At 38.3% G+C, this 107,635-nt stretch overlaps 2 protein-coding genes across 2 annotated transcripts in view; both read left to right on the top strand.

Moving 5' to 3' along the window:
• Positions 1-1,942, top strand: part of LOC145987111 (uncharacterized) — a 16,947-nt gene extending 15,005 nt beyond the window's left edge. The window contains exon 8 of the mRNA XM_083121586.1: positions 1,811-1,942. Within this exon, the coding sequence (XP_082977712.1) occupies positions 1,811-1,820 (10 nt within the window). The 3' untranslated portion in view covers positions 1,821-1,942. The remainder of the gene's footprint in view (positions 1-1,810) is intronic.
• A 41,074-nt stretch (positions 1,943-43,016) lies between these two features.
• On the top strand, positions 43,017-93,866 carry LOC145987109 (corepressor of RBPJ and splicing regulator). Its single transcript, XM_083121585.1, has 7 exons — positions 43,017-43,202; positions 69,842-69,936; positions 72,140-72,289; positions 79,601-79,701; positions 81,157-81,311; positions 82,894-82,997; positions 92,806-93,866. Exons 1-7 carry the CDS (start codon positions 43,131-43,133, stop codon positions 93,326-93,328), a joined length of 1,200 nt encoding a protein of 399 aa, XP_082977711.1. The 5' UTR covers positions 43,017-43,130; the 3' UTR covers positions 93,329-93,866.
• Positions 93,867-107,635: the final 13,769 nt, after the last annotated feature.

Genomic DNA, 107,635 nt, shown 5'->3' with positions numbered 1-107,635 from the left:
AGTTCTTTGTTTTGCCACGATTACACACCAGTGTTGCCACAAGCAGAGGGCACAAGTCCCCTTTGGAAGCGATAAAATTCCCTATTAACATTAGTAGTAGTAGTAGTAGTAGTAGTACAAATAATAATAATAATTGTTATTATTATTATTATTACGAGTCCGTCCACATAATATAATTTACACATTTCACCAATAAAAGTTACTATCATTTGCAGCCCATATGCTTCAACAGACAAAATTTGCTACATCCTTAAAGCGTCACACACGTAACACACATTTGTTAATGCTTTTGACGCATTCAATTCAGCTTATGCTCTCATACTCTAATTCTTTTAATTTGCTAGCAGACAGCACTAAGAGTATTTCATAATCATATATATATATATATTTGTGTGTGTGTGTGTGTGTGTGTGTGTGTGTGTGTGTGTGTGTGTGTGTGTGCAGGGTAATTCAAAAGTCCCAGGACACCCTTTCTTCCCTGCACCGTAAGGTAAATTAACCCCTAGCAATTTGGAAGATTTTACCTCGATCCAATATGGCAGACTTCAATATGCCGGCCAAGTCCCGGAAGCACCCTCACACATGGGCCCCTTGCCCCGATGTACCCAGGTGAAGTTGAATCTGCCATTACCGCTTCCGTTCCAGAGAAAAAAATGGTGTCATTGGACTTTTGAATCACCCTGTATAATGAAACGAATTCGCTATCAGTCATGCCATTGCCAGTACTCGAACGAGGAAAGGTTCTTTAGACGTTGAACGTCCTCCTACTTATAAAAATTCATTTTTCACACCTGTAAGACCTATTTCTAAAAATAGTGATTCGATTTGTAGGAGCTAATAATTATATATAGGCTACATTTAGCTGTCCATTCTTCGTTACCGTTTGTACCTCCAGCAACCAATGGACAATCTCACACGCACTGAATACATCCACTTTCCAGGCAGGCAACAGAGTGTTATGTCAAGCAGCAAGTTTGGCGACGCATGCTTGGCCAATTACTTAATATAAAATGGTTACCGGTCGTTGTTGATCTAGTCAGATGTGCGGGTGTCCCTACCCTACCCGTTACGATTTTAGAACACATCGTAATAAAGTAATCTTACGATCTTACTAAAGTAATAAATGCACTTGGACATTGTAATGGACTTGCCCCAATGGAAGTTTTACTATAATCTAGTTTTCTTATTTTCGGTCAGCATGCATCTACCGTACTATAAAAATCTGGAGGCCTACAAGCGGGACTTAAGTCTGTTTGGGGGGGTATCATCTCCGCCTAGGCCCCCTTACCCCCGCCTGTAGCGCCGTCCTTGTCTATAGCCGCCGCTGGAGTTGTTAACACATCGCGCTACGACGCCAGGGATCCCGAGTTCGAATCCCGGCCCGAGCATGGATGTTTGAGAGTGACAATTCTCCATCATATGAAACTTCATCCCCATCTTCGCAAATTAGCCAAAAGCGTCACAAAAGCGAAGTAAAATAAAGCAAATCAATCAATCAACCATTTTTCTAAAGGCCGAAGGGTATTGAAAGAAAAAAACTGAAAATTTCGCGATCTCTTTGGGAAACGGAGAATTTATTCAGTTCCGAACGCGGGAATTATATAAAAAAATATCTTCCCAACATAGATCTGTTCCGCACACCCATTATTAGAGTAATCTAAAACCTTCTCTCGTTATTTTGTTGGACATGACAGTTAATTTCTGCAACTTGCAGCCTACATTACAGAAAAAAACAATATTCTTTGTAATACAATATTGCTACAATTTCTCCATTCGAATAACATGAAGTCTCTCTCTATCTCTGTTGTAGAACCGAATAAAGCTGATCCTTCCTTCGAGGCGTCCAAGCAGCGTAACAGACAGGAAACTCCAACTGGCTGCAGCCGCCACTCACGCGACCACCACTTCTTCATCAGACTCACGCGCTGCTGAACAAGGTAAGCGATCTCCTTTACTAAATAACGGGAACATTGGAGTGGCGGCAAGTGGGGCGATGTTCCAATCCTCTTTGAAGTAAGGTTTTGCCCAGTATAAGCACATTCATTTTGAGGGAGGTGTAAATGTATTTGTACAGTGGGATCCATTAGTATTCCCATGCAAATTGTCCATCACCATGTTCGTGCACTTTATTTGACCCAATAGGAGCTTCAAGAATTTAAAGAAAACTAAAAATAAGCTGTTGACAACTTCTGCACCAGCATACATAAAAATCCATCGCTCAAAAGCACATAAGATGTACGAGAAAAATTAACGAAAATAGTCTTGGGCAATTTCCACGGTAATCTCGTTGTAGAGTTGGTCTTTGTAATCCATGTTATACAAACTTACAGTGTTTGCTCGATAGGTCAAGGATGACACAAAGATGCCCCGGAGAGAGGCCGGTCTGATACTGACGCAAGAACTAGGCAACGCAGCCCGATTGAATGCACACCAAATTCCGTCGTTAATTTATGTACCGTGGCAACATCTGCATGGGACTTTACTAGAATGCTGACGTCATCGGGGTAGGCTAAAATTTATAGATTTCGACAGAATAGTAATGCCTTGTAAACGAGCTTCCAGTAATGGAAGCGGGGGACTTAGCGAAATACAAAATGCTAACATTGATAAGGGATAGGACTGTCGTACTCCTGTAGTAATACGAAGCGATGTTGTCAGGAAGCCATTAATCTGTATTTCCGATTCGGCGTTGTTATAAAGCCCTTGTAGGGCTGAGAGAAATGTCCCCCGTATTCCGAATTTTTGGAATATGTGAAACATGTAGTTATGGTTCAGACAGTCAAACGCACGTTCGAAATCCAGAGCTAGAATCGCTTGATCACGTGAACTTCTCTTATTTTGATTACTTGTAACCACCTCACGCAACGTTTGCAGGACGGCATATATGTTTTCTGTTTCCGCCATTTACATATTGTGTGTCACCCAGCAAGTTGACAGAGTGCGGCATTAGTCGTGCAAGCATACAGCGTGGGAAAATTTTATAGTCTGCGCACAGTAGTGTAGAGACTTCTTCTCGTTCGCCTGGTCTACAGTTAGCTGATACGGATAATAAATCGAGGTTACTTTCTGACACAGTGACGGGGTAACATAGAACCGGTCCAGGCGGGAGGCACAATTATCTATGTTTATCTGTCCAAACGTCCACAAATTTAAAACCCGACACCAATTTTTGTAGGGAATTTTGATTTGGAAAAACCAGGACGTTGAACTTGCGGGAGCAGTACGCAATTTAAGTCCCCGCCACATATGATATGTTTCTTTGCACCCTGCAATTCTGTCGCAAAAAATATTTCTCTGTTGTCTCTGATGAGTACCAGATGAGGCATATATATATATTGAAAATAAAAAAAATGCCACTTTCGCACATATAATTCGCCCGTTTGGGTGACACGCAATGTTAGTGATCGGCACAGTGTTTTTCGCGAGAAGAGCAGTCCCTGTTGCCTGAAAATGTGCATTGTTATACACTACTATGGATGGGGGCAAGTCAAAGTTTGTCACTTGGACCTCCTGGAGGAAAGCTATATCGAGAGACGACTGGTTGAAAAAGTCACCCAGAGCCTCTTCTTTATTCCGGTTTTGCAGTTTATTAATGTTAATCGTGGCTATTCGGAGTGTTGTAAACATAGCTAATTGGGTATTCCTAAACCTTATCAGGGACGCTTTAGCCCCCTTACTGTCAAGCAGCTCGTTGTATAGGACGAATATATTGTGTTTCTTGGACTGTAAGTTGAGTAGGTGGTCGATGAACACGTTGATATACTGCCAAGTGAAAATAAAAAAGAAATATTGAACAATTCAAAGAGCTTATGGGTCGCATATCTTCAAAATTCCCTGTAAATTTGATATTTCTTTTTTCCTGTTCAATTTCAATTTATTCTCATGTGCCAAGGGAAGTTTTCCTTCATATGGCAACGCTATACGAAAGCGACCAACGAAGCTTCCTGCCTCTCACACCTCTTCTAATGTTATAGTAGAACCACTGGCCAAAGAGCCAGCGAAGACCCGCCACTCCTGTGCATCGTACTCCCGCATGGAGGGGAGGGGTAGAGTAAAGCATGTTTCCTTATTGCTGATTGGTTGGTTGATTTGGTGTTTTAAGTCCACTTTATGCACAGTAAGGCTAATCGGGACTGGACCTACCACTATGTGCCTCCACCGGGTATCGAACCCGGGACCCCTTGATTACAAGGCGACGATGCTACCACTGCGCCATCGAGGAGGCCCACCATATTGCCTGAGTTGAACTGATGGAGGGGAAGGCGTGCGGAGACTTTTGGCCTTCTGGTCTGTATGCAATTCCGCTGCTCTTTCTGGAGCCCATTTATACACGCGACAGTGCTCTTTCGCAAATACGGAGAGTTGATCAGATCTGATCTAATCATTCGATTTTGTGCAGTATCAAAGGCATATTACTATACTATATAAACAAATAATATTCGCAGTTTGCAGATTTCAAAGGTAGGTTGATAATGCATTCCTTTATGTCACGCTTGTTTTCGAACAGATAAGATATGGACGCATCCCCAGTTCCCCCTAGATGGCAACAGTTCTGCCAGAAAGAAGAAAAAGAGAAGAAAAAGAAGAATGATTTTCACTTCTGACCCATGCTGTCCTGGAGTCTCTCATGCAAGAAACTCGAAACGCCAGCAGAGGTTGCTGACAACAGAAACGCCGCTAGGAATCCTTTCTGCTCAAGGGCAGACACGCCTGGCTGCTGGTGACGGAAGCAGCTCCGGATCCAGCAGCCCACTCTTCATCCCGAAGCGACCACAACGCAACATTACAGTTTATCCATTGAAGAATGGGGCTTCGGATGAGATGAAGCAGCATTACATAACTCTTCCGTATAGAGAGCAGAGTTACCAGGAGGAGAGCGAATATTCAAGCTCGCTCGAGTCCACTCCAAGAACCCACGAAGAAGGCGAGATCGCCATTACAAAGTCTGAAGAGCAAGGAGCTCACCCACGTCATTCACGTGTAGCCACCTCTTTGCCTTCCGTTAGCAGGCCGAAGCAATTGCCCGATAGCGATAGCACCACTGGATCAAGCAGCCCGCTATTCATCCCAAAGCGACCACCAGGTTGTCCATTGACCAAAAAGTATTCTAACGAGTTGAAACACCACATGAACATACCATACGAAGAGCAAAGCTTCCAGGAGGAGAGTGAATATTCAAGTTCCCTCCTGTCATCCCCTCGGTTGTATGAAGAACGCGAGTATACAATTCCGAAGACTGAATAGGCAAAACCACACCCAGGTCCTATTACTTTGATTATCTCTAGTGGACATTGTTTTCAAGAAGGAAAACAGTCTTCAACAGTAGCCGGTGTCCGAATCTCAGATTTGAAAGGGACTTCGAGTGCACCTGAATTGGGGCTTCAACCGACAAAATTTCACGCGATGCAATTAGATGTTAACTTTCGAGGTAGTAACGAAATCCCTTTGAAAAGAAGCTTACCTCGAGAAGATTTAACAAAAACCGACAAATACGAAGATGACTCCTCACATGATTTCAAATCATCTCTACGTGATCTCCTGACATTTGTTCAAATAATAAGTCGCAGAAAACACCAAGAAAATTGAACAATTAGAGAAACATCTTTTTTCTAGTACGAAGTCTAGTCCAGGAAAAAAGGCAGAGAAAAAGTCATTCTTATGTTCTAGTTCTAAAACGTGTTGCACTTCTCCTGAGTCAACCATAGTATCAAGTCCAGCATTGCTGCGAAATGGGCTAAGCAGCAATGCGATGGTGAATGATCAGAGAAATTAACAACTGGAACTCTGGCTTCACTCGAGAAGATTTAACAAAAACCGACAAATACGAAGACGACTCCTCACTTGACTTCAAATCATCTCTACGTGATCTCCTGACATTTGTTCAAACAATAAGTCGCAGAAAACACCAAGAAAATTGAACAATTAGAGAAACATCTTTTTTCTAGTACGAAGTCAAGTCCAGGAAAAAAGGCAGAGAAAAAGTCATTCTTATGTTCTAGTTCTAAAACGTGTTGCACTTCTCCTGAGTCAACCATAGTATCAAGTCCAGCATTGCTGCGAAATGGGCTAAGCAGCAATGCGATGGTGAATGATCATAGGAATTAACAACTGGAACTCTGGCTTCACTCGAGAAGATTTAACAAAAACCGACAAATACGAAGACGACTCCTCACATGACTTCAAATCATCTCTACGTGATCTCCTGACATTTGTTCAAACAATAAGTCGCAGAAAACACCAAGAAAATTGAACAATTAGAGAAACATCTTTTTTCTAGTACGAAGTCAAGTCCAGGAAAAAAGGCAGAGAAAAAGTCATTCTTATGTTCTAGTTCTAAAACGTGTTGCACTTCTCCTGAGTCAACCATAGTATCAAGTCCAGCATTGCTGCGAAATGGGCTAAGCAGCAATGCGATGGTGAATGATCAGAGAAATTAACAACTGGAACTCTGGCTTCACTCGAGAAGATTTAACAAAAACCGACAAATACGAAGACGACTCCTCACTTGACTTCAAATCATCTCTACGTGATCTCCTGACATTTGTTCAAACAATAAGTCGCAGAAAACACCAAGAAAATTGAACAATTAGAGAAACATCTTTTTTCTAGTACGAAGTCAAGTCCAGGAAAAAAGGCAGAGAAAAAGTCATTCTTATGTTCTAGTTCTAAAACGTGTTGCACTTCTCCTGAGTCAACCATAGTATCAAGTCCAGCATTGCTGCGAAATGGGCTAAGCAGCAATGCGATGGTGAATGATCAGAGAAATTAACAACTTGAACTCTGGCTTCACTCGAGAAGATTTAACAAAAACCGACAAATACGAAAATGACTCCTCACTTGACTTCAAATCATCTCTACGTGATCTCCTGACATTTGTTCAAATAATAAGTCGCAGAAAACACCAAGAAAATTGAACAATTAGAGAAACATCTTTTTTCTAGTACGAAGTCTAGTCCAGGAAAAAAGGCAGAGAAAAAGTCATTCTTATGTTCTAGTTCTAAAACGTGTTGCACTTCTCCTGAGTCAACCATAGTATCAAGTCCAGCATTGCTGCGAAATGGGCTAAGCAGCAATGCGATGGTGAATGATCAGAGGAATAACAACTGGAACTCTGGCTTCACTCGAGAAGATTTAACAAAAACCGACAAATACGAAGATGACTCCTCACTTGACTTCAAATCATCTCTACGTGATCTCCTGACATTTGTTCAAATAATAAGTCGCAGAAAACACCAAGAAAATTGAACAATTAGAGAAACATCTTTTGTCTAGTACGAAGTCTAGTCCAGGAAAAAAGGCAGAGAAAAAGTCATTCTTATGTTCTAGTTCTAAAACGTGTTGCACTTCTCCTGAGTCAACCATAGTATCAAGTTCAGCATTGCTGCGAAATGGGCTAAGCAGCAATGCGATGGAGAATGATCAGAGAAATCAACAACGGGAACTCTGGTTTATGTAGAGGAAAATATTGGAGAAAAAAGAGGACATCAGGATGTGCAAAATGACAGTTATGGGCAACACGAAGAAATTTTACGAAATAAGGATGCAAGTAAAAGCACATTTACCGGATCACAAAACTTCAGTCACAACGAGGAACCGATAAATGGGGCGAAAATATCAACCGACACTAAACTAGAATCAAAGATGTGTGCACTCGATGATGGAAAGAAATATCAGTCCATAATGCACACAGAGGAAAATTCCACTCCTCCTCCTAGCGATGATGATGCTGATGTTATTGTGAACAAATCCATTGGTAAGAAAGTAAACGTGACAAACCGAGAAATATGCAATTACGCCATAATACAAGACTCTTGATGCATCGCAACCATGTACGTTACTTCACAACAAAAAATGTAAAAGTGCAGATGAAGGAAAGCCAAGAACTGGAGCAGCAGCGAAATTGCAACGAATGAAATTTGGGCATGTTCATTAGTTGCAAACTTCAATGACAGCAGACGGAGTATTGGATGGCGATAGTTGTGAACAAAACCAAGGACTTATATACAGAGATGGTAAATACATATTTACCGGATTACGAAAACTTTCATCTAACAGCAGAAAATCTAAATAGTAAAGAGAAACTGACAACGTAGAATCGTTTCAAGTGATCGAAGTCACCAGCAGAAAGAAATCAAATCGTTTAAGGCAGGACAGATTTAGAACTTGCAGCCTTTGAAACATAGTTTTGCGACATAGTTCTTACAGTAGTGAACTCTCTTCCATCGTGGTGAGGGAAAATGATGGCGACAAAGATCCCCCACAACAACCTGAAAGAACAAGTCAGAGCTCTCACACAGAGTCAATGATAGAATCATTAACTGCATCAGAAGCAGAGGAGGAAATAATATTTGCTATCGTCCAACATAATAGAGATAAAGTTTGAGAAAGTGTTGTTAGAATGCGAAGTGCGGAACAAAGCAGACGTACAAATGAAACTATCGCTTAGGAATGTGACATTCCAGGGGTAGTATCTCTTGATAGGTGCACTGATACGACACCGTTGAAACCTAAGAGTTTTTCTTTAGCGATCCGTCATACGAGAAGCGAATGTGGTGAACTGTGTTCAGGAAGGATTTCCTTACACCTGCTGCAAGATAATAAGGGCAACAAACAAGTTCTGCTCATAATGACGGATCCAGTGGTCAGGAAGGAGACCTTCAGAGTGAAGCAGTCTCTGCTACGGGAGAAAAGCACATGTGAAGAAAGTCGCGCTTGAGAGAACGACACCAAAGAAGTGAATACACCAGCACAATTATTGAGGGACAAATGCGTTGGGGACGAAGAAACAACAAACAACAAGTTAAGAACAAACAAGAAAGCCAGCAGAGGAGGTCGACGCTGAGAAGGCTCCTGTGTCCTTGCTTGAACGCTGCAACCAGCCCGGAATTGTCTCGAAGGAAGTAATTAGCTTTTAATATGAAGATTCATAAATTTGTTGTTTCTTACAGTATGTCTCAAGTAGGAAATTTAGTTGGCAGTGTTCCTTATTGCAAGGGAAATCTTTACTGTTTATAAACATGTGATGCTCGTTCCCACATGTATGTAGTTGCTTCATGTGGAATGTAAGTGCATATTACTAATAGACAGAAAATTGTATATATTTGTTGACAATAAAATATCAAAATAAACATAAGATTTTGCTCTTACCATTCGTAACCTTAAACTGAAAGTGTGTTGTATTATTTTCTAAAAATACTGATTGTATTCATATTGGAACGTGATATTCGATTCTTTAATTGATGTTTTTCTGCGTATTACGTTATTGGTGACAGTGATGAGGATGACATGAGATGAAAGGACAACATATATGGCAACATATTGCAATATAGAACAAGAATGCCTATAAATTTGAAAATTAACTGGTTCGAATCCCATTTAAGTCCGAACGTATCATTGCATTTATCATATCATTCATTACATTTCACTCTTCATCTTCATCTTCGTGATCAATGTAAGTTGTAGAAAGTGAACGCAAAATAAGAAGACATTTTTAAATATAATTTTAAAAGAGTTTCTATCTGTTTATTCTGATGGTGCGAAACTCACTATCTACTCTTCACCTACATTTACTCCGCCCAAAATTACTCTGCTACAGTTACACATTCTCCAAATTAACTCAGTTATACTTACAGTTACAGTTTACTATAGATAAAATATAACTCACCCATCATGTTCATAGTTGAATTGCTAGAAATGTGTTTGATTTGTTTACGGAAGACAACAAAAAAATGATCAATAATCTTCATGACTTGTTAATGATGATGTATTTTAAATATAAAAGTATACAGTTAATTAAATCCAAAAGATATCTTAAAATAAAGATTAAAATTTTGTATATCTTCATTCCATTTTGCAAAAACAGAAACAATACAAGCTTTGACATGTTCAGCTGGATTGTCTAGATTGTATACACACTAGGGTGGTCTATCATAACATGTGAAAACCTTTTCTTTCGACAATTTCAACGCATAGTTGCTAATTTTGTTCCATTAGATCTAGACATACTCTGTGCAAAATTTTGTGTCAATAGAAAAATATTTAGGGGTCGCTCAAGGTCCTCAAAAATGTTCTATACCAGCTATATGCTATGTGAAGTATCAAACAGTATTGCATATATTAATATCATGTTGGTATAAAACTTAAAACAAATAGATTATTTTACATTACTTTTTAACGTTCAAATAGGTATATTAATTTTACTAATAGAATGAAACAAGTGTACAAAGACAGACAACACTGGATAAAAAGTCTTGCAACAGCGGAATTGCATGATTACCTCAGTTTGAGTCAAAGCTTCATGAGAGCAAACGTGGGGGACTGATCGCGAGGAAGAAGAAATTTAGAAAGTTCTGCAGAAGTACAGTAAATATTTTAATGAACTTCAACTACTAATCAAATCGTTGTTTCAAATTTGTGTGTTCATTTCTTGTACAAGTGAGGCGGGAGGGGGCGGGGGGTTGGGTGTAAGCGTTCCCTTGCATTTCTTCCCAACTGAGATTCTGTCAACCTTTCATACAGAAAGTTCACCATGCTCACCGCAGCTATTAGTGCCACAGCTAATGGCCAGAATCTTGACAGCTGAACACTATTAAGTTCCACAGTGAAGATAAAGCGAGCTGCCCATCAATAAATCATTGACAAAATATGTGCGTGAGAGAAATTTGTAAAACCTGAAAGTTCCCTTAGTCTTACACTGGGATAGTAAGTTGATGAAAGATCGAACAAATCAAACGAATCTGAAAGCAATTGTGGATAGACTTCCAGTTCGTACCGCAAAGGCACCATCCGGAACAGGAGAGGTACAAAGGAAAAACCATTCAGGAGTTAGCTGCTCTATTGGGAGGTGCTTCATGACATTGTATGCATGAGTTTCGATATAACAGTTTCTAAGACATGAACGATGAGAGAGTCTGCATTCTGTTGGAACAATATATTGCAAGAAAGTTGTTGTAGTTAGCTTGCAGGCACCATATCCACAAACAGCAAGGAACAAGTTGGAGACCCATTTGCAGTATCTTGGAGCTGAGCTGGTTAGAGAAGGTATCTTCCAAGGAAAAGCAAGAAATGATAACTTGTCCTAAGGCTTGTAATGAAAACTGGAGTTCCCAAAGCTTAGAAATAAAGGACCCGCTTGATTGATTAAGTCAGTCTTCCTTTGCATCTTATGTTTGCTTCCAGCCAGTGGCGGCGATTTGGGGGGGGGGCAAGAGAGGGCAGATGCAGCCCAGTTCTCCCCACTTTTGCCCCCGCAGTATGCTAAATCTTATCTGCGAAAGGAAATGTACTGTCTTTGCCCCCCCCCCATTTTGGCACCTTGCCCCCCCCCCCCTAATGGCCAGAATCTTGACAGGTGAACACTATAAAATTCCACAGTGAAGCGAGCTGCCCATCAATAAATCATTGACAAAACGTGTGCGTGAGGAAGTTTGTAACACCTAAAAGTTCCTTTAGTCTTACACTGGGATAGTACGTTGATGAAAGACCAAACAAATCAAACGAATCTGAAAGCAATTGTGGATAGACTTCCAGTACGTACCTGTTACAGGTTATGTAGTTGACAAAATACTAGGTACTGCAAAGGTACCATCTGGAACAGGAGAGGTACAAAGGAAAAACCATTCAGGAGCTAGCTGCTCATTTGGGAGGTGGTTCATGACATTGTGTGCATGAGTTTCGATATAACAGCTTGTAAGACACGAACGATGAGAGTTGTCTGCATTCTGTTGGAACAAAATATTTCAAGAAAGTTGTTGTAATTAGCTTACAGGCACCACATCCACAAACAGCAAGGAACAAATTGGAGACCCATTTGCAGTATCTTGGAGCTGAGCTGGTTAGAGAAGGTATCTTCCAAGGAAAAGCAAGAAATGATAACTTTTCTGGTTGTGACGAAAACTGGAGTTCAATATGCATGAAACTGACAGACTCCCAAAGCTTAGAAATAAAGGATCTGTTTGAATTGATTAAGCCAGTCTTAATCAATCAGCAGCTTATGTTTGCTTTCAGCTAATGTTTATTTCGGATTCCAGTATGAACCGAAGAGCTGAAGTGACTCGCATAAATTCTAAGAATTCAAAGCAATCGTTGTCACTGAAGGTTGTCAACGGTACTGTTGGACTTTTAATGGGTCTTGTATACAACTTTAATGTACGTGGAACGTGGCAACACCGCACACACCGATGACCGTTGGACTGTAAAAATTGCAGGCTGTCACCGAGAGCCAGTGCGTGCAGTGTTGCCACGTTCCACGTACATCTTTACTCTGTTCAATAAAAGTCTGCATAAAATAGGTTTCGCAATTCGAATTGACAATAAGAATGAATTTTAAGAAACAGATGCAAAGAGCTTCAAAACAAGACCATGTACGACTAATCAATACTCAGAAAAAGGTGTTTCGTAAAATTGATAAGAACGATTTTTTTTGACAAATTTCGAAAGTCTGAAAATTAAGAATTGTGTTTCAATCCTTCGTGCCTGCACCGTAGTAAAGTTTCATAACGATCTGACCACCCGTTTTTTTCTTAATAGAATTTTAGAGAGAGCGATCGTTTGCTAAACAAGAAAAGCACTTCTTTTGTTCTCACGACGATAAAAATAGAAGGCATACTCGAAGGAAATTTTTGGTAAGCATAGATTAACGCAGAATTGAATAAGATATATTTTAATGTAACTCGTTTTTATGTAGGTCTATTGGTTAATTTTTAATTTGAGTCCAAACTCTAGTGTCTATAATTCTTAATCCGACAGTAGAGCAATCTGTGCGTTTGTGATTGGGGCCTCCCCAATGGCGCAGTGGTAGCGTCGTCACCTTGTAATCCAGGGATCACAGGTTCGATACCGGAAGCACATAGTGGTTCGGATTCTACTTTAAACTGTAGGTCCAGTCCCGATTAGTCTTAGAGTTAAAGTGGACTTTAAACACCAAATCAATCAATTGTTTAGATTGATTCATTTGCTTTATTTTACCTTTCATTTTGTGCCACTTTTGCCTAATTTGCAATGATGGGAATGAGTGATGATATGATGAATAGATGAATGGTCACTCTCAAACATCCATGCCCTTGCCGGGTTTCGAATCTGGAATCCCTGGCATCGTAGCATGATGTGCTAACCACTACGCTAAGGGGGCCGGCTGTTCGCCTGTGGATAGGAGTCAAAAAATTGACGACGACAATCAGTATTACACAATGTATCCGTTACGAATACATTTTGTTGCCAACATATAGATATTTTTTTTTAAAGAAAGTTATCTCGATTTGGTATTCAGGAAACTATGAATTCTATAAAGCTTGAAATTTGTGTAATAAAATTTGGTCATAATTTATCGGACACAATTTTCAAAACAAAGAAAAATTAATGTAAGGACTGTAAATGGCAATTATTTTTGTAGCAATTATGATTATTAAACCTTGCATTACATTAATTGTTTTACTTATATCAACATTTCAAAACAGTTAGCGTTTTCTGCCGGTCCCTGTATATCCAGTGCGCATACGATGGCAGTTCGTGAGTATTTTGCGAAATTTCCATAAATATTCAGTTTTCTCCCATGCAATTCTCTCTTTATCACCCTTTTCTGCAACAGGGACTGGTGGAAAATATAATGAAAAGGTGAAATAAAATTAATGATAGCAGATCAATTGGTGTATCGAAAGAACAATTGAAGCATTCCACAGAATAACGCTGCATGGCACATTTCAGTGAATGCGAGAACAAAGGATAAAACCTGTTGTATGTTACTGGACTACAGTAGAAGCAACATAAAACCTGATGCAAACACAGTAGCAATCTTTGGGCAACATTCGACCCATAGGCGCCGACTCCATGGGGCTTGGGGGAGCTCGAGCCCTCCAATGTTAACGATGTGGGGGCAGAGCCCCCAAATAATTGTGCTTAAGAGGATCTAATGTATTATGTTGCTTCTCTTGTAAAGTTTACTCTGAATTGTGCCACATGAACTTAACTTTGAATACACATTTGAAATGTTCTAGACCATCAACTTTAGGGGGGGGGCTGAGACCGCTAAACCACCAACTTTGGAGGGGCTATGACCAGAGACAGCAAAACACACAACTTATTACTATATACTAAGTAGGGTGAATGTTCCTAAAGTCAGCCTCCTCCAGTAGTCAGCCACATCACAAAAAATGTACATTTATAAGGGCGCCACTAAACCTTGTCTCTATACTTGGTAACAGACTTGGAAAACCATATTCCAGTAGGCAGCCAGCCTTTGTGTGAAAGGCGGTGGCATCTTGTGAAGAAGAAATGAACCATCCAGTGGAGTTATTTGTGTTACTGATGCAAGCACGTGTCTTTTCCAACGAAAAAAGTAACAATAGCAACTGTGATAACAAATAGGTATCAAGGTTATTTAGTGAAGAATTACCAAATATTTTGTTTCTAGTTGTGTCAGAAGTAATAAGGATTTGTTTCAAAGAAGTTTTAAGCTGTATATTAATGTCTGTGTGTCGACAGTGGGGAGGCTGAGTGCAGGGTTGTGAATTCTGGCTTCCTGCCAGTGGTCAGCCTTGGGGGGCTGACTACTGGATTTAACCTTGGTTGGCTCGTTGGGACTATCTACCATGTTCTGGACATAGAACAGTAATCCCTGTAACATGGTTCTGTTTAAAATGCTATGAGACAAATCCTTCCAGTGGTCAGCCCCATATCACGAAAGTGGCTGACTACTGGTGCCAGCTTATCCTGTAGTCAGCCCCCTCTGCTGAAGAAGGAAAATCACAGGCATTTAAAAATTCTAGCTATTATAAAGTGCCTCTTTCACCTGTCGCAATAATTGCATTGATAAGCAGGTTGTTTATTTGGTATGAGCACATATTAAAATAAGAAAATACATTGAAATTGTAAGCTGGAAGTTGTAGTCATATTATAATTAGCCTACAGGTAACTGAATGAGGGGGAGTAGGTCAACAATAATTTACTTTTCATGCTTTTCCATTGATTCACATGGTGTAGGGAGTAGGGGAGTAGTGCATGCCTTACCGACTGAGCCACTAAGGCAGTAGACTACACAACTGTGTGCAGAATGCTTTGGAGCAGATGTCTTTGACCACAAACTTACAAGAAGATAATACCAATATTCAAGTGAAACCAACAAGAGATGAATGTGATGTTGCAATTGTTGTAATTAAACACTTCCAAGCTAGATTTGAGAGAAGAGGCATTGATGTGGCAGCAGTTGTTGAAGAAATCAGCAGTGCAACAGTGACTTCAGGAGAAAATGTAACTAATTACATGTGTTTCAACAGGCTCTTTTGCCTCTACCTGTGTGTTCAGTCAGAAATGCATGAGGTTTTCCCCGTTCCACCAGATGACGCAGACAGCCTTTCTGCTGATATTAAGATTGATTCTGACTTGGGAAATCTTGCGCCTGGAATGTATCAAGGAACTAACTACCAGTGGACTTCTAGAGCCTACTTTTGATCTGACACACAGTGAATCAGGAATAGTTACTCTTCCAACCAGTTTCCTTTCCCCAGTAGCTAATTCTTCAGGTGGAGCAGTACAGTGCCTACCACCAACTGTTTCTTCCTCACCAGAAACGACAGGACATTCTCAAGCAACAGTTTTCCCACCAGAAACAAGACTTCCCCAATCAGCAGCAACCACTGGGATGCATGAATCTTTCTCTCCACCTCCAACAACAGTGTGTCATTAGACACAACTCCTCCATCACCAACAGTCCCTTCACCAGGAGGATTTGACAGCCATCTGTTTTGGCCTGGTCTTATAAGAAGAAAGGAACCAAAGGAAAGAAAAAAAGGGAAAAAATTCCACACGCAATATTGTCAGAGGCATGGAGAAAACATGTGGCAGAAAAGTTAGAAATAAAGAAGAAAACTGAAGAAGAAAAGACCATACGGAGCATGACAAGAGTAAAGAGAAAACTGGAAACTTCAAAGACAAAATCTCAAAAGAGACACCGACCTGGCCTATCTAACAGTAGCACTGGAGAAAGGAAAGACAGTCATGAAAAATCTGCAGTGGTTGTGAATACTGCATTCACTGGTTCCACCTGTAATGTACAGAGCTGTGTAACTTGCCTTATAGAGATGTATCTCAGAGTGTGCCTAGTTGGGCCAAACAATGAATGGTTCTCACAAAAGTCTTTTATTCTTTCATAAAACCTATACTAGGGCCTATCCTTAATGTTAAAAAAAAACAACAGGCTGTGTGAAGTCAGGTGCTCTTAATGTCACCCACAAGCAGCGGCGTAGTGCCCACGTAAGGCTTGTAAGTCCACCTTACAAGTTGAAATTATTGAAGAAAACTTATTTCATTCCTGTATTTATCGCTTGAACACACACAGAAATATCAGACTGCAAGTAGAACTTTTAACGAAATATTTGAGGACTTGTTTTGATTCGAGTTGTTTCTCTGTAAGGCTTCTTCAGAGGACTTACGTGTAGGTGAATGGAAGGAATGATTTGGACTCGCCCATGGCGGGTGTGTTTGCTTACGTAGTATCTTCTCAACCAATGACAGGGCACCCCGATTCTGAGCCAGATGTAATGCGCATTACCAGTGGGTGATAACTGGCGAGAATATCTGTCCCCAGGCAGGCGAAGCTTACGTTGGCATGGTTGCCGCTCCGTATGACTCATATGCTTGCCACGGTCGGAAGAGAACAAGGAAATTCGACTCCCGTGTTTTTTCAACAATGCTTGACGGGAGGTGTAACAAAACGGGTGTCATTTTTAATGTGTAAACTAACTATTAAGTTCACAAACGAGATGGTTTAATGTTGGATATTACCTCCATTAGAAGCAGCGAAGTTAACGATAAAAGAGGAATGTCTGGCAATCCTAGATCCGGCAGCGCTCGCAAAGTTTGGCGCGTGCATCCCAGTTACCCGTAATGTTAAAGCGTGCGCGTAATACTTAGCGTTATGATTTACAGAATTTTTTTACCTTTTCCTTTCACTAAGTTGCTTGATATGCTTTTCAAAATGTGTGCAAATATCGTAACCATGATAATGAGTAATATTCTCGAATGCATTTGCATTTGCAAATTGTATTCTACGCATTTCCCACAATAAGAATAAAAATATGACATGACCTTTCCAGAAGAAGAGTTTGTGTCCTAAACTAAGCTGTATGCAAGATTTTTCAATTGCTACCAGTTGAAAGTTGAGCTACAGGTAATTTATTCTGAAGCCGAATATCGAGTAAAGAGTGTGTTTGAACTTCATGAGTACTTGCGTGCTACCCATTTGAATGAAGCTGTTGAACAAGTGTACAAACTAACAGAATTGTTCCTCACTGTTCCTGCCTCAAGCTCGTCGGTGGAAAGGTCGTTTTCTGCACTGAAGAGGATTCATACATGTCAACGCAGCACAAGACTCAGGCAAGGAAATCTGACTTGGGACTGATATCCATTGAAAAGGAGCTGCCAAAGACATTGACCAGAAACTCCCGATTCTACGACGACGTGATTGAGGTGTTCAGACTAAAGGATCGTCGGATCGAGTTACAGTATAAATGAGAATTTTCATTAAGTAATACATATGCTATTATTGTTAACAGAGTGTGTGTGCATTTTGTGTTTGAAATTGAGTATGCCCATACATGGCTTAGATTCAAATAGATTATATTTAGTTAAAATGTTTTGGGGTTTTCTTTATCCAATATTCAGGTCAGGTTTATCTAAGGAAGCCTTACACCTTTCATAGAATCACGCTACGCCACTGCCCACAAGTATACCTATTTAATGTTACTAGGCATACATAATATTACTTACATGATAAGTTAACCTTCATTTTTAAATATATACTCTCTCAAAATGTTTTATGCATAAAAAACAGCTCTGTGAAACAATATCTGACCTGGGGCAACCTATATTATCTTTGTGCAGTTGCAGGCTGACTACTAGTATTAACCATGGCTGACTTCTGAATTTCAGTGGATGAGTACTGGGATTTTTGCTCTCTTTACAATGTAAGCTCAATTGCTATATTTTGTGGTTTATTTGTGCTATAATAAATACTGCAGACATAAAACTGCAATTCTCCATTTTATTTACATCCTGATTACTAGAAAATGTACTGGGATTTTTATTTACGCGAAATCACTGAAATAAAAAAATTCTCTTAAAAGGCTGACTACTGGCAAAATCACAGTATATAATTATGAGTATTGTTAACAATTTTACTATAAAGAGTTTCAAAAGACGATGTGCATGATCTAGGGGAATGGGTGGGACGTTCAGGCTACAAATGGCTCTCACGTGATATTCAGAACGAGATCGTTGATATATTAGGGAGATCTGTTTTGCGCTCCGTGGTAGCTGATATTAAAAGTCGGGAATATTTTGCTATTATGGTTGACGAAACTTGTGGCATATCCATCCGTGAACAATTGACATTCTGCATTCGAACTGTGAATGAAAATTTTGATATTTTTGAGGAATTCATGGGCTTTTACGAGATTCCGAACACTCAAGCCAAAACTTAAAAAAGGGTGGGAGTGAGTCATTCATTAATTTATTTCAGTGATCAGAGCCCCCCAATAATTTTGACAAGTCGGCGCCACTGATCCGACCTTATGAATGGCCAGCTGTAGCCTGTAGAAGCAGGGCCGCAGAATGATTTCACTGGTAACTCAGCACATTCCCAAAAGTTATTCGGTGGAATGCTTCAATTAGAGCCATCATATCATCATTGATGTAAAAATTAAATTGGATGTATAAGTTACTTATAAGACTGAATAACAAAGGAGGGAAAATAAAATGATGTAGAAAATACATTAAAAAAGTGGATATAATTAGGAAATACAGAAGAGAAAGAATGGTGTAAAAGAGGAAAGGAAGTAATGTAAAAAGGTAAAGTGTTCCCCTGTGCATAGCACCACGCCATGAAGGCGTATAGGGGGTGTGGGGGTAACGCCCCACACTTTCTTGATCCGGTCGTGAGTGGGGGTGATGTGATCAGCATCACGCCCCTGACCGCCTTTACCCCCCAGGGTTTCCCCCAGGTACCCATGTTATTCGACGCTGGGTAGGCGCCGGGGCCGCTTCCACCGTTAGAAAAGTTCCCGGATTTGAACCGGCCGGGGATCGAACCCGGGACCTGGGACCCGGGAAGTAATGTAGGATGGTAGAAGTTTGTTTCTAAGTGCACTTTATGCACAGATAGGCTAATTGGAACTGGACCTACAAGTTTAAAGTCTAATCCGCACTACTATACCCTGTCCCAGATAACTGTAGAGCAGGGCCGCGCATATCGGCGAGGAGGAGGAAGAAAATTGAGTGGTGAAAGCGCAGTGTTGCCAACCGCACGTTCCTGACCGTACATGTACGAACGTACGGTCCAGACCTTATTCCGTGCGCTAAATGCACGGCTTGTCAAAATTTGCTCTTGCAGTTTTATCCCTAATGTTTCCATAAGAAATTCTTAAACCAATCGTATGGACCTGGAGATAAAAATACGGTCCGTTTGCCATGTGCGTTCGATATTATCCTTTTCAAAATTTGAAACGCTTACAGAGAGAACGGGTAACTCCCGTCGCCATTACACAATCCCGTTTCTCTCACTGTTCATTGGTGGAGCCGTCTCGCCTCAGAGACTTGTTCTCGTTCGCTTGGTCTACAGTTAGCTGGTACGGAGTTTACATGCCTTCACCGGGTATCGAATCCGGGACCTCGTAATTACAAAGTGACAATGTTACCACTGAGTCTTCGTGCATGCCCTTAATGTATCATGGGTAGAAGAGAGTAGAAAATAAATGTTGTAACCAATGCGTGTTTGTAACACACAGGAAACGATGGAGCAAGTAACAGGAGAGGAAATAAAAATATAACAAGTATTTGAAAGAAGACGTAAATTAATTCAGCAAGACTGCAGACAAGAAAATTATGAGGTACGTATTAAAAAGAGGAAAGTGAACACAAGGTATAATAAATATATGGCATCGCAGAAAGGATTAACATGTGTTTACGAGTAATGAAATGAAAGTACGTAAAACCCGAGTGATCAAAGAAAAACCTTGAAATTATATTTTTGTCTTTTCCGTCGAAATGCAGGAAAGGTCACAGGAACACTTGAACCAATCTGTTTGGTCCAGTTGCCATGGTGAGGTGAAATTATGCTGCCTAACTTATGCCTGACATGTGGGAAAGGTAAATACAAAAATACCAAGGGGCGGCTAAGCCTAACGGTCTTCGCAGGCTAGGAAATGAATGAGTCTCTATTTCTCTTTCTCTACCTGAACTGTTTTCACAGCAGAAGGTGTTATTTACGACTTAGCAAAAATCAGGCATGTGGCAACACTGCTTTTTGCACATCGAAACTCCCAAATCTGGAGAACAAAAGTCTGGTATTGTTCTTTGATCGTGTGGGCTTTAGTTGGGATACAAAAGAGAAAAGTAATGTTACGTGTCCAATATTGAAATATTGTATACAAAAGTAGAAAAAAATAATTCAGAGTCTTAAAGGTGAAGAACATTGTAAGAAATTTAGAGAACAAAATAAAATGGTGATGTGGTAGGTCTACAGGAAATTTTCAACATGACTTGTATTGTGCAACAACGAAGTTTTGGACAGTAAGAACAAAAATAACTGGAACCAAATTGCGATTAACTTTTACATTTCAATATCAACTTCGGTCTTTATAATCAAATTTAAATATTCGCTTTCGGTGTTAGTGAATACATTTTCTTACTTCTTTTTTACCGTTATTGCGGAATAACTGAAATTCTGACATTACCATATAAAATATAAGCAACAGAAATAAATTCCTTAGAAAAATATTTGGATCTGAAAGAGTTGAGGAGACAGGTGAGTGGAGAAGGTTACATAGTTTAGAACTTCATAATTTGTATTTCTGTCTAGATATTAATAGAATAATTAAATCAAGAAGCCTTAGGTGGGCAGGCTATGTGGCATGAATGGGAGAGGAAAGAAGAGTTTACAGGATTTTTGTGGGAAAACCAGATGGTAAGAGACCTGTAGGAAGGCCAAGACTAACATGGAGGGATAACGTTGAGATGGACCTAAAGGAAATCGGTAAGGATGGAACAGATTTGATTGATCTTGTCCAGGGTAGGGACAGATGGAAGGCTTGTGTTGATCCAGTCATAAACCTTCGGATTTAAGAAGGCTAGAGAGTTAGTTAGTTAGTTAGCAACGTAGCATAAATAAGCACAGATCTGAAACTGATAACTCCTGCATGTTGCTTTTGTTCATTACGTCGACAACGAAGTGGAAGCGATTTAGGAATTAAAGTGAGACGCGAATATTGAGTCCCCCCGCCACACACACACACACATTCAAAGCCTTAAGCATAAACGAAATGTGACAATAGCTGGAATATTCAAAGCAAGGATGGCCGAAATAATCTAAGGTAGCGAGAAAGTACTGATGCAACTGCACGTCAAGACTGGAGCTCCTTGCACGAACTGTTCTGACTCTTGTCCAAGTGTTCTAAAAGTCCCGCGAGAGACATCTAACTTACTCTAACTCGTGCGAGTACGTCAGAAGTTGTCAGCGTCAACTGGATTAGAGACTGAACCGGTCCGAAGCCTGATCTTGGAGCTCCCGGATCTGAAAAGCTCATCCGATGATAACGACTCATCAAACGAGCAGCGGCTGGCGACATGCTTCGATTGCTTCAAAGACGTAGATGCAGGGTGTCGGGAAAAATGCGCCCGGGAAAAGTGCGCTCTCGCAATAAAAGTGGGAAAAATGCGCCCTCCCAAGAGTAACCACAATGAAAAGTGGGAAAAATGCGCCCAGCACAGACGACCTTCATCAATATGATAATATGTTGATTAAAACAACCTTGATGCAGCTTCCCCTTACACTTAACACAGGCTTGGGACTGTCAGGAAAGAGAGTTTTTTAAAAAAAGTACAGTAAAAATATTATCTTTTCTGGCGTGTTTAGAAGCTGGAGATGATGTCCTTTGTCATAATTTTTTTTTTACTTTTGTAATTTCTATTTAATATGTTGTAATTTTTATTTTATTTGATTAAGGTTTTTATTTACATTTGTATTTCCATTTCTTGTGACCTCCGTTGACGATGCAGAGCCCTTATTCTCAGAAGATAAAGATTCCCGAAATGATGCAGATGGTCAACCCCAGGTTCCTGCACAGTAAGAATCCGCCCAAGAAGCAAAGAGACAGCAAGATCTTAAACCGCCTCTGGAACCAACGACGGAAGGAGACAGACAACCTCCCCAAGCTGCACCAGCGCAAGGAGCAGAAGGTTCCTGCTTTGAAGAACGCTACCGAGGACACGGACTCCACCGCCTCATCCAGCGTGATTGTTGTAACCGACATAAAAAGGTAACATCCAACGCACATTCCAGAAGTTCCAATGGACTCCGTTCTCGACATGGTACGTTGTATATTCAATATCTGCGCGCAGTTCCCACCAATCCCTAAAGATGTAGTCTCGAACAACCTGCAATCCATTCAACCACTTGATTTCTCCCTCCCTGCAGGAGACATTTCCTTGCCGATTCTTGTACGTATGTGCTTCCTGCGATCCCAGAGGCTGGAGACCCAAAAGGAAAAGGCCGTTTTTTCCAGGTTGCGGAGCTTTTGCTGCTGCTTGCGGGACGCAAGCATCAATTAGTACGTGTACAGATTCGTCGCAACGGAACATTCGTTTCCACTAAAAAAATCTCTGTTATTTCGACCAAATTACAGATTTATGTTAATTCGTTTGCTTAACATTGCCGCGGATAAATCCAACGCCAAGATGATGTGATATATACATCCCAGTTGCAAAAAAAAAAACTCTCTGGTGCAAAACGAACGTACGAGAATGGAAGCCGATTGGTTACGCTCAAGCAACGCTCAGGTCACTGTCCCCTCAAGCTCCGCTCACGGTCAAAGGGTATCCACACTAGCGGTCAAGCTTCGCTGCGGTCAAGGTACGATCAACGTGAGTCTGGTCTGTATAAAAAGCCTGCCGATTGTGCTAGAGTGCGCGTCAAATCTCCTGCATATGGCCTTGAACTGCTGAACAGCACCAGCGAATCACAGACGTGCGGCGTTGCCTAGTTCAGAACCTGTTTCACCTCGCTACTAAATCGTGTACCTGGCGCTCGGATATAAATATATTATTTCAAGTGTCAGTAGTTCAACAGATGGAAATATAATGAATTTGCGAGTATGTACGAAAAACAAGCGTGATTGTAGCTTATACCGTTCCCTCTGTAGAAGCAATGTTATTATAAACGTATTTGCATTGTATCGTTTTTGTTCTCCCTTCGTTCCTGTTGCATTCCGAAACTTTCCGATTAGCGAAGGGAACAGGGCAGGTTCGTTCCCGGTGATGGTAGAAGGAGAAATTGACGAAGAGGATACCGTCACTGTTCGTTTTTTCCACGTTTTTAGTGTGTGTGTGTGTGCAGCATGTCGTTGAGTACAAGGAATATAGAGATTAGGTAAAGCCATCCGAAGATTGCCGATCTTACACGAACGCGTGACGTCGCCGGAGAAGCAGTGAGCTCGGCTGAAGCAGACGGCCCCTAGCATTTATATGGGAGATTCAGAGAGCGAAAGTATATTATTACTTTTAGGAGGGGGAAAATAATAATTGTCATCCTCCAAGATGGTATTGAGGCATCCTTTTAAGGATTAGTAACATAATTGAAAACGCGCTACTTTTAAAAGGGGGCAAAGTACATGTGAAAAAATGTATTTTGAAAATGAATATTCCTGAAACTTTCTGACCGATGCGCTACAAAGAAATTCGCGTGTTCTCCTTTAGAATTTCGTCATTTTACAAATCGTAATATAATTTTAACAAAAGGGTGGCATGCTAAAGAAGAATTAAAGAGTTTTAAAAAATAATTGATTAATATACTTAGTTTATTTTACTTCGCTTATCTGTTACATATGGCTAATCGCAAAGATGAGGATGCGTGATGATATGATGAAATTGAAGAAAGGAAAGTAGACCCATGCCCGGGCGGGGATTCGAACCTGGGGGCCCTTGGCATCGTAATGCGTTGTGCTAACCACTTCGCCACGGAGGTCAGCATTACAAGGAAATAAACAGAAATTGGCATCTATGTTTTAATATGCGAGAAACATTTGCGAGGAGGTTATTGAAGTAACAAATAATTATTACAAGACGTTGTGATGAAAATTTTTAATATATCTGAAATATCGAGAGTTGACCTTGCAGTTTCAAAATGTACTTTTAGGGTTACGCAAAACCTTTACTCAAAATTGCTAGTGTAAATTTATAAGCTATTAAAATTTAAAACTTATTTCTGTTCTAAAAAAGAAACTGCCAAGTCAAATTAATATTTCGTAGAAATACATATATTTGTCTTTCATGAGGCCAAGAGAGTTTTTGGAGGGGACGGTGGCTTGGGAAGGTTATAGCCCCGGATCTCGATCTGCAAAGGGGCTTCCAGTGGGAAAACATACCTATGAAATAGTCCAGAAGAAGGGGCGAAATATATATATATTTTTAAATGGTTCAAGAATACAAAGATATAAGTGGATATTTGACAAGCTTAGTCTAAAACTTACAACTGAAGTCGTACGTGTGTGTGGGGGGGGGGGTGGCTACGTGAGGTAACACAGTGGAATATGATTCCCAATAGTAAAATTAAAATAAATATGTGGGAACAATAGAAATCAAAATATGTTGTAGCTAGTGACAGCGCAATAGTAAAGATGGAGGGGTAAAATCATATTTTCCCGGGGCAATCATTTTTATTATTCCGTCGTTTTACTGGGGGCAGATAAGAGAGAGAGAGAAATTGTCGAACGAGAATTGGGGGGAGTTCCTGTCCCCCCCCCCCACGTAGTGTGGTCACTGCCTATGGCTATGCTGGAGAAGAATGCACCAATTAATACGCTATTAAGTAAAATAGATACTTTTAAAACTTTTAATCAAATTATTTGTGAACTATGATTTAAATTTAGAGAGAGCACATACCTGTTTAATTTAATTTGGATGAGTTAACTTCTGAAGCCTGCCATTTCCGAGCCTTCTTCCGGTGTAACTACACTGCCCTTTGAGCCGTAGCTGCTGCGTTCAGGTGGCGGAACGAGCAGAATACTAATTAAAACAAATATGTGACAAATATATATAAAAAAACAACGTGTTGAAGCTATTGACGGCGCCAAAGAAAAGACAGAAGAAGAAGAACGGAGAGTTCAGTGATATTTTACGGGAAGCAGCAGGCACGTATCCAGGAATTCCTTTCGGGGCGGTGGCTGAATACCATTTTTTAAAGGGGTATCACAATTGTATGTTTAAGGCCAGTGGTGGCAATTGGGTTCCAAAATGTGGGGGGGGGGGGGTGGACAAGGAGACAAGCATTAAGAGGCCATAGTGTGATAGTGTGGAGGCAAAAGAATGGGGAGCAACTATCTCCTAAATCGTCGCCACTGTTCAAGGCTGTCTTTGTTTGTTTGTTTGATTTGTTTTATTTTACTTCGCGTTTTGTGCCTCTTGGCTAAGTTGCGAAGATGGGGATGAGGGATGAAATTATGAAATTGATGAATGGACATTTACAAACAACCATGCCCGAGCGGGATTCGAACCCGGGACCCCCAGCGTCGCAGCGCGATGTGCTAACCACTCGGCCACGGGGTGCGGCGTTTAAGGCTGTCATTTTAATAAGAACGTGAAATCGGGACATTTTCTACCACTCAACTCCTCTGTTTCCATGCATTAATATTGTGTGCCGGAACCATCTCAGTATGTATGTATGTTTGTCCATTTCTTCTCATCAGGCATCAAAACATCTATGTACCAGAAGTGTTTTTACAAAGTTATTACACATGCACGGAATGCACAATCCACTCGACAACGCAAGATTGAAACTGTGTGCTGGCAACTGGAATCAGACAGTTCACAAATATTTCTCTCTCATTCGAGCCTGAACACCACTAATGTGTCTTGTCCTCCCATGTTTGCAGCTCTTATAAAAGCCGAAACCCACCAAATTGTTCATATTCATGCCTAAGCACTCGCAAGTGTCCAAAATTGCCTGTTGACTGTGTGTCGAACCCAGTAGCCTTAAACAAAAGTATTTTTTTATGCCATGGAATTCTCGGACTGCATACACAATATTTGGTCCTGGTACAACCAAATCATCACTCAAAACTTTGATTTTCAGTTGATCTGTGCAGCTTATTTCTTTTTTAATAAATCGCTCCAATGTCCAGCCCGATACTGCCGAAATATTCACTTTAGAGAGAGAGACCTTCGATCTCTTCGTCTTTCGACCCGAACTACTCGCAGCACTACTCGAAGTTCCGCTGTCGTCAATGTCTTTAGCTTTGGGACCGAACTGGAACTAGTGGTAGACTTCGTTACTTTACGGTATTTAGTCCATTTCATTTTCGAATCACTAGATCTTATAAAGCAACCAATGGACACTGACTGATCACTAATCGACTGTATGAATTGTCACACTTACCTCTGAAGTCTCCACGTATTCTGTTCTACAGATCAACCGGGAAATTGAAGCCGCGTATTAATATCATCATTATATTCTAGAACGTTCCGCAGATATCACCATTCGTAAATATTGCCAGTAGTTCGACTCCTCTTTTTCAAGAACGTTCCCTCTCGCGCTTTCCAGAGATTAAAAAATTACGATGAATCCGAATCGCCCTACCTGCGGCGCTACCTTTGTTGTGCAGCTTTCAAATGCTGACAAGTCTCTTCTACATAGTGTTCAAGTTCGCTACGACAACACCGAAAGCGTAAGAAAAGTTTACGTGCAATATTATCAGCAACAGGGTTATAGAACATTCTCCGTCTTGCCTTGATAAGTATTTCTCTCCTAAAATTATCGTCACATTATTCAAGAAGACAAAAACCTAATTTAATCTAGTGTAAAATGAAAACTTTCCTCGTGGGGGGAGTCCACGAGTTACGTTCCCCACCTTGGATACGCACTATTAACAATAACAGGGTTATAGAACATTCTCCGTCTTGCCTTGATAAGTATTTCTCTCCTTAAATTATCGTCACATTATTCAAGAAGTCAAAAACCTAATTTTATCAGTGTAAACTGAAAAATTTCCTTGGGGAGCGGGGGGGAGGGGCCTCGAACCACCTGATCCCTACCTTGGATACGCGCTATTAACAATAACAGGCTTATAGAACATTCTCCGTCTTGCCTAGATAATTATCTCTCTCAAATTATCACCATATTATTCAAGAAGCCAAAAACCTAATTTAATCTAGCGTAAACTGAAAATTTTCTGAAGGGGGGCTTGAGCCCCCTGATTCCCACCTTGGATACGAGCTGTTACCAATAACAGGGTTATAAAATATTCTCCGTCTTGCCTCGATAATTATTTCTCTCCTTAAATTAACGTCACATTATTTTATTTGACACCCCAAGAAACAAAAAATCTCATTTTATCTATTGTAAACCGAAAACTTTCGGGGGGGCTTGAGCCCACTAAGCCCCGCCCTTGGATACGTGCCTGGGAAGCAGTCACGTTTGTTACACCCTTACATTTACATACAATATTATAAAGTTTTGCTTTTAGATCTCGCACAATGCCTTTTTCACAAAAATGGGCAATCTCGCATTTTTTATATCAATCAAGCTGTGATATTTTAGATTTATTCCGTTAGTTTTCTGATAATAGTTTTCACAGCTTTCCATAGCATTTAGGCATGATTTCAGTTGACAAGAACAAAATTATATTATTTCAAAACATAGAGCAAAGAGAAATCCAACGCGCTTAAGTTAAAACTCCCTTACATTGGAAGCCTGGAGAGAACAAAACAGGGGTTCCTTCGTAACACGATTTCTTGAAAACCATTTTACACATTTGAATCAACTTTGTGATAAATTGATTAGAAAGGATGAATCTTAACAGTAAAAGTTGTAGCTTTTCCCTTGCTACTATATTTTAGAAGATATTCGTTGTCAAATTTCTCAATATTTGCATAAGGAACCAGCCTTTTCCGTGCCGAGTGCTTCGATGGTGACGTCATGCATCCACGGACAACTGCGCATACGATCTGCGCCGCCGAACGAGCACCCCCTGCGTTGAGTAAACCAAGTGGCAGTGATAGCGAGAGAAGAGAGAACAATAGAGTGTTGTACGAAGCCAGGCACGACATGTGATTTTTCAGGTGTACAATTTTTTAAAAAAAAAATGTTCGAGTGAAGAAGAGAGAAGTAAAATTGACTTTAAGAAGTGCCAGGTTCTTAACAGATCAAGCGTGTGGTGTGAATCAAGCTACCGTTTCTCGGATATGTTCGGGGGCAAAACAATGTGGATCGGAGCCTGCTCCAATGTTTCAATCACCTAGAAAGCACATTAACGTACCAAAAAAGAACGACAAACTTAGATAACTTTGAAAAAGACGTAGTTCGTAGAACCGTCTTTGAAATTTACGATTGTGGCGAATGTTCTACTGCCAAAAAGATAACGTACTCTTTACGGGACAAAATATCTTACAAAGGCTGTTCAACTTCCACCTTGGGAATATTGAATTAATTATGCAGTCCAGTCCTCTGGCATAATCAGGTATGTTCTTTTCTCCCATTAAGTTTATTATATGTTATATTATCTAATGTTCCGTGCTCTCCGTGACAAGGCGTTTCGCTCAACCACGCTGTCTCTTTTCCGTGTCAGATTTCGACATGGCACCGCTGCAGTTCGCTGCTATTGGCTATCGCCATATGCAGGAGATTTGACGCGCACTATAACTACATTGTTTACAGAGATTTTCAACGACGAGCTTTTCTGTAACAGCACTGGCATTAATTCGAAGAAAATAAAGAAAAAAAAAGAATTGCGAAAACGGGAATTGATTAATTTGGTTGATTTAATTCGCTTTTCTGTCAGTTTTGACTAATTGCGAGGTTGAGGAAGCGTTGAGATATGACGAAATGGATGAAGGGACATCTCAGAGATCATCCATGCCCAGGCCGGGATTCGAATTCGGAGCACCTGGCGTCGTAGCGTGTTGTGCTAACCACTCGGCCACGGATTGATTGATTTAGTTTATTTTACTCTCTTTTTGTTCCACTTTTGGCTAATTTTCGAAGATGGGGATGAGTGATGATATCATGAAATTGATGAATGGATACTCACAAACACTCATGCCCAATCCGGGATTCGAACCCGGGACCACTCAGCCACGGAGGTCGGCTATTGAAATATAATACTATTTATTGATATACTCTCGGTTTGAAATCGGCAAACGTTTATTTGCAGCTACAATGTGCAAAACTGTAAATGTCAACAGTGGTAAACACTACTTTGTCGGTCTAGGTTTGACATGAACATTTTCGGCCTCATTGTTTCATATCGACATTGTTGACCATTTATTTTATCAGAAAATTTCCGATACAACATATGACAGATAAACATCAGGTTCTAAACCTAATTTCAAGGACCCGATTGTTAAGCACATATTTTGACCGATGTTTTACAAACAGAATTGAGAGGAAAATATTTTGGGATTTTTTTTTTTTTTTTTTTTTTGCGTCAATCAATTTTATCTATACTCGCCTTTCTCTGTGTTTCAATAGGTCTTTGACTTCAGCCCGATCATCTTCTATGCACAAAACTGGGTTACGTATCCTCTGCAACGGCTTCAAGACTGCTACTTAACGATGGGTTGAGCGTTACACACGTTCACATGAACGATGAAGCTTCGGAAAGTCAAGCTGCGCCCCTTCGCGCTCCAGTCAAATATTCTTTCCACCTGATCGTGACCGAAGTGCGAGCTGATCGAAGCGAATCTTGACCGGACTGTCAGATGTGAATGCTTCTATTTAAAAATCATTCAACAATATTTGACCGCACCGTGAGGGGAGGGTGATCTGAGCGTTACTTGAGCGTAGATGTGAATCAAGCTTCAGATGCACGGTGTATATTCGAGTGCTCAATTTGTGTAGTGACTTCTTTTGCATGCATTTTGGAACTTACTGTAGTGTTGCAGGTTCAGCAGAAGCGTAGTGATACATTAGTAGAAGAAAGACGTGCTCCAGGTGAAACATGGAAGGAAAAGCTGTCACGTTTGTAGTATGCTAGAATCGTTGCTTTAAAGCATGGTTTGAGAAGAGGATACTGTTCTGTTATATCTTAAATGACGCCAATAAAAAGTTCCTTATTAGAGTTTTGACACATGGAATCTGTGTTAATTTCATTTCTTTTATCACTCGTGTATTTTGTAAGGTTCTTAGTGCTATGCTGACTTGCAGAAAGACAATACAGGCTCCGATGGAGTTTTGTACACTTCTCCAAATATTACCTGACCGCCCTGAAATGATTCTCTAAGTCCATAAATCGCTAATGTGATAACATTGCTCTTGAGCACAAGCAGAGAGTAGGCTACTTACTGACTTGAGTGGAACGTTAGTACTTTAAATCGGTCAGTCATAGTAGGCTGTGAAATAAATCTCATATTTTAATCGCATGCCTTGAAACGCCAGCGTGAGAAAAAAAATCGAACAGCTAAGCAGATAAGAACATTAATCGAACTTCACATTTAATTTATTTTACAATGATTTTGAAACAAAATTATTTCATTTAATTACTACAGTTCATGTTACTAATATAATTGCCACACTAAAAAGATATTGTAGGGAGTTGGATTCGAACCCGCGACGTCCTATTCTTTAGGGGTAAAAAAGAAGTTAATTCATGAGCATTTTAGCTACCAACTGCTCTACAACGTCGCTGGAAGCAAATCTCTTGAATCATGTAGGTAGATGATTGTGCAAGCTTCCCCCTTTCTTGCGTTACGATCAGATTTTCGCTGAAGATTCTGGGAAATATTAATTTTTGCCCATTGCACGGTTCATTACAAAGTTTTATTAAATATATTTAGCCTAAACTAATCGTAATATTGACTCTCCGCGTTCGGGCTTAGCAGAGATTGCCACTACCGAGTACAGTGTTTCCAACATCACAAAAGTTTCTCTGTTATTCAATTCAACATGAAGAAGTGCAAATATTCTCTATACCATTATTCCTCATTCTTGAGTTTTCAGTTTTGTCCTCCAATAAAATGTTCGTGGCTTCATGTTATACGCATGAAGGTAAATCATTAGCCTCTTTGTTTCTCGACTAGTAAAGCGATATAAAGTTGGCTACTCCCTGCTGGTGCTCATGAAGAATGGGGTCCGGTATCCCATTCTACTTCCGCGCTATTTGCAAACACTGTTTGTTATGAGGAACTAAATATTTTCAAGAAAATTTTTGAAATGTGCCTGAAATCGAGGGTGTAGAAAGGGATACCGGAGCCGAACAATGTTGCCACATTAACGATTTCTGAACTTAGAAACATTTCAGGGCGGTCAGGCAACAATTGAAGTGTACTGAGACGGACTAGCTTAATGAAGAGAACTACTTTGAAAATAAAGAAAATTGACACGCACCTTTAGACTTGAGTGTAAATGTCCTACGTTAGCTAATTTCCCACCATCGGACTTCTCATGCTTTGCTTAACACGGCAAGGAGGAACCACAACTGCTTAGATTACACTAACCTGTACGCGAGCAGATATATATATATATGTGTGTTTCACTTTCACAAATAACAAAATCCAGATATGTTTCAATTCTCATCTTCCTCGATCTTAAGAAACCTACACATTTCCACAAATATAAAGATTTATCAACGTTAATCGCGTAAAAGCACTGAAAAATACTTAGTATGTAACTTATAAATTGTTACATTCAATATTACTATTTTTTTCAATAAACCAATATCTTCATTATCACACTTTTTCTTAGAGGTTAACATAAAGGTTGGTCGTCAACCACAAATGTTCAGAAATGCGTCAAACTGTCAGGATTATTGACAAGGCCGTTACAAAATGTAACTTTACCGCAAAAGAATCTCGCCCCCTATGCGAGTTCAATCTACTCGGTCACGCAATTGGTAGCACACGACGTAGTGATTTTGTGGTGAGAATTCAGTGCACTCTCATTCTAAACAAAAATTTATAATCTTGACCATTACCACTTCGTCTTAAACCAAATGCTATAATTGTAGTGTAACACTATAGGCCTGTTGTTCTCAGATGCATCTGCCAGTTATATTATACTTAGACCATTTGCAATTCGTGTATACAAATATTACATAGTAAATTCATGTTTTTTTCTCACGTTAAAAAAAATATCGATGCTCGTTAAGTTTTCGTCTTTCACTAAGTCATTGGCTTTTTATCTCTAAATGTCCAAAAATGATGACTATCACATTTGAGTTGATGATTCAAGTCAATAACGACGATCGATGTCTATTTTCTCAACAGATATTTATCGATTACATGCATGTAAACAGGGTTGGCAAAATTTGTGTTTTTTTAAAAGAACAAAACAAACTTCTTTTTGTTTAAAACATGTTTTCTTTGTTTTAAACACAGTTTTAAACATGAGTTAAAAAAACAAACATATTTTGAACAAAGGAAAGTAAACCTTTTCCCAGCAAATTATAGTTAAAGTCGTAAAAGAAAAAATACTCATTTTTATGAGTACAGTAGCGGCAAGGACAGTTTATTTACCTTTGGAGATAAGGTTTACCATACTCCAAGGTAGGGGTGTGCGGGACAGAATTTTTTTGGTCGCGATGGGGAATATTTAAATCCCGACATTCGGGAAGGGGAAAATTCTCAATTTCCCGACAAAGTCGGGAAATTTTCCTGACGGGATATGTTCAAAAATTCCCAAAGCTCTTGAAATCTCGAATTCTACACGTAATTTCCATCTTAAGTGCTTGTTTATGCACTTCTGGTACAAAAACTAACAATTTCCGCTAAGTGCCAGACATTTACAATGCAGGAAATGTCAAGAATTGACGACTTTTTTAAATAACCATTCGGTATTTCCCGACTGATTGGAAGCCCGAAAAGTCGGGAATTCATTTCCCGAAGTCGCGATCGGAACGGGAATGTTTTTTTCCGATCCCGGTCCCGACTTTTCGGGATCCCGCACACCTCTACTGCAGGGACAAAGGTTGGGGAGTAATAGCCCCCCTTTTTCCGTCACTGCTGAAGTAGGTTAGGATTTATATTCAACTAAATTTCAAGAAACTAAATATTATAGAATTACTATCTTCGTCCTGGAAAAATCAGGGTGAAATATTTCCTGCTGCCTGAACAGTTTATATAGCAGAAAACAACCTGCAGTGTCATAATAGATTCTCCAGGTCAATTTATCTTTCCAAGTACAAAATTATGTTATCAAAATTAAGCATCTGCGCTTCATTCAGTTATACAAACCAATGAATCGTATCGCATGAATCGTACCCCTTCTCTCCTCTCATCTCCACTCTCTTTTCTTATCTTCCTCTCCTTCTTCTCTGCTTCTCATATCGCCTTCTGTTCTCGTCTCTTGTCTTGTCTCCATCCTACTCTTCTCCACTCCTCTCCTGTCTTCGATTTCCGATTCCATTGCACGTTCTTCTCTCTTCTCTCGTTTGATCTAGACTCCACTCACCTCTTCTCGTTTCCTCCTCTCCTCTCCTCACCCCTCCAATCTCCTCTTCTCTCATCTAGTTATTCTCCTCACTCCTCCCCTTTGCTCCATTTCCTCGTCTCTCTTCGCATTCATTCCTTTCATCTCACTACTACTTCTATACTCTTCTATCCTGAATTTTCTTCCCTCCTCTTCTATTCTTCTTATTTCCCTTTGTGTAGACTCATCAACGATGAAAAACTAGAAAATCGATCTGCTTTATTTCAAGAAGAATTGTGACATTTGCGATATAATGCTGATATTTTTAATATTATTATACACATAATACTTGGCTTTATATCTTGCGCGTATTTCATACATATCTTTCGTGCATGTGGCTACCCTGAAATTGAGCCTAACTCTACAGGCAACCCACCAACGCGTTATGTAAGTGGGTTGCCTATTATAAAATGTCGATGTCCTAAGACTTTTGAGAGACGCTGTACATGCGAAATGTTAGACCATTCACACTAATCCAAATACCCAATCATAACCTAAAAATTTCAAGCAAAGCGCACAATTTATGGACATTGTCATTCTAGTCTCAAATTTACCTTTACCCACTCTTAAAAATGACCTTACATCTAACTAACTAACTCTCTAGCCTTCTTAAACCCGAAGGTTCATGGCTGCAGCAACATAGGCCTTCCATCTGTCCCTATCTTGAGCAAGATCTATATACTCTTTCCCATCCCTACCGATTTCCCTTAGGTCCATCTCAACGTTGTCCCTCCATCTTCGTCTTGGCCTTCCTACAGGTCTCTTACCATCTGGTTTCCCAACAAGAATTCTGTAAACTCCTCTTTCATCTCCCATTCGTGCCGCATGGCCTGCCCACCTAAGTCTTCTTGATTTAATTATTCTAATAATATCTGGACATGAGTACAAATTATGTAGTTCTAAATTATGTAACCTTCTCCACTCACCTGTCTCCTCATCCCTTTTAGGTCCAAAGATTTTCCTAAGGATCTTATTTTCAAATACTCTCAATTTATGTTCCTCTTTCAATGTAAGGGACCAAGTTTCACACCCATATAATACTACAGGCAAAATTACTGTTTTGTATATTTTAACTTTTAGTTTCTTAGATATTAAACGAGAAGACAAAAGTTTATGAAGAGAGAAGTAACATGCATTTCCTGAATTAAGCCTACTTTTTATTTCCTCTTTAATATAATTTTCATTTGTTAATATTACTCCTAAGAATTTGAATTTGGAAACTGGTTTAAACGAGTTGTTATCAATAATTAGATTTTGATTATTACCTAACACTTGGTTTCGACCTGTAAGCATATATTTAGTTTTCTCTTTGTTAACTTCCAAACCTATCTCTTTAGCAGTTTTGAAAAATATTTTAGCATTATTCTTAATTGTATTCACATCATCCCCCAGTAAGTCTACATCATCTGCATATGCTAACAACTCAGTCACACCATTTAATTTTAGTCCTTCTTTAGTTTCTCTTACCTTCCTTACAGCATATTCTAAGGCAAAATTAAAGAGTAATGGAGATAATGCATCTCCTTGTTTTAACCCATCATGAATTGTAAATTTGTCAGACATATTATTACCCACACGAATTTTACTTTCTGTTTCACTGGTGCATATTTTTATCATACTAACAAGATTCTTAGGTATTCCAAAGTCTACTAATATATTATATAATTTATCTCTTTTGACCGAATCATATGCTTTTTTGAAATCAATGAATAGCTGATGGACATTTTGATTATATTCCCACTTTTTTTCAAGTGTCTGTCTGATGTGAAAAATTTGATCTGTAGTTGATCTGTTACGTTTAAATCCACATTGATAATCACCTATAATTTCATTAGCATATGGGGTTAGTCTTGTTAAAAGAATGTTAGACAATATTTTGTATGTTGTTGAGAGTAGAGAAATTCCACGGTAATTACTGCAGTTCATTTTATCACCTTTTTTAAACACAGGAACAATTATGGATTCTTTCCACTGTTGAGGGATTTCTTCTTTATTCCATATTAAGCAAATTAATTTATGAATTTGACATATTAATGAATTTCCACCATATTTAATTAACTCAGCTGGTATTAAATCAATGCCAGGTGCTTTGTTAATCTTTAGCCTTTTAATAGCATCTTTAACTTCAGTCACGTTAGGTTCTGGAACTAAAGGTCCTTCTGTGTGTACTTCATTTACTTCTGATTTATCTCCTACATGGACATTTAAAAGGTCATTAAAGTAGTTCTTCCATCTATTTAGAATATCGCTTGGGTCAGCTAGAAAATCACCGTCTTTATCTTTTATCAAGTTTCCTTTAGGTTGCCACCCCTTTCTAAATTCATTTACACCTTTATATAAATCTCTGATATTTTTATTTTTGCTGTTTGTTTCAATTTCGTTAATTTTGCTTTTCAAGTAATCTCTTTTTTTACTTCTAAACGTGCGGTTAACTTCTCGCTTTATTCTATTATAATTGCTTAGATTTGTATCATCCGAGTTATTTAACCACCTAAGTCTAGCCTGATTTCTTATTTCTATTAGATTATGACATTCATTATCAAACCATGGCTTACTTTTTCTTGGTTTATGGTATCCTATACTTTCTTTAGCTGCTGATTCTATTGCATTACGTATGTGCTCCCAATTCTTATTTACGTCTGTTTCATTTACATCTTCGTAGTGAAAAATTATAGGTATCCACCGGTTCCACAGATCGCACGTTTTCTCTTCACTCTTCACTCTTTTACAGCCGAATTTGCGTCATTCAATAGGTGTGTGCGAGAACCCGAAATGTCGGGACCGGGATCGGGAAAAAATTTCCCGTCCCGATCCCGACTTCGGGAAGTGATTTCCCGACTTTTCGGGATCCCGAGCAGTCGGGAAATGGTCATTTTAAAAAGTCGTTAATTCTCGGCATTTTCAGAAAGGTAAATGTCTGGAACGTATTGGAAATTGTAAGTGTTTATTTCAGAAATGCAAAAACAATCACTTACTTAAGGTGAAAATGACGTGTAGAATTAGAGATTTCCAGAGCTTCGGGAAATGAAAATATGGTATATACAAAAACAAAGTTTAGCATTGTGAACAAGATTTCGGTACCAGTTTCATAGATCGGAGACACATTATGTAAAAGTAATCGCTACAAGTTCACAGTATGTGATGCAGACGTAATTGCATACATAGCATGATGAAATCACGATAAAACAAAGACCGAGTCTGCTGCCACGCGCATCTCTTTTGAGGTTCCAGCAGAAAAAGAACGTGACACTACCTAAAAAAATTCTAGTCCCGCACACACCTACCATTCAGTGTAAAAAAAAAGTGTCGACTTTGGCAACATTGTGTTGTCGTTCTGGTCTCTCTTGAAAGTAAGGATGAAGTGTAAAAAATTGGCGTTGAGCTTGTGTTCGGCTACGAGGTTTTTCGGATCGTGATTGTGTTATCCGGTTTTTATTTCGTAGTTATTACGTGTTTGACTATAAAATACCTCTTGTGAGGTATTCGAAGTGAAAATTAATTTGGATTTATTAACTTAGTGTGTGTATTTGTGTAAATAAGAGTATAGTAGTGGTAACGATAAACTGACTCACCTGAACGCTATTAATCAATGTAATGGGGGAAGAAGCAACCCTATGTGCTGCTGATACCCTATTAGCATTAAGCGGTGGTGAAACTCCCGTCTTTCTACAGACTAACATATCAAGAGTGAATGACGAAGATGCTATCATGAAAGGGGTGGAAGAAAAACATCGTGCACAAAAGAGATCGGCGGATTCAGAATCATCTGCCCAACCAGATAAAATCATCCGATCGAACGAGAATGAAAATTCTCCATCACGACAGTACACATATGACAATGCACAATCAGGTCCATATATAGTACTGTTAGAGGGAACAGGAAAAAATATAGGAAAACTGTCCGGTGGCAGTTTAGGGAATAAATTTCGAAAGGCAGGACTAGACATAGAATTGATCGAACAGTGTGGTAAAAATAGAGTCCGTGTGACTTTTCCAAATGTAAAAGCTGCAAATGCTTTCACACAAAACGAAATGTATCATAAGGATTTACAGGTTCGAACTAGAATTCCTCAAGCTCTTGTACAGCGAGACGGTCTTCTTTTCGGAGTTGGCATAGATATCAGTGTACAAGACATTATGGATGGAGTGCAATCGGCGATCCCAGTCATCAGTGCGAGGCGTATGCAGAAGAAAGTATGGAATAATACGGGTTCTTTCGATCTGAGAGACACAAAATTAATATGCCTAACCTTTCAGGGTAATGTCTTACCAGAAAGAATACTAGTAAACAGCGAAATTTTCGAGGTCCGGCCTAGAACGAGGTCTGTCTTACAATATCAAAACTGTTTCCGTTATGCGCACCAAATTAAGAACGGCCGTTCAAAAGCAATCTGCATCAACTGTGGAAAAGAAAAACATGGAGATTCCTGCACAGAAGTTCCTATTTGTGTCATATGTCGAGGTAATCATAGAGCTACATCCCCAGATTGCCCTCAACGACAAATAGAACAGCAAATACAGACGCGGATGGCGGAGGAAAACTTATCTTATTTTGAAGCTAAGGCAAAAATATTGGGGACATATAAACCACCTCTAACCAGAAGAGACATTTTGGCACCTCCATTAACTGCTAAACAATTTCCACTGCTCCCCTCTCACGCTGAGGTCATTCAAAGTACAATGGCACGTCCATTAATATCTGTGACAACTAGGGAGTCAATAACTCCTAAAATAGTTACATCCTCGCAACCCTCAATGCGAAAACAGAAAAATCACACGAGTGTGACCAAAGATGGGCTGCACTCACGTAGAAGTAATACGCGGACACGAGAAACTCCAAAACCACCTAAAGAGCTATTTTATGAATCTTCATCACTTGACAGTTTATCCGAAGACGAGGAGAATACGCCATCACCCCCAATTGGACGAAATGCGCAACCCCAGTCTGGATCCAATCACATTGAGCAACATCCACATGAGCATAGATCATCAAATAGACAGATCATTTCAAATCCTCCGGCGGAAAATCTTCAGGCACTGTATAAATCGTTAATGCAAACTTTGCCAGAGCTGTGGTCGGCACTAATAAATATATCAGAACTTAGAAGACAACAACCACTACTTAAACATATTCATGAGCTAACAGGGAATCTCTTGACTGTTTTACAAAACTTAATTTCATAAATCCAGGAATCAAAGGGGAAAAAATTAATAGTATATTGTAGGGAATGGAATTTTTAATTCAGTGGAATATAAATAGTTTTTCCGCACGTAAAATCGAATTAAATAAACTAATTGAGGAATCCCATCCTTTAATTCTCTGTTTACAAGAGACTAAAGGAAAGCAATACGAGAATTACAATCTAAAATATTATAATACTATAGGTCCGCCATTTCAACACAATGAAAGAGGTGTGAGCATACACATTCATGAGAGTGTGGCCCACCAAACTCTTTTTTTATACCCAAAAATTAATATAGTAAACAGATATCATGTAGAAATCATAGCAGTGCGCATAAAAATACAAAAAATTTATTTCAGTATTATTAATGTTTACATACCTTCGAATTCGTTATCTCAAAAAATACAACTACAAGATTTTCAAGGTATTCTGGACAATATTCCAGGCCCTTATATTTGTGTAGGGGATTTTAACGGGCATCATCCAATGTGGGGCGGTTCACGATCAGATCATTTAGGCCAGATTTTAGTGGACTGGATAGAACATAATAATTTTATCATACTTAATGATGGTTCGATAACACATATTCCTCGATCCGGAAATAATCCTTCTGTGATAGATCTAACCATAGTGTCTGATGAAATTTTCCCCCAACTTACCTGGTTAGTGGATGAGGATATGCGTGGAAGTGATCACTTACCCATACATGTTCAAGGAAGATTTATGTATAATGTACAGATCCCGCGAAATGCACCTCTCCTTAGACGCTGGAAAACTAACCTTATTGATTGGTCACTGTATTCCACAACAATTGACTCCTTGATATTATCAGAAAATTTACGATCTAATACTGATATCTCGTATTCTCAATTTATACAACTAATTACAAAAACTCTGGATATTGTAGGTATACGTTCAAAAGGGCAAGATACACATAGATTCCCACAATTATATTGGTGGACACCAGAATGCGAGACTGCTAAACAGAATCGTAAACGTGATGAGAAAACATTTGCTAGGAGACCCACAAGTACCCACAAGATTGCCTGGAAGAGAAGTCAGGCTCTTGCTAAAAAAGCTTTCAAAAAAGCCAAAAAAATAGCCTGGATAAATTATTGTAACTCTCTAGGAAATGCTGAACCTATAAAACTCGTCTGGAGAAAATTTAATTCTTTAAGACACCCGAAACTAAGCAGGAAACAGACAATTGATGTGACCTGGCAAAATGAATTTCTCTCCATGATTGCGCCTCCTTCAGTAAATATAGAATATCAACCTCCTCTGGTTCCACAACAAATTTTTGCAAGAGAGTTTCCAGCTGTGACTGTCATAGAATTACATAATATACTACATAGAGTTAAAAATTCAGCACCAGGAATGGATGGAATTCCATACCAAGCTATAAAGAGCTTACCTAAAAGGGGATTTGATATTTTAGTCGCTATATACAATAAAACATATACCGGGGGTAGTATACCTTCAGAATGGAAAACACGTGTAGTAATTCCTATATTAAAGTCGAATAAACCACCATCAAATACCTGTTCCTACAGACCAATAGTTCTAATTTCAGTTTTGGAAAAATTATTCGAACGCACGCTACAAAAACGTCTTATGTGGACTTTAGAAAAACAACGATTCTTTCCCCCTATGCAAATTGGTTTCAGATTACAACATAGTAGTCAAGATGCCATTGCAATTCTCAACGGTGTAATTCAAAATAACATTGTTATGAATTCCTATTGTTATAGTTTATTTATCGATGTGGAAAAAGCTATGATACTGTACCACTGATGCAACTTTGTCAATTACTAGAAAGAATAGATATATCTCCTATGATTCCCAGATTAATTTGGAATTTATATGCTGATCGAAAATTTTTTGTCTGGTTTCAAAATTCTATCCAGGGGCCTAGATTCACAACTACAGGAATTCCACAAGGAGCTCCACTCAGTCCTATACTATTTAATATATATACACACAGTCTCTACACAATGAACAATTGGAGGATTTTGAACTTATTCAGTATGCAGATGATTTCTGTTTTTACAGAATTACTCCACAAACAACACAGGGATTAATAGACATAACACGTTTAATACATAAACTTCAAGCATGGTTTTATGAAGTAGGTTTATCTTTCAACCTTAATAAATCTCAAATTATGATTTTTAATTCTCGTAACCAAAATGTATTTCCTAATAATATTAATCATATTTCTGACATCCCAGTGGTATCTACATGTAAATATTTGGGAATTCATTTCGATCGTAAAAATAATTGGAAACTGCACATAGATTATTTAATAAATAGAGGGAAATCTGTCCTAAACATTCTTCGTGGATTGGCAACTACTAAGTGGGGTAGTCAACCCACAATTATGTTACTATTTTACAGAAACTGCTTTCGCTCCTTATTTGAGTATGCGGCTTTCAGTTACGGTGGTGCGTCCTCAAAACAGTTACAAAAAATTGATGTACTACAACGCAAAGCATTACGAATTTGCTCTGGATTGATGAATTCTAGTCCAAACGTAAGTGTTTATATGGAAAATAGAGAGATTGCTCTATCCCATCGCCGCAAACAATTAACAAATAAATTTCTTTTTCAAACCTGGGAGAATCATAATCACCCATTTAATTTGCTATTTGAAACACAAAAACAGTGGGCATTTATGAATGTTATAGATCCGATCAACCCGAAATTTTATTTTCTTCATTGTTATTGTATGGATCCTGACGCGTACCAAAATTCTTTCACATATCATTCACCTCCAGTATATAAATTAGATTTGCCTCTTTATGCTCAGACTAACGTCCAATTTTTAGATCATGGTCAGCACGCTCGGTATAGAGAAATATGGCCAGATTTAATTTTCATATATACTGATGGCTCCAAAAAATTTCAGGATGTAGGTTGTGCGTTTTATATTCCTGAAATGAATCAACACGAAATATTTAGGTTACCAGCAGACACTACAATTTTTACAGAAGTATGCTATGCTATTTACCGTGCATTAAATTATTCCATACAAAATAACTATAAAAAATACTCATTCTAACAGATGCGTTAAGTGTCTTACAGGCACTAACATCATCATATCCTCAACTATGTCGTCAATCTATTTTCATTATATTGATTATACAATTAACTCAACAAGCACAATCCAAAAATATTACTGTTCAGTTTACATATGTCAAGGCACATCACATTAACCAGAGTAATATTATGGCAGATATGTACGCTAAGAGAGCAAGGGATTTACCTCAAATATCTTTCACCAGACCGCCTTATACAGATCTATTACCTAGAGTTAAAATTAAAGTAAAAAAATCACTGGAAAATTTGGTGCAAGGAACAATTGACGATGGTAGGTCATACATATGGATGGCTAGCGGAATTTGATGCAAGCCAACCATGGTTCCACAGATGTCCTCTTCCAAGACAGGTTATAGTTTTTATTAATAGATTGCGAACTGGTCACGTACGTACACCAGCACATTTAGCGAAAATAGGTATTATACATCAACAAAATTATACATGTGGTAAAGATAATCCAGATGTCCAACATTTATTTTTGGAATGTGATCAATTCTCTCAACAACGAAATATATTATATAAAAATCTGATAAGATTGAAAATTCCATTCCCTATATCTTTACTTTCTCTTTTATCTGATTTATCAATACCAATTAATTGGATTTTATATGGATACGCTCGAAAATGTCAAATCGAATTATAAACAGAACATAGAATGTAAAAGTGTAAAAATTGAAAATTGATTAATGTCATCTGTTGTGTATTGTAAGGAAAAGTTGTGTAACAGAAATCCCATACCACAGACTACTGCTGTCCCATAGTACAAATACAGAAACATTGGCCAAAGTCGACAGTGTTTTGTCTGACAGGGTCAGAAGAAGAAGAAGAAGAAGAAGAAGAATTGGAAGTCAGGACAACCCCGCAACCCTGCGTACTGACGTCATCAAGGAAACCTTTCATTGTTAGGCTAAATGCCTATGTTGTTAGGTTGAGCTTGTTAGGCTTAGTTCCCTTAGCATAAATAATACATTTACAGTGTATCGAAACTAAAGAAAGACCCGTTATGTCGTGTAGGGTCTCTTTTATTGCACTATGCAAGACCAACTTCGTGTTCTGACGTCATACGAAGATTGTATACGTTGTTAGGTTAGGTCAGGTCAGTTATATTTGGTTTCCTTAGCATAAATACACAGCAAATATATTATTTATGCTAAGGGAACTTAACCCAGAAGCTTAATCCAAAAACATAGGCATGTAGCTTAAGAATGAACGTTCTTCTCACTGACGTCAGAACTCAAGGTTCGTCTACCGTTGTGCGATAAGGGATACCCGCCATTCTCTTTGCTTCTATATTCCTTGCTCTCACTTGTCGTTCGGTAACTTGTCTGTGGTCTATTCTGTCGACGTCGTGAAGTTAAGTGAAGTGCTGAAATATTCGTTAGGTATATCCAGATTATTTCAGATTTACAATGGGGAAAGGATTCAACAATTATATGTGCAAGAAGTTTTTCCACCCAGCTTCCAGAGATAATCTTAAACGGGTAAGTTCGAAATGTGTAATTTTGGCAACATTTTATGGTTGTCATATTTTAATGCAGTTACATTATCCTCAACATATGCTGATTTGTCATTTAACGGCTCTCTTTAAAAAATACACCTTAAGTTTTATGGACACTGTAAGTGAATATATAAAGGAGTAACAAAAGTAACACAGCTCTCGGACAAATTTACAGAACGCTATGTAAAGTTGTGCAGTGATAAAGTTCGCCATTCGCTTTCTTTTACATAAGAAGGTTCCAGACTTGAAACAAATATGCCAGCATATCGGAGGACGATCTCATTAATGTCATCAGTTGTTGTCCTAAGAAAGCTTCTAATTTAACTTTAGAATACCTATATTATTTACTATGTGCTTCTTACTAAAATGCGCCAAATTTACGTAAATGCATAATTTTGCACCAAAACAACAAGCAATAATAAATACCGTGCGTCCATTTCGATCTTCAGCCGAGAGATCGGGAGAAGCGTGACGGAGATGCCGACATTTGCGGCCTGTAATGCCCGCTTATTTTTATGGACATATGCAGACATTTATATAAATATTGCAAAACGAGCACTAACCTGTGTTATAAGATTACGGTTTTAATTTTAGTAGCTTAGTGGCTGTATGTGCCGATGATTTTTACACGCCCACCTCTTTTGAAACATGGTGTGGAGGTTTGTTTGGAGAACGTTCTAAAGCTGCACCAATATCATCGAGTTTTGCTTCGGTTAGAATCTGTCGTTTTTGCTTAGGTGTTTTAAAATTTAACGATCCAGTTTCTCGTAATTTAAGGACAAGATGTCTAACCGTATCTCTATGTGGAGGTGAAACGCCTGGGAATTTCTGTACAAATTGCTTACACACGTCTCGATACGAGTCTGTTTTCACGTACGTGTCATACATAAAAAATCTTTGTTCTAACGTGAACCTTGCGACTGTCATTCCAATCGTCTCACTGACACGAACACACATACACACTGCAATAAAACAAACAAGTAACTGCAAGTAACCAAGAATAACACTCTTGCGCACAGTACGAAATTAACACGCTCTTGGTTTACATTGCTCGCCACTATATTCACAGCTCTGTCTTTATCTAGTCGCGAAGGAACAAAAAAAACTCGAGCTCGGAGATTTCGGATTGCAAGGAAGCTCACGAAAACCATTCACTTTTAACGGTTTCGTCTGCGGTGTAATCTTGATACAGTGTTGCACATTCGAAACCTCCAAATGATTCCCATCGACACAAAACTCTTTCAAGGATATAAACTTAAGCAGGACGTTACTGGTCAAAATTATGATTAAAATGTTCTATTATCTGTGGCTCTTAACATCGTTTCTAAAGCGTATTTTTTTTGTGTATATAACGGCAGAACTTGGATGAATTACAGATGATAAATTATAACACAGGTTAGTGCTTGTTTTGCAATACAGTAGAGCGTCGATTATCCGAAGTAATTGGGGGACATGGGTGTTCGGAAAACTGGTTTGTTCGGATAATCGAACTGTACATGTTTATTTGCCAAAAAGAAGTACTGTACAGTAAATTTATTCATAAAAACAGGCATCTCTTTAAGTATTACAAAGTAACGTACAAAGGCAACTTTAGTAGGAATATATAGTATGTGGTACAGTTTATGAAACAAAAATATGTACATATTACATATGCATTTTGCATGAACAATACACACAGTACACAAAATTAACGTTTAAAAAAATCCTTTATTTTGGTCTGTCTAAGCAAGCCTACACGCTTACGAGCAGCTAAGTCACGTACTTTTTTCATTACAGATATCTGAAAGTGAGCGAGTACACAGTTCGGTTAAGCGGTCGTTCGGTTGACCGACATTCGGATAATCGAGGCTCTACTGTATTTATATAAATGTCTGCATATGTCTATAAAAATAAGCGGGCATTACAGGCCGCAAATGTCGGCATCTCCGTCAGCGCCGCCCGCCACGCTTCTCCCGATCTCTCGGCTGAAGATCGAAATGAACGCACTGTATATTTGATAATCGTTCTTTTATTGCACAATGCTGTGTTATGAACAATTAAATCCCTGCTGATATATATATATAGCCTATATATATTTTGGCATGGTTTAATTCTTCGAGGAAATTTTAATGAATTAATCATGTCGTAGTATTCTGTATTTAAGAACACGTACAAATCACATGGAAGAGAAATGGGTAACATTATCGTATGAGGGAGACGGATTCCTTCAAATTTACAGGAGAAAGTACTTACGGAAATCATTTTCTTTAGGGTTGTGGAAGTTCCTGAATGTAGATTTGATCCATTTTAATGTAAATGCGTGTTGTTTTCTGCGAAAATCTCTGTCCGACATGCTGTTTCTGCTTCCACCATTTGCTTTCTGCACAAGAGTGCAATGTTCCGTGTGTTAAGATGATGCAACCCCGTAGCCAGTGTTTCAGCTTCGCCGTATTTTCAATAGAACATGACGTGTCGAGTATTTTTAATTTTTTTTTAAACTATGATTGCCTAACCTAACTTAACCTAACCTTACAGAAAATGGTTTTTGGGGCTAACGTGAATGGTTTTTGGGGCTAACGTCAATGGTTTGTGAAGCTAATGTCAATGGTTTGCGATGTATTAGCATAATTTCAAATTCGGGCACGAAAGTAGATATTTTCCGGTGAACGAGGTTGCAACACTGCATAAATCGACAAAACACTCTCAGAACGCCCCCTAAACCAGTATGCTATCACGGCCAAAATGTGTTACAGATTCGAAACAACAAGTAACAGTAAGTACTCGTAAATAGAAGAAATATACATTATCTTAGTTAGAAATGCATTATTTCACCTTAAGAAAATGTTCCACATTCGAAAATAACAAGTTAGCAATGTAAAGAAGTCCGAAATATATGATTTGTAGGTGTTTCCGTCATAAGATAATAGTACCGAGAAATGAAAATATGGTATATACAAAAACCAAGTTTAGCATTGTGAACAAGATTTCGGTACCAGTTTCATAGATCGGAGACACATTAAAATCGGATATTTTGTGTTTCACATGGTTCGTACTTACTGATTGTGTATTGCGGAACATAATTCAAAGTGCCATTATGCTTTTTACACAAAAAAAAAACCTCCATTTTTCACATTGAGAGTAATTTCTTTGACTCCTTTTTTCGCTTCCATAACACAGAATATGGCGGGCATATCTTGACTACCATAGTGAGCATGCAGTGTTTCCAACATCCTTCACCGAGAAACACCTGCCATCGTGTTCGTCACTTGTGCAAATTGTTCATTATACACAAGTAGCTGACGGATAGCCCCACAAACCATTTTCGATAAGGTTAGGTTTGGTTACGTTAGGCAAGCATAGTAAATAAAAGGGGGGTTTGAAACACTGACAGGGGCTTACGTCATCAAACATATGCAGCAACCAGTTGTCGTAGGGCAAGCAACCGATGAGATATTTCTCTTGAAAAATACACTATTTCCCGATCAAATACATTCCACGATGAAAGAAAATACCTCTACGAACGTTGTAAACCTTGGAGAAACTCATTTCCGTAAGTAGTTTCTTGTGTAAAATTGAAGAAATTTGTCTCCGATGTATGAAACTGTTACCCAAGATTTCTTTTGATGCTCCTCACAGTTCGTAGATTTTGCTCTGATATACTCAGTGTTTGAATTGAAGGGAGAAGCCAGGAAATTTCCACATTGTACTTTTTTCATCACAGGCTCTACATTTATATTACACTGGTAAGCACACATTTTATTGCCAACAAAATTATAATCATTTTAGGGTATCTTTGCCATTGCTATTTTGAATATGATATGAGTTTTTCGGTAAAGGTTTACTATCCTTCGGACACCTATAACTTCTGAGTTTCGTCAATTTTTGACATTTGTACTTACCTATCTGCTTCGCGGATCATTTTTGAACGTGTATTCACGTTTTTTTGATCATTTTTTTTTTAAAAAAAAAGTGTTTTTGTAACTGAAGAACGTACGTTTCCGCAAATGGTTTGTGGGGCTGTGTGTCAATGGTTCGTAGGGCTATGCGAGAATGGTGTGTGGGGCTACGCATATTTTTTTCGAAACCAATTTTTAACTATTGTGACCCTACCTAACCTAACCTTGCCGGAAATGGTTCGTGGGGCTATGTATGAATGGTTCATGGGGCTATGCATCAATGGTTGAATTTCTGCTATGAAACATTCCCACATCACACAAAACACCTTCCAGATGTTAGACAATACTACAGGAACTTATTACGGTAAGTAGTTTCTTCTGTAGAATTGAAGAAATCTGTCCGAAGGATAGTAAACTAGTACCCCAAACTTATTAACCGAAAAATGCTGCACAAACTATTCACAGAAGGTTTTTAAGCGAAAATTGATCCACAAACCATTCGCGGAAGGTTAGGCAAACATGGGGAAAAATATTGGAAAAATAAATTAACAATGCGACCTTCACTTATTAACCGAAAAATCCTGCACAAACTCTCAGAAGGTTTTTAAGCGAAAATTTATCCACGAACTATTCAAGGATAGGTTCAGTTAGGTTAGGCAAACATAGAAAATTAAATTGGAAAAAAAATATTTCACAATGCAACCTTCACACGTTATCTTGTAAAACTACCGCGTGGTTGCTACACTAGCAGGGGGTTACATGATCGAATGCACAGAACATTCGATTCACGTAATCGACGGTAATGGTGGCAAGAGCTATCATGTATCGGAGATAAATTTATGTAGAAAAATACATGATTTACCGGCTGAATAAGTTGAACGAATGGAGAAAACACTTCCACGGGCTTCCAAAAGTCTACAGAAACTCAGTTCCGTAAGTATTTTCTCATGTAAATTTGAAGAAATGTGTTTTCACTATACCATACTGTTACCAAAACATGAAATCTCATTATTAATCACTCTTAATGATGAGAAAAACGTCATTTCTGAAATTTTCTTATGTGTAGGGTGTTGGAACAATCACATTGAAGATCCCAGCAATAATGTGCCACACTAGCGACAATTGGGTACCAAAACAAGGAGTGGGAGGGGCCAGGTTCAAGAACTGTGTAGTCTCCCTTAGTAAACATGGCTTATTATTAAGAGACCATAGTGGGGTGGGAAATGTCCTAATCACCACCATTTATCTGCTATCTCGTATTTGTTCCATCTGCTATGAAATATTTCCTCCATCATCTCCTTTATATCTTGGTGGGACCTTTCCCCTTGTTTTCCATAAAATCACCAAGGTTATCTGGATAACTGTGTGATTTACACTGCTCCACAAAACCTAAGCAACTCCGTACAACGTGGGATAGGTGAGATGTAGTGCCCATTCAACACTTGTATGATACATGTACAAACATAAACAAGCGAAACAAACACAGGCAGTGTGAGTGCACTCTATAATGCGTGAGTAACACCTTATGAACGAAGATTAACAGCTTGTGCCTGCCAGCGCAAACCACAGCCTAGTATTGTCTCAGTCCTCAAGTAGTGAAGTGGTGGTTCGTGAGTGGGATATGAAGTGTATACACCTTGAAATGAATTGTAGACATCATTTGAGTGACGTTGACCAAGGTTGAATAATTGGACGACTGGAAATGGGTCGGTCCCAAGTGGAAGTGGCACTTGAATTCAATGTGAATAAAAGTATCGTGTCAAGATTGTGGCTTCACTTCCAAAATGGTCCTACTGTCAGTAGACTTCATGGAGGAGGTTGTCCAAGGATGACATCAGCAGCTGATGACCAGTTTCTCACAGTCACTTCCAGACGTAACCACCAAGATTCATGCTCTCAACTGGCAAATGATTTGTTTCGAGCTATGGGACGACGTGTTAGTCGTGAAACTATTCGTAGGTGGCTGAATAGAGCAGGACTGTATACCAGGAGCTTGTGCTGCGTTTACCATTGAAATGGGAGCACAAACGTGCGAGATACACATGGTGTCAGGAACATGTCGCATGGGGGAGAAAACCAGTGGGCACGACTAATGTTCTCTGATGAGTCTCGATACATTGCCCATATTGAATGGCCTGCATACTCTCCGGACCTTAATCCAATCGAGCATGTTTGGGATGCTCTTGGGCGAAGAATAGCGCAGCACAATCCACCACCACAAACAATTCCTGAACTGCGACAGCCCTCTTAGAGGAATGGCCCCGTCTTCCTCAATACTTGATAAACACTGATCCGCAGCATGGAGGCCAGATGTCGTGCCTGTGTGTCTGTTCGAGGTGGCCGCACACTGTACTGACAGCCTGTGCCCTCTCAGATTCCAGCTTTTCATGTAGGGTTATAGTGGTACTGAACTTTCTGGCCACCCTGTCCACCATATCTGCATTGTTGGTGTTCATTTGTGTTGCATTGTGCATATGTACCTTCCTTATGTTCATTAGGTACTACTTAACTATACCGGAGACACCTATCAATGATTTATTTCGCAATTTTTTACATTGCTAACGTACTATTCTGCATTGCGGAACATTTCTTTAGGTGAAATAATGAATTTCTAATGAAAATAATGTCTAGTTCTTACATTAACGAGTACTTACTGTTGTTCCTTATTTGCCACAAACCATCCACGGGTAGCCCCAAAAACCATTGACGTTAGCCCAAAAATTCACGATAGCCCCACGAACCATCACGGGGACGAGCTATTCCTACTAGGTTAGGTTAGGCCTGTTAGGTTAGGTTCCATTAGCACTCCTTTCGTTCAATTTAGCATATACGGACATGGGCTTGTAGCAGCAGCAATAGTGCGTCGGAAATAGATTTTCATAGAAAACCACATGCATTCGCATTAAAATGGATCAAAACTACATGCCCGAACATCAACAACGCTACAGAAAATGATTTGCGTAAGTACTTTCTCCTGTAAATTTGAAGAAATCCATCTCCGGTATAGTAAAGTTACCGTTCATTAAACTTGGTGAAATGACATTTTCTTTTCATTTCGTCCTACTTCGTTCGAGTTGCTTAAGATTTGTGGAGCAGTGTATCTTTATGCTCATATTAATTACAAAATATTTCATGTTTGTAAGCAAGTTTTGCACCAGTTCTTCATATTTTCCATGTTTTTTGATGGCTGAAGAAGTTCTTGACAACCCAGATTAACTGAATCATGTAGAAGCTTCAATATCATTCTTAAAATTTGAGAGATTTGAATCCTTAATGAGTTCGTGTTTGAGGCCCATCAAAGATCCTCGGTTTTAGTTTCTCAATACTCAGTCCATGAAAGGATCTATGGATGTAATGAAACACTCACCAAAGTCAGTGATGTTTTTCTTTGTTTCTGCACAGAATATTCACCACAAATCCAGGACAATCCATCAGAATCATAAAGTGGCCTGCTCGTGAATCAAAATACCATAAATTCATTCAAAAATCTTTACCAACTTTTTTTTTTTTTAGACCGGTTTTATCATTCCCAACCAGGGAAAGAAAATTCTTCCCTCTGTTTGGAGCGAATTTACAATACCGGAAGTATCTCCAGTTGCTCTCAAATTCGGCATACTAACTAATTTTGGTCTCTTAATCACGAATCTGTAGTTATAATTTGGCGGTCACGTCTAGAAATTGCGAAATAAGCCGAAATAAGTGGGTCTGTGAATGGAGTAAACACCATTGATTTATGAAGAAAACAACTATTTTTTTGCAATGGTTAGCGTTTAAAAACTATGTTCATGATAACTGGGTCATTCCATATGAAATCTTCCAGAATTTTCCGAAAATGCACCCACCATCCCCCATTGTGATGAAATTCGGTATACTTATAGAACTTTTAATGCTGATTACAAAAATGACATATTTTTTTAGATTGGTCAAGGGGTTCAGAAGTTACGCGCTTTTTAAAATCTCCATGTACGCCACTTGCGGCTCTATTTCGAATGACATGCATTTAGGTTATAAATGATGGCATCTTCCCTCAGGTTTGCCGTAGAAATTTCAAGTTTCTTTTCTTTTGTTCAGAGTAGTGTAAGCTTTCATTTAAATAAGGTTTCAGATGAGTGTATTAATAAGCATGCATTTTTATGTATAGTTTCATGTATTTTCTTTTAGAAAAAAAGTACTAAAAGTAAATCTTATTAAACGTGCTTATGTATTTAGCACAAAGTCTCAAGTACAATAGGTTTTAAGGTATAATATTCAAAATTTCTGTTCACTATGTGTGAAGGTAAGCATAGGCGGGGGCAAAGAGAATTATTTGCCCCCTCCAAAATTCATAGATTAATTAAAATTTACATATAATAATTGCAGTGTGAACCCCGATTTCAAGTTCTTTAGTTTACATTGTCCTGCATTTTACATTCAATCTTGGTGCTCCAACATAGCAAATTGCTTAGAAATAGCGAAGTAACTGTTCCGATTGTTCTATGATTTTTCCTAGCACAAAGACTAATTATCGTAGAATTTTGGAAATCATTGTCACATGAAATTTGAACCTTCCTTAAAGTAATGACTACTGTTTGGACTCGAAAAAAGTTATGTATGTTGAAAAAAACAACTTGGAAATTACCTTACACACTTCTCATGGACAAGATATTCTCTGTTGACAAGTGACAGTAAATATCGTAGAAGCATGGAAATGAATGTAGAAGTAAATCGGAACGTTAGTAGAATGCATTTAGGGGCTTTATTTTAATGCTAAGGGAACCAAACCTAACCTGCCTAACCACAAAAGCATATATTAAACAAAACGTTAAGTAATTGCTAAAACTCTGCAGTATGTTTTAACAGATGTACATCGAAACGAACCATGTAAAAATTGCATTCGTTGCATGATGAAATCACAATAAAACAAAAGGAACTTGGGCCAATAGCGATTGCAAAGTGCTGCACAACAGAACCAGGAAGATTAAGTGTGCACTATTTTGAACTTAGGCTAGAGGTTATTTACAGTGTTACTTTTTACTAGTAACCGAGTTACAGTTACTCATTTAAAAACTAGCTCTTACAGTTACTGGTACTTTGAAAGTAGTTGTGAGTTACTTTACAATTACTGTGAAAGTAACTTACAGTTAATTTTCATTGATTCTTGTAACAATTACACAAAATCAATGATCATGAAGTCTTGCGTGTTTTACTTATGTTTCTAATACATAATATGTCTTCTTATATTTACATTACTACTGCAAATAAATGATGGAACACAGAGTCAGCTTTGCTTGAACATTTTTAATTAAGAAATCATTAGCTTGAGAACCACATTCCAAATGAACGCATCAGTCCATCAAGTTAATGAAGTTTTCACATACAATTAGAAATGAGTTGAAGTAAAGTGTGGATTTTCTAAAGTTAGCATGCAACAAAGCATAGCTTCCTTGCCAGGCTAGCAATTCCAAGAAAATCCTTTTACGTAGCATCCAGAGAAGGTACATATATTTTTTTTATAGTTGGGAGCAAAATTGTCAAACTTAGCTCTTCCCCTACTGCAAAAAGTAACTCTGTTATTTACTTTTATAAGTTGCTAGTTACAGTTAGAATTCCTAAACAAAATGTAACTGTTACTTGTAACCAGTTACTTCGAAACACTAGTTGTTTAACAGTCGATGCAAAAATAATAGTGGTGATGAAATAAGTTTTGTATAACTGTGTGGTTTGACTGTTGTGAAGAAGTTTTTTTCTGAATTCTAACTCTAAACAGTTATGTAGTAGCTTGTGAGTGTGACTCAAACTTGTTTGTAAGATTGCTTCAAAGTCTATGGGAAAATTTGAAATGCAGCAATTAAATTCTTGCATCCACTGGGTCCATCAATTTCCTACTACTGGCCACAAAGTATCTGTGTCCAGTGGACATTAACAACACATGTGGAAGAACATATGTACTTATTGATAAGTCAATTACTTTAGTGAGTTCGAAATGTTCACAATATTCTTCTAATTGTGTTACGGTACCAGTCAGTAATTCTGATCACTCTTTAGCGTATCTCTCTTTACGTTACGGGAAATCACAAAGTAAGGGCAAAACGATCACATACAGGGACTACAGTGCGATAGTGAAGGATGCTCTGAAGGAAGATCTAGAGAGCATCGACTGGAATCCTCTGATGCACTACGAAAACATTGACGACAAGGTGCGTTTCTTTACGGAGAAACTGATTAAAGTGTTTGGTAAACACTCCCCTCTGAAAACAGTTCGTGCAACAAAAAGAAAAGTACCCTGGATTACAGATAATGTTAAATTAATTATGAGGTTACGCGACAACATGCTGTTAAAATTTAAACGAACAAATAATCCTGCCCATTGGAATGAATATAAGAGATTGCGTAACTTCGCTACTTCAGTCGTAAGACAAGAAAAAAAGGCATATTTTGAATACATCATTAATTCATCCAACGATTCGAAACACATTTGGCAACACCTGCGAAGCTTGGGATATGGCAGGAAAAACAAAATGGAGAGCCTTCCACCCGCACTAAATGACGCAAACGCACTGAACAACCATTTCGTCAACGTATCGTCCAAAATGGAAATTAATGAAGAGCTAGTCTCGCAGCAATGTGAGAAATGTTACGCCAGCAGTTTCGATCACGGTGCAGAGGCGTTCAGTTTCTGCGAGGTGGATGGTTCTCGCGTCAGGAAAGCGATGTACGAAATCCAATCAAATGCATCTGGATCCGATGACATATCAATAAAAATGTTAAAGCTCTCTCTTCAACATATCAATAAAAATGTTAAAGCTCTCTCTTCATCATATCCTCCCACCGCTCACGCACATAATCAACTACTCACTCTCCACGGGCAGTTTCCCTGATTCTTGGAAGGAGGCAACGGTAATTCCCATCCCTAAAAAACAGAACCCGGTTTCTGTGAATGACTTGCGGCCCATCAGCATTCTGCCGGTGCTTTCAAAAATCATCGAAAAAATTGCAAATGATCAAATTCGAAAGCATATTGACAAACTTCATATCCTTCCCCGGCAGCAATCCGGTTTTCGCCCTCACCATAGCACACAAACGGCGCTCTTAAAAGTAACCGACGACATTTTTAAATCGATGGATCAATCTAACGTAACGCTACTGGTGTTGCTCGACATTAGCAAGGCCTTTGACACTATACCGCATAAGCTCCTTCTGGCCAAGCTTCATTATTATAAATTCTCGCCGACTGCACTTAAATGGTTCGAAAATTTCTCTTAGCGGGAGAAAACAGCGGGTTAAGACAGGGGAGCTATCTTTTCCACTTCAGGTACGAGCTGGGGTGCCTCAGGGCTCGATCCTTGGTCCGCTGCTATTCACGCTCTCGGCCGCTGATTTAGTCAAGTCTGTGAAAATATGCAACGTTCACTGTTATGCTGACGACACTCAATTGTATATATCCACACGCATATCAAAATTGCAGGACGCGGTCGCACTTTGAAACCAAGATTTAAAGAACATAAGCGATTGGTGCGCTTCAAATGGGTTAGTAATAAATTCAAACAAATCAATATTTACAATTATCGGAACAGGCAGTCTCTTGAAACATATTAACATCAATGAATGCGAAATAATTCTTCACACACAGCGTATTAAATTTTCTGAAACAGTAAAAAATCTAGGACTGATCATGAACCAGCGGCTCGATTGGTCTGAGCAGGTGATACAACAATGTGGCAAGGCGTATTCGATATTAAAAAGCCTCTATCTTCTGGTAGACTTCCTCTCTCCTAAGATAAAATTAAACCTAGTGCAGTCTCTCATCTTCCCCCTATTTGACTATTGTGATGTCGTTTACGGGCTAAGAATAACAAAAAAGCTTGCAATAAAAATACAGAAAGTTCAAAACGCATGCATTAGATATGTATATAGAACAAGAAAGTGTGAACATATTCTCCCTGTGCTTAATGAGCACGGAATCCTTTCCATGGCACGACGGAGAAAACTGCACTTGTTTTGTACACTGCACAACATAATTAATAGCAAGAGCCCAAACTACCTCTTTTCGAAATTAAACTTCAGAAGCAAAATTCACTCGCATTCAACCAGAAACGCTGCCAGTTTCAGTTTACCTCGTTGCAGAACTTCAGCTTATCAGGCCTCTTTCAGCTACGCAGCACCCAAAGCCTGGAATGCACTACCAAATCTAACCAAAAATCAAAACTTCAGACGTTTTCGCGATATGCTCCGTGAATCACTGATCAACGATCAGAAGCAGGGTAAATCAACTTATGAATAATGATAAATACTGTGAGTTGCCAGAATTTTTTTTTCTTACTATCAACTTTGTCGACTTCAGTTACTTTATTACCTAATTCACTGCCAATATTGTTCCAATGTATATGATTTTATTCCTATTGTATTTTATTGTACTTTCTTGATCAATTTCTTTGTAATCTGAATTTAATTTTAATTTTTAGTTTTTATCTGTTCTATTGTATAAGATGTTATTCCATTTGTATTTTATTGTACTTTCTTGTTCATTTTCTTTGTAATCTTGAATTTTATTTTATTTTAATTTTAATCTGTACTTTTTGGGGTTAGGTGGTAGACCAGCAACAGCTGAACCTCGCCCAGCAATAAAGTCAATTCAATTCAATTCAATTGTGAACGACACAATTGATAGTACATGAAATTTTGGCAATGCATAGACTACAATAGTGTAAGTATCTTCATGGGAGTAACTTGGGAACTATCTTTGGGTTGAAAGAATCACAAAGTCTTCCATCCCATAAATATAGTGTCCCAGATTATTTTCTAAATACATTTGAAAAATCACAATTATTACTCTTTATTTGTTTGTTCCTCAAGTGTCAGGAATTTCCCAATATATATTTAACTGGTAAATTTTAATTAATCTACTGTATATTAATTAATTAAATGCTTCCCTTTGCCCCTGCTTATGCTTACCTTCACACATAGTGAACAGAAATTTTGAATATTATACCTTAAAACCTATTGTACTCGAGACTATGTGCTAAATACATAAGCATGTTTAATAAGAATTACTTTTAATGTCATTTGATGCAAATTATTTTTTTATCACCCTGTCTCTGAACCACCCATCCCAATTTTTCCATCAGGCATTGGTACACACTCTGAGCTACCTACATATAAAATTGGGGGGCATTGCACGAAATTTACTGTTGAAGTTAGGCATTTATTTTTAAAAAACATACATGAAACTCCATAAAAATACATGCTTATTAATACACTCATCTGAAACCTTATTTAAATGAAAGCTTACAGTACTTTGAACAAAAGAAAAGAAACTTGAAGTTTCTAGGGCAAACCTGAGGGAAGACACCATCATTTATAACCTAATGTGTGTCATTCAAAGTAGAACAGCAAGTGGCATACACAGAGATTTTGGAAAGCGCGTAACTTCTGAACCCCTTGACCAATCTAAGAAAAAATGTCATTTTTGTAATCAGCATTAAAAGTTCTATAAGTATACCGAATTTCATCAATATCAGGGATGATGGGTAACATGGCCTGGATGAATTGACGTGGAATGACCCGGCCCTGAATTTTAAGTATGCTTGCCTAACCTTACCTTACCGTGAATGGTTCGTGGGCCAAATATTTTTCCTTCTTTACGCAATATGCCATTTTCTCACATGCTAATCAACGGGTATCACTTATTGCACAACACTTGAACAACCTTCGCATCGCTTCACATGTCACTTGTTCATATCATCAAACATGGTTACCATGTTAGTGTATGGACAATCAGAGTAGTAATTTCTGCCCGTTATTTTGCAATTTGTAGACGTGACCACCAAATTTTAACTGCAGATTCGTGATTACGGGCCCTAAATTACTGAGTATACCGAATTTGAAAGCAATTGGAGATACTTCCGGTATTGTAAATTTTTACCGTCTGTTTTATCATTTTTTTGGGATGGCATAACAGATATCAACTGTTTGAGTCATAAATTCAAGTTTGCTGTTCACCATGTTGTGAACAATGATATACGGCCATTCCACTTTAAATCTTTTATGAAGGCACTTTTTTGTATCTTCAGTCAAAACAGCAAAAATCAAAGGGATTTTTTGGGTTGCATCTTATGAGAGTCTGTGTCAGCAGCAATAAAGAAATATCCGGCCCCTTGCACAATTTTTTTCAAGTCTTGAACTCTGTGCAGTTATCACTTCAAAAGAAAGTGCAAAGTGTAAAGGAATGCTAAAGAAAGTGTAAACTTCATCATTTGTAGAACTTTGGGTAACTGTTCAGATTCTTTTATGATTATTTTTTTTTCAAATTCTCCTAGCAGGAAGACTAATTATCGTAGAATTTTTGCATATCATTGTCTTACGAAATTTGAACCTTCCTTAACGTAATTAGCACTGTTTGGATTTCGAAAAAATTATATTAGTGTTGAAAAAAACTACTTAAAAATTACCTTACGCAAACATGCACGCTTGCCATGGACAATGTATTTTCCGTTAACAAGTGACTGTGAGTATCATAGACTAGTGGGGATTAATATGGAAGTAAATCGGAAGTTTAGTAGAATGCATTTAGAGACTTTGTCTTAATGCTAAGAGAACCAAACCTAACGAAGAAAGCATATATTGAACAAATCTTAAGTAATCCCTAAAACCCCGCAGTATGTGTTAACAGACGTAAATTAAAATCGCACCATGTGAAAATTGCGTTCGTAGCATGATGAAATTAATAAAACAAGTGGAACTGGGGTCGAGCTTTGTCTTTCCCATGACGTATTAGATCTCAAACAGTTTTCATTATTTCTACAAAGATGTGCTAGTCTAATTCTGGATAGCAGAAAGTGGATGTGATAAGATAACTTACTCGGTGAAAGAGCACTCTGGAGAAATTGAAAAATAATTTTAGTTTTCTCAAAACGAAGTATTCATGACTATACTTCTAACTGAACCATGCAAAACAGACAAGGAAATAATAATATTTTTGGAAGCATTTCCATCATAGACTTAACTGGTAACATGAATTTCAGATTTGAAGATCATGGAATATTCACAGAAGCATTTTGAACTATAAAGTGTGACCAGAAAATGAAACTGAACGTAAATGGTATGACAAAAAAAAAATCACTTTGTTGTGTGGTAAGATAAAAATTGAAGGGGACTGCATGTGAAATAGTGAAAGAATTCACTAGACTAGCTCAAAAAAATAAAATAAAATAAACTGAATTTGAGTTTTTGCCAACAGCTACCATGCCATTGCGCTTTAATATATTAATTCTTAGGTTCAGGAGAATGTAATTTTCGGAAACTTATGACTTGCTGCATAATCTTTAAGGTTTTGCTAAACACATTTTTGTTATCGATTTACACGAGAAATTCCTTCTTTCGTTGAAAATAGTGTTTGAATTGCCATCCTATCCCACTCCAATGTAAAGCTTAGGGCAACCAGATGACGAAAGAAATTCCGCCTCTAGCGGAAAAGTTTGGGAATAAACAGCCCAATATCACTGTAAGTTGTAAATGACGTAATAGGTGAACTGCAATGTTTTCGTGCATATCTAGGAACACATTTCCTATTATTGTTTGCTCCACGAAAAAGAATGGGCCTATGACTTTATTATGTGTTAAAGCACACCAAACATTCAGTTTGGGACTGTCTCGGACATGTTCCACTTGAGCAAAATGTCAATTGCTAAATTTTGTCTTTGTGGCTTGTTATTTTGCTTAAGTTCTTGCAAGAACTGCAACTTATACGCACGCACATTTATGTACTGCATCGTGTACAGTTGACCTGAGAATTCCAAGCTGCCTGCTCGCTGTCCATATTGACTTACGCAGACTACGTGTGAAACAATCTCTTATCGACTCCACATGTTTGTCTGACATTTGTGGTTTACCACCACTGTGAGATTTCATCACACTCCCTGTAGATAAAAATTGTTCCTTCCACACTTTGATGGTGTTACCTGATGAAGGATCCTTCTGGTAAACGCGACGAAAGTTTCATAGTACTTGCACAACACTGTTTGTCTCTGCATACCACCACACACATTGCGCTCTTTCGCGTACCAACGCCATTTTGTTTCAGTGATACCAGTGCTGACACTACTAGTCGTACAAGTATGAACAATTGCGAACCGAAACTTGCAAATGTATAGCCTACTTCCTTTGCAGTCCATTGTTAAAAACAAGCTTGGTTTGCAAAAAAGTTATAACTGTTTAAAAACTGTCAATCCCATTCCGGACACCCTGTATTACATATTTGCCATATTGGATCAAGTATCTATCAGTGCAATAAAATTGAAATAAATCCATGACTATGAAGCAACCTGCTCTCGGTGATTTCACGTGGAATGGGCTATTTTTCCGCCCATCATAACAATTTAATTAAATATTTTCATCGACCTTAGTATGATTTGCTTGGTAATGGGGTAATTCCATGTCAAATCAACCAGTGCATAAACCTTTGATGTCATGGATTTGGCTAAATTTAGGTATACATGTTTCTTATCTGAAATATAGAAAATATTTTATTATTTTATTTTTCATGTTGCCTGTTTTTGAGTTATTGAAATTTAAAAATTGACAAAATTACCTAAATACCGCTCACCTCCATAACTTTAAATGCAATTTGCAAGACACCTGTTTCAACTACAGGGCTGGGCATGGTCTCATTTTAAAGCTTATGAAGAACGCTTTCATTTGATAACATGCTTGGTTTTTTGCGAAAAACAAGTGTTTTCAAAATTTTATTTTAAAAACGAAATTTTCAAAGATTTTACACATATTGGTGCATATCTACTGAAGGTTCAGTCAAAATTTAAAGGTATCATATGAAAAGTTAATTCCTTTCAAGACCATGCAATGTTTTAACCTTTAGTCCGCCCCCGTAACACATATGTTACCAAAAAAGTATGTCCCTTGTAGCCTCTGTAACACATATGTTACAAACAGCTTTAGGTACAATTATCGAGGGTTTGCCACACTTATATTTGTATATTGAGGTTGATACACTGACAGTTCATTCGGGAACATGTGTTTACGAAAATTCCAAATCCCCCTCCTTTCTCGGAATATGTCACGTGTTTGGGCTCACACAAACACGTGTTAACTCGACACTTGACAGACACAATGAATGCTTGGTATTTACGATGCTGTTTTCCTCCAAGCTTCCAATGCTGTGATGTAGTACTGATAAGGTACACATTCTTCTTTGTGTTTAGACCTGGTGATCCAGCTGAAGTAGTGGCGGGGGGGGGGGGGGGTAGGGCAAGGAGAGAGGGGATTGGATGAGGTTTGGTGGTGTCAGCTTTCTGTCGCCTCTATGTTAGAAATGCAATGAAGCTTGACGATAGCCAGAGGCCAGAAGCATGAGTCTAAAGCGTGCATCTATCCAGAAGTATAGACAAAGCAAACGATTGCAAAGGCTCCCTTCCCTCCTCTGTTAGGAAAGGCCTCAACATAAACAGTTCGTATCATATAACAGCTCATCGATTTCCCTAATGCACAATCGTTTCCTTCCGGACATATTTCCACAAAGAGCCGAGTCAACAGGGAAGAAATAGATTCACAGTAGCTACACAAGATGCAAGTGCGAACGAAAAAAAGCAAAAGTTCGGGTTTTCTCCCCAAAGTAGCTGGAGAAGAGGGGGCACACTTCATATTTTTATGATTTTTTCATTGAAATTTGGGGGATGCAGCCCCCGCCCATAACCCCCCCCCCCCACGGTTGGAGCATCCAAATTTTACATGGTTGCATGCACCGATGTATTACCTGCAAAACAAAAGTTATCCGAAGTAGATTGGTCCCATAGTGTCAGTTATAACAATTTTATGAATAATATGCAAATTGGCTAAAATTCGCCAGAGTTTTACGTTTTGCCTTATTATTCAAATTGTATTGCACCCACGAACATGAATCAAGTTTCATTCTGTTGCGGAAGGTCCATTCTTTAAAAAAAAGCAAAAGTTCCGGTTTTCTCCCCAAAGTAGCTGGAGAAGAGGGGGCAAACTCCACATTTTTATGTTTTTTCATTGAAATTCGGGGGATGCATCCCCCGCCCGTAACCCCCCCCCCCACGGTTGGGGCATCCAAATTTTACATGGTTGCATGCACCGATGTATTACCTGCAAAACAAAAGTTATCCGAAGTAGATTGGTCCCGTAGTGCCAGAGTTATTACGATTTTTCTCCATTATGTATACAAATTTAAATTTCCCGCTCAAAGCCTTGGCGACACTGGGCTTACTTTCGTCAGACCGCACAGCGTACTAAGGGCTAAGTTAACATATTTTACATACCTAACACCTTATAAATACAGAAGCATACATACCAAAAAACTGCTTAGTGATACAGAAATTCTTTCTTTGATAAAATGTATGATGCTTGTGTCATCTCCTCTTGCTTCAGCTGGTGTGTTCTACTGGTGGCTGTTACAGGGTCCACTTTGCCAAGGACTGCGTGTCTTGGGATTTTGAGAACATCTGGTCACCTTGGATAACTAAATGACTGTGCTGGACCACAAGGATGAAAGAAAGACACCTGCAATTCATGTTCTACATCATCTTTTGAAAGTACACATCCCACCCACCAATTGGCATCATACGCACATTCTACAAAACCTGTGATGTGTTCAAAGGGTACATTTTCAACATTGCATTAACTTTAACACAATGTACCAAAGTTTCTTCAGATACAGAAAACACTTTAGTGTCCATTTTTTCTGTGCTTACTGGTATGAATGCATGAAACCTCTGAGTCCCTTTTACATCTACAGCTTCACCAAACTGTGTCTGAAAAATTTATCTTCTTCCAAATATTCATCATTTGTCACATAATAGAAAGTTATTGATGGGAATGCTCTCCTCTCCCCACCGAAATAGCTGGAGTGGTGTCATGATTTGGTTTGAAAGAGGATTCTGGAGACTAGCTTTGGCTGCCAGCCTCTTTACTGCCCCTTCAAAACCATCACACACTCCCTTACCATGTGCTGTTGCATAAAAATGCCACTCGGCCGCAATGCCATCGAAATCTCTGATGGTTTTACAAATTTGCAAAGTTTTTGCGGTTCTTATATTGCGCTGCTTAACCATCAGAGAAGTACCGTATTTACGCGTGTATAGTGCACGTTCGTGTATAATGCGCACTCTGGTTTTGGATGGGTAAAAGTGACAAAGAATTATATCTCTTATATAATGTGCAGTAGAATCCAGTTTTAAGAAATGGCTTTCTTAGTTGTAAGTTGTAAATCTGTTGCTATGCTGATCAAGAGTGAATGACGTCATACCTATTCAATTGCTCATTCCTTCTTTTTCAAAATATATACTTTTTCTTTCTGTGACTAATGTAACATTTATACGAGGCAAATTCAGGAACTTCTAAATAGCAGTTAGCAGCACAAGATTTCTTCCAGTAAGGAATTTACACACTCCATGTATGTCATATTATTTGGCCTGTAATACATTTTAATTTTTATAATCATTTTCCTTATGTTTTCTTTCATCCAAAGTACCATAAAAATCAGAACGTTTCTTCATTTTTTGATGAACTTATTTCAACCGCATTTCACATTAGTGTCGTTATCTTGAATGGAATACTGTTTCCATATTCAGAAACTGCAGGATTCAAGCTTTGCAATGATATACGAGGGGTGACTGAAAAGTTCTCGGCCTACCCATGATGCACTTATCGTAGCTGAATGTTACTTTAGCTAATCATAATATATGCCTTTGCAAAGCCCTGTACCAAATTTCATAGTACTATATTTTTTTGTTCTTCAGATCTTGATGTTTGAAGTGAAGACGGTGAGCATTTTCTGAAAAATTGATAAAGTGAGCATTCGTGCGGTTATCCAATACCTCCTGAAAAAAGGCATGAGTGGACAGGACATCCACAAGGACATGATGGAAACATTGGGGGAGGATGTCCCATCGTATTCTACTGTGAAAAAGTGGGTGGCGGAATTCAAGAGGGGAGCACCTCTGTCCAAGATGCACCTCGCAGTGGAAGGCCGGCAACGGCCTGTACTGAAGAAAACATCACAGAAATACAGGATCTTGTTATGGCAGATCGGCGAGTGACAGAACGTTACATCGCATAGAAAGTGGGGATGTCCCAGGAACGCGTTGGACACATACTAACAGTTGTGCTGGACATGCACAAGGTGTCATGTCGATGAGTCCCGAAAATGTTGAGTGCTGAGAACAAACGTCGGAGACACCTCTTGTCTGCAGCAAACTTGACCCTCCTTCAGGCTGATCCTGAGACATTTCTCCAACGTTTTGTAACCATGGACGAAGCATGGGTCCACCACTTTCAGCCAGAGTCCAAGGTGCAATCAAAACAGTGGAAACACCCCTCCTCCCCCACCCCCAAAAAGTTCAAGTCAGTGAAATCAGCTGCCAAGGTGATGGTCTCTGTTTTTTGGGACGCGAGGGGTGTCATCCTGGCTGAGTATCTAAAAAAAGGTGAAACCGTGAACGGTGGGTATTATGCTGCTCAACTGAAGCGTTTGAGGGAGGCCATCAAGGTGAAACGTCGTGGAATGTTGAAGAAGCGCGTCCTTTGCCACCAAGACAATGCACCCGCGCACATGTCCACAATTGCAATGTCCGCCATCGAGTCCTGCGGCTTCGAACTGCTTTGACACCCTCCCTATTCACCAGACTTGGCTCCCTCAGACTTTCATCTGTTCCCTAAACTCAAGCAACACCTCGGTGGAATCCATTTTCCATCAGATGATGACGTCATGGCTGCGGTGGAGGACTTTTTTGCAGTGCAGGATGAAACGTTCTACAAGGAAGGTATCATGGGCCTGCAGCACCGGTGGCAAAAGCGTGTGGCGCTGAGAGGGGACTATGTTGAAAAATAGCCATGAACGATTGAGCTCCTGGCAACCCTTCATGGGTAGGCCAAGAACTTTTCAGTCACCCCTCGTATAACATGATAGGGTTCCGTAAACATGAAAAATCAATGCAAGTGTCCCAAAATCATGGAATGACCCTGTACGGGTTCATGTTGGGTGTCTGAATTATTCCATGCATAATACGCACCACAGTTTTTGGGGGCAAAAATTTTGGAAAAAGTGTGCATTATACATGAGTAAATACGATAATATACTTTCTGTACGTTTGGCAGACAATCAATTTTCAAGAAATCTAAAAGCTTTCTTTGGAAAACATTGACAAGAACTGTGTTGTGAATGAAGCAGTCCGAAATGAAGACATAACTCTTATGTTTTAGAATCTCTTCATTGTCCTTAAAGTATACTACAAATGGATGAACTGTTGCTATTGAGTTGTTCCAGTGGAACTCTTGTACTCCATCCTGCAATACAAATGAGTAATTCTCAGCAAAATCACATGTCACCACAGCTTCATCATGCACTAGAGAACTTTTCTTTTCAGAGAAATATACTGATTGATGCTTGGCTATAAAGTCATGTCTCTTGAGTTTGATCAACTAATTTGAAAAATCTTAAACAAATTCCTCTGTGGATTTAGGGATTGCTAGAGTTGCAAAAAAAGCTGGCTTTTTTTTTTTTAAAAAAAAACCCTGAAATTTTGGCTTTTTACCAATTACAGCTAACCTATTTCACTTGAAGTTACTGTTATGAGTTTACAGGTTTGTAATGACATATTTTACAACTAGGTAAAAAAAATATATGATGTAGCAGCCAAGAGACAGATATTAGCTAATCCCAGTGCACACATATTGCATAGTGGTTCAGATACAATTTTAACCCTAGCTTACCGAGGCAGGGAAAGGGGGGGGGGGTAGTAGGTCCACCACCTCTACTTTTTTAGATTTTTCAACTGTTTGAAAATAAATTTCTATTGTTGCCTAGGATGTTCACAATATTTCTGTATTACTTTTGCTCATAAAAACATAAATGCAATGTAAATAGAAGGTGGGCATAACAGGCACCATCCTTGGATGTGTGTCTTTTGAGACACTCATGCCAGCTACAGGGTACAATTTGTTTGTAATTATTATATTTAATAAACAACTGCACTTTTACAAGCAAAAAAGCATTATTAAAAAATATTATTGATTTTGTGAGTTTTAGTGAATGATAAATTATACGTGAGACACTCATGCATTATTATTATTTTTTATTAACGACATTAAGGTTTGTAATTGTAATTAATAAATAATTGCACATATAATCAGCAAAGGAAGCAGTGATTCAATAATAAAATGATTTCTTGAATTTTAGTGATAAAAAAAGTGTGGGTCTGCGAGTTGCCCCCAGTATGTAAGTTTCTTGAACTGCACAGGTAAGCTAGCGTTAAAACTAAATGTGTAGTCGTGATGATCACATCTGACCATGAAATGGACTTAAAACGAGCCTTTACATGCTTGCGTCTCAATTTAAATGTTGATGCCATAAAATATTAAACAAATGTTAATATCAAAATATTCCATGTTTCGGAACAATTAAAAATCTTTACTGTTCACAACACACATGCAGAAGTATACATATTACGTGAATGTGTGTATATATAACCTGTTTAAGTGAGCTTTGAGATGGAAGCAACACGTGGCTCTTGGAAACCAACCCTTAAAAGTAAATGCAACCTTTCAAACTGAAGCAACACTTGTCACTTGGCCTGCACCATTTTCTCAGGGAACTTTCAGACCGAAGCAACAAGTGTCACTTGGAAGCAGACTTTCAGTAGTCCATTCAACCTTTTGAACAGAAGTGGGACAACGAGCAGCTAACTATGTCACTTGCATGTTGCTAGGACTATACTGTTTTCTCAATGGCGTTCATCATACCACTTCGGTCTGTTGTTCATGTATGAACAATGAATATTTTGCCTTATAGCTTGTGCATGCATGGTGGTTGCATGCTTACACAGACTGAAGGGACCCATGTCACTTGTCACTTCAATGTGACAACCCCCACTGTCATGTGTTGCTTCGGTCTGAATGGTCTCTATACTTAACAAGATTGTTAGCTACTTCATCAGATATTAAGATTTAGTTTAGCCTATAAATCACAGAGAACAATTGCAAGTACTGTTGTTGAAAAAAAGGTCGGTTTTTTGAGAGAAGGTTCCTTTTATAATCATGAATGGGCTTCTGGAGTGGAATAAAGTAATGTTTTTGCCTTTTAATAAGAAGGGGTCTGAGGTTCAATCCTCAGTGGAGGCACAGAGCTTCGGATCTCACTTCAAACTGTAGGTCCAGTCCAGATTTCTTAAATAATCTTTTTTTTTTTTTTTTCATTTGAGGCCAGTCTTATTTGCTTCTGCTTCAGTTTTAGTGCCAGTGTTTTTCAACCTCCAGGCCGCAAAAGGTCCATTGCACCCAGGGGTTGACGACTAATTTAAATCTAATTTTATGTTTGACAGCAAGTCTGTACATAATTGAACTATGATTGTGGCATAATTGATATATTAATATTAATTAAGGTTGCATTTTAAACTTCCATATAAACTTTAAAGATCAGATATGTATTTATGAGTGAAATTGTTGGAATCAGGTCATCGACTTATAAGAAATAAATTTACTGGGCTGTTGTCTCTGTGAGAACCACTGCAACAAGCAGCCACTGCAGCAAGCACTACAGTTCCGCCAGACCAAGACTGCCTTTATGGCAGTGACCCTGTGTTGCCACGTTTAACTGCGAAGGAACTCACAGTCAAACAGCCAATTAGGCCCACTGCTTTTGCAAGAGCAGATAACGTTAAAATTCACCCTCCACAAAGCAGCCATTAGGAAAACAGGATTTTGTAAAAATAACCATTCTGTGCAGTGATTGCACACCGGATAGTATGGTGGGGGAATTATAGTTGCTCTGTGACCAGGTTTAGCGGCTATTTAACCTAATTATACATGATGTACTGGAAAGCCAGAATACAAATATACTGAACTCAAAAAAAATTAATGTCAAGAAGTTTGATAATACCGTGCGTCCATTTCGATCTGCAACCGAGAGATCGGGAGAAGCGTGGCGGGCGGCGCTGACGGAGATGCCGACATTTGCGGCCTGTAATGCCCGCTTATTTTTATAGACATATGCAGACATTTATATAAATATTGCAAAACGAGCACTAACCTGTGTTATAACACGCAAAAGTTCTTCTGTAATTCATCCAAGTTCTGCTCTTATATACACAAATAAATACGCTATAGAAACGATGTTAAGAGTCACAGATAATAAAGCATTTTAATCATAGTTTTGACCAGTAACGTCCTGTTTAAGTTTATATCCTTGAAAGAGTTTTGTGGCCATGGGAATCGTTTGGAGGTTTCGAATGTGCAACACTGTATCAGGATTACACTGCAGACGAAACCGATAAAAGTGAATGGTTTTCGTGAGCTTCCTTGCAATCCGAAATATCCGAGCTCGAGTTTTTTGTTCCTTCGCGACTAGATGAAGACAGAGTTGTAAATATAGTGGTGAGCAATGTAAACCAAGAGCGTGTTAATTTCGTACTGTGCGCAAGAGTGTTATTCTTGGTTACTTGCAGTTACTTGTTTGTGTTATTGTAGTGTGTATGTGTGACGTGTCAGTGAGACGATTGGAATGCCAGCCGCAAGATTCACGTTAGAACAAAGATTTTTTATGTATGACACGTACGTGAAAACAAACTCGTGTCGAGACGTGTGTAGGTAATTTGTACAGACATTCCCATGCGTTTCAACTCCACACAGAGATACGGTTAGACATCTTGTCCTTAAATTACGAGAAACTGTATCGTTAAATTTTAAAACACCTAAGCAAAAACGACGGATTCTAACCGAAGCAAAACTCGATGATATTGGTGCAGCGTTAGAACGTTCTCCAAACAAACCTCTACGCCGTGTTTCACAAGAGGTGGGTGTGTCAAAATCATCGGCACATACAGTCACTAAGCTACTAAAATTAAAACCATACTCTTATAACACAGGTTAGTGCTCGTTTTGCAATATTTATATAAATGTCTGCATATGTCCATAAAAATAAGCGGGCATTTCAGGCCGCAAATGTCGGCATCTCCGTCAGCGCCGCCCGCCACGCTTCTCCCGATCTCTCGGCTGCAGATCGAAATGGACGCACGGTAGATTTTCAAAATGTAAAGCAGTATTTTATTATTTGTTTCACGGACATGTTCGTATAACGAATTCATTTCATTCATATTAAAAATACATACAAAACTACTCTAGTTATGTGAATATGTTTATACTACATAGATATATTTAATAAGCCTACCAAAATATGAAGAGAATACTCGGAAAGATCATCCCATTCAGAAGAGCCAGCCTTTTTGAAAACACTGTTCATGTCTAGCTATGAATTTCATATTGTAAATTGTACTTTACATTTAGAAAAGAGTGTCTATTTTACAGTAGGGAGATAAACAAAAACCATGGAACAGGAAAAATACTGCCAACTCCTGTATTTTTATTGATTTGAGACACTTTTTTGAAAAAAAAAACTAAAGAAAGCCATGGAAAAATTTCCACATTTTTTTTTCCAAAGAAGCTGACCACTTCCAACTTTAGTAATTGCCTAAAAAAAACAGCGATCCACTGATATCCGCTGCTTGTAGGGCTATATTTTCAATCATCTCTTCCTCAAGGCTTGTTAGCAAGGCTTCCTTGAAGTCAATTATGCTGGGACAGGAATCACACTCATCTAGAAAACAGTTCTGTTGTGGTACCCTACACATTATTTTTGAAAGACAATCTTGGTATGTTTTTAATGGATATTCATGTCCTGGGAGAGATTTTATTTAAGTGAGCTCCAGCTATCATAAGTTTAACATTTTGATGTGTGGTACAAACACATACAGTGTGGGCACCACTGGCTCCTGCTATTATGCAACTCTTTGGTCTTAATTCTACAAATTTTGAAAACCCAATCTCCAGTAGATCATAAACTATTTGACGTAGAGAGCTCAAATTGATGTCATTCTCTCCAGCTTTTAATGAGCTTTAATTTGAACATGACTGTTGTGATGTGAATATTGCTTCTGTAGCCTATTTATAATGTGGTTAGGTATGTAATCTTAAATCATCGCATGGTCTTGAAAGGAATTCACTTTTCATATGATACCAAAGAGATACCACCTTAAAATTTTGACTGAACCTTCAGTAGATGTGTACCAATATGTGTAAAATCTTTGAAAATCTATTTCTTTTGGAAATTGTAAAATAAAATTTTGAAAGGTTTTTCAAATTATTTTTTTTGCTAAAAAAGAACCAAGCATGTTGTATATGAAGTGAAAGCCTTCTTCATAAGCTTTAAAATGAAACCATGTGCACCCCTGTAGTTGAAACAGGTCTCTTGCAAATTGTATTGAAAGTTTCAGCGGTGAGCGGTTTTTGAGCAATTTTGTCAATTTTCAGAATTGAATAACGCATAAATAATAATAAGAAAAACATTTTCTATATTGCAGATGATAAGAAACGTGTATACCAAAAATTAGTCATCATTAATCCATGACATCAAATTCCATTTTTTCTTGGTTGATTTGCCATGGAATTCATTAATTACGCAATGAGTAAGATTTTTGCACTCAAGATCCGGTTTTTGCATTTTCATGTAGTGGGACCATTTAGCTATATGTCATTATCCAATCAATTGTATGTGTACATGCGTATTTGTGCTGATATTAAGTTAAAAAGTTTGATATGTTACTGAAGCGTTAATGTTTATTAAAAGGTAGCGATACTTCCATCATGGACCAATATTTAGTGGTTGAAACCAAGCTTATGTGATGATACCACCAGCACCCCTTTTGATAAAAATGTTAATAATATCCCTCTCATTCTCTCTGTTAAGGTATGGATGGCAGAACAGAAAGCAGATGCATACAAGAAGAAGCAAGAAGAGCTAAGAGTTCAATATGAAAAGGAACAAGAATTGTATAATAATAAGTGAGTATTGACGGATAGATACTGCACAATAGTATTGAAGTTAGTATGTTCACTGTAGGCTAAATTGGAATCACTAATATGTCACTTTTGTCTGTTAAGTGAACCTTTATATTGTGTCCATATAGTCTTCCTGTTACAAGTCTTATTAGTATTGCAAATGCTGTACTGTGACTATTATCATCATCATCTTGAGACTGATGTGAACTGTATTGAAGCAAACACTTAGAAATATCACAAAAAAAAATAAAATGTGAGGTCGTAATCAGAAAGTTTCGAACCTAGCTCTGTTTACTAGAAAATACTTTATGTACAGTGGCCTCCCCTGCAACCCTCGCAATGTTTTCTCTGCGCTCCTGAAATTTTATATAATTTCAGAAATTCAACAGATAATGTCGGTTATTTTTTAAAAAGACGAAATAGACAAAATGTAGGTCAACAATGACAAAATTTGAACTCTAAATTCACTGAGGTGAGCACTAAATAGAAATGCTCGATCGGTGAACTTAGAATACCTATCAACAGAGTTACTGAAATTTACGAGTTAGTGGACCCCACAAATAATTTCACGACTGTTTTTAATTTATTTACTTATTTTCATGTGGAAGGTGGTCGCCATAGCAACTTAACCTGTGGGCCTTCAGAAGTGCCGTATTAATTTACTTGCTCACAGATCGCCTAAATAGGAACTCATCTCACCACTTTATAGATATACTGTTTGTCTGAACTTTTTAGAGTATAAATTGTCTGCAGTTATGAATCCAGTAGGAAGATTCAGTTACTCGGACAGTATGTTTTTCATTGCCACATAAACAAGAAAACTTGGTAATTCATGAACTTTTAACACTAATATTAGTTTTATGTGTGGACTCATTGCATCATCACCGTAAACTTGCCGAATCATGTCAAGCGTCTGTGGTGGATTTGCCCAGTTTTACACAGTATTTCATGTTAGCTCTGCTCTAACTTGCTGTCCATGATGAAATCACAGACCAGTTGCACAGCTCCCGATGTACACAGGACGATGTCCTGTGGCACACTGACTCATGAAGGTCTATACTCCCTGTGACTGTGCATGCACCCTAGTGCTGCCATCAGTTGGCATGTCCCCAGAACTGGTCTTGAAACTTTTTTGATACCACCTCGTATTATTTTGATCAGTGTCCAATGTGTTGTAAATTTTCCTGAGCGCACCATGAGTGGCCAGAGATCTAAGTAGTGAAAATTGTCGCTTGTATGGAGGTTTTAACAAAACTTTTTGAGTTTTCTTTCAAAATGTATGTTTTCTTTCTTCCCTATCTCTGCCCATATTAAAAGCACACACTTTTAAAAACAGTCAGTCCCATTCTGGACATGCTGTATATCGACCCAAGGACAAGCGGTACATACTCTCCTTTTTTATCTTTTCTTTATCCTCCCCGATTTAGCAAATTAATTGATAAACAAAGTTCACAGCACCGAAATAGGTCCATAAATGGAACTTAAAACTACATAATTAGTTGCATTTAGCATAATTTAAGAGTTGAAGAAGCAATATTCTTATGACGGGATTGTCAAAACACACAACGACAGTCTGGGAGTACTCCACAAACGTTGAACCACAGATAAACGTATTTACTTAAAATACGTTTTTATCTGTGGTCGATCCAATCAGTTTGGTCCACTCAAAAGTGGGTACAGTGTTGCAGGTGAAGGTAAATGTAATGGGTAGTATGAGCGATACGTGTGCCTGTTTAATTGAATGGATCTTCAAAGTCTGCTTTCTATGACTTCCTACACCTAAAAAATTCCACAAGTTGCCACTGATTCACAGAAATCTTCATGTGGTTTGATTTCGCTATTCTCTAGCAAAAACATTTAATGATGTACCAAGATATATACCACATGTCAATTTGATCAAAATTATCTTAGCATAAAAAAAGCATAAATTTGAGACACTATTTAATGATGCTTATTTCATTTTACTTCTAAAGCTTTTGTAACAGCTAAATTCAGCACTGCCACTCAAAAAGTCAAGTTATTGTTTGTATGTAATTTTGTATTCATTGCAAAATATAGTAAATTAATGGAGCAACAACTTACATGGTTCTAATGGCAACAAGTTTATGGACTTTCCTCAGATTATCATGCACACACAAATGTATTCATATGAAATCTTATAGTAAGTAGTTAAGTGCCAGATTTCAATATTATTTCTTTCTTTCAGGGCCATACTTAGTAAAGAGAGCAAGGATAAATTAAGCATAAATTTTATGTATGAGCCTCCACCTGGAGCCAAGAAAGAGAGAGAAAAGGAAGATGATGAGCCTGAATATAAATTTGAATGGCAGAGGAAATACAATGCACCAAGAGAAGAGTAAGTTTCAAATATAATTATAACCTTTTTTAACTTTACAACAGGGTTGAAAGTGATTTAATCAGTGATTAAATCATGAAAAAAAATATATTTTTTATAACTTTTTTTGTGAAAAATTGAAATGTTTATTGTTATTAGTGTACATTACCCAACATGTCTTAGTTTCAATATTTTGTTGAAATGTAAAGGGTCTGTAACATTTATGCAACTAACTACATATTGACGGAAAACTGGAAAAATTTATTGGAGCACCTTGTATTCAGAGGCCTGCACAAGACCTGGAGCAGACCCGTTCGCGAGACATCGCTCCTGAAATGCCATGCAACCTGCGCAACACCACTTGAGCACCTTGCCTGACCATCTGCCCAGATCGTTCTTGGCAGGTATTGAAAACCCACCGGGTACCTGCAGTCGTAAGATACCTAGTAGGTCTCAGTGTGTTCATTCAATCAACTGCACGCCCCTTCCCTCTGCATGATGTAGTTGCTTCGAGTAGAAACTGCACCGGGCGCGCATCTGTCTGCAGTGTTGCCAACTGCAATAGATTTTCACTACTTAAAAAAGGGAACTCAAAGATTCGTAAGCCACATCGCTAATGAAATGAGATTTACGAATGTTGCTACTCCCCCCCCCCCCCCCACACACACATTGAAATAGGTTTTCCGTGGCACAGGATCCATAAGTATATGTCGTAAACAACCAATATACAGGGTGTCATTTTAATGGCGCCCACGGACCACAGATTCGTATAGAGGACATCGAAACAAACAACTTTTCTCAGTAACATTTTCCTCGTTGTTGCGTCGATTTGACGCTACAGCTGTTCAAAAAATACTGTTTTGCCGCCTGGATGCTGGCAACCCAACACAACATTTGATCAAATCTGTGACATCATTTCCTGCATCAAAACAGCACACGACAGGGTTGCAAGGAACACACAACTTTTGTGAAAAATGACAAACTACCAACCACGTTATTAGCTGTAAAACGAAGTGAGAAACTGGTCCAGGAGACCGAACATCATAACCTGCCAGTCCGAAGATCAGCAGTCATCTCAGGGGAAGGGGGCAAGTGAACCAACAATATGAAAAATGGCAAAAACGTATTCAAAATGAAGTGTCAATATCTGATTTTGTCTCAGCCTACATGTCAAATATCAACAACAATAAATTTTATTGGACAGCTTACATGTGGCTGTTTACGCCCAGCTACATGTCAAATAATTGCAAATCTTGTTGCAAGGTTGATATCTACAGGTTTGTGTCCAGATGACTTGTGGTACTTTTGTGCTGATAACTGAAGTATCCGAGGTTCATGTTGTTACATTACGACTAAAACACGTACAACCACAGTAACAATCTAATTATGAATCAGTAGCGAATATACTGCCCTGTTCACAGTTTCAAACTATTACATGTCTATCTGGTGAATAGATAAACAGTCGTTGGAGAGCTTGTATTACTACTACTTATATCCCTGTATTTTCAACCATTTTTGTCACTTGCCTCATAATGCCTTGAATATACATTATATTATGTGTTGCTTACCTTTGGAATTTTCAGTTCTTCCATTTCTATTTTGTCATATGTTCAGTGTGTCACAGACAACGTATAAGACCGGTAATAACTTACAGTGCTGAGGAATGGGCAATGAGTTTAGAAGACGAACAACAATTAAGGAAAATGGAAAGAAGAATAATCAGAAAAATATATGGACCAATCAAGGATGGAGATTTTTGGAGACGTCGAAACAATGAAGATATAAATTCCATCTTAAAACAAAGGGATATAATAAGATTTATTAAAGCCAGAAGAATTAGTTGGATGGGTCACATAGAACGTATGAATAAGGATAGAATGCCGCGAAGAATCATGTATGAGAGAATGTATTCCTCAAGAATAAGAGGCAGACCCAAACTAAGATGGCAGGATAGTGTCGTACAAGATCTACAAAGAATGGGAGTCCATGGATGTAGGGAGAAGATATTGAAGATATTGGACCGAGATACTTGGAGGCTGATGGTACAGGAGGCCAAAGCTCACCCAGAGCTGTAGAGCCAGTAGGTAAGGTAAGGTAAGGTAAGCTGAGACAAAATTCGATATGAGCACTTAAACTTGAATTCTATTTTCTTTCTACCATTTTTTGTATCGTTTGTTTACTTCCTGTTAGGTTACAGAACGTGTTTTCTCGTTTTGTTTTGCGATACATAATGTTGCTGATTGTAGCTATGTCATTTTTCACAGAATATGTGTGTTCCTGGCAACCCTGGAACGCATCGCTTCAGGACGGGATATGACGTCACAAATGCTATCAAATGTTGTGTGGGTTGCCAGCAATCAGGCGGCAAAATGGGCTTTTTTGAACGGCTTTAGAGCCGAAATGATGCACCAACAAAAAAAATGTTACTGAGAAAAGATGTTTGTTGATGTCTTCTATACTTTTCCGTGGTCCGTGGCCGCCATTAAAATGACACCCTGTATACATATATAGGAATATAGGGCAGGACTGAAACATGTCACATTCGACGTGCTGAGGTCGGGAATCGAACAACACACTGTTCTACTGCGATCACCAGGGCCCTACTGCGATCACCAGGGCCGTAGCCAGACAGGGACATTGCCGTTACCCTCGATGTTGGGGGGGGGGGGGGCAAGTACCTGGATAAACGTGCAAACAACAACAATAACAATAATAGTAATAAAGTAACATGCAAGGCATTATTATCCTCATAAATCATGCAAAAAGGTGGTAGAAGTCGGTTCTTATGCATTTGTGTTGAAACAGAGGATTATAAATAATTTTTTCAACAAGTCAATTTCACATTAGCTAATAATGGAAAACAAGCACACAAACTGTTCTTGAAGAAAGAAAGTGCGTGATAAATGCATTCCAAATGTACATACATATGGCATGTAAATTTTCCATCTACAATATTTTCTCTTCACATGGAGCGACGTAAAATAAGAAATACATATGCTAACACTAAATTGTGTACATATTCAAAATTTCATTAAAGCGTATATATTATTTAAATACATTACATAATCAATTCATCCAACTCGTAAACAAACCAACATTAATAGCAAATAATATCACTGGCCGCCATGGCATTCTCTTTTTAAAACTTTTCTCACTTAGTTCGTTCGGTGCCCAGGGCCGACTCCCGCTACCCCCTTGCTACGGCATTGAACTTCATGAGACTGTATAATATATTATAATATATTTCTACTTTCATAAAATTTGAAATCAAGGAGTTGCAATTACCCCTCCATTCCCCATCTGCAGGTGCCCTTGGCCGTCTGGAAGGAAAATGGAAGAAAAATATGAAAACTAATTCCATCTTGAGAATCCTTTAGCCCTGCTACTCTTAAATTCTGCTAGCCTGTTTTTTCTTGTATTTTAATGTTTGCCCCCCACCCTTGCCCCTCCACTAGACTTAATTTCCGTCCAAGGTTGCGAGCAATGCCCCTTGCCCCCCTCTGGTTGTGCCACTGCGTGCCTGCTTAAGGTACCATGCAATGAAAAACAATTAGTTTTCAGTGAGGAGATTTTTGTTTGCTCGATCATTTATTTAGATAAATGAAGCTGTAATATTGCGTGCATTTCATGGCAATAAGATAAAAACTGCATACGCTGAACTGAAATCGCTAAGTATATAAATTCTCCTTGAAGCAGAGAGCTCCTCCTAGGACTTCATAGGATTTAGGAGCTATGTAAGTAGGCAACACTGGCTGCAGCTGTCCACGTGGTGAAGAAATGCCTGGATTGACACGCTGCCGGAATGCTGTTTCCTTCCACCAGGTTTTGCAGGTGCCTGGGTCTTGTTGAATGCCCAGTTACCTTGTAAGCGCAGAGCACTTTGAAGATGAAGAACCCGGGTAAAGATGCAAGTCGACTCGTTGCCATGGGCAGGCGAGCAGGTATACCTGTTCTCATGGGCAAGCAGGCAGCGGGTAGGCAAAAGCCTGACTATGCAGGCCCCTGCTTGTATTATATTTGCACCATTCCAAATTTTGTTTAAAGAAGTAGGTTTTACAACACATATACTGAGTTTTTGACATTTGTAAATTACTTTTATTTACTTTGCATGTTGTTACTTAATTACTACGTACACTCTAAAGATGAAAAGTTTGAATAAATTACAAATTATGATTGCACCAATCGAAAAACAGTTTAATAAAGGGTAAGGGTATCTCCTGTGCATTGCACCATACCATGAAGGCACATAGGGGTGTAAAAGTAGTGATCATACATTCTTGATATGGGCAATAGTGGAGGTGATGTGATCAGCAGCACTGTGCTCTGGCTGCCCCCAGGTACCAATTGATGAAAAGCTGGGCGAGACCCAGAGCCACTTATGCAGGGAGGTTGTTCGAAAGATTCCTGAAATCACCCATGCCAGGACTCTTAACTTGGGTCTTCTGTCTGGAATCCAATGTAATAGCAAGTAGAATTTAATAGTGTGACTCAAGTAACCCAACAAAAAATCTCCTAATTTTTCTTTCTACATGCCATCCACTTCATATGAAATCATTTATTTTTAATGCCAAGAGATAGGTCTACATTTTTTATTGACTAAACCATAAACTCAAAAGTTATGGATACAGACATTATGAAGAATATAGCTGTAGCTTTGGACAAATTGCAAAGCGATTCTTACAGTATTGGATATGATACTGAAATGTGGAAAAATTTTCAACGGTATCAAGTGGAAGAATGTTTGGGAAAAGAAGCAATGGCAAAATTCAGTAAACCTATGGCTCCCGCTGTGACTCCAACCCACTTCCTGACAAACATTATGAGTCCTATGTACTTCAGGAATACTTTAAAAGATGACAAAGTTGATCTGGGCATGACATGGACAAATGAGAAATTCTCATCATCTTAATCTAAACCCTTTCTCTATATATGTTTTCTGAGAGTGCTTGCAAAGTTTCACCGATTGTGTGGTGAAAATAACATGATTCACTCAAAATTACATAACCGTTCGGGGATAGAAAAGGCAGCAAAACTTGTGTTCATATATAAAACAAAGAATAAATTTAGACTTCCTGTGAAAGGAGATGACTGAAGACAGCAATAGATACCATCAGGTGTTCATCTGATGGCCTTGATTAGATCCATCATGTTGGCTGCTCAGAAGTCCATCATTGTTAAACTGTTAGTTAATAGTTATATATATGTTATAATATTTTGGAATTGAGTTCAATGTCATAATATAATCAGTATATTTAAGCTTTTAAGGGAGTATTATGTTTAAAAGTTGTCAAAGTATTTCATTACTTCAATGGTTTAATGCTCGCTAATTAGTTAACCATACATTGGAAAACATAGCTTTTAAGTATATTCAGCACTTTTTCATAATTTCTTATATGAAGAATAAGGGATTATAGAACCTAAATAAAATACAGATACTTGTACTCCACTAATTAATTTGCAGTTCAGAACTTGTATTTGCTTTAAACACTGAAATTTCTAAATATGTCCACATGAAAATATGTCATTGTCATAGGATCAAGTTTATTTTGTAATAGTAATATGGAAACATTTACTTATAACTGAACAGTTAGAATCATTTTTCATACATTAAACTTCGTTTTGCTAAAAGTTGTTACCTTTTACTGATGTCCGTTCATTGAACTTTGTTTTAAAATATGGCAGTGAATGACAGATTTCTTGAAAAGTGTTTGAATTTATTTAAATATCATATAAATTACATAGTACATAACAAATTTTAAATTTTATATAAACATCTATATTGAAAATGTATTAAATATAATGCAAAAAGTAGTTTTGGTATAAAAAAAAATCAAATTATTCAGAAAAATCGTGATTTAATAAAAAAAACTCAATAACTCTGCTTTACAAAACTAAATTGTGGATTTGAATATACGAGTGAACATAATATATCAATTATTTCTCTTGTAGTCAACGGTTACTACAAGCATAAAATCACAGTTTTTTGTTGTGACGTTTCAGGAGAACACACGCTCCCTTCATCATTTATTTATTTTTAGTTTGACTAAAGATACAGTTATAACAATAACAATGTTTGTTGTTTGGAACGTGTGTTCTCCTGAAACGTCACAACGAAAAACTGTGATTTTATGCTTATAATAACCATAGACTACAAGAGAACTAATTCTAGAATGCAAGCAATACATACATAAAAGAAAAACAATAATATATCAAGCATGAAAAAAATCAAGTGATGGATTAATTTTTTTTGTTTTTAATTTCAACCCTGAAACATATTGAGAAAAATAAGTTTTGAGTCAAGAAAGATGCAGTATCATATTATGTGGTGTACAAATTGATTTTGATTTAGTTTGCTTTATTTTACTTCGCATTTCTGCCACTTTTGGCTAATGGATGAGTGATGATATGATTAAATTGATGAAGGAAAACCCATGTCCAGGCTGGGATTCAAACCTGGGCCCCTGGCTTTGTAGGGTGGCGTGCTAACGACTCCACCACAGAGACTGGTGCATACAATTTGATTCTTGGCCCCTAAATTAATTCACCTATTAAACTTTACAGTTGCGATTGTTAAAATTGGATTTTTCCCTGCCATATTTGGACACTCCAGTATGAACCGAAAAGGGTAAAATGCCCGACTAACAGACAATGTAACATAAAGAAGCAGTAATGAGCACAATGTCATTCGAGAGGCAGTATGCCAGGCACTGCATGATTTTTGCATATCAACTGATTCATTTGAGTGATGAAATTGAGGTGATATGACAAATTACTGGCAGTGGGAAAAGGCAGATGACATTGCTGGATGATAATGCCAGGCCACACACAACAAAGAGAACTAAGGAGAGACCCTATTCATTGGGTTGGGAAGTTCTGCCTCGTGTGGCTTATTTCCCTGACCTGGCCCCCCAGACTACCATCTGTTTTGGTCCCTCCGCCACCATCTAGTGTATTCTCACTTCAGAAACGTTCAAGAGGTGGAAAATAAATACCATTGTTGAGTTTATACCTAGGTAGACTAATCTGCCATCATTCTATGACCAGGGGATTTGGCAGCTGTACGAAAGATGGCAAAGTGTATAAATTCCAATAGAGAGCCAATTAAATTATCAAACTATTTTTCATAAATAAACATTTTGTTTCTTTAAAAATGGCCAAGGAATTAATATGTACACCCTAAAAATACCAGTTTTGAAGATAAGTGAGTATCTTCATTTCAGTATGTGCGGAAGAAAGTTCTCTAGCATGTTTTTCTGGAACATGATTTTATCATTTGTATTGGTTTGGTTATGAGTAAAGGTTCTCTTACATATTTTCTCTTGTCTTTTGCAGTTATTGCAAAAACGATACAGACATTCGAGACCAGCCATTTGGAATTCAAGTGCGGAATGTTAGATGCATTAAATGTCATAAATGGGGACACATTAATACAGGTGAGTAACAATAGTGAAATTAAAAAAAATACATTCGATTAAAGAAAACGTGTTGTATGTGTTAAAAGGATGAACAAAAATCCACAGCTCTTCAAAATAAGATGAGATTCCTCGCTGCCCCAATGATTCTGGATGCCAACACAAAAGTGATGTGACACATGTTCTCTTCCTGGTGCAATAGGTACAAGAATTGTCTTGCTGTAAATTCAGAATTATTTTCAGCCACGTTTTTTTTGTTAGGTCTCTCTCACCCTATACGCCACTCCTCTGGCTTGTTCTTCTGTCTTGTCAAACCATACAAAATGGGCACATGCAGGACCAAATAATACTTCTTCTTTCTCTACCCAGTATGTCTTTACAATATCAGAAATGCCTTGACCCACTGTTTCCATTCTCCTCTGTTCTTGGCCACCTTCTTTATTTCTTGGAATGTCTTCCGTCTTTTTCTTCCTATTTCTTCCACCATATCTTCATATTTCTTCCTTGGTCTGTCCCTGGGCCTTCTTCCTTCTGGTCTTGCCTCCAAGAACTGCTTGAGTTTCCTTTTCCTCCTCCATTCTGGTTACGTGGCCAAACCATTTCATTTATCTTGTCATGAGTTGGCTTCCATTTCATATTTGCTCCAGCTCTTCCCTTGCCCTTTCATTTCTTATGCTGTCTCTTCTTGTTTATCCTACTATTTTTCAGTATCACTTCATTTCTACTATTGTTATCCTACCTTTCTTTCCTTTCGTTGGTCAGCTTTTACTTCCGTACAATATATTGGTTCTATCACTGATTTATAAATTTGAAGTTTGGCTCTTGTTCCCGTTTCTCATTTCAAGTATTATCTGGCTCAATAGTATGCATTTGTTTTTCGGACAAAATTTGAAACTTGTAGTCCAGAAAATACTATCTACAATAATATAGTAGCGTTATATTTTTTTTAAAAATCTCAAAAGAATCATTTACCTTACATTTATGACTTCCCAACATGTTAGAGATGGTTAGCCAACTAGTGTAGAAAATATAGGTGCTTCAGGAAGGGCAGGAAGAAGAAAGAAGTTTTTGGTTCTAAATACCCAGGTGTCACCTTGATTTAGAGATTTTTTTTTTTTTTGCCTTGAGACATATTTCTTGTTTCTGTGTGTAATGGAATAGACAGGTGACAACCCACTTTATCGGGACCTCATTTTGCCTGCTATTTATTCCTCCGCATGTCGGTAAACTTAACGGAGGGAGCTTGTTACGTGTGAGTGAACATAACACAAATGCTGACTTTCACTTTCTTTGTGAGGTGCAACAATGTTATCATAACAACACAGTCTAGAGGGAATATTTGTCTTTTTTTTTTTCACCGCTTCATTCCATTACTGTTTCTCCCGATGGCATCATCACCTTCTAACCAAAAGGTCCCGGTGGAGGCACATACCAGTTCATATCCCATTTTAAACTGTAATGCCTAATCTGTTGCAGATAAGGAGTGTCCGCTGTACAACCAGGCATCGGCATCCTCCCAACCTGGTCCTTCTCTGGATCCCCTGGTGTTGGTTCAGCAGATGAGAGAAGACGGCCTCGCCCTGAAGAAGTCCGCTCTGGGTTTACAACAGCATGTAGATTTCTCACTTCAGGTATTGCTTTTTTGATTACCCTAATTTCTTAGTATAGAAGAATAATGAATATTTTATCTTACGTCCCCTATTGTCTTGCTCTTAATTCAGAATTATATGCTTTATGTTGCGTTAGAGAGAAACATGGCAAACTGCATTGAATTGATCATAGCGTAACATGTTTTCCCATCATGTATACTGATGGTTTCTTTTTAGTATTTATGGAATAATCTGTAGGGGTGTCATTATTAGGATAACATGTCATGTCAGATTATGTGTAAAATGTGCCTATGGTTTTACCATTCCAAATTTCAATACCTAACTTAAATTATTCTGTTTTTGAAACGGCATTTGCTCAAACCTGTTACCTATCCTGTGCTAGCACTTCCTCAGTGGTTCCTGTACCAATCAGAAATGAGGAAAAAAAGGGGCCCCGGGTTCGATTCCCAGTGGAGGAAAGTGCTTATATGCACAAGTTGATTTTGGTACCAGAAAGTATCAGATGGATCTTATTAACCGATACCTGCTTATACATTTCCATGTTTTGATAATTTGGAGGGTCCACAAAATTCCATGCGACACTTTATCAACATCTAATTATCCTAGAAGTTATGCAAAATTAAAAGTTTCCTTTGATGTGATTACGTAACATGTATTTTTTTTATATTCCGATGTAATTTTTTAATATTTTAAAGCAAAAGCATGGTATGTTTATAATTGGAGTGGAATACATTCACCCACTAATGTTGATCAGTATTTTGTACAACTTTTATTGTAATTTACTCTGATTTTGTAATTTCGCCACCCGCCCGGTGACTACGTCAGGCATGTAAATTACCTATCTACGCGTAACCGCCAAACAGATATCTTTAGATACAACTTTTCTTCTTAAAATTTTCAGTCATCGATATCAGTTCAAATTGTATTGGCTCAGCCCTTATGTGCATGTATATACCTATATACAGGGTGTCCAAGAAAGAACTCTGTTGTTTCAAATTCTAGTTACCTTATTTCATTCAGAATCATCGATGTATGTAATGCATTTTATGGAAGTAAAATGTTCAAAATTTAATTATCTTTAGTGCAATTCAATGTGTGCATCATTTACAGCCCTACAGACATCAAACTGATGCCCCACTTTAGTCCACACTCGAGTGAGCATATCTATAGGGATTTCATCTATGGTTGTGGTCATTCTTTGGTGCAGCTGGTCAAGTGACTAGATTTTTTACTTGATACACAAATGTCCTTTATGTAGCCCAAAAAACAAAAGTTCATTCGCGGTGGCCAAGGAGTGGAACCTCTGGCTATCCATTTTCCTGAGAATCAGTTGCACAGGTTCCATGAACAGCCTAGCTTGTACAACTATGTGACGTTGATGCTATCTTGTCAGAATGTATGCAATAAAATTTGCTTGTTCATTATTACGCTGCAAACACCTTTGTATGCTGCAACAAGAGTGATTGATATACTGGTGTTTGAAACTCCAGAGTTCTTTTTTGGACACACTGTATATATCTTTCTGAATAATTCTGTGTTTAACATTTCAACTGACCAACTTGTATATTGTAGTTATCTAAATGTTATTGTAATTTCATTGTAGCAAATGGTGTGTAGCAGCGATGACTCTGACAATGATAGAGTAAAGGATTCTGAAATGAAATTCCTCAAATCACTCTCAACAAAGCAGAAACAAAGACTGTTGAAGTAAGTACTTATTTACAGCTGTTCCTTTAGATGCCTCCCCCCCAATAATTAAAGCTCTTATGTTTTAATATGTTTCATCATATATTTAATGCTTTAGTTTCTTGTGTTTTAACCCGGGGCTTATCCGGAAAGCGAAGATACATTGCATGTACACAAAGGAAAGTGTTGCCATGCATATGGTGGCTACACTGAGCTTTGTTCCAGTAAGAGGTGTTTGAAGTGACAGCGCTGATCCAGAACACTGCCAACTGTGAGGTGTGTTCCATCGTATGGCTTCTCAATGCAAAAGATGAGAGTCCAGTGGAAAATGAGATACATTGTTGCTGTGTATGGGAACATTATGAATCATCAGAATTTTGTGATCAAGTTTTGCCATGAAGATGAATTCCTGGGATGCAGGACCAATTTTCATGACCAGCGGTGGCGATTGGGTTCCAGAACTGCGGGAGCAAGGTGCCAAAAGAACTGGGGGGGGGGCAAGGACAGTTTAATTTACCTTTGTGCGTAAGTTTTATCATAGTGCAGGGGCAAAAGTAGCACAAAGGGGGGGGTGCAACTGCTCCTCTCCCCCCCAATCGCTGCCACTGTTTGTGATGAAGAAAAGGGTGGTCTTTGGTTTCTGATGGCCTTCACAAAATTGAAAAAAAAAATCCACAAATCTGCATTTGACAATAAGAGAATTGCATTGCCTCATTCCCATGTCTAGGATGACTATTCAGAAAGCTGTGACAAGGTATAGAAAATTGTGTGGTCCAATGGCACTATAGACATTCTCCCAAAACTGAAGTATTCAAAACTAAAATTTCATTAAAAAAAAAATGGCATCAGTTTTCTGGGACAAACATCATTCTCCTGGTTCACTTCATGACGCCTGACACAACAGTTGATGCTGCTACATATTGTCATATCCTGTTGACAAACTGTTCAAAAGGATGGAAATATTGACATGCGACTTCTGCATGCAGCCTGACCATGCTCGTTGTTCAGCATCACAAATATCACCATTTCACATCTTGAAAGATTCAAGTGATATGTTTTGGACCACCTTTCCCTGTAGTATTTAACTCATGCCCAGCAACTTCCACTCATTTCTTCACCTAGAGAAACATCTCGGCAAACAGGTCGACGATGATGATGAGGTGAAATATGAAGTTACATCATGGTTCAACATGCAGATGGCATATTTCTATGACTCGGCGATACAGAAGTTGGTTCCCAGACTTCATATGTTTTCTAAACAGGGAACAGATTTATATGTAAATACATATTTATATATGGAACTGAAATCGGTTATATTTTGTATTATCTTTGTGCACCATGGCATCATTTTTACATATTATTTCCATATTTCAGAACACTCCATATTCATACAATACCTACATGTCCCCATGTGACGCAATGAGTTGGGTGAATTTCTTGCAAATAACAAAGTCTAAAGTGAAGTTAAACAATCGAAAGTTTACGGCCTTTATTATACCCTCCAACTTCATTAATTACAAGTTTTCTGTCATCCGAACAATAATGTTTTTCTTCTTTCTTTTCAATATTACACCTCTCAACTGTTTGCTTTTGCTATTGTAAAACACTAGAAATTCCTGTTTATTTACAATTGTTGTCGGTGATGGAACGGAGTCCCAAGTGGAGCAGCTCATTGCTAAACCCATCATCACTACTAGTTGCTTGACCAACAGTAGTGCCAAAAGCAACGATTTTGTGGCCCACATAATGGGATTCACTTTTGGTTTCTCGTCAAGACAGTCATGGTAATAGTTACAATGCAGAGTGCAGAGACTGTTTTTTATGTAGCTCGTGTAGGATCTTATATTATGAGAAAGTTAAATTTTTAGAATTTTAAGTCCATTATTTAACTCCATATTTTGGTGAAATTAATTAAATATGTATTTACACATTTAGCACATTTTTAGTACATATAAATCCGTTCTCTGGTTGTAAATTAAAAATTATACAATTGTGTATCTTTACTTTGAAGACGCCTATTTACATCTCTCTATATATAAAATTGGATGTATGTATGTGTGTGGGTGTGTATGTTTGTTTGTTTGTTCTGGCATAACTCGAATACCTGGAGCAATTTCAACCAAACTTGGTACACTTATCACTTGCAATCTGGAAAGAATACTTTCGGGGTAAGACACCCCTGGCACCCCTAAGGGTGGGGTGGGAAGGGGTGACATGTAAAAATGATCGAAAACAACCGATATTAAATTCCGCACAAACAGACATCCGTGAGACTATGCAATCCCGTCCAATGATAGTGTTTCTCGGGTTGTCTAACATTCAGGCTGATTTGATTTTGTGTTGTGAAGACATGAGGAATCCATAGTTTTCGTGACACTCCCAATGCGGTTCAACTTCAAGTTCATCACCTATCAGCATGGGGGGTGAGAGGGGATGAAAAATAAAATGCAATACATGACCTAGATTAGTGTCGGAATTCATAGTTTTCGGAATCTAAGCTAATTGGCAGTGTTCAGAAGTAGCGTAGCTACAAAATTTGTACCTGTAGCAGCGCTCCATTTTGAAAATTGTAGTTGTAGCGAAAATTTCGCTACAGCTACATTTTTTCTCAGCATTTTAAGATGAATTTTGAATGTGGCAACAGCATCAGATAAAATCGACAATAACCTTACTTTTGCAGGAGGTTCATAAAGACAGTCTATTACATGGAGATACAGATTATCTAGATTATAAATATCTTGATATTGTAGATTATATATATCTGCATAATTTATTTCATTAGTATCTGAATAATTCAGATATCCAGATAACTAACTGACATATATGAATTATTCCAGCTAACTGCTACATTTTTTTAGCCAATTTGCTATTTTGGGAGAAACATTCCTCATTTGCCGCACTGCTGGAAAAAGTGCCTCGTTTGCATCATCCCCAGAACAAATCCTGTGGATATCCATGGTGTAAGAGACACCAAAATGTCATTAATTACTGTGTAAAACACAACTTGCAGTGCTAAAACGAGCGATGGATTTTCCACTGCACTGACAAAGGAATAGTGCCAGCAATAAATGACTCAGTATGTTAACAGCACTAATCATTATCTGTATATCACCAGCAAGAAATTATTCTTACAAGAATGTTAGAGTTTCTTGAATTACAATTATTTTTGCGATAATACTTATTCACAAATTTTAAAATTACAATACGTTTAGAACACTCGGGTTTACACGACAGTTTCCTCAATATATTTTATCATATTGTAAAAAGTATGAGTTATTGACTTTCCTGCAGAAACGACAATTTTCTTTAGTTAGTATACATAGTTTTCAAATTTATGTATTTTTCTATTTTTTTCTTGTTTTCCACCACTCCTCTCTTTCCACTGTGTTCCAATCTTGTCCTCTTCTCTTAACACACTCCGCTATCTGCTCTTTCCACGGACATCTTGCCCCCCCCTTATTCCCACTCCTTGTGCATTGTAAGCTCTTACTGGTAGTCTTTCTGCGTCCATCCTCTTCATGTGCCCGAACCATCTCATCTGTGTCTGATCTATCCTGTCCTGAAGCTTCATCACCCCCACTTTGTGTCGGATCTCCTCATTCCTTATTCTATCCCTTCTAATCTTTCCCAATATACTCCTTAAAAATGTCATCTCCACTGCCTGCATCTTTCTTTTGTCTCTCTCTGTCATTGTGCAAGTCTTTGCTCCATACACAATTATTGGCACATAGTATGTGTTATCTATTACCTTCTTGCATTTCATAGATACATTTCTGTTCCATATTAATCTTCGAGCACTTTGATATAGTCCACCACCCATTTGCCCTTTTCTGTTTACCTTCCCATCTATTGTTCCACTTCTCTCAATCATGATAATGAGGATGAATGCTTTATTTAATTATTCTCTTATCTACGAGATGTGGCTAGAAAAAAAACTGATTGATGTTGCTGTTGACAAACGGCAAGCATGTCAAGGCCAAGTGGTGCATGATGTATAACATGATATCCTGCCTATCGACTGTGTGATTTCTCAGGGTGCGCAGCGGTCAGTTCCGCTGTAGCTTGTCGACGAAGTGAACCGTACATCTGTGATCCGTCGGAAAAATGTTAAGTGTGAAAGTGGAACAGCATATCAATGTGAACTTTCTTATGAAACTCGGAAAATCCGCCACAGAACCTTATGGTTTGTTGAAGGAAGTATACGGAGATGAGTGTTTATCACGCACACAAGTGTTTGAGTGGTTTCAAAGGTTTAAAGAGAGGGTCTGCGCGCCCTGGACAGCCTTGCACGTCGAAAACGGAATCAAACATTGCAAATGTCGATGAATTGATTCGAGAGGATCGTCGCTTGAGTATTCGAGCTATTGCAAAACAACCAACATTATTACATTAAGGTGCTGACGACCCTTCGTGTGCGAGTAAGAAGATGTCGTCCTGATTTGTGGAAAAGCAAATCATGGATTCATCAGGACAATGCTCCTGTCCATACGGCATTGTCAGTCAAGGCTTTTTTGGCCAAACATGATCCCATGATCCACCCTATTCGCTGGGTATCACTCTGTGCAACTTTTTTTTATTCCCAAAGGTCATATCAGCACTGAAAAAAAAAACAGATTTATGACCGTAGAACCTGTGAAAAAAAAGCGACTGAAGTTATGAACATGGTTTCAGAAAATGATTTGGAGCACTGCTTCCAGAAATGGAAAATTTGTATGGAGCGGTGTATCGATAGTTCAGGGGAGTACTTTCAAGGGGATAATGTCCGTATTGTACAAAATAACCAATCAAAGATTTTGTAGCAACAGACCGGTTTTTTTTCTAGCCACACCTCGTATAGTCGCTTTCTGCCACTTTCGGCTAATTGTGAGAACGAGGATGAATGCTGAATGATGAGCAGTGTGGGAAATGGAGGAGCAGGGGGATCCCATCCTCCCAACTTGGCATCTTTCCTCGTTTTTGTTTTATGCATAGATAAGCTGATAAGAGACTGGATCCGAACCACTATGTGCCTCCGCTGGGTATCGAACCTGGAGCCCTTCTGTAATCAAAGGGCCCCCAGGTACTTTTCATTAAAAATGCTGCCTTCATATCAGTCTATTATAAAATGAAATATTTATTCCCAAGAAAAATATGTTGGTGTGAACATAAATACGTAATCCTACCAAATTTTATTTGTGTAAATTTGTAATCATTAATTTGGGTAATACCCTAATTGCAATATTCATATATCAAGTTTGAATTGATGTGCCACTTGCATAGGTACGTTATTCTCAAAAATAAGGAACTGAAGTAACACTGCTATCAAAATTATCGAATGATGGGAATCATGATAATAAATAACAATCTATTTACCAGTAGTAAATATCCATATGGTTGTTTTTATTTTTTTTATGCAGAAGTAGCACAAGAAGTAGCGAGTATAGCGAACAGGAGTAGCGGAGTGAGCTGCTTTTTGGTAAATGTAGCTGTAGCAAAGCTACTTTTAAAATGTACCGTTCTGATCACTGCTAATTGGTGACATTCACGATCACATTTAAAATTAGTTCCATTTTACACTATAGTTAGAATTCATTATTTTCCTGTCTAATACAAGGTTGGGATAAATAAACACCAGGTAATCAGCTAGTAATAAATGAAAGTAGTGTTAATGATAACCAAAGAATATTGTATCGCATAGAGATAAACCAATAAGGTATGTACAATGATATACAAACTGTGTCATATTAATTATGATGTATAGTTACAGGATCATGCAAACTTAAAAATATTGCATTTACTCAAATAAATTATAAACATTAATATATTGAACAAAGGAATATGGAATACATTTTCCTCTGATTTGTGAATGAACGACATTTACTGCAGGACTGGAATACATTTCCTTAATGTAAGTAATTTATTAGTGGAACCTTGAATTTTATTTTTCAAGGGACTAAATTGAACCAGAGACGACCGATTCTTGAATTTGTATTCGATTTGTGTATCAAAGAATGTCGCGCATCCCATTTTCAATCACATCGATATGTACAGTCACGGACACTGACTGGTTGTAACGATTCCATTGAAAATCAATGTATTCATTACAACCCAGCAGTGTCCGTGACTGTACAATATGGTGGCAAGCACATGTGATAAAACTCTTTCTTTGAGACCGCTTGTAACTTGCAGGAACATGGATATCTCTTCTGAGAATGGATTTGAGGCATCTTTTGAAATAGCAAACACTTCTTGTGAAACACACTAAGTGATATTTCTGTGAGTTTCAAAAACATAAGTGAAAAACACTATTAACATCCATGCCCGAATCAAAATCTGCCAGACTGCGTTTACAGGAAAATCGTGTCTGTGAGAGATGCAATATTTATGCTCACTTTTTATACATATCCGATGAAAGCACACCCTATTTCCTTTTAAAACATTTAAAGGGGATTAGTTTTTTGTAATTTTGTCTCTTACGTGGAAAATATAATTTCAGCATTTCACATGAAACCATAAGTTTTGCAGCTTCCGAGTTGTTCTTATAAAAATACGGGACTGTAGATGTTTATTGATATTTCTCTACAATCTGACCTACTTATTGATATTTCTCTACAATCTGACTTATTTTGCAAGCCAAATTAACCACTCACTTGATCCCAATCTAGTCTTATTAAAACTCATTTGCAAAATAAACTTAACTGTGTTTTTACATTATTTTGCCATTGAAGCCTTCACAATAGTATATTTTATGAATCAACATCAACGTAATGTGAAACAAAGATGATTTTACTACACTTGAAAAAGCTCATGGTATTTGAAAAATATACAAAAACAACTTAATTTTTTATAATAAACGAGCTTACCTTGAATAATAAACGAGCTTACCTTGAATTTAGCCAGTTTTTACTACATACATCCACAATGAAATCTTCCTCATAATTGATTCTCCACTTATACACCGAACACATAGCTGCAATCACAGAACTTTAGATACCAGACTGGAAACATGGTTCAACTTCAAGCCAAAAATTTCAAAACTGGGTGATACTATCATGGCTGTGGGTACGAGCATTCCTTCATAATTCCAACTATTTTGAAGGTTGTGAGTCATTGCACCACACAAGATTGCAATTTCTAAGTTTACTAATAAGCATATAACTACATATTCCACTCCACAAGTGAGAACAAATGATTTCTTCATAAATATGAAAATAATAACGAGTTATAATGTGCACCTTCAAACAAAAATGCATTGTTTCCAGTCTGTATCTAGATGTCTGTGGTTGTAATGCACTCGGAATGAAGTTGCGAGTCCTGTAAGAATTGGTCGTCCCTGGCTGAACAAACTTACACTGAAGGTAAATCTAAAAATCTGGGAAATTTGTACAATGACTTTATTAAAAAGCAAAAACTTCCATGGTGCAACAGTGCATGGAGAGCCAGGACCTGCGAAGAAGCTTTTCATTGGGTGATGCATGGTTAGCACGAGTACCATCACCACGGTTAGCACGAGTACCATCACCACGGTTAGCACGAGTACCATCACCACTGTTTTCTCCTCATGATTGTAAGCCAACACAGAAAATTTTGAAGCTCCCACTGGGGAATGAACCTGGGATCATGAAATTTGCTATATATTGTGGGAAATTTAAAATTTTTGGAATGTAAGTCTTGATTTTTAAGCATATCGGTTTATTGGTAAAATTACAGATAGTTTTACCAGCCTGTTATATCTATAAATATCTTATAATTTAGTGATATTCTGCAATTTTATTATAATTTTTATGGATACAAATATATGATCTCAATCCCACACTTCTTTAAAAAGTAAATGACTAAATATGCAGCTTCTTTTTAGTGGTTCTTCTAGCAACATAAGCATCCTGGTCAAAAAATTAGTCACCCCCTTGGGAACTAATCTAATAGTGGGTTATACTGCCTCTGGCCTGGATAAACCTCCTGGATTCGGTGAGGAAGTGACTGCACAAGGTGTTGCAGGTATGTCACATTGAGGTGGATCCACTCGCTCAGCAGGAGATCCTGTAATTCCAGCAAAGTACATGGATGCTGATGTCTGCGTTTTATCCGCTGCTCCATAGTCCCACACATTTTCGATGAAGATCAAATCAGGGGACTTTGCAGGCCAAACCAGGCGTGATAAGGTGCCGGAATGTTCTTCAAACCATGCATACACACGTTGAGCCCCGTGCACATGGCAGTTATCATCTTCGAAGATGGGATTGTCCACAGCATAGTCAGCTTGAAGATGTTGGATAAATGGCAACACCTGATCACCGAGAATGTCCAGATACACATGCTGGTTCATGTTGACAGACACCTGAACGAGTGGGCCCAAGTCATGGTATGAAAAACACTCCCACACCATCACAGACCCACCTCCCGCTTGAACCACACCCTCCACACACTGCAGATGAAATGTGGGCCGTCGGTGAACTCTGTGCCTGGCATCATTGAGGAAAAGACAAATTCGGGACTCAGACCACATTACACGTTTCCAGTCCCCTACAGTCCCGTGTCGGTGTTCTCGAGCCCATTGAAGACGTGCCATTTTATGTGCTGTTGTGAGCAGTAGCCTCTTGCATGGTACTCTACTTCAGATGTTCATTGCATGCAGTTCCCTGCATAGTGTTCGTTCAGGAATTGGTGGGGATGGACCTGCATTCACGGACAACAGCAATTACTGTCTGGCTTGAAACCGATTTTCACTGACAAGGTGCAACACTCGTCTTCGGTCCCTCTGGGTTAGGATTGGTTTGCGACCGCAGTTCTGACGCTATGTTTCATGCCCACACATGGTACACTATTCCTTGTAGACACGTTTGACCGTCCGCGTTGATACAGCAACAAATCAGGCAACTTCATTCAGTGTGTGCCCATGAGCATGCCCAAACACATGCATGTTTATCACATTCTTTCTGACTCATCTTGATGCGCTGTTTAGTGCAGGGTCATACGTCCGCAGTGAGGGGTCATGTGGCCACATGGTACCCGTGCAATGCCACCTATATCGACATAAAGGGACTACTGTGTGTTCGTGAGGGGGTGACTAATTTTTTGTCCGGGGAGCTTACATTTACTAAGCAGATCAATGAACAATTTCACATTTTGTATTGAATCAGTAGAATATTGGTTATCAGTAGGGCTTGGAAGTTGAGGAAAAATCCTTTCTTTCCCTAGTGTCCGAAGACAAGGCCCAACATAATATATGTTAATTTTGGGTCATTGTAGGCCAGAAAAAGGTGGGTTTTATTTGTCCTTTTTTGCCGTTTTTGGCGATTTTTGGCATATTGGTCCTTTTTTAGCCTTTTTTTTAGGTCTTAAAAGGCTTTTTTTTGTAACTTCACCTTCTTTCGACTACGTTTTTACTGCCCATTCTCAATTCGAATCATCATCAGTTCATCACCTCTTAAACATCCTTTCTGTAGTAAAGAAATAAAAAAAAAAAAAATTAATTAATATATTTTTAGACGACTAAAGCAGGTGAGGTACAAGGTCCTTTAACCGTAACTTGTCTCTAAGGTCTCGCTGTAAGTGGCAACTTTCTTTTGTTTTGAAGCTTTCAGTTTTTTGCACTGTGTGTTCCATACCACCAGAATTTTGTATTTTTTTTTATTAATTAAATATGTAATTAAAACTGAAGTTATTAATAAATTTGGATCACGTTTGTACGTCCTTTTTAGGTCCTTTTTTTAATATTTTTAGGTCTTTTTTTGGCTATTTTAAGGTCTTCAACTTCCGAGACCTAGTTATCAGTATCGGTAATTATGATATCAGTATTGGTCTATAATATACTTAATGTAAAAGTTCTTCTTCTTCTTTTTTTTTACAGAAAGCTGGAGAAGCTAGAGAAGAAGAACAAAAATAAACACCACAATAAGGATAAGAAGTCAAAGAAGAAGAAGAAAAGGAAGTACTCAGATTCAGAATCTTCCAGTTCCTCGGAAGATGAGAAAGCAAAACACAAACATAAAAAAAGCAAGAAAAAGAAGGAGAAGACAAAGGAGAAAGAAGCCGAGAAACACGTGAAGAAGGAACGTGGTTCATCTTCCCAGCATGGCTGTATTTTAGATGAGTTACTCGGTGATAAAAGAATAGAATTTCTCGGAATGAACGACTCCAGAAAGAATCCATCCCATATGAACCACAGAAGTGCTGACACCTCGTCGTCTTCCAGTGGTAGTGACAGAAGGCACAAGGAAAGGTCCAAGCATCATTCGAGAAAAGATACATCAAAGGAATCGACAAGTTTCAACGGAGATAGGAACAAAAGAACAAAAAGACATCTTGCTAGTGAAGGAAATGATAGCTATTCGGATAGGAAAAGCAAATCAAAAAAGTTTAAATCAAAGTGAAAAGTGTAATATTACGTACATAATAGTTCCTGCCAAACGTGTTCTTGTAAGAGTAGAATATGTACGGTGAAAGATTGGTTAGTGATGAAATTATAATTCTCTATATTATAAAATATAAATGGCTGAACACAATTGAATATCACAGACAGATGCCTGAGTGCTTTGACTGCATCTGTAATTCACATCTATTTATGCCACTATTACCAATGATTTTCGGCAAGCTATTTAAATAGTGTGAAATATATGTATGTTCCATTTTAGAACATATAAGCTTAACCATATTTTCTGTTTCAAGACGTGTAAGCGTAACGATATTTTATGAATCATACATATACACAAGAACGAGCTTTTCTTTTTATCCAATTTTGTATATCAATTATGTTTGTAATTTTGTAAAAATGTTTTGTGTAATTTTTAGCCCAGGAAATGTCATGTTCAAGTGTGAAGGAAATCTTCATAAGTTGTTTCCAGACGTTTGTCTGTAAAATATATGTACTGGTGGAAAGAAGATATATATTTATTAAAAGTTTATACTGGACATTGTTTGGAATTATCTTGGGTAGAAGATTTTGTTGCCCACAGGAAGAACTAATAAATAAATAATCGTAGCAGATCGAACTGCTTGGCATGGCTGGGAGTTATGAAGGACATTTTCCACCTCCTATAAAATCAGTGGGAAATTGATTTTATATAAGGTGCAGGACCTTTCCAAAAATATATCTGTTTTCATACCGATTGTTTGATATCTGTATTTTAGAACATGAAATCAAGTAAAAAAAACTTTGTTGAACCTTTTCGGGAGGCCTTTTTACCCCCTCTTTGATGCTTCAGCACCTTTTACCTTCCTTTCATGTTTTGTCACAAAATTGGACAGAAAAATGATTTTAACTCTTCTTGAGCATCTACATAAAAACCTATACTATCATTTTGTAGCAGAACAAGCTCTATAAAATTGTATGATACAATCATTGCAGGCTCAATAGTTCCCAAGATAATGTAATCGACGGGTCATGGGTTCGATACCTGGTGGAGACACATAGTGGTTCAGATCCCACTTTAAACTGTAGACCCAGTCCTGATTAGCCTTACTGTGAATAAATTTGACTTAGAAACACCAACAACCAAGATAATGTAGCAAAACCTGCGAGAAAAGAAACCAACAAAACCTATTCGGCAGAACTAGTTATCTATGCGAATTATATACAGTAGATGCAGAAAAAGAGAGCATTGAATAAAGGCATTTTATCAGCAACCCCCCCCCCCCTTTTCCTGGTCATAATTTTGCACCTTCAAAGATTTTCCGTAAAAATCGGTAATACAGTTAAGTATAGAATTATAAAAAAATATATACTTTGTAAAACACTTGTTTTTACTTTGTTAATTCAGTGACCATTATTCCATTCAGGCTGTGTCCGAATTGGCAAGAGCTTTGTTCCATTCTTTATCGTTGCTTTCCATGTCATCCGGATCTACTTGCCGCATTACAGTACGGTTGCCATTTTTCCCACCAGGTGTTAGACGTCGCTCACCAACCAAACATCATAATGATTTCCACCTATTTACTAATGTCAAAAATGTGGCCACCTCTTTTACAATTGTTCTACATACAGTGCCATCAATAAAATGTCCAAGTACCATTGAGTTTTACATAGTCTATTTAGTAAATGTTGCCTCTGCAAAGTGAAAGGTACAATGCGGTTACAGTGAGTTGAAGCATGCACTTGTCGCACCTTCCAACTCCGCTATGCCGCAGAGTCAAATGATAACTGTAGGGGGATTCTATGTGACTCTAGGCAACAGAAGCTGTTGACCTGGACGCGGCCTTGGTTTGATGAACTGGGCTCCCTGATGGCATAGGGGTACTGTTGCGTTATAATCAAAGGATCCTGGGTTAAATACTTAGTCGAGGTACCTAGTGGTTTGAATCTCACTTTAAACTGTAGGTCCAGTCCCGTTTAGCCTTTCTGTGCATAAAGTGGACTTAAAAGTCAACTCAAACTCAAGCAACTATAAATTAGGTTAACTCTAGGGTATACGTATCGGTATCTTCAACTGATATCAATCACTAATACCAGTCAATGCAGAGTGCAAAATGCTACACAATATTTAGCAGTCTAAATATTCTCGAAATTAATGCAAATTCACCATTAACATATACGTAGCATGTTTTATTTGGAGAATATAGATTTTTTTTATTAAAATGACAGCCAGTTTAACATAATTATCTTACGTTTGATTGAACTTGTGTATTGATGTTGATAAATATTCTGGACTAATTAAAATTTTTACAGTGTTCAGCCTTCAATATGCTGGTCATCTGCAGAAAAAGGGGACCTCAAAGTTGAAGGATAATTTTACAGGACGTGTGAATTTCTGATGAGGAGCGATGAATAAATTAACCCACCAAACTATGTTCTGTTGTAATGATGCATTTCAACTTTACAGTCTTTTTTTTTTAGATCAGTGACAATCAATCAGATATTTCAAATATTACATAAATATTAAGAGAAGCTAAGTGTGAGATAATCATGTCATCGTTATCCCCCCTCCCCCCCTTATGTTGAAAAATGAGGTCATGCCTCTTCAACCTCCTCTAAAACTAAGGCATCACTCTTCCGAACTAACATTAAATCATCTGTGAACACAAGAATGAATGGCGATTTGCCCCAGCTGGACACAACGTCTAAAACTAACAGTAAAGCTGCAATGTAAAACCAATCTAGTCTTTTTTTTGTCCTTTAAAAAAGAGAATTAAAATTATAAACGAAATGTAAGGAGAGAATGGAAAGTTACCAGTCTCTTGCTTCTATAACAGGCGATTGACTTCAGTACAGTGATATTCCGACGTGACTTTGCTTTCGATATATACTTTCGGCAACTGATTTAAAAAAACAAAAAGCATAGTTCTATCCCTTGGCATGGAGGAAAATCCAAACCAGTCACTACACTTTCCACAAAGTAACAGCCATCTGTTGGTCAAAGAAAATTATTACCCTGACACCTTCCCTATGCCGAAACATGCCTGCTGAAACCCAGTTATCCAGGTTTGGACAAACAAAACTTGATGACGTTTTTGTCTGCAGGAAGTCTCTAAAAAGAGAGATGTCCGCAAACAACAAAGAAAGTGGAAGGATGCATTGTTGGCTTTCAGGACCTCATTGGAGTTACACGAGACCGCATCTGTGCGAACAAAGTCTGGTTGGTAGACTTCGAAGAGAACTAAACAGAAGCAGCAAACTCCTATGGGGATAATTTCAAGTTTTGCTTCATTTGCACGCGAGTTTGATCTGCGTATGGATCTTTGTGTCACGTACTTGCTGTTCACGGAAACTTGAGTACAGGCTTTTTACAAATGCACAATTTTTTTTTTTTTCAAAACCGAAGGTAAGTTGGAAAAGGTGAATTAACCTTTGGAAAGGAACAAAGTTTGGTTTTGGTCGCACTTCTAGCGATTCAAAGACAATGGTATCGGTGCAAAAATATCACAATACTTATCGGCTCAGCACTAGAAATTGATGCTTGTATAATTCCAGTAAAATAACAAAGGCTAGTTACCGAGTCACAAAACTCATCACACCACATTATATTAATGATATCAAATACTCCAAATTATTCTCATATAACATTATATCACTTAAAATGTCCTGTGACATTTTATATGAACTTATTTCTACCCTCAGTGGATGCAAAAAAAGAATAAGTTTTTGAAATGTTGCAAGCATTGTTCAAGTGTTGCAGATACACCGAAAAATCTGTGTATCTGAGAAAATTATAGTGTGTAAAATGAAATGTATGTAGTGCATACAGCGTACAACTTGCACAAGGAATGCAAAATTAATAAAAATGTAAAAACAACATTCTTATTTCGAATTAACTGGGGAGGGAGGAAAAAGAAGTAAAAATATACACAAATACAGATATATATTTAAAGCTCATTTGGCAGCTCTGTATATGATCTGCTGTCCATTATTCTCTGTCATCTGCAATGAAAACAAGTCACTGCAGTGTTGGCATCGGGCAGCAGTCACACGGAAGGTTAAGAGCACAAGAAGAAAATCCACAACCCTCCCTCCCACAGCGACATTCATCCCTTTCCCAGGAACTCCAGAATGAGCCTAGCATTATAATAATGCTGGTTTTGAAAACGAGTTTATGAGCAAGAATTAGCAATGAATGGTTTATTTTATTTCCACACAGCGTTGACCACCAGGCAGTTACATGCCTTCGATGTCACTTTTGGGTGCAGCGCTTTCGCTTTAGCCCTGCCTTTGATCTTGTCATCTGCTTCCCAGGAGGGTGCATCATTTTTGGAAATGTACGTGGAATTGTTGTGTGGGACTCCAACAAATGAGTTGTTTCTCTTGGCCACTCTCGTCAGCCCCTGTGGTGGAGTGGTTAGTACATCGCGCTACGTGCCAGGAGTCCCGAGTTTGAATACCGGCCTGGGCATGAATGATTGTGAGTGTACATTCATCAATTTCATCATATAACTCATTTCCATCTTCACAAATTAGCCAAAAAGCTAATAAAGCTAATAAAGCAAATCAATCAATCAATTGGATGGTATTGGTGAAAGAAACTGAACCGATACCGATGTAATCAGGGGTTCACTGTATTCAGTGCCAGATCTACAAATTTTAGGGCCCCTCTACCTACCTTTACCCCCACCCCCCCCCCCACCATCACATATAATGTGTGTGTGTAATTCTTGATCTCATGTTGACAAAGTCACATATAAGGGCCTAGAGGGTAATTCAAAAGTCCCTTAACACCCCCTATTAAAAGTAAAGGAGTTAGGCTGGGTACAATTGGTCATGATAAAAACAGGTTAGCCATAGGGGGAACCACATTGGTGTGCTCCAAGCCATGGAGGAAGAAAAGGGCTGCCATATTGAATTCAACTCAAAATTTTTTAATGGGAAAGGGGATGTTTTCTCACACCTGGAAAATGACACGTGTTACAATCATGCAGTCATAACTTTTTCCTGATTAAAGATAGATTGAAGAAACCTTCACCACTGCATTTCTCGTGAAATTCTAGCGTAGTCTGATTCTAGTCTGACTGCCACGTGGGAAAGCCGGGGGTGTGTGATCTAAGGTTGGAATTTTTCCGGCTTTGTCCCTGCATAAAGTGGCTCTAGGCCCACCCAGGGTAAAGGTGGCTGCTGCATGGTGCTGATCACTTCATCTCTAAGATGGCAGACATCGAAAATATATGGGGCTTACCCACCCTAAATGAGCCTTCATGGCACTGTGTTATATGCACAGGGAACTTTAACTTTATCTGCATATATTGTATTTGTTTCTGTACCTGAGTAACTAAGTTATTTTTTGCATACGCAAGTACAAACCCTCTATGTCAATGGCTGAGAGCGCTTGAAAGGTTTACTATATTCCCCCCATGCTGTGGGGTTTTGTGGCTTGTAGATCTGACATTAACTGTATTGATTTCAACAGTTGAGACTGTTGCATACATACAAAGTTAATAGGTTCACCATTTCAACAAAATATTTTATTTAAATAACGAAGATCACTTAGTGGTCTATCTTGCACAGTTTATTCCATGTTGCACAGACAGTTCAAAGATTTGTGGACACAAATTGTCCATCACCATTTTCAATCTCTCTCAATTTTTACTTCCTATTAGTTTACGGGCGAATCTATACTACTGTCAGATTAAAAATTATAGATACTAGAGTTTGGACTCCAATTAAAAATTAACCAGTAGACCTACATAAAAACGAGTTACATAAAAATTTAGCTTATTCAATACGGCCGCCATCTTGAAAATTCATCCCATTCATTTACATGGTAAATTGCTACTGTGATTGTGCAGCTCTCAAATGGAATTTCGACATTCTGCTTGCAGGACATTGTTCTTCGTACTCGTCCGTGTGTGTACTCGTACCTATATTATAGATTGTATAATTACATTAAGCGCAAAATAATAATAAATTGCAAAATACAGCTCTCACGTCTTTCCACTTCTTATTTCACAAGAAGAATATTAAAAAACCGACAACGTAGATCACAAGAGGAAACATTTATGCTGCGATTGCTATACTTTTGTTACTGGCAATATTGCATATTATTTTGCAATTATTTTAACATTCCAGGCCTGCAACGTATTTTTATCACGGCAAATTGTGCTGCCACCTGCGACACCGCCTGGAGCTTCCAGCGGGGGGAGGGATATTCGAGTTGGACAGCTATTGCTAGCTAAAAGTTTCTCGAGTTTCGCAAGTGTCAACATAAAATAAGAAATTTTGCCACCAAGAAAAAAAAAGAGGATTGTTTCTATTAGCAAGAAAAAAGAGGAGAGCAATTAACTTGAAAATTTGGCGAGATAACAAAAGCAGTATAACTGTCTTTTATCACTTTCCTAATGCAGATAATATAAGAAAGTATAATTGTCACGCCAACAATTCCAGCCGCAAATTCATAGGTCCCCGAAATCTCTGTTTGCCATACCCTTGAAATAGCCAGAGGGGAGTGGACTGTACCATTCCTCTACCCTCCCTCAGAGAGCCGTGTTCTCACTGCCAAATGGTCAAGGTCGAATTTCATAATTCTTCTTTGGAATGAATGGTCGATTACCAGAGCCACGCCAGGAAGGAACTTTCTTCTGTTGGGAGCAGGGCTATCTTTTCCATTGAAAAGGAAATATAACCTGTAAATGTACTGAACCCGAGTATTTTATGTTTGTCCAAGCTTGTGTTACATATTTATGCTGGTTGATCACATGACATAATAATAATTAGAGCCTGGAAGTTTGGCAAAATGCCTCTTTTATCTACTGCATATATTGATAAAATTTTTCCGGATATACATTTTTTATGTTGTTTCGAATGTTTTAGATTAGAAGCCTTTTCATTTTGCCTATTTGGGACCCCACTGCCTATTTTTAATTATAATACCTTTGTTTGCCTTTTTCAATGAAATTTGACAATTTCTTTAAAAAATGTGTAGGATAATTTATTTTTCTCCCAAAAAACGTTGTTGGCATTTATTTTTCTTCTGTTTATTATGTGAATAATTTTCGCCTTATTAAAGTAATATTGAACTCAGGTATGTTTCAACATTACTGAAGGAGAAAAGTGTGAGAAAAAAGTATTTCATGCTGATTTAGGATATTGCCTTTCCGTTAACATTTCCTTGTACATGATTGACTGATGAATACCTGTTGCAGAACACCTGCACAATTACGTCAACACGTCCAGCGTCCGTGTCAGGAGGTTATTGACAAGAAACAGCACTAATGACCAAGGGCCTTTGCATGGATTACAAAATCAAGTTAGTTTAGTTCTGCACTTTGGAGGGAAAGGATCGTGTAGTTGTCATCATGCTGAAATTTAGTGTGCCATTAAGTGGTAAGTTACATGGTTACTTGCGTGAATTTGGTGAAAGCACATTTTCGACAAGATGTGTGAAAAAAACAATCAACCATGAGAAAAAATACTTTATATCTCAGCATGTATCAACAGCAAAACATAAATCTGCAGCTGCTAAAATGATCGGACAGAAGAAGATATCCCTAATTTCAACAGTGGGCACTTCATCCAACAGGCAATCTCAGTTTTCTTTTGAACTGTGCAAAGCTTTCATGGAAGCAGGAATACTTTTCTGGAAAGTGGAAAACAAGTCACTGAGGAAATTCCTGGAGAAATACACTAAAAAACAGTGCTGTCGGAATCTACGCTGCGGAAAACATATTTAAGCATCTGCTACGAAGAAGCTCTGCAAAGAATTCGTGCTGAAGTTGGTGGAAAAAAGATCTGGATTTCAATAGATGAAACTACGGACACTATGGGACTCTACATAGCCAACGTCATCATAGGAACTATGGAACCAACGGTGAATTCTCGTCATTTCTTCTCACATCAGAACAACTAGAGAGAGCCAATGGTTCGTCAATAGCTCAGTTATTTTCAAATTCCCTACTTCTGCTCTGGCCAGATGGTGTATACATCATGATGACGTGTTACTTTTTATCAGTGATGCAGCTCCCTATATGAAGAAGGCTGCCATAGCATTGAAAATTCTCTTCCCGAACATCCTTCATATCAGCCCACGCAATGCACAGAATCGCCGAAGAAGTTAGTGTGTTGCACCCAGAAGTGGACAGGTTGATTTTGAATACAAAGAAGATATTTCTGAAATCTCCCTCTCGAACCCGAAAATTTCAGGAAGTTGCGCCTGAGCTTAGTTTACCTCTGCTACCATTCTTGACGAGATGGGGAACCTGGATATCAGCAGCTATACAGGGTGTCGCAAAACTCTTTCAACAACGCTTGGGTGCTGGTAGATATCATAAAAACAAGTAACTTTTCCCTATAAAGTTTACCTCGAAAGTGCTAAGTTTCTGCGCTATAAGCGCTTAAAATCTATCCTGTACGTATGCAACCCAACACAGCAAATGCTTGCTCTGACATAACTACCAGGGGCGCGTGGCAGGGTTGCCACTAGCGTTCCTCGCTAAGAGAGATCACTTGAAAACAACAACCTGGGAGTCTTGCCTGAGCAAAATCCAAAACTTTAATGATACTTGAGATGTTGTAAGAAGCATTGACAGTATTAATAAACTGACCAAGGAAAATAATGGGCAGACTGAAATTCAAGATTACTCATTCTGAAATATCTCCATGATTGATTGATTGATTTGGTTTATTTTAATTCGCTTTTCTGCCACCTTTGACTAATTGCGAAGATGAAGATGATATGATGAAATAACAAATGATACCAATGTCTAAACCAGGATTTAAACCCGACGACACCTGGCGCCGTAGCGAGCTGTGCTATCCACGTCACCACGGAGTGTTTCGTGTATCATGCAATATCAACAATTGCAAGGGACACGTGAGGTAGGGGAAATCCACGAACGAACAAATGTAAATAATACGCAAATGTGCAATACGAGTGCCCTTTACAGTTCGGTGCTTGATGTAAGCATGCATTTCTTGGCTTTGGTCTTTTATAAGCACTAGTTTTAATGTGTGCATTTAAAACGACGTTTTTCATTAAATTGAAAGACGGCCCCCTGTAGCGGAGTGGTTAGAACAACGCGCTACGTTGCTAGGGTCCTTGGATTCGAATCCCGGCTTGGGTATGGATGTTTGTGAGTATCCATTCATCAATTTCATCATATCATCACTCATCCCCATCTTCGCAAATTAGCCAAAAGTGGCACAAAAGCGAAGTAAAATAAAGCAAATCAATCAATCAATCATTAAATTAAAAGAGCCTTGAAATTATTTCCTTATGAGACGAACACGATTAGCAATAACGCTAGCACAGATAGGAATAATTTTCAAATAAATTGTAATAAAATTACAGTCTGCGTGTTTGAAACGAGGCAGCAAACACATCATGTATACATTTGTTCGTTCGTGGATTTCCCCTACCTTACGTGTCCCTTGCAATTGTTGATATTGCATGATACACGAAACACTCCATGGTAACGTGGTTAGCACAGCTCGCTACGGCGCCAGGTGTCCCGGGTTTCAATCCTGGTCTAGACATTGGTGTAATTTGTTATTTCATCATATCATCTTCGCGATTAGCCAAAGGTGGCAGAAAAGCGAATTAAAATAAACCAAATCAATCAATGAGTCATGCAAATATTTTACAATGAGTAATCTTGAATTTCAGTCTGCCCATTATTTTCCTTGGTCAGTTTATAAATACTGTCAATGCTTCTTACAACATCTCAAGTATCATTAAAGTTTTGGATTTTGCTCAGGCAAGACTCCCAAGTTGTTGTTTTCAAGTGATCTCCCTTAGCGAGGAACGCTAGTGGCAACCCTGCCACGCGCCCCTGGTAGTTATGTCAGAGCAAGCGTTTGCTGTGTTGGGTTGCATACGTACAGGATAGATTTTAAGCGCTTATAGAGCAGAAACTAAGCGCTTTCGAGGTAAACTTTATAGGGAAAAGTTACTTGTTTTTATGATATCTACCAGCACCCAAGCGTTGTTGAAAGAGTTTTGCGACACCCTGTATATTATGCTAACAACCTTGAAAAAATTAGTGAGGTGATAGATGCTCTTCCAGAAAATGAAGCGGCTTCAATTCGTGAAGTGAAAAAACTCCTGTGCTATTCAGAACTGAAGAATGAACTATCGTTTATTTTTGCACATTATGGTGCATTGCCAGAGACAATTTCAAAGCTAGAGAAAAGAGGTGAGACTCTTATAGCATCCATGAAAATCTTCGAGGAATCTATGCAGCAGATGATGGAAGTGCCAGGAGAAAAGGGGTCAGCTGTTGCAGAAAAGTGCAAACAGGTATTGAGTGCAAATAAGGACCTGAAACAATTGAAAACAATTTGTGATATTCTTAAAGGCGAAAATGCTGTTACCGAAATTACTCCAGCTACATTAGCTTGTTTTATGTATGCTCCAATAACTTCTGTCGAAGTAGAAAGATCATTTTCTATTATGAAAAACATTCTCTCTGACAGACGACTATCAATGAATGTTGAGAACTTCAAAAAACACCCTGTAGTTATGTGCAATCAAGACGGAGAAAATTGAAATGCTCTTCCCAATGTAGATTTTAACATTTTGCCAGAAATTATAGATAAAAGTAAGCGACTTCCAAATGTGCCTTTTTTCATTTTTAGTGCCTATTTTAACGAAATAAATGCCTGAATTTCTGGGCTCTAATAATAATGATGATAATAATTGACCTCCATGGTGGAGATATGACAAAAATTGTTGTAGGTTCGAATCCCAAGCAAGTATGCATATGTATTTGTTCCATCGCTTCATTGTTCATCATCATCGTCGCAAATGTTACAAAAGCGACGTAAGCAAAATAGAAATAACAATAACGTTTTCATTATTTTATTTACATCCGGATATCTGCTTATTTTTTCTTGTTTCCTTGAATATTTGAGAAATATTCGTTAACGCATTATCACTAAATTCTATGAAACTATTGGCTGCGTAAAGTCCCTCTCAAGAATAATTAAATTCTGTTTTATTCAATGTGGGGTTTGAGAAATGAAAAGTAATGAAAATTAAAAATAAAATATTATTTAGAAGCGGAAATGACTGAGTGAAAATAATGGAAAGTAGTTTACCTGCTGATAAAACTTTTGGAGGCCACGGACAAATCAACTGGATTTTACTGGATAAAAAAATGCTATGGCCCTAATAGGTGGAACACTGATTATCATGGTCGTATGGAATGGAGGGACCAAGGGGGGCCACGCCCTCCTGGAAAATGAATGTCCACCTAAAACTTACATATTTCACACATAATTTCATTTCAGTTACAGTAATTCATGTTCATTATTATAAATTAGTTGAAGAAACATAATAATTTCGGACTGAAATACTGTTTTTCGAGGGGGCATCACTATTATGGGGAAAAAATGTGCCTCCTTTGTTCCCACCTGGAAAGAAAATTACCTTGTTTGCCCCTCCCTGGAAAGAATCCTGGGGACCCCCATGCTGACTAGTGGTGTGATTATACCCAAATGACAGTCTGGCCTAGCAGGCACATATCCAGGAATTCCTTTCGGGGGGGGGGGGGTGAACATCATCTTTTTAAGGGGTATACATAGAACCTCACAATTGTATGTTTAAGGTCTGTGGTGGCGATTGGGTTCCAAAACGGTAGGGGGGGTGCAAGGAAAGTTTACTTTCTCTTGGTAGACAAGGCCTAGGATTAAGAGGCAAAATATGGGGAGCAACTATCCCCTAAATTGTTGCCACTGTTTAAGGCTGCTATTTTAATCAGAACGTGAAATGGGAACTTTTTTACCACTCGACTCCCCTGTTTTCATGCATTAACATTGTGTGCCAGAACCATCTGTGTGTGTTTGTCCATTTCTTCTCATCAGGCATCCACACATCTATGGTGTCTGAGTGTTTTTACGAAGCCGTTACACATGCACGGGATGGACAATCCACTCGACAATGCAAGATTCAAACTGTGGCTGCGAGGTGGACGCAGAAAGATCTCCAATATTTCTCTGGTTTGAGCCTGAACACCACTAATGTGTCTTGTCCTCCCATGTTTGCAGCTCTTATAAAAGCGGAAATCCACTAAATTGTTCATTTTCAGGCCTCTGAAAACCCTTCCGTTCCCAACACATCTAATGTTTCGTCTCCCAATATGATCAAATGCTTACTTATTTATTTCTAGTGACGTGCCCTTAAAAAATGAACGTCAAAGACAGGAAAATATGGTCAAATGAGGACTGACTACCAAAAATAGTATTCGTAACCCGTCTCCCTACCGATAATCCTGGGCACGCCATTCTTTATCTCGGACACAACTCACCAGAAGTTTTTATCATTTCGTATTCGAGACTTAGGTAAAATGCGTTCTTCCTGCAGGTTTGGATATTATCCTTTAAGGTGCTTTCGCCTAACCTTAACAAAGCCCTAATTTTCCATTCCTGTGACTTGGATCTTCAAGATGTAAGTAGATTTCAGACCGAAGGGATACGCGATACATGACATATGGAATGAGCCAATCAACAAAAACGTTTCACACCGTAGCAACACAAAAGGCCTCACAAACCAACGTTCGACTTGTGAAATCCTCAGGCAACACAGTGTGAAATCTCCCTTAGTAGGCCACTGTCATCGTCACCTCGAAGCGGCAGCTCGTGTTGACCACCGAAGAAAAATGTCTCCTGAACCGGTGGGAATGCCCCTCAGTTTCCTTCTTTCTCCTTTATTTTCTGTGCTTGTTAATAAAACAGGTAACATCTTACTATTTGACACACACAGAACATGTACTATGTAGCCTGTACATTTTAGCGCAAACTCAGTCGAAGTCAAGGGTGGCTCAGTGGCTCAGTTGGTAGAGCAATGGCATGGTATGCCAGAGCCCTGATTTGGGTCCTGGTAGAGCCTGCAATTTCCGTTAAAATAACTACATATGCAACATCTTCATGCTTTCTCTTCTCAACATTCATAAAATTTTCGGTTGTCCCTTCATGGTAGTTAAGTATTTGTGTGTGTGCGAACCCAGTAGGCTTAAACAAAATTATTTCTTTTATGCCATGAAATTCTCTGACTGCATACATGAAATTTTGTTCGGGCACAACTAAATCATCACTCAAAACTTTGATTTTCAGTTGATCTGTGAAGCTTATTTCTGTTTTAATAAACCACTGAAATATTTACTTTAGAGAGAGAGACCTTTGATCTCTTCGGCCCTCGATCTGAACTAGCTGCACTACACTGAGGCTCCGGAAGTTCCACTGTCGTCAATGTCTTCAGCTTTGGACCCGAACTAGTAGACTTCGTTACTGTACGATATTCAGTCCTTTTTATTTTCGAATCACTGGATCTTACATAGCAAGCAATGGACACACAGATCACTAATCGACTGTATGAATTGCCATACTCTGAAAAATTTTGAAGTCTCATTAACTGATTCTGTTGTACAGATCAAGCGGTAAATTGAAATTGCATATTCATATCCTCATTATATTCTAGAACGTTCCGCAGATAAAACGATTAGTTAATATTGCCGTAGTTCGACTCCTTCTGTTATTGAAGAACGTTCCCTCTCACGCTTTCCAGATTAAAAATTACAACGAATCGTCCTACTTGTGGTGCTACCTTTGTTGTGCAGCTTCCAAAAAGTTCGCTGTGACAACACCGAAAGTGCAAGAAAAGTTTACGTGCAATATTATTAACAACAGGGTTATATAGAACATTCTCTGTCTTTATAATTATGTATCTCCTTAAATTATCGTTACATTATTCAAGAAGACAAAAACATAATTTTATGCAGTGTAATCTGAAAAATTTCCTGAAGAAGGCTCGAGCCCCCTGATCCCCATCTCGGATACGTGCTATTAACAACAACAAGGTTATAGAACATTCTCCGTCTTGCCTCAATAATTATTTATCTCCTTAAATAATTGTCACATTATTCAAGAAGCCAATAGCCTAATTTTATCTAGTGTAAACTGAGAAATTTCCTGGGGAGGGGGGCTCGAGCCCCTGATCCCCACCTTGCATACGCACTATTAACAATAACAGGGTTATGGAACATTCCCCGTCTTGCCTCGATAATTATTTCTCTCCTTAAATAATTGTCACATTATTCAAGAAGTCAAAAACCTAATTTTATCTAGTGTAAACTGAAAAATTTCCTGGGGGAGGGGGCTCGATCCCCCTAATTCCCAACTTGGATAGGTGCTATTATCAATAATAGGGTCACAGAACATTCTCCGTCTTTCCTCGATAATTACTTGTATTTCTCTCCTTAAATTATCCTCATTTTATTTTATTTCACACCACAAGGAACCAAAAACCTTATATTATCTAGTGTAAACT

The sequence above is a fragment of the Lepisma saccharinum genome, chromosome 4 (genome assembly GCF_977018435.1).
Source record: "Lepisma saccharinum chromosome 4, izLepSacc3.1, whole genome shotgun sequence".
Lineage (NCBI taxonomy): Eukaryota > Metazoa > Arthropoda > Insecta > Zygentoma > Lepismatidae > Lepisma > Lepisma saccharinum.
Note: the sequence above shows the minus strand (reverse complement) of the source record. Positions and strands in the feature narration are given on the sequence as shown.

Excerpts from the sequence above, each read along its gene's own strand:
- LOC145987109 (XM_083121585.1), top strand. The coding sequence starts at position 43,131 with ATGGGGAAAGGATTCAACAATTATATGTGCAAGAAGTTTTTCCACCCA. Across the intron at positions 43,203-69,841 it reads CCAGAGATAATCTTAAACGG|GTATGGATGGCAGAACAGAA; the intron begins GTAAGTTCGAAA and ends CTCTCTGTTAAG. Across the intron at positions 81,312-82,893 it reads ATGTAGATTTCTCACTTCAG|CAAATGGTGTGTAGCAGCGA; the intron begins GTATTGCTTTTT and ends ATTTCATTGTAG.